This window comes from Mastigoproctus giganteus, chromosome 7 (assembly GCF_048544385.1).
Source record: "Mastigoproctus giganteus isolate SK-2022 chromosome 7, ASM4854438v1, whole genome shotgun sequence".
Lineage (NCBI taxonomy): Eukaryota > Metazoa > Arthropoda > Arachnida > Uropygi > Thelyphonidae > Mastigoproctus > Mastigoproctus giganteus.
The window spans coordinates 16,558,291-16,694,000 of NC_143581.1; the positions used below are offsets into that span (position 1 = coordinate 16,558,291).

Here is a 135,710-nt window from a genome sequence, read left to right on the forward strand (position 1 = left end):
ACAATTTTTTAATGATTTTGTTTAAATTTGATTTAAAAAATATTGTTTAGAACATAATAATTCTAATTATCAATTAGAATGATTACAAAAATTTTTTTGTAATCATTCTAATTTTTTTAGAGAAATATTTTTATTTCTTTTATATTTTTATATTTTTAATATATATTTTTAGAATATATTTTTAAAAAAAGAAATAATTTTTTTTAAGAAAAGGAATATTACTTAAAATTTTCTTTTTTAAATTATTGGTAATTAAATTAGAAATTTGATAATTGAATGATGATATTCCAAAACATTTTTGGAATTGTAATAATTCTAATTGGTAATTAGAATGATTCTAATTAACACTCAATCATTCTAATTACCAATTAGAATGGTTAAATTCCAAAAATGTTTTAGAATGTCACCATTCATTTTCATAAACATTTTTTTAAAGATTTTGTTTAAATTTGATTAAAAAAATATTGTTTAGAACATAATAATTCTAATTATCAATTAGAATGATTACAAAAATTTTTATGAAGATTATTGATGACATTCATTCTAAAACATTTTTGGATTGTAATCATTCTAATTGGCAATGAGAATGATTGATTGGTAATTAGAGTCATTCTAATTACCAATTAGAATCATTGCATTTCCAAAAATGTTTTAGAATGTCATCCTTCAATTATTAAATTACCAATATAATTACCAATAATATTCATAAAAAAATTTTAATCATTTTGTTTCCACTTCATTGAAAAAATATTTTTTAGAACATAATAATTTTAATTACCAATTAGAATGATTACAAAAATTTTTATGAAACATTTTTGGAATGTAATCATTCTAATTGGAAATTAGAATCATTCTAATTACCAATTAGAATTATTACCTTTCCAAAAATGTTTTAGAATGTCATCATTCAATTATTAAATTACCAATAATTTTCGTAAAAATTTTTATAATCATTCCAATTGTTAATTAGAATTATTATGTTCTAAAAAAATATTTTTTCAATGAAATTGCTCACCAGGTTTCGTGTTTTCAAACTTTTTCACTTTCAAAAATTATTTTAATAAATCAGCCATTTTATATTTCAAAGAAATACATTTATTTATTCTAAAATTGTTTCAAAATTCGTTTAAAATTTATTTGCTTTCATTTTCGAGTAAACTCTCAACACTAAGGTAGAAATGACTGTTGTCGAGATTACAAAACCTTACCTTTTCTCAAGCAGTTAAAATTCTGAATTTGGACAACGATTTTAATTCTAAAAACTGAAGACTTCTCGCTATATTAGTAATAAGCTCTTGATGGTTATTAATAAACATAATTGTGATCAAACCCCTATAATTAACAGCTACCGGCCAAGTAGAAATCATCTGCCCAGGAAGTTATAAAATCAAGTATGTAATTAAGGTGGTGGAGTCTGTCACGTTATACTGCGATAGTCGGGGTACAGATGTGGCTAAGAGATGCACACATCAGCAACGTTGTAGCTGAAACTTGACCTCCTAAGAGACGGTGTCCCCAATGAGAAAGGTAAAAACTTACTTTTATTCAACTGTAAAAAGGATCTAAGTAGAACACTTGATCCTTAAGTTTTAAGGGTGAGATGTTCTGCTTAGACATTGCATAATGATGCAATCTCATTTTTATTTTAAAGTCAATGTTAAGGCGTCCATCAATTTTTATTTTATAATTGTAAAAGATTTGGAGTTTGGTGAGTGCTGTTGTAGTAGGGTTTTAGGAGCATCAGCAACTAAGGCCATATTGCTCCTTTATGCTGTCTGTCAATTGCGTGTGTTCCGTGATCGATTTTCTGTTTACTGGACCCTGGTTTCCGGGAGAAAAACCATGCTGCCCTCTCCTGAGGCCGACTAACTCAGCCACGTTGTGAGCAAGGCCCATAAAGATTCCACACTTCATCAACGGGATTCGAACTGACTGTGGAAAAACTCCTCTGGCCGGAAGGGAGTTGGATTAAAAAAACAATTCTGAAATCGAAAAACTTTGACTTTAGAAAGAGATTAAATCGGTCCCAAAGGGAAGTTTTCTGTATCAAAGTCGAACACAGTGTGATATGGAAATGATCCAGAACTGGACTTAAGAACGATATCAGTCCAGTTCAGAATCGTTCCTGTAAGATGTTAATCAGAAAACTTGAGACCATCTAAGTTAGCCACGTTGTGACCAGGTTAATCGGTCTCAGAATCCATTTGAGAAACTATTTGGATTGAATTAAGTTTTATACTTCATCTATATATACTTATCTTCGGAAATAATTCCTCAAATTTGGTATTTACCATAAGTTATCGATTTTCTTGAAATTGGTAAGCTTTTTCACTTAGCTTACCAACTTTTCTATTAAAGTAACTCCCATTTGCCCACGAAGTAAATCGGAAAGCAATTGCAGTCTGAAATGGCTGAAGAAAAACAGCAAATATTTTATTTTCTGTTGGCATTGCGCGTGACTTGCTCAGACACCAGTATCCCAGGAGACCGGTCTAAATGAGACGCTTTTCCCAATGTCGTTAAAATTAAAATAAAGCATTAATTTCAGGTTTCTGAAAGCGCTACGAGTGATAAGAATTCTGAGGGTTGTCGTGAGTTTGTCTGTCCCACGGTGAATTCGACTTTATTACTTGAGTCGTAGATGGGCTCCCATTACACTTTTTCTAAGGACTTCGTTCTATAGGTGTGCCCCGCTTATTATCCTGACGATAATTAACTGGTCTAACCACCTGATCTCTACCTTCATTCTGAAAAATTTACAATTCGTTTCCAAGCAACATTGACGTCACTGTTTCCAGCGTAATTGGTTTCTAAAAGAAAGATAGTTTAAGAGCGCATGATATGCTCTGCACAGCAGTGGATCCATATCATTTTTCTAGTAATTCTTCTTCGTAAGATTGTGGTTCTCCCTTTTTAATACGTAATTTACCAAGCAAATTATCCAAATATCTTTCTCTGTCTTTCTTTATTCTACTATATCATTTGATGTAATATAGTGTGAGTAGGGGATAAAAGAGGGAGGGAACAGAAAGGGCGGTAGCAAAGATTGCCGCCAATTTGAAAGGGGTGACATTAAGGGAACCTCTGGAGTAGGAAGCCAATACTGCCCCAGAGGGAGTAGTTAAAAAAGTGATGATGGGCTAGCCACTAGGTGATAGTGGGATTCGGGAGTCTGTCTGTGAGTGAGTAAAGATATAGGGAAAGGGATCCCTGTGGTAGTTAAAAAGAAGGAGGAATACAGTGGGGGGGGTTAGGGAGGAAGTAGAGGTGGATGTAAGTGGAAGCATTCACCTTGGGGATTTGAAAAGGGATAGATAGGGAAGGAAGATCCGTGAGGCCATCTCCTCCAAGGGAGAGGGAAATAAAGGTCAGAGGTAAAGCTCACCAGGTTGCGCCATGGATGTCGATGTCCCACTCCCTCGAAAAGGGGTGTCAGCATTTCATGTCCATCGAGCGTCAGCAGCATCCAGACACAGGGAAAAACTAATTTCCTAGTTCTAGGAATACATGGAACAGCAAGGGAGATCACCAGGCCTAGGGGGTGTCCTACACTGCTCCAGTCGTCTCATATATGATAATAAGGCAGGGGCCATGCCAGTAAAACGCCCAGAACTACTAAACAATTCATTCTGGGTGATCGACATGAGGTCCCTGGCGGTCTATCCCCATATTGCCTGTGGTACTTACCACTGGTAATCTGCGTTCTGAAATAGAGTCATTATTGTCCTTTATTTATACAGGGTTCATCTATCTCTGAGTTCCCCTGTGATCCATCAAATCAGTGCTGATAGAGTATCCTGGCAGACATCCTACGCTGTGACAGCCTAAGCATCCCACACCCAATGGTGTCAGCACTCTAGTTTAGTCAAAATGGTCCTTTGTTTAGACAGTGTAGCTCGTGGTCTTCAGGTACAGAAAGGATACACAGGACAGGAGTGGGAAGAGAAGTTACGATCTTGGTCAAGAAGAGCATAGAACCTAAGTGAGTGCAACCGGTTGACATGTGGCCAGTGTGACATTGAGTTTTGGTGTGACATGAGGAAAACAAAACATGATGATGGGGAACTTTAGATATTTACTGAAACTTGTGGGTTGATCAGTCAAACAGTAACCAGACTTCTCTGGGTTTATTGGATCTCTTTCCTGCAGCAGCAGATTAGAGAGGCAGAGAAAGAAGGAATACTCTCTATTTAATTCTCAGCAGTGACACTTCACGCATAAAGAATTTCCAGATAAAGGAACCACTAGGTGGCAGTGATCACAGTGCATTGTTGTGGGATTTGCTTAAAGATATTACTATCAAAGGAAAAGGGAAGAGATTTTGCTTTCATAATGGTCATTGCAGTGGTCTCAGATAGTTTTTAAATCTATGCAGTGGGACCAACTGATGATGCTACCATCAGCAAATCCTAAATGGGAAGCATTCAAGGAATTAATCGTAGAAGTTACCAGACTTTTCATACCACTAAAAGATACAGTTCAAGGCCGAAATGGAGGTCAGATGAACTGATGGGTTAAAAAATGCATGGGATGATTATAAATTATTGTGAAAGTAGCAATGAATTCTGGATGGACCATCTTGGTCCAGCATATATCAATGGTATAACTATTGATGATCCTGTTCAGGTTACTCACAAATTGAATAGATATTTTACATCTAGATTCACGTGTGAAGAAGATTTTAGGGGTGGAACTCCAAAAATACACCAAGTTTTAACTGGGAGCTAAATGGTTTTGTGATAACTGAGGAGAAAGTGGAGCAGAAACTACTGAAGCTAAACGTAGATACGTGGATGGAGGGATCTATCCAGTTAGGTTAAAAGAAAAAGCAAAGATGTTAGCACGCCTTCCAACATAATTAGGAGAGCATCCATGGAATCAGGGAAGGATGGGATGGTTGTGAGATAAGACAGAGAGTGTTATTAATGGGCTCTGCTCTTAGAACTCTTTATTGTATACAGACAATTCTTCTTGAACTAATGCATCTTGCTGAGCTCCTTGTTGTTTTCGATGCTTATTAATGATGTTGATGAAAGCATATTAAGTTTAATATCTAATTTTGCTGATGATATTAAAGTTCGTGGTTGGTGGGGGGGGGGTTAATGACAGGAACAGGGTAGTCAACTGCAACAAGACAGAGAATTTATAGAGATGGGCTGAGAAGTGGCAGGAAACCTCATCTTAGGAATGATCTGTTGGAAGGGGTGCAGAGAAAGGCAAGATTAGTGAGGAGAACAAAAGGTTACTCTTACCAAGAATAGTTTCATCTGCGAGATCTGTTGAAGTATTTAAGGCTTTAAATGGATTCAATTAATGCTGATGCCATCGTTCCTCTTGCTCAGATTACAAAAATGAAGGGATATGAATTCAAACTGAGGAAGGGTGGTTTGCAGGAAAGATGTGCTGAAATTTGCTTTCAGGCAGAGTAACAAAGATTGTTGGAACAAATTTCCATCTGGTGTTGTGGAAGACTGAGAAGCTTGAATATATTTAAAGAATCATTGGATTAATTGCCAATAAGTATGGACAAAGGATGTTTTCTTTTCTTTTCTTTTTTTTTTTTGTCTGATGAGGTATAAGCTTGCTTCCTTACAGCATGTGCTACTACTGATACCAATCTGGTCTTCATCCAGCAAAACAAACAAGCAGGCCAAATAATAAACCAACCCAGGGACAACTTAAGGTAACGCCTCACAGCCTTACCTCCCTTAGCATAAATTCAAAAGTAAACAGTCTCTGATTATCTTATTTTCTTTCCCTATCTATCTGTCCATTTTTCCTCGCTTTAAATCCATCTATAACTACCTCACTCTCATTCTATCAATTTAACTCAATATCTCTCGGTAAATTTATCTCAATATCTCTAGCAATTTATCTCCCCATCTCTGTCAATTAATCTTACTATTTCTATGCCAATTTATCTCACTGTCTTTCTGTTAATTGCTCACTATCTTTCTCTCAATTTTGTTTTTACAATCTCTGTCAATTTATCTCACGATGTCTGTCAGTTTATCTTACTATCTCTCTGTCAATTTGTCTCGCCATCTCTGTCAGTTTATTTCACCATCTCTCTGTCAATTTGTCTCACAATCTCTACATCAGTTTGTCTTACTATCTCTGTCAATTTATCTAACTATATATATATATATATATATCTGTCAATTTATCTTGTTATCTCTCTCTCTGTCAATTTATCTCATAATCTCTGTCAATTTACCTCACTATTTTTCTGCAACTTATCTTACTTAAGATATTTATCTAATATCTTATCATCTCTCTGTTAACTTATCACTTTATCTTACTATCTCTCTGACAATTTTTCTTACTATCTCTCTGTCAATTTATCTTACTATCTCTCTGTTAACTTATCAATTTATCTTACTATTTCTCTGTAAATTTATCTTACTATCTCTCTGTTAACTATCAATTTATCTTACTATCTCTCTGTTAACTTATCTTATTATCACTCTGTTAACTATCAATTTATCTTACTATCTCTGTCAATTTATCTTACTATCTCTCTGTCAATTTATCTTTCTATCTCTTTGTCAATTAATCTTTCTAGCTCTCTGTTAACTTATCAATTTATCTTACCATCCCACTGTCAATTTATTAATTTATTTTACTATGTCTCTGTTAACTTGTCAATTTATTTTACTATCTCTCTGTCAATTTATAAATTGATCTTACTATTTCTCTGTTAATTTATCTTAGTATCTCTCTCTGTCAATATGTCTTACTATCCCTCTCTGTTACTTTGTCTTACGATCTCTGTCAATTTATCTCACTAATTGCTTTTAATTTATCTCTCTCTCTCTCTCTCTCTCTCTCTCTCTCTCTCTCTCTCCATCAGTATCTTCGTAGTTTAAAACTACTGATATATTCACCTAGTGCTTCTCTAACGTGTACAAAATATCACGAAATATGTAATTGTACACAGAAAAATAAACGTTGTACAGTTGTATATTGTACAAGGGTTTGTTTAGCTGATTCCGTTATAAGCAACTTATTTCTTTCTTCTTTCTATCTTTCCCAAAAACGTCATAAAAAACCCCTTTCAATGAATGAAACTCGCATTTTATGTGGTATACACGTAAAACTAATAAGATGCAATACAACTGAGGATTAATTTTAGCTGGAGGGTTCAAGATTAATTTTACCTGGAGGGTTCAAGATTAATTTTAGATGGAGGGTTCAAGATTAATTTTAGCTGGGGGAAGGTTCATGCCAGTAGAATTATAACTGTTTATAATCATCCGACTAAACATATAATCCAAACTGAGCACTAACATTTAAAAAAACCAACCGACTCCATCACTCAACAAATCATTAAGACTTTGGCATAAACATTTTCCAAATAAACCCAACATAAACATTTATAAACATCTTTTATAAAAATTTCGCTCGTTAAACTTACTTTGGCAAGTCGGTGGCAAAGAAAGAGAGAGAGAGAGAGAACTCCACTTGCTGTCAAACATCTCCGTATATCATAGCAAAGATAGGCGGCAGTATACCTAAGGGAAGGTAAAAAGTGCCCTAGCTCGAGCCTACTCTACTTGCCAGACCGGTTTTTTTTTTTTTTTTTTTCTTGTCTGCTACCGAAATCTCTAATTTAATGCCAATTTTCTTAAGTACCGGCTAATTGGGCGTTTTCTTTCTTCTGAGAAAGAGCAATTCATGTTATAAAAAAATATTGGTGGAATACACCTTTGGGATTTGAAAGAGAAGTCGAAATTGGCGTCTATTGAAAGGGTGGTGTTTGTCCGCGCGTATTATTTGATTTCCCTTTTTGATTGCGATGATAATCGCGCGAATCTTTGAGGCTCTTACGCTAATATAACTGTCAATAGCTGAAATTTAACTGCGCCTCCATATTTGTGTTTCTGTTGTCATGACACCAGAGTATCGATAACTACAAATGATGTAGAGAGGGGATCGAATTTTCCCCTGTCTGTGGTGAATTACAACTGCTTATTCTTATGGTGAGTGCTGTGGGCGTCAGTAATGGTACACTTGTTAGCGTGTTTATTCAAAATTAACTGACTGGATTCATAGCTTTAATCTAAATGATTGGTAACAGCATTTCTCTCTAAATACATTCAATTGGTGTGTGCACTATCCTACCACAGTCATGATAGACTTGTGGCAAGTGTCTTGTGACTATCATACCAAAATCAGTGTCCCTTAACTTTTCGTAAGATACTATCCTACATAAACTGTCTCAGCGTTATTCCTAAACTATTCTGTCATCTGAGGGGGTGAGGTGTTCACACTATCCTACCAAAAGTCATGGTAAGCTTGTGGTAAGTGTCTTATGACTATCATACCAAAGTCCGTGTCCCTTAACTTTTCGTACACACATATTATTCTACATAAACCGTCTCAGCGTTATTCCTACACTATTCTGTCATCTGAGGGGGTCAGGTGTTCACACTATCCTACCAAAAGTCATAGTAGGCTTGTGGCAAGTGTCTTTTGACTATCATACCAAAGTCCGTGTCACATAACTCTTCGTAAGGTAGTATATACACACCGCTATCCGTGAAAACTCTGCCTCAGCGTTATTTCTACTATTCTGTCCTCTGAGGGGTGAGGTGTCCACACTACCCTACCAAACGTCATGGTAGATTTCTGGCAACTGTCTTAAGACTGTCATTCCAAAATCACTGTCCCATAACTTTTTGTATGATAGTATGTACACAGGCTATCCGAGAACATCCTGCCTCAGCGTTATTCCTACACTATTCTGTCTTCTGAGGGGCGTGGTGTCCACACTACCCTACCAAAAGTCATGGTAGATTTCTGGCAACTGTCTTATGACTATCATTCCAAAACCACTGTCCCATAACTTTTTGTATGATAGTATGTACACACGCTATCCTAGATAACCCTGTCTCAGCGTTATCCCTACACCATTCTGTCCTCTCAGGGGTCAGGTTTCCACATTATCCTGCCAAAAGTCATGGTAGACTTGTGGTAAGTGTCGTATGACTATCATACTAAAATCAAAAAGTCCCATAACTTTTGGTAAGATAATATGTACACAGGCTATCCGAGAACATCCTGCCTCAGCGTTATTCCTACACTATTCTGTCTTCTGAGGGGTGTGGTGTCCACACTACCCTACCAAAAGTCATGGTAGATTTCTGGCAACAGTCTTATGACTATCATTCCAAAACCACTGTCACATAACTTTTCGTATGATAGTATGTACACAGGCTATCCGAGAAAATCCTGCCTCAGCGTTATTCCTACACTATTGTGTCCTCTGAGGGCCGAGGTGTCCACACTATCCTACCAATAGTCATGGTAAGCTTGTGCCAAATGTCATATCACTATCCTGCCAAAATCAAAGTGTCCCGTAACTTTTGGTGAGATAGTATATACACATGTTACCCGAGAGAAACCTATTTCAGCGTTATCCCTACCCTGTTCTGTCCTCTCAGAGGTCAGGTGTCTACACTATCCTACCAAAACTCTGGTAGACTTGTGGCAAGTGTCTTTTGACTATCATGCTAAAATCGAAGTGTCCCATAACTTTTGTATGATTTTGTAAGATAGTATATACACACACGCTATCCGGGACAATCCTTTTCGGCGTTATCCATACACTATTCTGCCCTCTCAGTATTGAGGTGTCCAAACTATCCTACCAAACGTCGTGGTAGATTGTGGCAAGTATCTTATGACTATCATACCAAAATCAAAGTGTCCCTTAACTTTGGTAAGATAGTATATACACACGCTATCCGACCAAATTCTGTCTCTCAGTATTATCCCTGTCCTCTCAGAGGTGAGATGTCCTAACACACCCGAACAACTTTACTAAAAGCCACCTTACGAAAAGTGTCTCACCATAATCCTTCTAAAATCATAAGACAAATGTCCCACAACTTTTAGTAGGATAGTGTATATACACGTTCTCCTGCCAAATCGTATCTGAGCGCCATCTGTGAAGTAAACTCCACACACTTCTATTTTCTCAGGTGTCCTAATACGTGAATACTGTCCTATTAAAATCGCGGGACAAATATCCCTTGCAGGATAGTCGGATATTTTTGGGAGGGTAGTGTATATGCATGCTGTTCCACCAGATCTTATCAGCTCTATCTCTGCACTGTTCTATCCCTCGCATGGGTGAGGTGTCCTAAAATATGAATAGTGCGCACATTTACAAATAGGTGTATAAATTAAAATACGCCAGGAGGTGCTTTATCATGTTTATTTTTAGATTTATGCAGTTTGTCGTCTGGACTTTTTTTGTAATGTTTGTCGTCTGGACTTGATTTGTAACATTTCAGCTGATTTTTTTTTTTTTAATTTGATGTTAAAATTGGACTAAATATTGCCCTTTAGATTTTATGATTGCTAAGTTATAATTTGGCCTGGCTTTTACTCAATGGGAAAGTTGTTCCCCGTCCTCGGGTTAGTCTAAAAGTATCATCACAAATAAAACTGGTTTAAAAAAAGTCTGATCCTAAATACCTAACCAATTTATCCCGGGTCTATTACCATACCTCATCACGAAACGCTTTTGGGCTGAAATATGTTAATTCAATCAGTAGCCTCTTGACAAAAATAAATTAGTGGGAGTGTTTATTGGATTGCAGACAGCTGTGTTACCAGCTGCCTTCTCTTAGTAAAGGGTTGCATTATGTGTAATTACGTCGAGATTAACCTAATATGCTAAGTGTGTGTGTGCGTGCATTTGTGTACGAGCTCAGAGAACCATGCTGCTTAAATAAACTACTTCTTGAATAAACATTACGCGAAAGATGTTTCATTGTTTCAGTATTTTGCTCTTTGTTGCAGGTCTTTGTATAATTTTTCGTAAGAAATGTAAAATATTTTTTTCATTCCTTTACTAATCTACATATTTCTTACGAAAAAGTATACAAACGACTGCAACAAAGAGCAAACAAATTGCCGAAACAATGAAACACCTTTTGTGGAACAAAATAATCGCACAGAACGAAAAAACTAAGGGGTGGGGAGGTAAATATTTCGGAGAATTCAAAAATATCAGAAAATGTGAATATATAGAAAAAATATGATTTTTTCTCTCTCATATATCCTCCCTCTGACGTCTGTCAGTGTGTCCGTGTACAGGACATCTCAGTTTATACGCCTGCATTTTGTATTTTCACCTGTATGTCTGTACTGCCTCTCGTGCAGCAGATTCCAGATATTTTTCCGAAAACAAATGTATCTACATGTCAAAGGTGCGTGACAATGTCATTGTGAACAGAAAATGTCTGCTCAACCTCCCCCTTCCTCGAAAGGGAGAGAGCGGTACAAATTTCCTCATACAGGTGGCCAATGTGACACACGGAAAACGCAGAACCAAATGTATGTTATGTTACATTACTGGTGACGGGTCGGGCAAAATGGTAGTTGGCGAAATGCCGAACACTTCATCAGACCACGTGACCGTATGAGTGAGGTACGAAAATGTCAAACTGCAGCGGTGAAGGGAGGAGTGTAGAAAATCGATGTAGTCTAGTGTCAAAACGCTACTTCCTCTGCACACAAACACGAAATGTAAGAAGGGAGAACTAGACTGCCACGGAAAGATGGATGGTCAATCAAGTATGTCGATTGTCACTCTTTAAAAACAGAGCCACTTAATTCTTCAAGTTGCTGGCTACTGACGAGCTCACATGGATGTTAAAATCCTTGTAGAGATGATGGGAGACGCAGTCCATTCTTCTAAAGAGCAGATCAGAATCAAAACTACAATTAAGTGTGTATGCTGGGCGTTTTTAGAAGCCACGTGGCCTCTTCTTTGAGGGATTGGGTGCCTTCGGAGATATCAGCACCAATCACTGTTATTTAGTGAGGTTTCTTGTTTCGTTCTCTTGTAATCACGAACAGAACTCATTCGTCTTCAACTTCCTGGAGATTTAAGCGTCATGTCTGACACGGTTGACCTATAACCCCCGTCTTAGTCCAGTACAACTGTCATAGATTTCAACAACCTCTCTAACCTTTGGCCTCTCTATGACCATTCTTGTAAGAGAGCCACTTTAAAATCATTCCTGTCAGAAAAAAAAGTTTTAAGAGTTCCAGGCCCCTTTCCAACCCTCCCCCTCTGAACAACCACCTCATACCCTCCTTATCAATAATGATAACGTTGGAACACTTCTAAATGAAACTAGTTTGTTGTCAAAAAGTAATATAAACACAGTTTATTTCAATCACAAACGTTGCCACCTTGGTGAGAAAATATCCGTGGACCAGCGCCCCCCCCCCCCTAAACTGCATCTTGCCGTTAGTAGAAGGCTAGTTAGGTTTTCGAACCTAATATAACCAGGAGTTCTTATGGGCTTCTAAAGACTAAAAATAATAGTACAAATATCGAAAGAAAACACTGGATTTATAAATTGTGTTTCCCAAATTGAGATGAATTTTTTTCGTCTGCATACAAGATGACAAGATAGCCAAAAGAATTAGTGGGAAGAGAGAGCCTTTCCTATAAAATGATGCCGGGGGACTCACACCCTGATATTTGACTGATAGCTTTCACTACCAATGGCAATTAGCTACCCATGATCTAGATTATTGGCTTCAAATGTCATATTCTATTAGCGCCTTCTATAAAACCTGTCACCCAATGCTAGAGGAAGCTGTCACCACACTAATATCTATTGCTAATCGACAGAATCCTATCACCTTTCTTTTTTTAACTACCAGATGAAACCGGTTTTTAAATCATTGAATATGATCGTTGGATACACCCAAGTATTTAGCATCTTGACAGTCGGGCGATAATTACTATACATTCAATACCTACTGCGCATGTCGGGCAGGCAGTTAATAAATGGCGCTTGAAAACGACCAAAAAAGATTGAAAACCTTCATGGCTTCCAGAGAAACAATAAAATAATTTGGATTCGAGCTTATTTCACTGAATGCGGTTGCCATGGCAACCGTAAAATTGGAAGAGCCGTATATTTCAGCTACCATGGTAACAGTAAAGTTGGCAGAGCCGTACATTTCAGCTACCATAGTAACTGTAGTAAGTTTCAAAGTTTCCATGGTGACAGCGGTAAGCTTCAACGTTTCCGTGGTAACGGTGCAAATTTTTGTAGTTTCCATAACAACTGAAGAGCGGAAATGTGCTGATTGTAAACAAAGATTTTTCTAACCAAATGGTAACAGGTCTCCAACAATAGTAAAATCTCACAGTTTCCATAGAAACGGATAATTTTAAATTTCATTGTTTCCATCGAGGTAGTAAATTTCGCTGTTTCTACAGCAACTGGAGTGGAAACTTATTATTGTTAGGTGACGTAGCAACAGTATTGTTGTCGACAGGGATAAATTTCACTGGTTGTTATAGCAACCACCAGAGGAGTAAGAATCCAGGCCCTTTTTTTTTTTTTTTTGTATTATTTAAATTTTTTTAATCGTTGCCTTTTTATTTAGACATTCAGATTATATTTTCTAAAATATTTCCATTTTAATCCAATTAAAAAGATCAATTCTTGAGCAAAGAGTTCCGAAAGTATGGTGGTTTTTTTTGTTGTTTTTTTTTTTAAGCTCTATTTGAGACTTCAATTTGCTACAAGGCTGTCTGTCTAAGTAAGAGAGCGTGCATGGGTTGGAAATGACTTGAGGCACGACATCGAACAGCGTCTGCTCAACTACTCCTAGCTATCAGTCATCTATTTGTTTGAACTAGATGGTTTCACAGTCGTTGCTTGTACACCACCATAAACCCCCCTTGTAGATCACACTAAATGAAGGAAATATTGGATATCGAAAACGGTGAAAGATGGCAGTCTACTGGGGGTGATGCCAGTATTTGTTCTATCGACCGCTTAACAAGGCGAATTTTAAACATCCAACTGTAAAAGAAACTCGTTCTTCGTAAATACTTCGTCTTAGCTACCATCATTCACCTTCCAGTCTAATCCTTACTGTCCCAATAAATGTCTTGGTTTTCAAACGTCTTTATCCCACTTTCATACGAAGGTAATCTGTAACTGTCCGAATCTAGTTTACAATGCGAATCCATTGACTGACTCAGCGAAGCCACAAATATGAACTTAAAAAAACAAAGCGAACTTTGACAAGTTCGATTGTACCATTATCAGCGATCTCCATATATCCAACACAGAGTATCCGTGAGATCCAATAGTTGATCTCTTTTGGGTCATTTATTTTTCCCCTCAATGGCTTCCTTGACGGGTTACAAACAACTTAAGCATTTCAAAATCGAAAATTTTTATAAACTCATTCTTACTGACTCATCAGAAATTGTCAATAAACAGAGTTGTCATCAATCATCCCTATTTGTCTGAATGGTTGAGTTAAGAGCCCGGTGAATTGGATATTCTGATGCTAAAAGGGGTATTCAGACCTCCCGAAACCCGTTGAAGTTTTATGAAGCCATTTAACCCAAATAAAAGACACGAAAATACATGTTGGATTCGTACGAAAATGATGGGGATAAAAAGTGAAGAAAGTTTTTTTCTCTGCAAATAGGAATACGTGTGAAATACGATACTCGACTACCTCCAGTCATCATTCTATCATTACATCGCTTTGAGTTGTGTTTTCCTTGGCGAACTTTGAATATTAAACTCCCACAACAGGTTTCCATGCACTTGAAATTGCGTGTTTAGAAACTAATAGAGTTCGATAACTTTTTTTTAAACTTTGTAACAGGAATTGGACCCTGTAGAAGAGAGGTTGTCAAAAGAAGTAGTAAAAATTAAACATCAATTTTTATGACTCCAAATTCGTTGGTAGAAAATGAAGCAAATTTTGTACAGCATCCATCAACCACCAACTCTTAAATTATCTCCAAATCCGATCAATGATCGATTTTGTCAGAATCGATCCACTGGTGGTATATTGGCTTATGTTGCCCATCTATGGACAAATTCAATGGAAAAGTTTGGTGAAACCCAAGTAGTTGCCCGTGACCGGATTGAAATGAACTGAGTTCTGCCTTATGTCTTGCAAAAAAGGAATTTACTACTCCTTATCATCGAAGACACTCAGATCTCTAGACAAGATCACTTATCTCTATTGGGGATTTCCCTGACTTTTAATCTCTCTTAGCATAAGCACGCCACAAATATTGCTTCTTCTGCATCCAAGAAACTAGATTTCCTTTTTCGCTCTTGGCGTTACTTTTCTTCAAAACAACTGATTATTCTGCACAAATCTGAACTTCCTCCGTACCATGGAATTTGCACATCTGGAGTAGTGACAAATACCACTCTTAAGCGTGTGGACTCTGTCTAAATGAGAACAGTCGAGTTAATTAATGACCCATCTCTTACAAAGGCTCTCCACTCTTCGACTCATAGACGTTCAATTCCAGATACAACGCACTCTGCAACCAGCCAACATCCATTTACTGTCCAACACTGAAAACTCGCAGAACCAACTTTTCCTCTTCCTCATTTATTCGTTCTACTTCTGATCTTTGGAAAAACCTCAAAAACATGTTCCCAACAAACGCACTCAAGAATAGGTACCATTTCATTGATATATAGCTTAACAACCAATTCCGATGTTGGACAGGGTTGAAGTATCTGTAATGACCACTTTATCAAAAAAATTTACCATAATCTTGAAAAACTTCCAGTTTTGTAGGCATAATGAAGTACTTTGCATCTTCGAAAGAAATTATGCGTAAGTCATCAAAAAAAAGTATTTTGGAAATATCGTCTTTTGGTTACCAAAAAATCGTCTTTTGATTATCAAACGATCTTTTTGTCATCAAAAATCGCCTTTTGGTTATTAAACCATCAGTGCCGGAGTTAGCAGGGCCCTTTCATCAAGAAACAGTCTCTTGGTTATCAAGCCATCTTTTGGCCACAATGTCGTCCTTTGGTTATCAAAAAAAGTCATAAAAAAAAAGTATTTTGGAAATATCGTCTTTTGGTTACCAAACGATCTTTTTGTCATCAAAAGTCGCCTTTTGATTATTAAACCATCAGTGCCGGATTAAGGCAGGAGTTAGCAGGGCCCCTGCTCAGGACGCCATTCTTTAAGGGGGGCGCTAAAAACAGAAGAACAATTAGGAAAACAAATATATATATCCTTAGTAAAGGGCGCCGAAAAATCATTCTGCCCGGGGTACAGAAATACCTTGATCCGGCACAGCAAACCATCTTTTGGGCATCAAAAAATCATTTCTTAATTATCAAAGCATCTTTTGGTCACAATACTGTCCTTTGTTTATCAAACCATATTTTGGTCACAATATTGCCTTTGGTTATCAAACCATATTTTAGTCACAATATCGTCTTTTGGTTATCAAAAATGTCATAAAAAACGTCTTTTGGTTATCAAAAATGTGATAAACATCGTCTTTTGGTTATCAAAAATGTCATCAAAATATCTGTTTTTGATTATAAAACGATCTCTTGATCAAAAAATCATCTCTTGGTTATCCAACTATCTGTTGGTCACAATATCGTCTTTTGGTTATCAAAAATGTTATAAAAAATCGTCTTTTCTTTATTAGACAATCATCAAAGTTCGCTTTTTGGTTATCAAACCATCTTTTGGTCACAATATCGTATTTTGGTTATCAAATGATACTTTTATTGCGATTATATTTAAACTTAGCTAAGATTGTTTTAATATCTATTATTTATTCTTTAAAACAAACTGTGTACATTTAATAAAAAGTTAATGTCACACATAAAAAAAAAAAAAACGAAACAAACTCTCGCGAATTTTTCCCCTAGAACCTTTTTGGTGATTCACATTAAATATTTGTTATCAGCTTCCAGTACCGTACACGACCAGAAATGGTAATAAACCCACCAATCACCTCTTTATATTGAGATGAATGTCTCACCATCAATAAAACGACTTTGAACACTCCTACCCAACTGCACAGAATTAATAATGAATTCGTATATGAATGAGATGAGCGTGTCTACAGAAGAATGTGTTATTTTAAGTGGCACCTGATTGTCTACCCCTTGACTGGTACAACCAGGCACTGTACGTAATGCAGATTGGATAACTGACTCCATCTGTTCCATTGTCTCTCTGGACTCTATAAAGAGTAAAAAAAAAAAGCGGACAACTTTTTGGCTTTCGTCCATTTCACGCCTAGATGGCGCTACTATCTTTATTTAAAAGCCATCTCAAGAAAGACTTAAATCTTTCACGCTTATCGATTAAACCATTACGTAGACACCCTACAAAACCGATCTATGTGCCACTTTGTTGAACGTGGACAATGACAGATACGCTGAACACAAACTCCCTCCCTCTATTCGCATCTGTTTTTCGAAAACAAGGGTAGTTATACAAGTGGTACTTGTCTCCAGTTGCTAGGTTGCTAGATGGGTGTGTTCACCTGTCTTTTGGCACGAGAGTTTAGACACGCTGTTAAACTCTAGGGGAGGCCATTCAGAACTCAACCGAAAAAAAAAAAAAAAATTCTGGACGATATTCCCCTTTCTTTGTGCACGCGAGAGAAATCCTTACCATCCTGTTCCCATGAAGTGAATTTTTGCGATAAATTTCATAATCCGAACTTCAATAATCCGAAATATTTGTTTATAGCCTTTCTTTATTTACCTCTTGGTAAACCAGTTCTAAACTTGTTACTATTCAATGTTTATAATACTAATTTTGATGTAGTATATGCGTATTAAAATTAAAATCTCCAATCTTTTGGTTTTATGATAACCAAACGATTATTTCGCTGTCCAAAAACCATCTTTTGGTTATTAAATGAGCTGATTATCAAACAAGCGATACTCTGGTCATCAAAAATCGTCTTTTGGTTATAAAATGATCTTTTGCTTATCAAAAAATCATCTTTTGCTTAACAAATAATCTTTTGGTCATCAAAAAATCGTTTTTTAGTTATGAAATGATCTTTTGCTTTTCAAACAATCGTCTTTTAATTATAAAATGATCTTTCGCTTATCAAAAAAATCGTCTTTTGGTTATTAAATAATCTTTTGGTTATCAAAAAATCGTCTTTTGGTTATCAAAATATCGTCTTTTGGTTATCAAAAAATCGTCTTTTGGTTACAAAATAATCTTTTGGTCATCAAAAAATCATCTTTTGTCTATCTGTGTCAATTTCGTATGACCAATTTTTTGCTATTTTTATACCGAAACAAAATTTTCTAATTTAGACCTCAAATTGGGTGTTGAGGTCTCACCCCGTAGCTCACCAGCAGGAAACGCAGACGAGGAAGAAACGACCGTGAAATTTGAAATTTCAAGGTAAAACGAAGAGCTATATCGGATCTGGGTTCGTGCTTTTGTCTCTTAGTATCCGTGATTGGTTCTCTCGTACCATACGAACTTCCTCAACGGAAAAGCTTCCAATTTTAAGGCCCGTGGGGAGAGAGCGAAGAGGAAAAAAAAAAAAGAAAAAAAAGATAATTGTGTGTGTTGCAAAGAGACGCTAACCTTCTCCTCTTTCGCAGTTCAATTGCAAACAACGCGAACTAAACAGCCAATGGCAACAATGCGGACTGCGCGTGCATGTCAATTTCCGTTCTCACAGTTCGCTGTCGCGAGTTTATTGTTGAGCTATTAGCACGCTCTCTCCAACCAACATGGTGAATTATTTGCCAACGCCACTTTCCAATCGGCTTCACCTACAGCGATAGGGGGCGGAGGTAAAAAAACATATTCAAGGTCACAGTCACAGGTAGTCATCACGCAGCGGGCTATCTGTTTCCTACAGTGAAATTGCAAACGATAAGAATTGGGCGTCACGAAACAGATAAAAACAGTTTGTTAGATAAGCCAGAAAAGTACTGGAAATTAGACGATTTAACAGATTTAGCTCTTTTGGTACTAAACATTTTGGCTCTGTGTCTGTGTGGATCTGTCTGTGGGTCTGTGTGGGTCTGTGTGTGTCTGTCTGTGCTTTCAATTTCTGCGATATTGGTCTTAACTTATGAGCTTTAAAGTCCTGATCTTGCACCTTCTCATTTTCATATATGTATTTGGACAAATTCAAGGCATCTTCTGATGCACATAAATTCAAAATTCTTGGCACTATTTCAAGCAATTTGTCGTCTGATGTAATTAAAAACAGTTTCAGTCGCCAGATTAAATATTTCCAAACGAGTATAATGGCATTGCAAAAGAGTGTGACACCATGTTTCTAGAATCAACCATTTTTGAAGCCAAACTGGATTTAACCTTGTTTCTTATTCGAACTCTTTCTGTCTGTAGAAATAAAATATATAATAATAATTCTGTTCATACTCTGGAACAGCCAGGTGAGTCAGAGGAGTTTAATAGACACAGAGAATACAAGAACATCGCAGTATTTAGCAATGATGTAGGCTAGAATCATGGTCAACTCAAACACATATGCTTGGGGTATAAAAGATCAAAAAAGAAGTTAAGAGCCTCACTGAGTGGTATTAAGACAATCAACTCGCTGTAATATTATTTACAAAGAAATTATAGGTGATATTATATGCATTGTAGATGCAATGATATCTTATACCAAAAGGTAATATTACTATTTCTGGATCATGAGAAATTAACGCAAAAAAGGCCAACCTTTGATAACCAAAAGACGATTTTTTGAAGACCAAAAGACCGTTTTGTAACAGAAGACGATTTTTTGTTGACCAAAAGATCGTTTAATAACCAAAATATTGTTTGATAACCAAAAGACCATTTGATAACCAAAAAAAACATTTGATAACCAAAAGATCATTTGATAACCACATCATACAATAACCAAAACACGAGTTTTTGATAACAAAAAGAGAATTTTTAATGACCAAAAGACGAATTTATGATGACCAATAAACAATTATTTTACGAGAAATGCATCTGTTTATCTACTAGACACAGCATAAAACAGATTGCATTATCAATAATAGAAAATACACACAGATACTAAAACATACACCGAGTGGAACAAATATTAAGATCTGTCATAATAAGCACTGCATAATTCATATGAATTCAGCGATAACCAAAAGAAGAATTTTTCATGCCCAAAAAATCCTTTCATAACAAAAGACGATTTTTTGATGACCAAAAGATCATTTGATAACCACAAGACGACTTTTTGATGACCAAAATATCGTTTGATAACCACAAGACGACTTTTTGATGACCAAGAGACAGTTTTTTAATGAGCAGTGCATCTATATATCGACTAGACACTGCCTAAACCAGTTTGTACTTGTATTAATAATAGAAAATACACAGATACTAAATACTAAAATATACAAGCAGTGGCACAAATGTTAGGATCGCTGTCATAGTAAGCACTGCATAATTCATATGAATGCAATGAAAACCAAAAGACGAGTTTTTGATGACCAAAAGATCGTTTAATAACCAAAAAAAAAACAGTTTTTGAAGAGCAGTGCATCTGCTTATCTACTAGATACAATCTAAAACAGATTCTATAATCAATAATAGAAAATACACACATATACTAAAACATACACGCAGTAGCGCAAATATTAGGATCTCACATAGTAAGCACTGCATAATTCATATGAATTCAATGATAACCAAAAGACGATTTTTTGATGACCAAGACATTGTTTGATAACAAGACGACATTTTGATGACCAAAAGACAATTTTTTTTTATGAGCAGTTCATCTGTTTATCTACTAGACACTGCCTAAAACAGCTTGTATAATAAATAATAGAAAATACACATAGATATTAAAACATACACGCAGTGGAACAATTATTAGGATCACTGTAATAGTAAGTGCTGCATAATTCATATGAATGCAATAATAACCAAAAAGCCGAATTTTTGATGACCAAAAGATACTTTCAAAACAAGAGATAATGTTTTGATGACCAAAAGATCGTTTGCTAACTCAAGAAGTTTTTGATCGCTCATCAAAATCTTGTCTTTTTGATAACAAAAAGACAAGTTTTTGATGAGCAGTGCGTCTGCTTATCTACTAGGTAGAGCCTAAAACGGATTATATAATTAATAATAGAAAATACACATGGTTTTATTAAAACATACACGCAGTGGCACAAATATTAGGGTCTCTGTCGTAGTAAGCGCTGCATAATTCATGTGAATGTAATGAAAACCAAAAACCGAATTTTTGATGACCAAAAGATCCTTTCATAACAAAAGATAATTTTTTGATGACAAAAAGATCCTTTCATTAAAAAAGACGATTTTTGATGACCAAAAGATCGTTTGATAACAAAAAGACAAATTTTTAATGAGCAGTGCATCTGCTTATGTACTAGATACAGCCTAAAACGGATTGTATAATTAATAATAGAAAATACACATGGTTTTATTAAAACATACACACAGTGGCACAAATATTAGGATCTCTGTCATAGTAAGCGCTGCATAGTTCATATGAATGTAATGAAAACCAAAAACCGAATTTTTGATGACCAAAGAGCCTTTCATAACAAAAGATAATTTTTTGATGACCAAATGACATGTTTTGATGAGCAGACATCTGTTTATCTTCTAGATACAGCTGAAAACAGATTGTATAATCCACAATAAAAAATACACATAGATGCTAAAACGTACACTGAGTGGCACAAATATTAGGATCGTTGTCGCAGTAAGCACTGCATCATATAAATGCAATGTACTTATTGCAACAAAGGCAATAAAACCCCGATTATATTATGGAATAGCTCTCCATTTTCCTCTTCTTCTTTTTAATTTTGATTGTAATGAAAGTACAATTAACTATTTTCAGTTCGAAAATAGTCAACAATTTTTTTTTTTTTTTGAAGTTCTTGTGATTTCAATTATCACACGTTGCCTTCTGTACACCAATACTTAACAATACTCCAAGGCCCAGGGGTCCTGATACCATCGTACGTGCGGTTATGACAATACCCCGTTTACAACGTAGAAGCCAACTCCATAAACATTGTTTTAACAACACGTTTTCCTTTTACTAACACCATCTACAAACATTTCTGCTGTACATAAACAGCACCCGTTGCCAAAGAGTATCTGTGTTGCCAGTTATACCCTCTCTCTTACATCGAGGAGCTCATTAAACCAAAGACCTTTTCTTTTATGTTATTGTTGAGGCTACTTCCGATCCTACAACGCGTCTGGTTTTAAGAAATGCAGCCATTAAGAGGCAAGAAAAGCAAGATACCATAAAAAAACTGCGCTAAAACAAAACCCATTGAGATGAGGGGAAGCCTTCTGTGTCGTTAGCCGGCCCGTAAAATGGAATGATATGTTGTTTCAAGAAGGCTTGCAACCCCTTGTGTTTTATGAGCATTTCAAACCGGCCAGTGAAGCTCTCACAGATAAATGTTGCATGCCATTCCATCAGCATAAGTGAGCAGAGACTTAAAAGTCCGGGTCACAAAATCCCTAAAAGCTAAGGGGTATTAAATTTGCTCCAAAAGAGAGTGCACTTCAGTGATATTGTTGATGAGATGTATTGTGCATTCACTGGAAGGCATGCATCTTTAAGAGAGACCTTGTAAAGTTATAAAAAAGAAAATATACAAAGGTCGGCTATGGCACTGCCCTCTAAGAGAAGAAAAAGAAACTACTACTGTCAGTGTTAATTACGTAAAAAAGTTTCACATCCTTACACCCCCTGTCCAATATAAATGGAAGAACCCATTATTAAACAGTAAACTAACTTATGTGAACTTTCCCATGAATTAATTCTTTATATGGAAAAAACGCACTGTTCCTAATATTTTGGCAGGGTAGTGTAGTAGTCATAACTTTCAAACATGATAACTGAAATCATGTGGTGTACTTGAGTTTTACGTTTTTTCCTTTTCGTAATTCTGCATTTATACATGAGAATTGTACACATTTATGATGTGTACATTTGTACACATCATAATTGTACACGAGGTTTACATTTTATGTTCATCTTTATGAATGCACAAAATTTGTGTGTACGGTTTCACAATTTGTACATGTTTATATGATAATTTTTACATCTTTACATGTTCAAATAATGAATATAACTGTACGTTTATATGTGGATTTAGACTTTTGCATTTATACACGATGAACGTACAAATGATAATGTTAATTGTCTTAACATTTGTCAATTTTTAGATTGTATATTTTACATAATTTTCACATTAGTACAAATTTGTACATTATTATTTATTTCTATGGGAAAAGCGTACTCTGTTTCTAATATTTTGGTAAGGCACTTTGAAACATGATCAGTGTAGAAAAATATGGTGTACTTGTGTATTTTTATAGTTTTTGCATTTGTAAAAATCATGTTTGTACAAGAGAGATATTTTATATACATTTTTATGAATATATATTGTTTGTACACGGTTTTACATTTTCTATTTATTTTTATGAACGTACAAATTATGATTTTAAATTATCGTTATATTTCTACTGATTAATACAGTATAATGCCTGTACAAAACATATTTATATGTGATTTTACATTTTTACCTTTGTACAATTTCTACACGATGAATGTACAAATCATGCCTTGTTAATTATTTTAATATCTGTTGGTTGGTTTCAGATCATATTTTAATTTTTAGATTAGATTTTAACATTTTTTGATTTTTATATAAATTTAATTTGTACATTCAAATGTACAAATCATGTTTTTATATGGTTTTACATTTTACGTACATTTTTGTGAACGTAGAAATCATGTTTGTAAATAACTTTTATATTTTTAAATGTTAACGTATTGGTAATACAAACATGTGTACATGTGGATTTAGATTTTTACATTTGTACGCGATGAATGTACGAATCATTAACATAATAAATATAAGGAATGTATAATCATGACCATGATGAATGTCTCGCTATATTCATGATTTTTATATTTGGAATTTGCGCTTAATAAACATGAAAGATCATTTTTTCAAAATTTTTATATTTGATGAATATAAATCACGTTTATACTTTTCTACATTTGTACGTTTGTGACGTAAAAATCATGTTCGTACATGATCTGTACTTTACAACTTGGACAATGCTAATTTACATGACTCATATATTTGTACAATGTATATGAATTTACTATTATTGTTTGTACTTTTAATTGTAGTTTAAACTGTACATTTTACTGTACATTAAACTGTACAGTAAAATGTATGAGCCAAAAAAGGTGAAAAATCTAGAATATACTGACACCTTATTGCCTTAATTCCCTGGGTACAAATACTGAACAGCTGGTCTAGTGTGATGTTGTGCGCAAATCTATAATCTAAAATTAATAGATAAATGTATAAAAAGTGTTTGAACATGATTTTGCATATTTATATCTGCACCTTATGAATGTACAATTATGTTTATACATATTTTCACACGGTTGCCTTTTAAATGTACAATTAATTTACAAACAAAATCTGTACATTATGCTTTGTACAATTCCAATTTGCATAACAGTTATTTATACCAAAGTTTTGTATTTTTAATAACTGTAATTGTACATCACGTCTGTATTTCGTAGTATTCATGTTTTTGTTGTACGTATTTCTGTATTTGTGTACATGGTAAACGTACACGTGACAATTTGTACAACAGCACACTATACTGGTACATATTAGTTGATAAACATAAAACAATAACATTAATCTAACATTTAGGTGTACAAATGCCATGTACACAAGTACTCGTACAACATATATTACGAAGAATAATACGAAATGCAGAAAAATATTGTACAGTTACACAGTCACTGGCCAAAAAATTAGAAACCTTTTGCAATTGGTATCGATCCGGTGATGAGGAAGACTGGTGTGCTTCCGAATTTCAAAGGAAGATGGTTCTCCAAGAAGGAGACCCCGGATTGTTAAAGCGAATTCTTGGTCAAAATAGAAGATTCATTGTGTAGTGAATGGAAAGTCCATCTAGGCAAAGAAAGGCCCATTTCCAACCGAATTTGGCGGCTCGAATTGAAGTCTTTGGGGTGTTTTAGTTGCATGTCTATAGGACACTCCTTTCTGGAAAAAATCGAAAGATTCGACACGAGATTGCTGTCAACCCCAATACTTGACTGTGGAACAGTGAAAAAATATCATGTGATCCCAGGAGTTACACTTTTTTTGTACCAATGGTAGGTTGAAAGTGGTTCATGAACCTCATGTAGCCATGCATCCGAACTTCCTCGTATCCATCACTCAAGCAGCCGGGGGTATTATCACGATATGGAGTATGTTCTGTTAGCAGGGACTAGGTACACCCATACCTTTAGAAGATCGTGTAATCTCCAACGAATATCTTTCTGTCATATCGGACCAACTCCACCATGCAATGCTTCATTATTGTCAAGGATTGCGATGGAGTCTTTCAAAACGACAACTCAACTACCCACCTTGCAAAAATTGTATCTGAATAGTTCGAGGAAAATTCTCAAGGTTTCCAACCTAGCCACCTATTCTCCAGATTCAGCTGAGACTGTTTGAGATGTGCTGAAGAGTCTTTGAGATGTCGAAAATGGAGAGTTGGAGATGCAGATATGTTGAAAATGGAGAAATGGAGACGCAGATGTATTGGAAATGAAGAGTTGGGGAGTTAGAGATGCAGATATGTTGGAGATGAAGAGTTGGAGATGCAGATGTGTTAGAGATGAAGAGTTGGAGATGGCAGTTCGACTTCAGTTTTCTAACAACTACAAAATAGAACTGACAAATATCCTGATAGAAGAATGGTCAAAACTGGAACTGCACACCTCGTGGGAGCCATACCATGGCGTGTATGTTCTGCAATTCGGGCAGAAAGGTGGTCCTATTAGTTATTGAATAAAAGTTTCTCAATTTTTGGAGAGTGAGTATACCTATGTGACGTTGATTATGTTTATTTACAGGTATTATTCTTAAAGAACTTTTATAATTATATTAATTTTGAATTTTTTTCTTAGATGCAGGTGATGATGGTGTAGAAGTAGAAGATGGTACCTTTCGAGTCCATTCATTAATTCAGCAATACATTTTCCATATCAGATGGAACTGTTTCGTGTTTAACCATAGAGACAGCAAATCTTTCTGCGTCTTTCCCTTAATGGAGCAGACTTTTAAGGCTACCACTCATGCATTATCCATGCTACACAATGTTTACTTCCACCGGTCATGCAATCATCAAGTCCAGACTGTGGCAACGAGTACTTACGTTTTTTTTTTTTTTTTGACTCCACGACACGACTTCATTAAAGTTGAGTGCACACCACTCGCAAATTTACAAACCCGCAGACCTATAAAAGTGCCACGGAATAAATCTTTTATGTAGAAACACACCAAATGATCATTTAATGGGAGGAGACACATAAACAAACATATTCTTCGATTGTAATAAGGGCCGGACATTTTTCCCTAATTTCTTATTTTTCAAATGTAAATCTTCGCAGCGCACTCTGCTATCAATGCAATGAATCAAACATGGTTATGTATACAATCGACTGAGGGCACTATTAGTCTAACAGAACGAAGCGCACTCTAGTGGTTGCTATTCAAAACGCAAACAACAAGAATTAAAACTAGTTGGCGCTGTTCCAAACAAACCAAAAGAAGTCTGAAATTACCAACCGAAGATGGTGCAGTTATTATCGGCTGGCGACACTAGAGCCATTCTGCGGAAAAAATATGTACTAATTTTAAATAATGAGGGTTTTAAATATAATTAATTAGATCTGTGAGATATGAAAGAAAACGAGTTGGTTTGTTGTAGTTCGAGGTGGTACCACTGTCCAAAATATATCTTTCGACTCTTGCGCGTTAAATAAACGGAGACGCGCCTGTGGCGACATCTAGTGGCCACGAGAGGAAATACACAGCGGGCAGAGTTCAAAGGTCGCGGGAAGAAGGGAAATTTAAGAATTTAAAAAGTATAGATGTCTTTAAATTGCAGCAACACTGGTGTGGTTCATTCTTTCACAGTTATATCTAATCACTTGGTTTTGTTCTGCAACAAATCATGGTGTGTAATGCAAATAGGATGATCCCAATCAGTTTAAATAACATCTTGGATTAATGACCATTTACAAGAAACCTCTTGAATTTTCCCACTATATAAGTATTTGACTTGCGGATGAATGCCAGGATACTTGTTCCCTTACTTTGAGATCTAAATCATTGATGGAGTTCATATTGAGGTAAGTGTTCCAGTAGAATTTCGGCTGTGATTCGTCAGCCTCGTGGATATTGAGAAAGGAGTTTTGAAACGTATTCTCACCGGAAATCATTTTACATAGCTCAAAATGGGTTCATCAACGGAACTTCTGCTTCTCATGATTGGACTATCATTTTAAATCAGATCTTAATATTTTCTCAGATCATGTCACTGAAATCATTCCTGTAGCGATGAAACCTGTTATTCCTGGTCCTTTCAAATTGTCGTCCGTCCTAAACTCTGGTCCTCCATCTAATCTAAACTCTGGTCTTCATTCTAATCTAAACTCTGATCTTCCTTCTAATCTAAACTCTGGTCCGTTTCTAATATAAACTGTGGTCTGTTTAATCTCAACTGTGGTCTTCCTTCTGATTGATACTCAATTCTTCCTTCTAATCTTAACTCTAGTCTTCCTTCTTTCTGATCAAAACTGTTTTTCCTTCTAATCTAAACTGTGTCTTCCCTTTAATCTAGAGTCTGGTCTGCCTTCTAATCTAAACTCTGGTCTTCCTTCTAATCTAAACTCTGGTCTTCCTTCTAATCTAAACTCTGGTCTTCCTTCTAATCTAAACTCTGGTCTTCCTTCTAATCTAAACTCTGGTCTTCTTGCTGATCGAAACTCTGGTCTTCCTTTTAATCTAAAGTCTAACCTACCTTCTAATCTAAACACGGCTCTTATTTATAATTTAAACTGGCCTTCCTTCAAATCTAGACTCCAGTCTTTCTTCTAATCTAAACTCTGACCTTCCTTCTAATCTAAACTTTGGTCTGCCTTCTAATCTCAACTGTGGTCTTCCTTCTGATTGATACTCTACTTTTCCTTCTGATTGATACTCTACTTTTCCTTCTGATTGATACTCTACTTTTCCTTCTGATACTCTATTCTTCCTTCCAGTCTAAACTCTTGTCTTCCTTCCGATCGAAACTCTGGTCTTCCAAGATTTGAGATAAGTTATTCAGGGTAATAACAGAGAAGTATGAGATGTGATTAAAAAGAACTGAACTAATTAGGAAAATAATGAAGCGCATTGGCTAATCGGATGAATCTCCCCCGAAGTATTCTTTTTGGCAATGTACATACCCATTCCAACGTTTTTGCAACTTCTAGGAGTATTCCTGTGAGGCTTCTTTTGGAAAAGCGTTCTGTAAACGTGTACGTAATCCTAACCTGTATTTTTAAACATATAAGCTCTAAATAACTAATAAGTATAATGTAATCCTGGTCAGGGTAAGATATATAGATCTAACCCCGAACTTTTGATCACACCTCATATCACAGTTTTTGTACAAATATGTACAAATATCCAGCTTCGTTTTCTACCTGTACGAAAACTCGCAACAGTTATAATTAAAGCAGAGCCGAACCTGTTTATATAACGAACTCGAAGAGGAGCTAAAAAAAGCTTCGTTATATCCTTAAATATATCATAAAAGAAACTTATAACAGAACTGTCTGTAAACTTTAGCAACTGATTTTGGGACAACACTTGACAGAATTCAAAGCGGTGCACCTTAGGCACACAGTGGGGGAACCATCCTAGAGAAATAAACAACTTTGGGAGACCTTCAGAAAGATATTGGAATACTTATAAAACTGAAGGTTTAGACGAACAGGAAAGGGCAGCCCATCTATAGCGACAATTATTTGGACAATTTGTAGGGATATTTCAAAGAGAAATATATAACAGATCCAAAGATCAACGCAACGTATATTGTGTCGATCTCGGGATTGATGGCCTTCCCTTTGATGAGATTTGGATGTATTCGAGCCCGGGTGCATTTCACTCACTGTACTGCATTTTCCCCTCCAGGGACCGGTCCTATACTCACTAATACCTTTTGACTCCACCCATCCAGAACCACTGTTAAATCTCAATAACTTTATAATGAAATCCTAAATATGCTACCAGTTTATAGAAACTACAATTGTTTCTTGTAATTAAATTCGAACCGAACGAAAAGTTTCCAATTTGTGCCAACAGAGTGTGCTGAAAGCGTTTAGAATCTCAAAATACACGAATCTCTTATTTAATATCGCAATATATAAATACAAAAATCGCACCAATTTTTTTATGATATATTTCATTTAAAAATCATTTCCCCTCCCCCCTTTTATTACTTTTCACCTGTTAACAAACCACCAAAAAACAATTATAAATCTTAAACTATGAAGAAAATATTGTAGTTTTGTATTTCTATTAGTTAACACCAGATGGAGCCACTGGTCGATTACAGCTTTAATTATCAATTAGCCTGTTTGTTGGTAGAGTATACAGAGTCATGGAAGCTCTTATTAATTTAAACCAATTTACTATTCTTTAAAAAAAATTATGATATTTCAAAATGCCTTCCAAGAAAGGCAACCTTTAAAAAATACTTATAAATATCGGATTACAGGGTTTTGTTGTAACTAAAGATTTTTAAATAAAATAATGTTACATCGGTGGATATCAGTAACATTTCCATAAATAAGCTGTCTAAATCTTTTCCTGGTGACCTGTCAACAAGGATTGAGCTAACTCCACCCTTGGATGTCACAAACATTCTGCCGACTAAACAATATCGGCGCGTCTGCGAGCAATAGACTCAAACCAGCTGTGCGAACAAATATTATGCATTCTTTATGGGCAGCTAGGCCTAAATAAGCAGCAAGACCGATCCCTCTTCGCGTCTGTTGAAAGAACCACACTGTTTAGGTGAGGAATGTCGAGGGGCTATATACGTGTTGACAAAACGTGTCAAAACGAAATACACCCCCATTCGTGAAAACTTCCCCGACCCACCACTGGAAAGAAGATAGATAGAAATTACCTCGGCTACTTCAAAAATGTCTTCGGTTGCTTTTTTTTCCCCAATTTTCCACTCCACTCAGAAAATTTCGAAGAAAAAAAAAATAGTGCACGTGTTTACAAGTGAAAACGACACGAAATAACGAAGTCACGTGAGGCAAAACTTCCATAAATAAATTGTCGATTTCCGAGAACGTCTTCTGGTGACTGTGTCTCCCCCTAGCGTTAAGCAAAGGAACTTAAACGATTCAAAACATCGGGACACATTAAATAATTAAAATAAGGCGTAATCTTAAAATTAACTCACCATACCTCACCCATCGGCTAACAGAGTGCACGTTAATGAAATATCCAGCAGAGGGCGCCTCTGCTTTCATCGCAATTGATGGTCATTGATCAAGGATGGTTTTGGAGCTAACAATATCAGGGAACACATGCTGGATTGTTTACTTTGTTTCCAATTAGAATTTCCTCGTATTTTATATGTCCAAAGCAGGGATAAATTTATTCCCTTCTAATAAAACCCACCCACTTGGGTTGTTATGTTTACGGCTCTCTGTTTAGAAACGCAAATTAAAAACAGTGGCATTGGTTAGGGGAGAGCGAAGAGCGATACGTTACAAGCACGGGATTGTCTGATCAAACAATGGCTTGATCAAGGGATTCATTCAACCCATCTCAATAGGACATTTCTTCATTATCCTTACACCGGCTGGGGCAAAGCGGGGGTTTAGGGTTGAGGCGTCGCAACATGTCATTCAACCCACACACTTAAACCGCCTTTTTCATTATTTCCCACAACTTCTCCTGGGAAGGGAGTGGAGGAGGGGGAATGCAATGGATCAAAGCCTCCTACGCACAGGAGAACTGAGAAGACCCGTGGAGGGAGAAAAACAAAACGCTGTGATTTATTACAGTATCTGCGTTTGGCAGGGGGTGAGTGATATCAACCACTAGTGGGAGGGGATCATGATGTGGGGAAAATTCCAAGTTAGATTAAGCGATGAAAGTTTTTTTGGAGGAGGAGGGGAGTTTCGTATTTATTGTTCCGATAGAACCAGATGAGGAAAACACAAATCCCTATCAGATTCGGATAAATCTACGAAAATATTAAGAATGATATTCATCTTACGAATTTTACCTTATCTCATTTAGCTTATGAATGCAGCGCCACCTGATGGTCAAGCAAAACACGAATTTGAGGGCCCTTGCTCGATAACTTGACAACTGATAGAGAAGTCTCCAACTTTCAAATGCGCATCATTGAATTGGAATTATACAAGTGGAATTTAAATTAAATTCAAATAATGGGTTTATTTATTTTGATAACACTGGCTGTCAAGGTGGGTCCTTGGTGATGTCATCGGTTCTCATAACCAACCCTTTCTTCATACACTGCTAATATTCTGCTACAGCAGTGTAGGTTTAAGATACCAGTTTATTTATTTTTTTACTGTTGCTTTTATAGTTACACGTTTATCAACTGTGTTGCCACCTGGTGTTCTTTCTAAAAATAAAAATGTCTCTGTGACCAAAAATCCCACCACTAGGCGATTACTGTACCATTTTGAAGATTGTTCCAGATATAACCCTATCATCTTTAAACGATAAAAAAAAAACTTTTTTGTATTGTACACGACCCTAAATATTCCTCTCCACTATATGTTTAAAGTCCCTACCCCCAAAAAGTTGTTAATCATTGGATGCACCTGGTAGATCCAACCCTTTAACTATTATTGTAACATTTCCAGGTATAAGGATGTTCATATTCGATCCTGACATAAGGCCAACCAACAGATTGCATATCAGTTGATTATACTTCCAGGTATGCAATCTGTTGCATATCAGTTGATTATACTTCCAGGTATAAGGACGTAGTCCTTATACCTGGAAGTATAATCAACTTATAGGTTCAATTTATAATCAACATCTTCCAGGTATAAGGATGTAATCCTTATACCTAGAAGATGTATTTACAGTATACCTGGATCCCTTAACTCAACTTTTATGCTTACTGATAAAGCTTATCACTGCAGTGGCTCCCTCTAGTTCCCATTACACAAAATATCTCATTGGAGAGAGAACAAATTACCCAAGTCTGGCAACTGCTCTCGCAGCTTTAAACCTCAAAAGAAAAAGAGAGCCATTCTCAGGCTCTCGTAAAACAGAACCCTCTGGAGATTCTCCTTCGACAACAATGTCTTTGCAAGGTACAAAACACCTCTCCTTTGTAATTAAATGACCGACAAACTCGCATCTAAATAACTAACTGTGACCGGGAGTACCCCACGAAGGGGAGACGTAAAACCTTTTGGGGGACGTCAATAATTCATGCGTTTTCCTGTGACCAGAAAAAGCTTTCCATCAGTGTAATTAGCAGCGACACTGTTCTGTTTACGACGCCAAGACCTTCGGGGAGGTTTTGTTGCGCGCGCGCGCCCCACCTTGGTCTAAAAGATCCGTGTTGTCGCTATTAGCGACTCTTTTCCGCGGAGAGCTATAAAAAAATAAATAAATAAAAAAGGGCAAATGCGCCACCTGAAAAGCCCAGGATCGAAGAATACATTCCTATGGTTGCCGTGGCAACCTGCTGGAAGTGAATCGCCCATTTTGCCAGCCACCAACAATTTTTAGCAGTTGGAATTGTTCTAAGTGATGGTGAGAGAACCCCAAAATTGGTTTGTATTTTAAAGGGGTGTTCAGCAGAGGATTCCATGGAGAATAAATGTCCACCTCCATCTGGTTTTTGTGAGGATCATTATGCAGGCACATGTTGTCTATTTTAGCGCAGGATCAGATGCAGGAGAAATTATTGGATTTTATAGTCCTCGGAGAATTTTGTGGATTATGTGTGAGATTATTTTCTGCATTAGACGTTGGAGAATTTTTCTGGAATTAACATACTAGAAATTTTTGAATTAGCGTAAGAGAATTATCTGGATTTGATGTAGCGGAAATTTATGACGTATATATAGGAGAATTTTATAAAAATAGAAATTTTTACGAGAAATGTTTGGATTGGACCTCTTGGATCATATGGTTGTCGATTGTAGTTAATATTTCTTTTTTATTAAATAAATTTCTGAAATACATATAGGAGAATTTTATAGAAATGGAATTTTTTAGGAGAAATTTTGGGATTAGATCTCTTGGATCATATGCTTGTCTGTTGTGGTTTTTACTTATTTTTTTATTAAATAAATTTCAGAAATATATATAGGGGAATTTTAAAGAAAGATTTCTTGGATTATAGACAAGTGTATAATCCAAGAGATCTAATCCCAAAATTTCTCCTAAAAAATTCCATTCTATAAAGTTCTCCTATATGTATTTCAGAAATTTATTTAATAAATAAGAAATAGGAACTACAATAGACAAGCATGTGATCCAAGAGATCTAATCCCAACATTTCTCCTAGAAAATCTTACAGTATTTCTATAAAATTCTGCTTTATATATTTCAAAAATTTATTTAATAAAAAAATAAAGAGAAACCACAACAGACAAGAGTATGAACCAGAAGAGCTAATCCCAAAATTTATCCTAAAAAAATCTTTCTTTAAAATATATTGGAATTAGGTCTCTTGGATCGTATACTTTTTTCTATCGTGGTTTACATTTATTTTTCTATTATATAATTTTTTTTTTTTTAAATATATGTATAGGAGAATTTTATAGAAGTAGGATTTTTAGGAGAAATGTTGGGATTAGATCTCCTGGATCGCACTCTTGTCCATTATGGTTTATATTTATTTTTTTATTAAATAAATTTTTCTCTTATTAGTCCGGGAGGTTGACATGACATCAAGGAAATTCACAAGATAGAGAGAATACAAGAACAGTATATATTATTTAATAGTCACTCGGGCTTGAACCACTGTCCATGTCTTGAATAACTTGTATAGTTATTCCTTGAATTTCTTCAAATTACCCACTTTCATAACACCAAAAATTTTTTTTGTTCTCTGTACATGTATCCTGCAACCATGCTTCCTCAATTTGAATTTATGCCCCCTCATGTGTTAAATTTGAGCAAGAGGAAGAATCCCATCAGCTCTGAGCTTACACAATCCATTCAGAAATTTTTCTGATCAAAATTCAAAAAACAACCCTTATTCTTATAATCTCGTGCATGTAATTTTCAGGATCAGATGCAGGAAAGTTTCCTGGATCAAATGTAGGAGAGTTTTCTGAATTAGATGCAGAGCTTTTGTAATTAAATGTAGATAAATTTTATCTACATTTTACATTCAATTTGGATCATACGGAGGAGAGTTTTTATGGATCATATATAGAAAAATATTTCTGCACAAAATGCAGGAGAAATTTCTGAATCTGTTGTAGGAGAGTTTTCTGGATTAAATGTAGGCGATTTTTCTGCTTTAACGTAGAAGATTTTTCTGGATGAGATGAAATGGAGAGTGTAGAGAATTTTCGGGACAACAAGTAGGAGAGTTTTCTGCATTGAATGTAAAAGATTTTTCTGCGTTAGACGTACAAGAATTTTCTGGATAAGATGGAATAGAGGATTTTCTCGTCTAGATGTAGGAGAGTTTTCAGTATAAGATATGAGAATTTTTTGGACAAGACGTGGGAGAAATTTGTGGATCACATGTAGAAAATTATTTCTGCACAAAATGCAGGAGAAATTTCTGGAACCGTTGTAGGACAGCTTTCTGGATTAAATGTAGGCGACTTTTCTGCATTAGATGTAATTTTTTCTAGATCAGATGTGATGTAGAGTGTAGAGAATTTTTGGTATAAAATGTAGGAGAATTTTCTGGACAAGATGTAAGAAAATTTTCTGAATTGAATGTAGGAGATGTTTATGCGTTAGATGTACAAGAATTTTCTGGATGGAATGGAGGATTTTCTAGTCTAGATGTAGGAGTTTTCTTAATTAAATGTAAGAGAATTTTTTGGACAGGATGTTGGAGAAATTTGTAGATCTACTGCAGGAGAGTTTTCTGGATTAAATGTAGGAGAGTCTTCTGCGTTAGAGGTAGAAGATTTTTCTGATGAGATGAATGGGGAGTGTAGAGTTTCTGGGATGAAATATAGGAGAATTTTCTGGACAAGATGTGGAGAGTTTTTTAAATGTACAAGAATTTTCTGAATGAGAGGGGATCGAGTATTTTCTGGTTTAGATGTAAGAGAATTATCTGGCTGATATGGAGAAATTTTTGGTTTGGATCTAAGAGAGTTTTGTAGATCACGTATAAGAAAGTTTTCTGGATCTCATGTAGGATAGTTTTCTAGATTAAACATAGGATATATTTACGTGCTCACCGTAGGAAAATTTACTGGATAAAATGGGATGGAAGATGTAGGAGAGTTCTTTGGATTAGATGTAGAATTTAGAATTTTCTGGTTTGGATGTAAGAGAGTTTTCCGGATCAGGTGTAGGAGAGTTTCTGCGTTACACGTTGGAGAATTTTGTGGATGAGACGTTGCAGAATTTCTGGATCATATGTAGGAGAATTCCGGATTCGGTGAAGGAGAATTTTTCAGTATTTCTTATATAGAATAATTTTATGGATTAGATGTAATAGATTTTTCTGCTTTGCTCTTTAGGAGAACGCTGACGCAGCTGGTGATGATCCTACATCCAGCACATCACTCCAAGAAATGTTTTGAATTCGTTTGGCTGAGTTTAATCTCGTCAGCTGGAACTTGACTGATTCATAAATATCTAAAATGTTATGAAATAAAAAATTGAATTAAAATTTAAATATATCGATTTGAATTTTAAAATTAAATGTGGGGAAAAGGGAAGTAAGCTCGGTAGTTTCTCTTCTACTCCTACACATAATCACAAGCGGCCATCTTAGAGAAACCGTTCCCTCAATGAATCGGCGTCCGTACGATGCCTTGGGAATTTTAAGCGATCCATAATCCACTGTCGATTCATCCTCCAAGTTAATAAAAAAAAATAATAATAACACCCGCAGGAACTAGCAACAATCACCACAAAGGAGCAAACATTTTTTCATCCCCAAGTTCTTGCTTCCCCTGGTCTTTACTCTGAAAGATAAAACCAATAAAAAAAAATCCTTAATATCGGTTCTCTTAATAGAAAACCCGCGATGCTGTTTTTATCCCCGTGTTGTTAACACTAACCCCCCTCCGAAGCAACATAATCTTGTAGGTGGATTAAATAACAAAGGCTCCCCCCTATAGGAAGTTGATCAGTATTACACTTTTTCTATATTATATTCGCCAGTTTCACACGATGTTAAGCCAGGGGGCGCTCCATTCGTATTCATTAAATAGCTTCATCGTTTTAATCATAGAACGAACATCGGGGGTCGGAGGATTTGAGGGGACAATGTCCGAATAGAAAAGAAAAGAAAAGTACACTATTGTGTATACTCCATAGACAAAATATTAGTTGACCGTGAGTTCAATTGTCTCAATGGGGCACTCCTGACGAAGACTGTGGTAAAAGTTTCAGAGTTTCTCAAGAAAAGAATGCGTGATAAATGGAATGAAGGAAGTAGGATAGAACGATAGAAAAAGTAGTGTTAAAAACAATGCGAAACGGACATCAGAACAAATTAACTTGAGAAGGCAAAAACGAACAGGTTGAAGATTTATTTTTTTCGCCACAAACGAATCTTTAACCTGTAAAACAAATGAGGGTAAAAAATTTCCTAAAAGATAAAAAAATCTAAACCAAAGAATTGCATCATGGGAAAAAAATGTGGGTTTGTCTCCAACGTGTAAAAACATTGGTTCTGTGCAAGAAAAGTGCCCTTCTTTATACACCCCCGTCTTAGTAAGTAAGAAAATCTGTTTCTTTTATCAAGCGTTCGCCAAGCCCGATCGCAGACGCTAATTGATCAAAACACTCAGAGCATAGCACCCCCTGAAAGCACGCGCGATGAATGAAAGAAACGTAAATGGCATGGAAAGGAAAACAAACCCAAGCTAATCACGCTGCCTAATCTCTGCACCATGAAACTTCATTATCAGTCTTTGTTCTCAACAACAATGCCACTAGGTGTCGCCTCTTGTCCTAGTTGCTTGGCTGTAGCAGAAGAACACGATAAGATTTTTTCCTTAAACATATCTGCCCTTTATCTCGACTTACTAATTAATAAATATTTGCATATTTTACAACCCATAACCCAATGCTAAGATATCACGCAAAGTAATTTATTCTACACTCACTGGCCAAAAAATTGGAAACCTGTTACAGTTGGCATCAATAGATAATTAAACGTATGGTAGGCAAATATAACTATGCTCACGCCTTCAATAACCACTCATATGCTGTCCATTTGCACCTTTCCACCCTGAAACGCTACACAGACGTGCTGTGTTCTTGCATAATTCAAATGCATGACGCACGGTCAGACTGCTCTGCTCATGACAATCCATATTTGCATATAATAACTGGGAGCACATGTAATGATTTGCATGTCTATCATTTTCTCGATCTATGCGGTTAATTTCAATGCGATTTATGAAAGATTAGTGTTGGCTCAATGCAAATCAAAAAATTTTCTACTACACTGCACTACCCTACCAAAATATTAGAGATTGGCGTTCCCGCCATTGCGTCTTCCCAAGTAATATCACAGGTTTTTAATCGAACATGGCTCAAATTAAAATTCAAATTTTACCACCCCATTTTCTCCGGAGTACCACAGGATCTTCCTTTGGACCATCTTCTTTATAATTTATACCAATAACATATTTGATCTGTTTAATTTCTCAGGCATTCGTTTAATTCCCTTTATAGAAAGCTTAAAATATTTTCACAGTATTTATTTTCTATAGAGCTGTGTTGTACTCCACCAGATCTTCACCACCGTGTTCAGCTGGTTATCAACGGTTTGTTCATTAATCAAGTTGAGCGTTTCTGTTGCAACTTCCGGTCCGGACTGGTTAATAAATCAGTATTTCATTTCCAGTATCTGATTAAAGACGTTCCTTTAGAGAAGGCTGACAGCTTCAAGGATCTAGGTGTCATGCTGAACTCTGACCTTCACAGTTCCAGCATATTAATCTGATCACCAGGAGAGCCACTGACTCCTAGAAATAATTAAATGTCCACTAATTCATTCGCCTCAGTTGCCTCATTTAAAAATTTTAATTTTCTGTACCAGCCTTGTGAATCAGATATTTTTGTAATCATCTGTTGCATTATATCAGTGTCTTAAACACTCTTTTCAACTGATTGGATCGTTAATTAATCCTTTATTAATTAAATTAATTAATTAGTAATTAATTTGAACTTTCTGGTATATAGATATCAACGACCTTTTTTTAATCATTTTTCCTTAAAAGTGCACCTTAATTAAAAAAAATTTAAAATTGTTCGAATGACTTTCAGTTTAATGACTACAAAAATTGGTAATACAGCAAATAAATCAATAAAATCAACAAATTTAAATATCATTTTCAAATGATATTTAAATATATCATAATCAAAAAAATCAATAAATTTAAATATCATTTTCAAAATATTTAATTTAAAAAAAATCAAAAGTGGTGGTTTAGTTTGAAATATTTCGTTTTTATAGATTATGATTAAATTAATTATAAAACTATTTGCTTTAAATCGAAAACATCCATAATTTTTTTCATACAACCCTTTATGAGAACTATTTTTAAATAAAAAATTTCATGATCAAAAATACAAAATTTTTGGGGAATTTTTTGTGTTTTATTTTATTTTTCATTTATTATTTTTGATGTAATTTTTTTATTTCTGATGAAAATTTTATGCAGTTTTTTTTAGTATTTCACAGTAGGACAGAACGCAAATTTTGGTGCAGGTTTTTTAAATGTTTGCGAATTTTCTTTTTATGACACTCAATTTTTTTTTTACTTTTGGCTTATTTTTTAAATGGTCAAAAATAAAAAATTTACAATGTCAAAATAATTTTTTATCTTTTTTAAAATTTTGACTTCTTTTTACAATTTAAAAAAAATTGAAGAATTTTTATTTGGCTCTCTTTTTTAAATTTAGATTGTTTTCAATTTTGACACATTTTTTTTTTGGCTCTGCTATTTCGACTCTTTCATTCTGACAACCATTTATTTTTTTTATTTGACTGTTTTCTAATTTTGATATATTTTTATTTTGACTGTCTTTTAATTTCGACTCATTTTTTTCTTTTGACTATAATTCCAATGCATTTTTTTATTTTGACTTAATTCCAATGCATTTTTTTTATTTTGCCTAATTTTTTTTAATTTCAGTTTTTTTTACTAATTTTATTTTCCCTCTTTTGAAATTTTGATATATATTTTTTATTTTGACTTCTCTTAATGTGACATTTTTATTTTGACTTCTCTTAATGTGACACATATATATTTTGATTCATTAATTTTGATCCATTTTTATTCTGCTTCATTTTTTAATTTCATTGGGTTTTTTTTTTTTTTTTCATTTTGACTGTTTTGTAATTTTGTAACATTTTTTATTTTGACTGTTTTGTAATTTTGTAAATTTTTTATTTTGACTGTTTTGTAATTTTGTAACATTTTTTATTTTGACTGATTTTAATATATGAACTCATTTTTTTAATTTGACTGTTTAATTTCGAAGCATTCTTTTTACTTTGACTATTTTATTTCAATTCTGTTTTGACTCATTTTTAATTTCGCTATTTTGTAATTTTGATACACATTTTATTTTGACTCTAATTTCGAAGCATTTTTTATTTTAACTTTAATTTCGAAGAATGTTTATTTGAACTATTTTGACTCATTTTTTTAAATTTAACTGTTTTTTTTTAATTTTGTGTATTTTTTCAATGTTTTGCAATTTTGATACATTTTTTTTTTATTTTGACTGTTCGGTATTAAATACCGAAGCATTTTTTTTTTATTTTCACTCTTATTTCGATTTTTTATTTTAACTTTAATTTCTGTACATTTTGACTTTAATTTCGATACGTTTTTTATTTTGACTTTAATTTCGATACGTTTTTTATTTTGACTTTAATTTCGATACGTTTTTTATTTTGACTTTTTTTTTAATTTCACTCGGGTTTTTTGATTTTTATTTTAACTGTTTTGTAAATTTGTTAATTTTTTTATTTTTATTTTAACTGTTTTGTAAATTTGTTAATTTTTTTATTTTTATTTTAACTGTTTTGTAAATTTGTTAATTTTTTTATTTTAACTGTTTTTAATATGAATTAATTTTTTAATTTGTTTAATTTCGAAGCATTTTTTTTTATTTTGACTCTATTTCGACTATTTTTTATTTTGGCTCTTTTTATTTCGACTATTTTTTATTTTGGCTCATTTTTAATTTCACTGTTTCATAATTTTGATTCATTTTTAATTTCACTGTTTCATAATTTTGATTCATTTTTTATTTTGACTCTTTTTAATACGGACTCATTTTTATTTTGACTCTTTTTAATACGGACACATTTTTATTTCGACTCTTAAATTTCTAAGCATTTAATTTGACTCATTTTTATATTAACTGTTTTTTTTTTAATATTGACTCACTTTTTATTTTGACTGCTTTTAATTTTGGCTCTTTTTAAAATTTTGACGCAATTTTTTCTTTTATGTTTTTTATGCAATTTTTTTTAAATTTTGATGCAGATTTGAGTGTTCATGCAATTAATTATAATTAATTATAGAATGTAAATAACTTATTTTTGTGATATTTTCCATCTATTTTTATGCTCTTTCAATCCTACTATCTTTTAGCTTCTGTTCAGAGGATTTTAAGTTTACATCAAAGATGCGCGGGGACTTCTCGGATTTCTCTTATGAAAACACTCACACATGAGTTTTTCATAAAAAGGAAATATTTTTCTATTTATGAAAACAAGATGGGTGTGCTCTTGATCCGTCTGTGTTGTCTGTTATCAATTTCCCGCGTTTTCACATAGAAGTCGAAGTCCTCTACATCGGATTTTCCACTATACCGCCATCTTTCATAATCCTTCATCCAAACCGCGTCCCACCCCTTCTGCCGGTTTTCGAAGACCACAATGGGATTTAGGGGCTCGAACTTTATTGGAAAGAAACGATGTTTTGCGCACCATCTCAACACCCCGCTGTTAAACGGTTGGTGGTGCATGCTGAAGTAGCTCGAGCGAATCTTACACACTCGCGACACGTGCTTTGGAGGAAAACTTTGATCTGCAAAAGTCCATTTTACGCTGTTCTAGTTCGTACTACAAGTGGGTGGTGAGGACGTGGGTTTATGACAGAGAAGCACAGTCGTGGAGAGGTTTCGATAAAGTTAAGACGGAGAAATGTAGGGAACTTAAGACATGAATTAAGATAAGTTCAGAGTAGAATTGAAATAGCGTTCTCGTGAGGTGACTTCGTTTAAGGAGGGATGGCCAGCTCTATGTAGTATCGATATCATGAGGATTACACTGAAAGAAAAATTAATTTCAGAATCGTTCAACAAAGTACCGTATTTTTCGGAGTATAAGATTCATATTTTATTTTACCGTATTTTTAAGAGTATGAGATGCACATTTTATTCTTCAAACAAGTTTGAAAATTATGCTGGGGATAAAGTGAGTGATCGCTGACATAGATGCTTAGGGAACGTGGGGAAATCATTTTTAAAAGTCAAACTGCACATAAACTCGCGAAATGACTGCGTTTACCTCACAGTTAGTGCCACACAATGGTCATGATGTGGCACACCTCAATGAACCATCCAAGTCTTCTTTGTGAATTTTTAACAATATTTCACAACACTTGAAATTTTAGCTGTCACAGTGCAAGCGATAAACGCAAAATACCGAGATTCCAAAAAAAACAGAATTTTTTTTTTACTGTAAATTCTACTGCAACAGCTAAAATTACCTTATTTTAGAAAACATTCAAGTAATCAAATTAATAAAGCATCGAACAAAACAATATAAGATTAATAATATATAGTCATATGTCTGTTTCAATAATTATTCAGTGGAAGGTGGTATTATATATAATTAAATTTGTTAAATTTTAAAAAATAATAAGAAATTTATTATCCAACTAATCCGTCTTGTAAAGTGGGAACCTTCTTCAATCTGTTAACGTGAAAGCAGCCTGATTTTAATGAAACATTTGAGTCTTATATACCGAAAAATACGGTAATTAAATAAATAATAATAACAATAGCAAAATTCTATATTTTGAGCTGAATTATCAAAAATAATAAAGGTTCGTTGCAATTTGCGTATATTTTTGGGAAGAATTTAAAAAAAAAAAAAAATAATAGTGGATAAAACAATCCAGGATGCAAAGTATGCTCAATTGAGTTTATGAGAAATTTTAAATGTGCAGTTTGTGCAAATTTATAATGAAATATTGGGTTAAATGCACCACAAATAGTGGGTTAAATACACCACAGTACTAATTGTGGTTTTCTAACAAAAAGGAAATTTTTTTGGAAATGTTTTTTTAAAGTTTGTTTCACCTTGAACGTGTGCCCTTCTGAAACAATAGAAGAGCACGTCAGAGGTTTGTACTTTGATAGAGAAAATCACCCTCGTTGCAGATACAACACACAGGGCATCCACAAAACAGAAAGACAGAAGGTGGGGGGGGGTTGTTATGTCAGTCAATCCTTCCTACTAATGCCAAAGCCTCCAAGTTTAAGAAAGCTGACTTAGAAATAGCATATTTTTTATTGTCTGTCCAAAAGAGACTGAGGAGAGGGAAAAACTTTCTGCGTAGAAGCATCCCGCATTAAATCAAAGACAATACTCGGGCAGAGGGTAGTTTGTATTATCTCTTGCATGTAAATAAGGGCCTCATTACGGACCCAGCCGGCCCTTTTCATGTTTGGTGCCTGATTGGGTTACGCCTATTCCTTGCAACTTGACATCTTTGGTTGATGGATGGAAGTCGATGTGAACCCAACTGCCTTTTCTCCTTTAAGAGTAGCTATACTGAAGGTCTTTTGTCTTTCTCCTATACTTTCGTCTGTTCAACCATTATGAAACGCTGGTAATCACACACATTTGGGACGTCTGCCTTTCATAGTAGCGTCATCTGGTAGCCGGGGTTTTCTTTTTTTTTTTTTTTTTTCTTATTTTTTTTTTTTTAATTTGTGGACAAAGTAGGGAAAAAATTATTAACTTCTAGTCTTTTGGTAAATGGGTGGATCTGTTAAAATGAGATGTTGAAAAGGGGTTGTTTAAAAAGTCTGGCGCACTTTGATCCACTAACCTTGACTTCCCAATAAGCGTTACTTTCGGCTGTGGTATGGCAGAAAATAATTATTTGATGGCTTCCTCTATTGGGGGCCCCTAGATCGGGGGCCCCGTTGCGGCTCATACAATGTACCCCCCCCCATTTTCTCGGTCCTGGTAGCTATCATAAGATAAACAAACGACACTGCACTACAATGTCCTCGAATACGTTCTGGAATCGAGTCGAACCCCGGTCCGAGTTCGAATTCAGCTTCCTACAAATACTATACATTTGACTATGGTAGAAGAAAAATCATTAAAAACTGATCAAAATAACATTCGAATCGTGGGGAAACCATTTTTTTAATTGAAGGAATTTCGTTCGATATTTTGGGGAAACAAGCATTTTCAATAAATAAAAAAAATCTTTAAAAATTAGCCAAAATAACAAATCGTGAGGGGAAACCAGTGTTTTGAATTGAGGGGAAATAGTTTCGGGTTTTTTAAATTGTGGGAAATCGTTCCGAATTATTGCTGAAGGAGCACGGAGGGGGGGGGGGAACAGCGTTGAATTTAGGGGAAATCGTTTTGGGGGGAAACAATGCTCAATTTGTGGGGAAATCGTTCGAATTTTGGGTAAAAGAGTTTATTCAATTTGTAGGGATTAACTTTTTAATTGTAAGGAAGTGTATTGAACTGTGGGGAAATATGTTTTTAAACTAAACAATCAACGTTTCGAGACATGAAGAAAGTAGTTTTAATCAGCGTGGAAAAGCAATGGAAACCTATTCAGTCCTGTGGGGATATTAATGTTGCGATTAGCAGAGGGAAATATCATTTTAAACTGGAAAAGCACTCTTGACCTTTCCGTAGACAAACCTAAGCGACACGCGACCTCTGCAGTCGACAAACAGGTGATTATTCGTAATAAGCCCTCCCGAAATAACTTCGCTAGTGAACTCCGTAGACCACTGCTAGCGCGTGGCAATTTAAGCAGCCACGGGTGGACAAAGCACACCCGTAAGACGTTTGATCTATTTGGACGACCTTTCTTTCACAAACACACACGGCCTCCCTTTCCGTCCGTCCGCCCCCTTCCCCCTTTCCGTTTTTTCGGACGGCAGGGTGTCGCACAGTGTGTCAGTTGGATGTTCGAGCGGAACAATTGCCGGTAGCATTGTCCTTTTGTCGTCCGCGTCAAAGTCAGGGGTTATCTTGATGACAAACGACCGTGGGAGGGTCGCGTTCGTTTTTCACGGAGTATCAAGCGAACAAAATCGCCCCTAAAGACCACAGTCTGACATCCGCTAAGGCGTTAATAAAATTAAAGCCTCTAACTGGCGCGTTTGGCCACTTCTGAAACACCTTTTGTCAGCCGGATAAATGCGAGATAAATACCGTGACTGGATGCGGCCCAAAGAGGGGGTGCGGACTCGTGCACGAGGCTAATTTCTCTGTCTTCTGGTTTCCCTAATTAGCCACAGTGGTGCCAGAAGCAGAGATGAATTTCCCCTTCTCGTGTTGGCAATCCGAGCAGAAGGTTCCTTTGCTGTTGATGGCGGATATTCTTCTGTACTCAAAAGGAGAAGCAGAGAAGACAGAGAGAAAGAAAGAGAAAATGGCAGACCGACATGAGAAATAAAGAGGAGGGAGACAGCCAGATAGAAAGAAAGGAAAAAGTAGGCGAGAGACAAAAAGAAGAAAAGAGAGAGACAAGTGAGAGAAACAGAAAGAGCGAGAGAGAGAGAGAGAGAGAAAGAGAAAAAAGGAGAGGAAGAGAAAGAGAGAGGGAAGTGATAGATGAAAACAGAGCGGGAAGGAGAGCAAGAGTGAGAGATAAAAAAGAAAAAAGAAAGTGAGGAAAGAAAAGGGAGAAGAGTCCCATAAGCAAGAGAGAAACAGACAAACAGAGATAGAGAGAGAGCAAGAAAGAGACAAAGAAACAGAGAAAGATACATAGACAGACAGTCAGAGAAAAAAGAGACACAGTTGGACAGACAGAAGGAAAGAGCGAGAGAGACAGAGCTCTCGTTCTTTTGAATAAAAGAACAAGAGAGAAGGGGATAGAGAGAGAGAGAGAGAGAGAGAGAGAGAGAGAGAGAATGTCAGAAAAAGAGACAGTCACACAGACAGAACGAAAGAAAAAGAGAATGAAAAGGAGACAGAGGCAGAAAGAAAGAGAGAATGAAAAAAGAAAGACAGACAGACAGACAAACACAGAAAGAGAAAGGGAGAGAGAGAGAGAGAGAAAGAGGGACTGACAGAGACAAAGAGAGGGAGATACACACACGGTCAGCAAGAAAGCAGACAAAAAAGAAAGGCGGAGACAGTCAGCCAGACACATACGGAGAAAGAGAGAAACAGAAAGAAAGAAAGCGAGAATGAAAAATAGACAGAAAGAAAGATAGAATGAAAAGCGATGGAGAGAAAGAAAGGAAGAGAGTAAAGAAATAGAGAGAGAGAGAGACAAACAGACATAAAGTATGAAAGAATGAAGAATAGACAGAGAGAGAGATAGAATGAAACACAGATATACAGAGAAAGAATGGAAGAGAATCAAGAGATAGAGAGAGAGAGAGACAGATAGACTGAAAGAGAGAGAGTGAGAGAGACAGATAGACAGAAAGAGAGAGAGACAGAAGCTGACTAAGACAGATAAAGAGGCTGACTAAGAGAGAGACAGAGGATGCGTGAGAAAACATAAAAACTGGGCGAGAGAGAGAGAATCAGAGTTGTTTATAAAATCCAGGCTGCCTGCAGTTTAAATTGCGCCTCACAATTCATTGAAGTTTTCGTAACTAATGAATGCGTAGTAGGCGTATCCTACAATTTATTTCTTACCTGGTCGATTATGTTAAAAAGGAGTCACGTGACTCTAATGCGCCTCTTCCACGTGTTTTAATATTTCATCCTCTTATTCCAGGCATGGATCGCGTCTCGTCAATTATTAGCATCAATTACGACCGATTAATTATTGATGCGACTTTATTGTTTATTGGACTTGGAAAACCATTAAGAGAGAAATTTTCTGTCCGGCCAGATGTTAATTGGCCTTGTTTTGGCTTTTATGTAAGCCATTTTCATCTCATTACGTATGAATAAGAGCTAATACGATCCATCGGGTCCCATTACCCAATTCTGCACAAGTGGATCAATCGTGCAATTTATTAGGGGTTGTTATAAAGAGAGTAGAGTAATGATTGTTTATTACCATTTTGTACTGCGAATTTCAATCATATAATTCGCCATAATTTTCTCTCTTTAATATTCCATGAGAAGCGAATTCAGTTGATTCCCAAGAGCACGCACGAGGAGTCACTTACAGTGTGGAGTTCTTGCCAACTCTGCCTTGTAATTGTATTCTTCAACAGGTTGAGTATCCCCGAAAATTAATGTACTCAGTAAAATCCACTTTCACTAAGCATCTGTTCCGCCATGTTGCGTGTATTCTGTTTCCCTAAATCAATAGCAAATTGCACGCACGATAAACATCAACTAAATTAAGAGTATTGATTAAAAAAGTCTACCTTCTTGATGGATTTAAAGAGCCTCAAAAAGTATGCTGTGGTGCTCTAGGAAGAATGACGTTTAGTTTATTAAAATTCTCTTTTCATCATAGCAAGTTTCACTTCTTTTAAATATTTGTACATTCTTGCCTTATTTAAAATCGTAGAATTGTTTTTCTGAGTATTGTAGTGTTTCTTTGCAGACGATCACGTGCAGCCAAGTGAAATCAACAGTAAGGGATCTCGTGACTCGTGCAGCTAGTAAAATCAACAATAAACAATAGCAGCTAGTGATATAAACAATAACAATCTCATGACTCGTACAGCTAGTAAAATCAACAATAAAGAATCACACAACACTTGCAGCTAGTGAAATCAACAATAAAGGCTCACGCGCCACTTGCAGATAGTGATATCGACAATTAATAATCTCGTGACTCGCAGCTAGTGAAATAAACAATAAATAATCTCGGGACTCGCAGCTAGTGAAGTAAACAATAGCAAACTCGGGACTCGTACAGCTAGTAAAATCAACAATAAAGAATCGCACGACATTTGCAGCTAGTAAAGTCAACAAAAAAGAATCGCGTGACACTTGCAGATAAATAAATCGACAATTAATCTCGTGACTCACAGCTAATGAAATAAAAAACAATAGCAATCTCGTGACTCGTGCAGCTAGTGAAATAAACAAAAGCAATCTTGTGCAACTAGTGAAATCAAAAATAAAGGCTCACGTGCCACTTGCAGCTAGTGTTATCGACATTTAATAATCTCGTGACTCGCAGCTAGTGAAATAAACAATAGCAATCTCTTGCAAATAGTGAAACAATAAAGAATCGCGCGAGACTTGCAGCTAGTGAAATCGACAAATAATAATGTCGTGACTCGCAGCTAGTGAAATAAACAATAACAGTCTCGTGACTCTTGCAGCTAGTGAAAAAAAAATAAAGGATCGCGCGCCACTTGCAGCTAGTGAAATCGACAAATAATAATCTCGTGACTCGCAGCTAATGAAATAAACAATAGCAAACTCGTGACTCGTGTAGCTGGTGAAATCAACAATAAGGATCACGCGCCACCTGCAGTTAATGAAAACAATAATAATCTCGTGACTCTTGCAGCTAGTAAAGTCAACAATAAAGGATCGCGCGCCACTTGCAGCTAGTGAAATCGACAATTAATAATCTCGTGACTAATGAAATAAACAATAGCAATCTCGTGCAGCTAGTGAAGTGAACAATAAGGAACCGCGCGGCACTTGCAGCTAGTGAAGTCAACAATAAAGGATTGCGCCCCACTCGCAGCTAGTGAAATCAACAATAAGGGATCACGCGACATTTGCAGCTAATGAAATCACCAATAAATCTCGTGACTCGCAGCTAATGAAATAAAAAACAATAACATTCTCGTGACTCGTGCAGCTAGTAAAATCAACAATAAAGGATAGCGCACAACTTTCAGCTAGTGAAATCGACGATTAATAATCTCATGACTCGCAGCTAGTGAAATGAACAATAACAATCTCGTGACTCGTGCAGCTGGTGAAATCAACAATAAAGAATCGCGTGACACTGGCAGCTAACGAAATCAGCAAATGATCTCCTGACTCGCGGTTAATGAAATAATAAACAATAACAATCTCATGATTCGTGCAGCAAGTGAAATCAACAATAAAGGATCGCGCGCCACTTGCAGCTAGTGAAATCGACAATTAATAATCTCGTGACTAGCAGCTAGTGAACTAAACAATAGCAATCTCGTGCAGCTAGTGAAGTTAACAATAAAGAATCGCGCGACACTTGCAGGTAGTGAAATAAACAATAACAATCTCGTGACTCGTGCAGCTAGTGAAATCAACAATAACAATCTCGTGAATCGTGCAGCTAGTGAAATCAACAATAAAGGATGGCGCACCACTTGCAGCTAATGAAATCAACAATAAATAATCTCGAACTCGCAGCTACTGAAATGTTGTGACTCGTGCATGTTGTGATAGTGACATAAACAATAACAATCTCGTGTTTCGCGCAGTTACAGTTGAATCAACAATAAGGATTTAAAATTCGTTCACGTGCTTGAATATCATGTTACAGAAGCTGGTGCTGTCATCCGCTGAAATTACTTTCTTCTTTTTTTTTTTTTTTCACCATTGCTTTGGTGGCGCGACATTCTCATTGTTGTCCCGGGAGAACGGACGCGGCTAACAGATGTAAATTTCATTTTCTTCTTCTGTGTTCATAATAGCGAACAGCCGGAAAGCAAAGATCGCGAGGCAATAAACTGGTATGTGGCTTTTAATGAGTTTTTCTCTCGTTTAGCTTTCTTTTTTTTTTATAGATTTTTTTTTTTTTTTCTTAAATGTGTTTTCAACAAGTTTGGTGTTAATGTCACACTTTTGTTGTCACAACAGGAAGTTCGTTCTTTGTTGGATACTGGACAAGGGTAATTTAGGATAAAATTAGAGGAAATGTCTCACAACATTGTACATTTCCGAACAATAATAGGAGATGATAACAGCGCTCCACCCGGCCAGGGTTCTTAGCGAATTTTTCTGGCTTCGAGCGCCTGTTTAGTCATTTACGCTCTAAGTGGTTTTCGCAGAGCATGAACATGCTGCAATCGTGACAAAACATGAAGATGGGGGAAAACACACGTTCTATTTTCCCGGATGCATGCACTACAGACGTCAAAGTGGCTTGTTACGGCTAACGGGTTGCTTTCAATAGCCCTGAACCCCACCCCCCGCCACATCATTCCCAACCCCATAGTCTTTTATTTATTTTTTTATTTTTGATCTTAACTTTCAGTTGCAGCTGAATAGCATTTGAGAAAATCATGAAATCATAGATTTAATAATCCCGAATAGAAAATTTATTTTCTCAAATATGATTCATCTGCAACTAAAAATTAATTTTTATTGCAATATGTCATATGTAATATATCAAAAGCTCTATTTTTTTATTTTTAAAATTACCATTTTTTATTTTTAATCTTTAAATTGCAATTCATACTTTCTTGTGACATATATACACTGACCAGTCAAAACATTATGACCACCGACTGTCCTCTTTTTTTGCCACCAGTCCCGATTACTAAAACACTGGTATGCCCACGTTGTTTTGACTGGAGAGTATTAGAACGTATATACACTGATGAGTCAAAATATTATGACCATCTGCCTAATAGTGGATATGTCCTCCTGTTGCCACTAATCCCGATTGCTAAAACATTGGTGCCCATGTTGTTTTGACTGGTCAGTATGTTGACGCCATTATGCTGAATTGTAACACAAAAATCCACTCTCAATAAATACTGTACATGGTACAAAGTTAAGTTATTTATTTATTTATTTCAAACAATGCAATCTGAAAAAGATGGTGCTAGAAATAGGTATATAGAAAAAAAGAAAAACATCCAACGTTGGGTAGTTTTAAAATGATGGTATATACAATAAATATTTTATATGAAAATAAAAACAAAAACAAAATTAAGATACAATGAATTGGTTAAGTTCTTAAATAAGTCGTACACTTTGTGTTTCAGCTGCAATCTAATAAATTGTGCTGTTTATATCGGCACCCATAAACGTGCTTGGTTGCCAATGGTGATAAGGCCTCGGTACTTGCAAAAGATGTTAAAGAGGAGTTGAGCAACCAGGATGGGTGGCACCAAGCTGTGCGGTGGAGAGGATTACATGGAACTGCGCTTGATGGGGGGACGCTGGCAGATTGTTCACCGGACACTGCTACATCAACGATGGACCATATTCTTGGTTTGGATTCTTCATTCAAGTCATGGACCGGACTCAATTCTGATGCGGAACTCCAGTTCGTAGGGGGTTGATGGACAGTTTCCAATTCGGGGCTATCACAACGGTTGCACTGATAAAAGACATCTGGACAGTTGTCACTTTTCGCATCCGATGGCGTTCCTGTTGACTCAGATTGCGATGAAATGGACGAAAGGGAATCTAAAACGGAATTCGAACAAAATGAAACTTGTAAGTGACCCAGAAATAGCTCTAACGACACAAAAAAGGTACAACCTGAAGTCAAACATAAATTGACTCACTTTCTGATGTTTTTCCCTGGAGTTCCTTGCTTACGCAATCCTTGTCGTTTCTCTGAAACTCTTCTGGGACAGTCCCATCTTCTCCATTTCCCTCTATCTCTTTCTCTTCCTCTTCCTCAGAGTCGATATCCTCGTCGCATCTAGTCCTGGGTTCCCAAGTCATTTTATTTTCCTTTTTTAGACGTCTCCTGGCATTTGCAAACCACGTGGACACTTGAGTTAGGGTCATCCTGGTAATTACAGCTAACATAATCTTTTCGCCTTTGGTTGGGTAAGGATTTTTACGATGTTCATTCAGCCATGCTTTAAGGGTATTGGTGGTTTCTCTAGAGGTATTTTTACGACGAACTCGATTCAGATCGACTCCAATTCTATAAAATAAACCGTAAAAATCTCAAAAAATTCTTATGGATTACTGTTTCTCTGAAATTATTACATTCTACAAAATAAATTTCTATTATTATTATCGAAAACAGGAGAAGGAACGTGTTTCGCTTGAAAACAGGTCAGAAGGGCTCAATAAATTGAGTTGTGAGCGTGTCCTGCGCTCTATTTGCTATTTGCTTCACGAAAAATCGGAGTTTCCGGGAGAAAAAACTGTGGCCTCCCTTGCTTGAGACCGACTAACTGAGCCACGTTGTGGAAAAAGTCCGTGAAATTCCTGGCCATCAACGGGATTCGAACTGAGATCTCTTCCACCAGGTGTAGGGAGGACGGTGATTAGACCAAATGTGCTACCCACGAGGGCACACATGGGGTATCGTAGTCGATGACCCAACCGGGTTCCGTTCCTCTCAGAAAAAAAAAAAAAAAAAAACGAGCGGGTACGATTACAGGCGGTTCGGGACCAACACTGAACAATGGAGAATTAGAAAAACGTTGCTGGTCTGACAAATCCCGTTTCCTCTTGTTTTAAGCCGATGAGAGACCCAGAATATAGCGAAAGAAACACGAATGTTTTTAAGGTATACTGGGTCTCCTCTGGGCATTCAGCAACATTTAGATGGCACTGGTTATCTGTAAATTGTTTCTAATCAGGGCACGTCCCTTCATGGTCACAGCGTATCCATCTGCGAACGGATACGCTGTGACATTCTTCTAAGAGGATAATGTGCCATGTCACAAGAATTGTAGAGAACTTGTCCCAGGAACATGTGAACAATCTCAACCCAGTGGAGTATCTATGGGATGAGATGGAGTGAGCCCTTTGCAATTGACCCGCAACCATCGAATTTGCAACAACTGCGGAAAGCAATTTAATCAACATAGATCAGCATCATTGTGGCACGCTTTCGACACGTTCATTGCTCCAGTTTCGACGAGCTGTGCGGATAATGGGATATAAACCATTTGCTTCCTTGCTTAGAGTCCATTTAAATTGAATCTTTTTAACACAGTCCGGTTGGAAATGTTTTCGCCTGTGGCGATAGCAATCTCAAAAGACTGTTGATGACAGGACATCATAGCGTTCCGTCTTGCTGTTAGATCCACAGAGCTGTCTGTTCTGGTTGACGTAGCCCTTGGGAAGGTCTCCTTGTAATGGTTCCTGTCTCCTGAAACTGCTTCCATAGTGCCAAGACGACACTGCGAGACACATTAAGCCACCTCCGCGGTCCTGTTTCAAGTCATCCAACGACCCATCATCTCAAAGAATCATCTAAACGACAATGACTTGCATCCTGAGTACTGCAGATGTGGCTGTCCCACTGAGCAAGCCAAAAAACGAGAATGAAGTGATATGGTCGCAACCTGTGTTTTTATATAGGCATGAATAATTTGCATAATGTGTGTCTCTGTATGGTGGTAGATCGATTTCTATTGGATACTCTGAATTTGCATGCCTATTAAATCAAATATTCGCCTTTGGCGACACTGTTCGCAAAAAAAATATTCGTTAAAAACATATTGTTCTGTTAATTTTGTCGAGCAGTGTATTTACTGTCTACTCCTGAAGTAGATGGTTTGCAATTGTTGCTTATGAAGTTCTTGCAGAGGTTATCTCTTGGGACGTATTTTGTACAGGAAAATGATCCGGGTAAATCGCATGACCAAATAATTTCTACAGCTCAAGATTTAACAGACGTTTAATATTCCACTGTTAAAAGACTGAAGGTTGAAACTGAGCAAATGTTTTCAACATCTGAGAAGAAATGACCAGTACAGTGGATCATCTCTGCCCCATCGTACATCTCAATCCAAAAATCATGTGGTGAAATTGCTTTATTTCCTTAATGGTGACACACCACATATCTTCCCCTTCCAACTTATCCATTCATGTCCTCGAAATATGATAATAAATGAACAGATACTGGTGTTACTCATCACTCACAGACAGGCCATTTCACGGGTTCAAAAATGCACTCAAACCAGAAGCCAGCACCTTTCGCTAGTGACAAACAACCGTGTGGTGTTCACGAATACACCATAAATGATACGTCCCTTACGTCTCACCTAATCAACATCAGGACCTTAAAATTTTATCAAATCTGACTTGATCTTAGCGTCCCAAAAGAACACCAACGTATACAATGCAATATTATCATAATTACAGCAATAAATATAATAAAAATATCACCTGGGATTCAACAAGTGGTCAGTAAATCTAGTTGGACGTAATCAGATAATGACCACATTTATTTAATGCGTTCTTTGAGGTGCTCGCTGTTTCTTAGGATTAATATAAACGCCGTTCCCTTTTTTCGATCCTTGTAATTCTTTTAATCCCATCCTTCCGGTGGATATAATTCTCCCGTATCTTAACATGCAATCTATATAAGAAAATGATGTCTCATTTTCCAGGATATGATGACATCAGAATCCTGAAAGCCATGTGCACAGACAAGCGGAGTATCTGCAGTGGCAAGATAATTATGGATCTCATGATTTATGGTCGTATATCAAGGTCATAGGTGAAGAGATAATTATAATCACTCATCACCTGATTCGCCCTCCTCTTCTACATAATGTCTTTCCATCCACCCTGCCATAAAAAATTCAGTTAAGATACATCTACAACATTTGTTACTAATACATGTTTACTTTTAAAATTAAAAGCGCAAAATAATTAATTTCGACTTTTATATAGTAAAAACATCCTGAAATATACATTTTAGGATGTTTTCAAAATGTAAAAACCTCCTGAGAGCATCCTGAGGACATCTTGGAAACAACTTGAGAATTTTCAGGATGTAAAACGTATTTAGGATATACTGAAAGCACCCTGAGAATTTTCAGGATTTAAAACGTCCTGAGGCTATACTAAAAGCATCCTGAAAACAACCTGATAAATTTCAGGATGCAAAACGTCCTGAGGCATTCTGAAAACTTCCTGAGGATTTTCATGATATAAAGCTTTCTGATGACATACTGAAACATCCACGATGTTTTATGAGTTAAAACATTCTGAGAACATACTAAAAAAAACCTCCTGAGGACATTCTGAAAAGAATCAGAATTTTCAGGATGTAAAACGTCCTGAGGCTATACTGAAAACATCTTGAGGATTTTTCGTCATATAAAACTTCCTGAAGAATACTGAAAACATCCTGAGGATTTTCACGCTGTAAAATTTGAGGAAACTTTTTCATAATGTAAAGTTTCCTGAGGACATAACTGAAACATCTTGAGGATATTTTATGACTAAAAACATTCTGAGGTATACTGAAAACATCCTGAAGATGTTTCAGTATGTCCTCAGGAAGCTTTATGACCTAAAATATTCTGAGGACGTACTGAAAACATTCTGAGGATTTTTCGTGATGCAAAATCATCCTGAGGACATTCCTGAAAACGTTCTGAGGACGAACTGAAACCATCCTGAGGATTTTTCGTGATGTAAAATCATCCTGAGGACATTCCTGAAAACATTCTGAGGACGAACTGAAACCATCCCTAGGATTTTCGGGATGTTAACAGATCCTGAAAAAAAAAATAAATAAAATATATATGTGTTTTCTAAACTTTCTTGGAAATATTCTTGGTTTTCTAGAAATGCCAAGCTGGGTCTCATGAAATTTACTCGGGCAGTGTGTTGTAGATCACTGGAATGAATTTCTTTCCATGGTCGAGGCGGAGAGTTTGGTAAAGTTAAAGGGTATTTTATAATCACATCTGACTGACAATGATAGACATATTTTTTCTTTAACAACACTCAGATTTCTACGCAAGATCACATGTTTTAAGGGAAGAAGATTACTCCATCTTCTAACCAATCTTGGATATAAGGACATCACAGTTATTGGTGTTTCGATAGCCAAATATGGTTTTTTCCTTCTTTCTTTATCAGTTGGTAAGCTGGTGGAAATGGTACATACACCCTACCATCTGATGGAATACTGTTCCACATCTGGGGAGGCTTCTCCCCCTCCCAAAAAAATCACTCTAAAAGCATTTGACTCCATTCAAAAGAGAGAGCTCATAAAATTAATGATCTCGCACCCCCCCCCCTATCATACAGATATTCAGTTTCTCCTGTGTCGGCTCCACAGCCCTTGTAGGTAACACAGTGGATAGCGCTCCTTTTGGAACAACCCGGACCTATCTCTCCATCTCATATATTTATTATCCAACCATTCAATCAGTCAGTAAATATTGATATTTGTACGTAATGAAGTCATTTGCTCCAAAGAGTTTTGCAAGTGGCAGAACAGTTTCAATTTCGCCAGATGGCGTGAATAAAAATCATTTGAATAGACCACGTGACGAGAGACGTGTCTAGAATTCACTAATAGGTCTTTATTCTCTATTATATGTAAGATCCCATCTGCTATTGCCTGTTAATTATAGGTGTCTGCCTGTTTGCCAACTGAAAACATCCCATCAAACCCACAGGAGGGAGGTAGACATCCTCCTCCTCATAAAACAAAACCAATTTAAACCACGGTTACAAAATAAACTCTCTCTTTTTTTTTTTTTTTTTGTTTATTTACTATCCAAAGTTTACTTACCCTGATGGAAAAGTATAGTTGTTAAATGCTGAAGAATCATGGCCATAATACCAAGAATAGGGATAAACAAAATTTGTCCATCTATCAACACCATCTTTTAGGTCCACGTTGGTATTCTATCAAAGATAAAATAAACATTAAGAAACATAAAATATTCCTCTTCTATTGAACTAAGAAAAATCTCATTTAAACATTGATGCATCTGTCCTTACGAATCTCCTCAGACCACTTTCAACGTGGTACAACATTGGAGAAATGAGTTTTCCACTTCTGTCTCTCTTGCAACTCCCTACAGTTTCAACAGATCACTTCATCTTTGTTAGCAACCCCTAAACGATCTGCCAAAGGGGTCCATTAAGGAAAATATTTCGGAAGCATCCCTGTTGGAGCTTCATGTGTCAACAGGGTCATTTACTACAGCGACATAAGTCAAACCATACTTTTGGAGGAAGAACTTCCATGTCTGTTTTTACTCTAAATATAACCCTTCCGGTTAACTAAGGGGGTGGTAAGGAGAGGAACGAAAGAGGGGGGTCAACGGCTGGGCTATCGAATGACAATGTCCCCGAGAAAGTCTTTAAAAGAAGGGAATTGGTTAGGTTTACGAGGTGCTAACAGATTTGAAGAAATTGGTGAGCACTTGGTCTCCCTTTATCAATCTAAGGTATTTCTAACAAACTTCGAAGCAGTCATGGCTTCTAAGAAACTAACTAATGTACAGATTGCAACAATTTTACCATTTAGAAGAATCTTCCAAAAGGTTTCAATGAATTCCTTGAACGTCTTTATCTTTATGCTCATGTTATTGGATAATCCAAGATTTGTGGCATAATATCACAGCAACTCTCTTCAAGCATAAATGAAGCGTTTGTCTGTTATATTTACACCCTTAGCCAAAAATCTGGAAACCTTTTACAACTGGAGTCGACAAATAATTAAAGGTAAGATATGCAAATGGAAGTTGTCACATGATCACAAGGTCCATGATATCAGATAAGTATTGTACACTTCCCTGGGACTTCTGGTCGTGGGGAAGACAGGTGACCTTTCAGATTTTCAGAAAGGTGTTGTTGTTGTATCACGTTTAGCACGAGCTATAATTGAAAAAAAAACAAAGAGCACTGGTGTGTCAACAGCAGCCATCTTGAAAGAACACAATGAGTGGAAGAAGAAAGGAGAATGCAGTGTGTGGGATAGATTGGAAAGGGCAATTCTCCACCGACCACAATATCCTGAGAGGACAATGGTCAAATCTGGAGCTAGACTCCCTCAAACAGCTGGTGGAATTCATGCCACGCCATGTAGGTTTTCTTTGGTTCTCTTGATTATAAAATAATCCTGTTGACAAACTGCATGTCAAGCATACAGCCCTGATGGCTGGTTTCGGATTTCTAGGGACATCAGCAACTTAGGCTGTATTGCTACCTATTTATGTCTCTAAACTGCGGTTGATTTGCTATTATTGGAAAAAACCATGCTACCTTCGCCTGAGACCGACTAACTCAGCCACTTTATGAAGAAGACTCATAAAAATTATTTGCGTCAATGACGGGGTTCAAACTCGTGTCTTTTCTACCCATTATGGAAGACGGTGACTACAGCACGTTATCAACGAACACACAGCCCTGATCTTGCACTCTCTGATTTTCACATGTGTCTACCAATTAAAAATTTAGAGGGGCAGATTTGTTTCGTAGTCCATGGATAAAACTTCCTTCTCTATGCATCAAACTATTAAGGAAAATTCCCTAGAATTCCTATCCCCTCTTCCTCCTCCCATTAAAAAATAACTCCCATTGCGGTAAGCAGGGGAGAAGTGGGTGTTGAACACGTTAGCGAATGCCTTTGCAAGTTAATCACTTAAAAATGTTGTTGAAAAGAAAGCTGGAAAATAATTACCATCACGTGACACGCCGCCTTGCCCCCAGAGAACGGAAGCCGACGAACGCTTACCGCCCCTTGACTCTCGCGAGTGTGAGCAAAGGCAGTGACCTCATCCCCACAAGACTTAATGAGTAAAAGCAGCGCAGAGTACATTGGTAGGAGTTAGGCTTAACTGATTGAGGTTGAGCAAATGACAACTGGAAGTAAAGAAGAGCAAATGACAACTGGAAGTAAAGAAGAGCAAATGAGCGAGTGAAGATATAAAAGTTTGGGTTACTCACCGATAAACAGCACAGGGCGGGGTGGTCCTTGTTAGGGGAAAGGATTAACTGCTCGGTACCAAGGGATAATCCACAAAGAGAAGGTAAAGGATTCGGACCATATACGTTTTGTGGTGGACTTCCAGTAAGTGCTTCGTAGTGGGGAGGAGAGTTATAATGACAGGAACAGACCACGTGACCAGTGAAGGGATCTGTCATCAGAAGACGATCATCGCAGCAGCGACTCTGAAATGTTGGAACTTGGACCTGTCTGGACACCGGAAACTGGAAAAGAACATTATCCTCATTAATATTTACAAAAATTTTCTAAACAGAAAATCTTTCTTTTCTGTTTTTGCCCAATATAAATAAATAAAAAAAAAAACATTGGGGTGCACTAATATTTTGTCAGTAATCATTAAAATTTGAACAGCCAGAACCGCGCCATGGTATCTGAGAACCGGTAAATGATTGGTTTTAGGGGTCCATTTTTTATAGCAATGTTATAGCCAATTAATAAACGTTTAAGGTTCTCCCCTTCTGTGTTAGGGCCCGAGTGGGTCACATCTATCTTTTGCCCGACTCTATGGACATCGTTACCACACTCACTAGCCCAAAAAATAAGAAACCTTTATCCACCTTTTGCCCGAATTACAACCCATGCACGTCCAGGTATGGATCCCACGAGGTGTGTGTGAAGGAATCTAGCTCCAGATTTCACCATTCTCCCATCAAGGTATTTCTGGCCAGCTGTATTCTGGTCAGTAGAGAACTACAAAGCTTTTAATTGGATTCAGGTGTGAAGAAATTAAGCAGCAAGGGTGGGTGTTGGTAATCTTTGAAATGTTCCTGGAACCAATCAGATACAAACTTTGCACGGTTTGGGGATGAAGTTGGTAGGATACGACAAAAAGGTATTCATTGAAGGAAACGACCCTTTAACGGTAAGAGCGGACTCAATCCATGATACTACCTCCACCTGCTTGAGTGTTGGGCCCACATTCTGGATGGATGGCTACATGAAATTCCCGGCACACTTTGACCCTAACATTGGTGCAAAAAAGTATAAACCGAGACTCGTCAGACTACGTGATCTTTTTTCCACCGTTCCACAGTCCACGCTTTGAGTTTCCGGCACCAGTCCAGTGGACTCTCGATTTTTGAAGCAGTGGATTTACAAAATCTCCAACTCCCACCCATGGTTCATTTAAAAATGGTCTCTTTTCCTGAACTGAATTTTTCAGTCATTGACTACACACTGGACCTGGCACACAACTCCGTTTAAAGTCTTCTGTCTCTTTATTGGAATATCAAACTCCTGCCACATAATCTTCGATGGTTGCTTTCGAAGCATCAGACCCTTCAAACGTTTTCTCAGTTGTGGCTCCTAAACATGCTTCAACAATAATCTTTTTATCTTATCTTTTTATTTTAACTTAATATTTAATTGCAAAAGGTTTCTTATTATTTGGGTGAGGGTGTATACTAATTTGTCCAGACAGGAGTTGGCAAGCTGGAAATGATAATTAACTTATTATTATAAAATTGAATTACAACACCTGCATCAAACAAAGCAAACCAATTTGACAAATGGCATCTGTTCCTATCACTTTGAGACATCAGTGTCAATGTCCTCTGGGATCAGATTTCCAGTTTGATTGGCAACAGCCCATAATTTGTGTCCATCTGTACAGATCACATATGGAAATCAAATACGAATGTTCAGTTGCTGTTCAGAAGCGGATAATTGACAAGGAAATGCTTTGTTATGAGGCAAGAGTAACTTATGCAAATTACCAGCAATAGAATCTTAAATGATTCGAAATTATCCATTGCCAGTCATCCTTTCTGTCTATCCTTGATCTTTCTATTCTAAATCAAGTTATTAAACACTAGACACTACCAAGCACGATCTTCATGTGTCTGTTGTCCCTCAGAGTCGGCTATTGCGTTGGCCATTTCTTCAGGCGATGTATACAACAAGTCCCACGTGTTGGACATCCATAATGTCCGTGTAGTACAACTCAAGAGGACTCTATCCCTCTGTGGGTGCTTATAGTGAGTTTGATGAAGGCACATGCAGTTCAAGCTGGTGTCGCAGCTTGTCCTGTGTACCCTCCCTTCCCCCTGTGCGTAGCATAGTTGGTAGAATCAACTGGAGGTAAAATTCAACCTTGGGGGACATCAGCAATATAGGCAGGCGACAAACAACAAAGTTATTCACACTCCTGTAAATAATTTTGTTGTTTTGTCACCCTCCATTGGCCCAATGACTGTCCGTCCACTCTTGGAACACCTTAACTACAGCGCTCTGCGAACAGCCCACAAGATCATCCGTTTTTCGAAGTCCTCAGATCACGTCCCTTGCTCGTGTCGATCATGGACCGCATTCCACGAACCTCCAGTACCACCAGTTTTCACAGCGACACTAATATTTTGACTGGACAGTGTATTTCATTGCTATATATATTTTTTAAATTCCAATAGAACAGCAGTATATGAGTTTATATTTTCTCTGTAATTATTTCTGGCAACCGATATAACAGCGCTACAGTTAATAATGAGATCTTCAACGTCTTGGATTGGTATTGGATCGATCTCGCAATTTTGGGACCACATTCAACCCTAAAAGCGCGTAATACTTAATACTACCTAACCTGATCTCTCTGTTGTACAACCGAATAGCTATAAAACACCAGACCTTACAAGCAATGATTTGCAATCGCTTGTATGTGTCCGTTGCCCCTGGAAGTCCCCTAATATGTTCACCATTTTGTCGAGCAGCGTACACAACATGTCCCGCGTGTTGGACATTCATAGCGAGCGTGTAAGACAACCAAAGACATCTCCTTCTCCTCTGCAGATGCTTGTAGTGAGTCTGATGAGCCCACACAGTTCAAGGTGGTGTCACCTTGAAATGAGAACGGATGGAGGTTTCTGTACATTCGTTATCGATGATGATTGATCCATTTGGGTGACGTTTTTGTGACGTCACTGAATAAATGGTAAGTTGGGTCTTATGGGTTTTAAAATATTATAGAGGGAGGGAGGGAGGGAGGGAGGGAAAGATTGTAGTCTGGAGAGATAGAATATGGGAAAGATTCTTGAGCACGTGTCGGATTTTAGGGGTGCAGTTTATCCCCCCGTAGTTTCTTTTAAGGGATAATAACGATATCCTTTATAAAAGATTTGAATTTTTAAAGGATGAAATTAAATATTTCCTGAATAGATTGTCCCCTCAGGTCCCCAGGTCTTCTTTGACATGGGGATGGTAGGGCATCACGCATGTTCGAATTCCTGTGTGGTGTGATACCACAAGATAAAGTGCCTTTATCTTTTGTATACCAGTGTATATATAAAACAGAGAAAAAGAGGTGTTTGAGAGAGAGATGGGATATAACGAATATGGGATATAACGAAAAATGATGAAAGAAAGATAGAAAGAAAAAGAAAGTGGGATAGACAGACAAAGAAAAATAGTGAAAGAGTGAGAAAAAAGTGCAAATGAGTAAAAGAAATAGAAAGATAGATGGGGAGGAAGGGAGCAATGAAATAGAAAGAGAAGGAAAATGTGATTGAAAGAAAGAGAGAATTAAAAGGATTGAAAGAGAACGAGAATTAAAGAGATTGAAAGAGAAAGAGAATTAAAGAGATTGAAAGAGAGAGAGAGACAGTTAAAGAGATTGAAAGAGAATTAAAGGGATTGAAAGAGAGAGAGAGAGAGTTAAAGAGATTGAAAGAGAATTAAAGGGATTGAAAGAGAGAGAGAGAGAGTTAAAGAGATTGAAAGAGAAAGAGAATTAAAGAGATTGAAAGAGAGTTAAAGATATTGAAAGAGAAAGAGAATTAAAGGGATTGAAAGAGAGAAAGGCAACTGTAAATAAATTGAGAGATAAATACAGAGAGAAAAAGTGAATGATAGAGGTTGAAAGATAGATCGAAGAGTGAATAATGTACAAAGAGAAAGTAAAACTGGTAGAGGGGAAAAAATGAGAGAGAGAATGGAATTAAATAGAAATATAAAATTAGAGGCTGAAAGAAAGAAAAGTACGGAAAGAATTAAATTGAGAGATGGAAAGAAAAAGACAGAGAGACAATTGCAGAAGTCGAAAGAGAAAGAAGAAAGAAAAGAGCAAAGGAAGTGAAAGGACAGAAAGGAAAGGAGAAAGAGATAAGAGGAGAGAAAGAACGAAAATAAATAGAATGGGAAAGAAAATCAGATCGATTCAAAGAGAGAAAGAAAACTATAGACAAAAAGAAAATTAAACTGAGAAATATGAAGGAAGAGAGAGAGAGAGAGAGAGAGAGAGAGAATGGATTCAGCGAGGGCAGATTGATAATGAGACCTTTTATGAAAAACCGGATCTTTTTAACATTTCCTCTCCCCCCACCCCCCGTCTGGTGAACTTTGTTCCTAATAAATTGGCTAAGCATGTACGTATCTGCCAAACATTGTTGTCAATTGCTTTCAAAATGCGGCATCCCATCAGGGTCGTTCCCATGGACAGAACCCGGCAACAGCGCAGATAGAGAGAGAGATAGAAAGACGAAACAATACTCACCGGATTCTTAATGTCGCCACAGCCGATCTGTAAACACGACATCGTGCCCCGCTGCCGCCGTGACGTTTTCTGAAATCACGTGCCAAGAAGATTTCCTCCCTTCGGCTATAATCGCACGTGTCTCACTTGACGTCGTCGTCCAACAAAGCGAAGAAACCCATCGGGGATCACGCGGGCGAAAGTCGACCCTGGGAATCGACTCGAAGAGCGGATGACCCCCTCGTCGTAATTCCCACTGTCCCAGGTCAAAGTTCACGCTTGGTCCAGCCGCAACGGACGCCAAAAGAAAGGAGAGGAGGCGGGAGGTCAGTTGACCTCTGACCCGAAGTCTCACTCAGTTCGACCTTCGCCGCTCCCGTGCCGAATTCGGAGATGGTGTCGTACGGTAGCGATCTGTCATCGCCGGATGCTCGCAAGCTCTCGGATCGCACTGCCAAGAGACGAAGGTTGTGCGCGCGTGTTCTATGCTTTTCGTCTATTCGCCACGGTTGAGCTGTAGCGATGGCGTTGCTAAGGAAATCACCGGGGGTGACCTACAGGCACAAAGTGTCTAGGCCAATCACATTAATTCATAGCGGACAAAAACTCTGGCTTTGCACGCCCCGACTTGGAGGCGGGAGTCATCACCAGCGCGCATTAGGTGCTGTCATAACTATCGGCGGAACAGCGCTCCGCCTAGACGTATGATCGTAAATAGTGGCGCAGATAAGTTTACATCGTGTCTCGAGGCACCCCCACATCGCCTTCTGATGTCAACGAGGAATGCCGCGCGTCTTTGCTGGGAACAGTGGGACCAGTCGCCAACCCCCCCCCCCCGCGCTCACCCTTCAACAGAACGACATTTGAATGAATGAAAGAAGGGGACAAAGCCGTCGCTGTGCGAAGAATTATGGCGGCGCACGGGCCACAATACTGCGATCATCTGTACGACATTTGGTGCCCGAACCGGGGCAGGTGATAAAGTTTGTGGTGCCAAGAAGACTCATCTCTTTGGGCTCTTCAAGCAACTCTATCTTTCGTTCTATTGCGCTCCGAGTCATGTGATTTGTTTTTTCTGTACCTGTGCCACGAAGGGGTCATTCGCCTGAAAGGTATCGCCCGTTATATCGCAGTCTTGAATAAAAGCCAATGTCCAAAAAATAAAAATAAAAAATAGAAAGACAACGTCCATAAAAATATAAAGACAACATTTGTCAAATCATAGGAGAGAAGGTAGAGAGAGAGAGACAACATTTATCGAATGAATATCTATTTGAAGCACATTGACCAGATTTATAGCCTCCAGTCGAAAAAATGACAACTTCTAGTTTAACTTAAAATTTTAACTGACAAGTGCGACAACTTGACGTCATACATGGAAATAGGGCGAAAACCCCTATTGCATTCGTTTATTGAAAGATAGGGACAACATTTACGAAAAGGTAGAAAGACAACGCCTATAAGAAGATAGAAAAGCGGCGTACGTAAATAGACAACGATAAATTAAGACAGAGACAACATCGTCAAATGGTAGGAGAGACAACATCTGAGATAGGCCACGTCTCTAGAAAATCAGAGATAACATCTAAGACAAACATCTCTGGAAAGACAGAGATAACATTTATCGAAAGACAGTGACGATTTTTATTGAACTTGACACGCGATTTATCACCTCCAGGTTTACAACCTCCAACTGTAAAAATGGCAACTCATTTAAATTTGAACTGACACAGTGACAACTAAATAACAGCAAATAAACAGGGGAAAAAACCTTGTTAAAGAGCGAAAACGTATATCGAAATATAAGGACAACATCCGTTGTAAGAGACACATTATCAAAAGATAGAAACTAGCATCTATAAAAAATATAGAGACAACATCTATCGTGTGATAACAGATACAACATTTCTCAAATGATAGAATTGACATCTTAGATAGAGAAACCACCTCTCCCAGAAGATATAGACAACATTTATCGAAAGATGATGTTGAGCGAGACGATAATTATAACATGCAATTGAAAAAAATGACAACTTCTTAAAATTTAAACGGACATAGAGTCAACTTGACAACAACCATATGTATAGGAAGACAACACTTATTAAAAAATAGACAACGTCCGTCGAAAGACAGAGACAACATTTGTTGTGTACGCATCTCCGAAAGATACAAAGGCACTGTCTATAAGAAGTTAGAGACATCTTACAAATAATAGGAGAGACGACATCTGAAAAATGATTGATAGGAGAGTCAGCATCTCAGATAGAGAGACAGTCTCCCGAAAGACAGAGCGACAACATTTAGGGAAACGCAGTAAAAATATCTATATTAAGCGACTGACGTGGTTTACCACCTCCAGATTTACTACTGACAATAGAAAAATGACAACTTCTAGTTTAACAACATCTTCAAATTTTAACTGACACTGTGTCAACTCGACAGCATACATAGCAATTGGAAGACAACCCCAGTTAAAAAAAAAGACAGCGTCCATCGAAAAATAGGGACAACATCTTTCAAATGACAGGAAATAAAAAGTGTATAGAAAGATAGGGACAACGCACATAGAAAGACAGACTTTTTGGAGACAACGTCTGTTGAGAGTTAAGCGAGGGACAACATCTATAACAACTTCTATTTGAGTCTGCCAAATTTTAATTGACACAATGCTTGACAACGGCTGTTCAGGGAATGTGAAGGATGGAAGGAGTCTTACAGAAGGACCTCGATTCCAATCGATTTCTCTCAATGTCCTTTCAAAGAGCGGACAACATCTGATTTGGAGTAATGTCGACATTTGACTCAACCGGTCCATCTTAGACTGGAACATGCGTTTTATCCAGTCTGAGAAATTCGATAAAATTTCTTCTCGGAAAATTAATTCTACTTCAAAGTCCCAGAGGTCATTCACCACCCTTTTGTACCACAAAAGCGAAGTGAAGATATCCACAGTAAACTTCTATTGAAGAACCAGCCATAAATGGCATATCAATCAGAGCGAATTACCGGACAATAAATCCTAACAGACACATGAACTCTTGAGAAGATTAATACATTTTTTTTTTCTTTTATGGCCAACGACTATACATCAGGATTTGCTGACGTAAACTTTTCCTCAGCTTAGAATTTGGTATGTGTGGAAAGCGTCTTAAAAAACAAGATGAAAATATATGTACGGGGGAGGTTAGACCTTTCTCAAGACAAATATGTGAGTCACCATCTTCGGAACAACTTACTGAATCTCACACCGTCAGCGAGAACATGGCTTCCATCCGCTATAAAACGTGTAACGCCATTCAGCGTAAAACAATCACTATTCAGGGAACACATGACCCCACGGAGGTGATTTATAGAGGGATCTTCCTGACCAGTACATCGCCGTGGTCATAAACCGCGCTCGTGAAAAGAAACCAACAATTGGGAAGTCAGCAAAGTGCCACCAGGGGGGGGCACTCTATTGTGGTAAAAGTGCGGTTGATATTTCAATGGCGAGAAGTTGGTCGGCTGTTCCGAGAAGCCAAAATCTCATCCTTTGTTCTACTTGGTAAGTTACCTTCTTTATTTTCATGTTCTTTCATGTTCGACCTTTGTAAAACACTTCTTGGAGAAACGCAACAAGCGCATAAGATGTCAATAATTAACAGTCTGACGGCTTTGTTTAAAAAGAAACTTAGCCGTAAAGATTATTCAAAGAGGAGAACAAAAATTTCGCCACTCCTGAAAAAAGAAAAAAAAAAAAAAAAACATTTATTTAAAAAGAAAAACACATTTTTGCAATAATATCCTGAAATAGTTCCAGCAAAATTCGCCAGGTGGCGCTGCCGAAGTCATTACCCTCTCCCCTTTAGTGAAGAAGCCTAAGAGGCATTTAAAACCGACCAAGCGATAATATCCTGAAATAGTTTCGTAGGAATTCGCCAGGTGGCGCTCGCGAAGTCATTCCCCTTTAGTGAAGAAGCCCAAAGAGGCATTTAAAACCAACCAACAAATAATACCCTGAAATAGTTTCCTAGAAATTCACCAGGTGGCGTTACAGTCCTTTCCCCCTCCCCTTTAGTGAAGAACCCCAGAGGCCTTTAAAACCAACCAACGAATAATCTCCTGGGATACTTTCGTAGAAATCCGACAGGTGGCGCAACCGAAGTCGTTCCTCTCATCCTTTAGTAAACAAGCGTAAGAGACATTTAAAACTGACCAAGCAATAATATCCTGAAATAGTTTCGTACGAATTCGCCAGGTGGCGCTCCCGAAGTCCTTTAGTGAAGAAGCCCAAAGAGGCATTTAAAACCAACCAAAAAATAATACCCTGAAATAGTTTCCTAGAAATTCATCAGGTGGCGCTACAGAAGTCATTCCCTCTCCCCTTTAGTGAAGAAGCCCAAGAGGCCTTTAAAACCAACCAACCAATAATATACTGAAATAATTTTGTAGAACTCCAACAGGTGGCGCTCCCGAAGTCCTTTAGTGAAGAAGCCCAAAGAGGCATTTAAAACCAATCAAGCAATAATACCCTGAAATAGTATCCTAGAAATTCACCAGGTGGCGCTGCCGAAGTCATTACCCTCTCCACTTTAGTGAAGAAACCTAAGAGGCATTTAAAACCGCCCAACTAATCCTGAAATAGTTTTGTAGAAATCCAACAGATGGCGCTACCGAAGTCATGCCTTTTCCCCTTAGTAAACAAGCGTAAGGGGCATTTAAAAGTGACCAAGCAATAATATCCTGAAATAGTTTCGTAGGAATTCGCCAGGTGGCGCTCCCGAAGTCCTTTAGTGAAGAAGCCCAAAGAGACATTTAAAACCAACCAAGCAATAATACAATGAAATAGTTTCCTAGAAATTCACCAGGTGGCGCTACAGAAGTCATTCCCTCTCCCCTTTAGTGAAGAAGCCCAAGAGGCCTTTAAAACCGACCAACCAATAATATACTGAAATAGTTTTGTAAAAATCCGCCAGATGGTGCTACCAAAATCATTCCACTCTCCCCTTTAGTGAAGCCTAAAAGGAATTTAAAACCGACCAACTAATAAACTCCTGAAACAGTTTCGTAGAAATTCGCCAGGTGGCGCTACCGAAATTATTCCTCTCTCTTCTCTTTTAGTTTTAAAAGCCTCTTAGGCTTTTAAAACCGACCAGCCAATAATCTCCTGAAATAGTTTCGTAGTAACTATTTCAGGTGGTGCTATATCTTCTATAGCACCACCTGGCGGTTTTAACCGGAATTATTTCAGGATATTATTGTTAAAATGTGTTTTTTTTTTTTTTTTTTTTTTAAATAAGTGCTTTTTCAGAAGTGGTGAAATTTTTCAAAGTGAAGGAGATAGGAATTTATTCCAGACCGTCTTCAGGAGAAATCCGTCAGATGGCGTTGCATAAGTTGTCGTCCCTCTAGCGAAGAACACTAGAGGCATTTATAGACTATCCAACCACTTCCTATTAAATCCAAGTTATTTGTGTCTATTAATATATTTCCACTGCAATTTTTCCAATTTTTGATCATTATTTTGAGATTATTTTTTCCTCCTATCAAAAATTAATGATCTTCTTACGTGTTGTCAAAGTAACTTACCAATGCTCCTATCCATTTGACATAATTTTGTTGTCACCTCAAAGCCAATTAACTATTATTTGGTAGATTATCTCGTACTTTAGGAGATAATTAATCCAAAAATAAAAAAAATCGACTTCACTATGGGCTCCTAGACGCAATGAGGCATGACCAACATTTCTCACTTCCGTTAAAATCTCACTCTTAACGTTGTTATTGTCGCTATAGCAACCAGTTAATTACTCTAAACAGAAGGACAACACAACTTTATATATAGATAGATAGATAGAAAGACAGTGTCAAAGTAAAATGTAATAAATAGCTGTGGGTCCAAATTATGCTTAATTACTGGATAACCTTGGAGTCCACCATGACTTCTGCACATGCGCAGAATTCATACAACAAAATGAACCTTCTTCATTTATGATGCTTTTATCAACTTACCATGAGACTTAACCCATAAAAGTGATCTATTTTACCTCCTTGCGGTGTGGTGGCGCCACTTTACGACCCCCGAATAACTACAGAGATTTAATTAGCTGAGACAGAAGGCAGGCGTCTGTCAATTGCCCACTTGACAGTCCCGGCTCTCACTTTTACAACCCTCACCCTCCACACAAAGAATCTACAGAGATCTTTCCAACCACAAAATGAAGTTTCCCACATTCTTATGACTTCATCAGCGTAAAAATTCTAAGAAAATTTTCCAGAACTCCTTTTGAGATAATAAGAAGTCTCAATGGTAATTTGAAAATGCTCTTTCTTAAAAAGAACAAAATTCTTAAATTTATTTAAAATTATTAATTATTTTTAATCACACTAGAACTCTATTCAACAACTGGCAACGTTTCGGGATTCCATTTTGAGTCCTGTCATCAGGACAGATCAAGAAATGTGATAATCAACTCTAACTCTTTGTAAGATAAATCCCTTTATAGATTGCTCTATAACTCTTTAGATTGCTTTAATATCTGACGTCATATAGATTTTAAATAATAATGGACCTAAAGAGGATCCTTGTGAGACTTATTTGTTTAGCATTTTTTTCTGAATATTCATCATCATCTATTAATTAATGCCTTGTGTCCTGTAACTTTTTCCAAAGTGTCTGTAAGCTAGCAACAACCTACTATCTTAAAGTTAAGAATAAATCTTTAAAAAATAAATAAAAAATATGTCTTGTGGTATGATTCTCTGCTCCTTCAAAGACTTGTTCCTGATTATTCGTTCGATTAAAATTCACTAAGACCGAACGCAAACTATCAATGAGACACTGAAGAAAAGGCAGAGAATCATCACACGAAACGTACATTATTGTATATATATGTCTCAGGATTTATTCAAACTCAATAAGGGCACGTATTCTCAATTCTGACTCCTGCTAAACGTGCTCCAATAACAACATCTATCGATACTACCTTCTACCATCGCTAAATGCACTCACTGGCCAGAAAATTAGAAACCTTTTGCAGTTGGCGCTAATAAATAATGAAAGAAATTAAAAGGTTTATAATCCTTAAAAGGGGTTGAGGTTAAATCCAAGTTACCCGGTCACTCAATGTACCCTCTTTCTTTCTTAACGTCAGAGTTCGTTTAAAAAGCCATCTAGCCTGTTTCTTTAAATCTATGTGGCCATTACTTATTCATGGACAATAACCACTCACCGAGTTTCTCTAAAGAGATGCTATCAGATGGTAAATTGAACTGCGTGTACATTAGATTCACTAAACGAAGCGATATATTATGCTTGTCATGAGTTGTTGTCCACCGAGTTGTGTGTTTTTTCTCAACGCAGACAGCAGCTGTTTCTCACTGGCAAAACGTGAATGGATTTTATTAAGCATCGGTGGCAGGAAATACAAATATTCCCAGGAGGTGGAGAGTTAAACACATCCGCACTTGTTGGATCTCTGATAACAAAATCGTTCTGCTAAGCATGCTGCAATCTTCGTAAGTGGAATTAATGATCTCTTGGACAGCCTAACCTTGTTGGAAGAACTGGAACTTCGTTCTGCTGCGTAAACTGGTAGCAGTGATTAAAGAGTAATATTCCTGATAAAGAACCACACGCAGTTCTTACAAACCAACATCCGTGCCTTTCTTTTTAATCCCTGCTTTGCAAAGCAATTATAAATTTAAAGAAAAATTGTTTAATCAAAATAGTTAATTGTGTACAATTTTATTTGTTGTCACCCTAACTTTTTGGACACTAGTGTAGACATTTCCAAGCAGTCATCACTCGTATGTACCCTGAAAAAAAGCTATCAAATCAAGAAAAAAAAAAGTTCAAATAATGATTCCGCTTAATCTCGCCAGGGGGCGCTCGTGCTTTGATTAATCGATCCTTTTTCTTAGTCCCACTAAATAGATGTCCAACTAACTCCCCCTCCCCCCAGAATAACCGAAAAAGATTGACAAAGATTGTGTAAAAGACAGTGACGTGCCAGAGTGCCACCTGGTGATAAAAATTTGCCTCTTAGCTATGATGAAACTGAAATGAGTGTTTCTTTAAGATAATTCCAGTTCTCTCCTGGAATAGGTGGGTGGTGTTGTGCACGTTAGTCAGGGGGATTAGCACGCTACATCACCCTGGTCTTATCGCGAGCGTGGAGGGACTGTCAGTCAAACCACAACTGTCAACACTATCGGAAAGATTTGGCGGGAGATAAATGTTTCTTCCCACAAGTGCGTTTAAGTGATTGCCCCGCATTGTGACCTTTCGAAATATACAAAGGGGAAATAATATATTTAACTTCTGGGATGGCAGTAGTCTTGGAGTTGAAAGAACTTTCTAAAAAATCACAAAATAAAACATTCATGGACTGAGACATTTCCAATGGTGTTCTCTAACTTCTGGGACGGTAGTGTATTAAGGTCTTGGAGTTTTTCCTAAAAAAAATTAAGAAAGAAAACATTCTTGGGCTACATTTCCACTGTTCCGATGTTCTCTAACTTCTGGGCAGATAGTGTATTTAAAGTTTTGGAGCTTTAAGAAACGCCTAAGCAACTAACTTTTGGGACGGTGGTGTATTTGAAGTCTTGGAGGTTTAAGAAACTCCTGAAAATTGGGAAAGAAAACATTCATGGACTGAGACATTTCCATTGTTCCAAAGATGTTCTTTAACTTCTGGGAAGGCAGTGTATTTAAAGTTTTGGAGCTTTAAGAAATCCCTAAAATATTACGAAATTTCTTTAGTAATTTCCGGGGCAAATTCATGAGCTGGGACATTTTCACTGTTCCAATGATGTTCTCTAACTTCTGGGACTGTAGTGTATTTAAGGTCTTGGAGTTTTGAGGAACTGCCAAAAAATCAGGAAAGAAAACATTCATGGGCAAAGGATGTGAAAAATCAGTCTCTCGCTGTGTCTTTTTGTTTCGTATGTGTGTGTGTGAATGCCTGGGACACTCTTGGGATTTCCATCTCTTCTTTGCAATTTTTCTCGCATATCCCGGTGGAGCAAAAAACGGATCTCCAAATCGATTTCTTCTGTATCGAAGTGCTATTTTTTGTTCAAAAACGAGACTTTTGTTTCTTGATTTTGAAGCCTTTCATGGAAGAAATATTTTACGATTGACTATGTGTACGGACACGTCATCCTGATAGAAAGAGCAGAAAAGGGAGTTTTTCTTTCCTTCCAAAATGCGCTATTTCAATCTTCGAAGACACCTTATATTTCTTAAAGTTAACGTTCTCGTGCTGTGAATTGACTATCGTGTTGTTTATCGAATACAGATTGGTAAACAGATTCGTTTTGAGGTGTAATATTTCAGTGTAGGGACCCCAGACAGTATCCCTAAAAGAAAAGGGGCGGAAAATAATCAGGACATTAGCGATCTTTTTTTTTTTTTTTTGTGTTTTTAAGACATAATATAGTTTATGAAAAGAACGGGGCTCCTAAAACCACCCATGCACCATGGCCCCCAGTTTGAACAGTCCTGTCTCTTGCTCTGGTGCCACAAAACCTGCAATGACTATTAATGAAATGGTAGGACTAAATATTACTAGTACCAGCTTTGATTATATGCGAAAATATTTTTATTTTATTATTTTTTTTAAAAATACATACATCATTTTTATTTACTTGTAAATATATTTCTAATTAAGAAAAAGAAGTGCAAAAATATTTTTTCATCACTTCCCAACCTTCAGTCAATCCACTCTACTCTAATAATATATTCTTCAAAAGCTTTCCAGAAAAATCAGTATTCTGGTTTCTGTGTAAACGAATTTTATCTACCCTTCCAACCCTAAACTGATCCGTGTTTTATAGTAATGCAGATCTCAGACACGAATCATAAAGAAAAATCCTTTTTTATATTCAGTCTCTGTGTTTTCCAAGTTTCTTCCTACCACCCAACCTTCAACCTATCCATGGTAGTAGTGTACTAACAGCTTCAACAATTTTCCCTAAAATATCAGCCAGCGTCATAATTATTTACTTTTACATCGTGTCTGCATCAGCAAGTTACTTCTCTCCTCCTAAACCTCAACCAATCCACGGTAACTAGGCTTCAACAGTCTTCCATCAGGTCCCCTTACCAAAAAGAACGTCCAATAATAAAATAATTTTATTTAGCGAGAAAATAATAATAGGATCATTCATTCCGTTTTCATTTTAATTAATTTTTTAATCATTAATAATTTCGTATGCTCCCAGCTTGAAGTATTCTCTACCCAGGTGGCGTTCCAGTAATCAAAGTAAAAAATAACGCATTAATTCAATAAGAAATAAACTACAAATCCGTGTAATTTCGCTTTTTCTCTGGCTAGTTTCTGTGGCCCACTAGATGGCGCTCATTTTGACATTTGCACTGTCGGAAGGGGATTCACACATCGGTAGAAAAATATGGCACGCTGGTGGAAACAGGAGGGAGAGGCACACAAGTGATATACAAGTCTGTTTATACAGCCTTCATGCGTGTCGACACACCGACAAGTGTTTGTTTTAGAGGTGATAAAGGTTATTAGTGGACTCGTTCGTCATTCAGAAGTGGTGGTCTGTCTGCAGAACCCGGTGATCATGTTTCTTTGTACTTTCCTCCTCTTTTGTGTGTATCTTTTTCCCTCTTAAGGCATTTTGTTTCTGTAACGACCACTTAAGGAAACTCAGTGTATATATAAATATGACATACGATAACTGACCCCGCGGGTCGTCGTCAAGGCAATGAAAATTCAATGAAGTTTTCGGCCATAAATATTGAGCAGAACAATGGCAGAATACGTAACATGAAACGTCCCATTTCTTCCTCTTTTTCGATTTTTTTTTTTTTTTTTTTGATGTTTTAACTCTATTGAAATATTTCCTTGCTTTCCTTAGGGCTGTAACTAAGCAACCGCCGCACAATGTGCACGGTTGCCTAGTTAAAGTAGTTGCAAAAATGTACATTACCATTAAAAACGTTACTAAGCAACGAGCTCACACTTTTCACGTGCCAAGGATATAAATTTCGTGAAAAGTTGATTTAAGACCATTTGGCAATAACGAAGCAACCGGCACGCACTATGCAAGGTTGCCTAGTTACAGTAGTTCGAAAAATGTACATTACCATTAAAAGTTCAGTCCAGTTACTAAGCGACCAGCTCGCACTTTTCACGTGTCAAAGGATGTAAATTTCATGAAAAGTTCACTAAAGACTAGTTGCTGTAACCAAGCAACCGGCACGCACTATGTGCCTAGTTACGGTATTTCGAAAAATGTACATTACTATTAAAAGTTCAGTCCAGTTACTAAGCAACCAGCTCGCACTTTTCATGTGTCAAAGGATGTAAATTTCATGAAAAGTTTGCTAAAGAGAAGTTGGCTGTAACTAAGCAACCAACGCGCACTATGCACGGTTGCCTAGTTACTGTAGTTCGAAAAACGTTCATTACCATTAAAACGTTGCTAAACAATGAGCTCACACTTTTCAAGTGCCAAGGATGTAAATTTCGTGAAAAGTTTGTTTAAGATCAGCTGGCTGTAACTAAGCAACCGGCACGCACTATTCAGAGTTGCCTAGTTACGGTAGTTCGAAAAATGTACATTAACATTGAAAGTTCAGTCCAGTTAAGCGTTACTAAGCAACCATTAGTAAGCAAGCGTTACTAAGAATGTAAATTTCGTGAAAATTTGATTTAAGACCAGTTGGCTGTAACTAAGCAACCGGCACACATTATGCAAGGTTGCCTAGTTACGGTATTTCGAAAAAATGTACATTACCATTAAAAGTTCAGTCCAGTTACTAAGCAACCAGCTCGCACTTTTCATGTGTCAAAAGGATGTAAATTTCATGAAAAGTTTACTAAACACCAATTGGCTGTAACTAAGCAACCTGCGCGCACTATGCACGTGACAAATAATTGTAAACCGCATTAGAAGTGTCGGTTTTTGAAGACATTTTTGGATTTAGGGATATTTTTATTTAGTTTTTTGACAAATAATCTGTAAAATAAACTTTGTAAATTTGATAATTAAAATTGCAAATAAAAAGAAAAAGTCGGTGTAGGAGCAGATTGCTTAATTTAATTAATGGAACAATAATAATTTATTTTCATCACAAAATTTTAAAAAAATGATTTAAATATGCGTCAAATCAATAACTGCAGTTGTATATTAATGACGACAGATGTGCAAAGCGTTCAAATTTCGTCTACTGAGCAGCCCTTATCTCATATTACTAAATGATCGCCCCTGCCTGAAGCAAACGAGATATTCAAGTTCAACGAAGACGACACTTTGAGGATTCCTTCTGTCAGTATTTTTTGTCATTTCACTCGATCACTGTGCCGCCTACCCCCGGCCCTCTGGTGTCTCACTGCGATCATAACTTACTCCTACCTCTTGTCCATACGTTATGCAATGGGGCGACAGGGGTCGCTAATGAGCTGATGGAAAACGTGAGGCGCATAGTTGAATTGGAAGTCTAGCGTGGTCATGAAGTCTTCTGTAATGGTACCAAATGCCACCCACGATGTCAAAAAGCCACTTAAAATCATTTACTTCCGAACTCATTTTCTTTCCCTCCCCCCACCTTGGGTCTGTGGCATGAGACAACCCCCAATTCATCATTCACCTTAAGCAGGCGCCAGCTACAGATATCTACGAGGGGGTTATGGGATGAGGGGGAGGTGGACCTAATCAGCATAGAAATTGGGGGAGGGTGAGTCGCGGGGAGAAAGGGAACCAGAAAGACCCACGTCAATGTGGCATGCGACTGGAGTAATCAAGCGCGTAAGATACGATCTCTCCGACGCCTCCCTAACCATCCGAGGAGCCATGTTGATAGATGACCGAAAAGGGGACTGCATCCGTCCAGTCAACAACACCCCCCCACACACACACACTGATCATTCAGATAAAGTGCACTGACAAGTTGAGGACTGTTTCTTTGACCGGAAGTGAGTACAGAAACACGTCTGTAAATAACTATCAAAAAATAATAGCAAATAACGAAGTGTGAGTCACGTGACACTTCTCAACCGATGTGGGTCAGAATAATCAAATATTGACTTTCGTTCAAATGTTTGCGCAGTCTCAGAAAGCCTAAGCAGCAGAAGGTCGATGGACACCTTGCTGACTGAACTTTAAAGAGAAAATAAATAAAATAATAATGAAAATGGCCGATGGAGGCAAATCCAGTTGTTGTTTACAGTTTTTGTTTCATGAGAACACGAGATTGCGCTTCTCGATTCGCAGAAGGTCCCTGGGTTCGGCTGTCGCCCCGCGGGCAATCCCGAGGTGCGTTCAATTAATTCTCAGTAGGGCAACTGTCCCCGTAAGAGAGGAGAGGTATCATTTATCAGCCTCCCTGCAGGGGGTTGATGTACCTGTGTGGTTGCGTTATCCTCCGGAGCGAAGGTCCTGTCAGCTTATAAAAGACGCTGTCATGGCGAGACCCTCGACTGCGGCACTCGGATGTGAGCCAGTGTGTAAACTCGGAGGCGTTTATGGACTCGGGGTATTGTATCCCGCTCGTGGGCTTGAAGTGGCCACGCATAAATAGCGGCCAGTTTGTCAGTGTGCCCACTTGACACGAGGATATCCGGGTTCTGACAGCGCTTTCTAAAGGCTTCGCTGAAGGAAGCTGCGCGAGACTCACGAAAGAGTTGTGCGCATGGGTGGGTTGGAGTTTATGTCTGCGTAAGAAAATTTCACAGTCCTCATAAAGAACCCTTTCATACCCTCGCAAATATTCTCTCTCCTTCCTTTCTTTCTCTCTCTTCCCCTCTTTTTCTCTCTTTCTTTCTTTATTCTTTCTTTCTTCTCCTTTTCTTTATTTTTTCTTTCTCTCTCTTTTTTCCTATTTCTTTTGTCTTCCTTTTTCTCTCTCTCTCCCATTTCTCTCCTATGCTCTCCTTTCATTCTCTCTCTCTCTCTCTGTCCGTCCGATTGAATTTGTCCTGTTCGTAGAAAGAAAGAAAGAAAGAGTCCGAGTCCCAATTCGTGCTCAGAATGGGGGGCTGAGAGAGACGTGGAGAGGGGGAGGATGAAAGAAACAAAACTGGTGGCTCGAGTGGGAGGAAGAATAAGAGTGACAGAAAGTGAGAGAAATAATAATAAGCGGGGCGGATTGAGGGAGACAAAGAGCCGGCGGTGTGTCGTGGAGCGCCCTCTTGTTTAACGCTCGCTCGTTTTTACATCCGCCGGTGACCTGTGGCGTCCAAGATAGCGTTTAATGACCCCCGTTATCCGTGGGCCAACAGCTGCGTGCGAAGCCCTTTTAATGACGAGTCCGCGACGCTGAAATCTAATCCGCGGCCACTGACGAGGGATTCAGTAGCGGAGAGAGGTTGTCCGCCAAGAGACCCTGCCGTCCGCCCTGACGAGAGGCCTTCCGCCGCTTTATGCGTTCATTATCGCGATCATTTCCCCGGACGCTTTAAATTTTCCTTAAGGCCTAAGTAGCCCTGTCAGGCCGTGACACGTCGCAGAGGTAAGTCTTGATTTAGCGCCGCTCCCTCCGATGCTTTTTGCTCCGTTTTGACCCTCCGTCGTAAAACGCGGCTCGACATATTCGAGGTCTGTCGCAGCGATGCGAAGTGTGCGTCTTGAGACACGACACAGCCGCACTTGTGCTCGTTTATGACCTCCCTCGCACAGATACGCTTTTATAGCGCAGATATGTTTCCATCTCTCTCTCTCATCTTCCCTCTCCGTCCATCTCTCTATCACAATATTTTTCTTCTTCTTTTCGTTCGCCGTTACTCTCTCTCTCTCTCTCTCTCTCTTTCACCGTCACACACTTTGTCTTTCCTTCCATCAACAAAGGACCTTTCTCTCTCTCTCTTTGCCTTTCTGTATTTCTCTTTCCTCTCTATGTATGTCTTTCTGCTCTCTCTCATTCTTTGTCCTTTTCTCTCTCTTTATTCCTGTCTGTTTTTCTCTGTCTTTCTATCTGTCTCTATGTTTGTCTCTCTCTGTCTTTCTCTATCTGCCTCTTTCTTTCTATCTATATTTCCTAATGTTTAAATACCTCTCTCTCTCCTTTTCTTTCTGTCTTTCTCTTCATATTTCGTTCTGTTATCTCTCTTTCTGCATCTCCCTTCCTTTCCATCTGTCTCTCCAGTTATATTTCTTCTGTTCGTCTCTCTCTCTTTCCTTCGGGGTCCTTGTTTCTCTCGCTCTCTCTCTCTTAGATTTTCTGTATCTCGCTCTTTATTTCTCTCTTCCTACTTATATTTCCTTCTCTGTCTCTCTTCTTTCTCTGATTTTTCTTTTTATATCGTTTTCCCTTTCTTTCTGTGCCCGTATCTCTCTCTCTCTTTCTTTCTGTATCTTTTTCCCTTTTTATCCGTCTTCTGTATCTCTCTGTCTTTCTTTTTCTTTCTTTCTGAGTCTTCGTCCCCCTTCTCTGTCTATCTCTCTCTCTCTCTATTTGTCTGTCTGTCCACTACTATTAAAGCAAACACGTAAAGCTGTTGTGTTGTGCAGTAGGCCGCGAAATAATGAAGAAATCCCTGACACCAGCATCACAACCCCCCTCCACCCCCCCCGTGGCAACGTTTTCTTGTTAATTGGAGAAGTCAGTTGACATCGGATGATCGGCTTCGAGAAGATCCACTCCGAACAGCTCCCTACATTCATCAGAGAGTGCGCGAGAAATTCTGTTGAGTGTGCGCGTGTGTGGTCGGAGTCAGCCATCTGTCAGTGTCATTATTTGGTATGCATGACGTCACCTTCTCTGATGGATTGAGTGGAATGAGAGAAAAAGGAAAAACGCGCAAAAGTCAGATTACCTTCTTTGCGGTTGATGAGCGTGACGTCACCACACCGGTTTCTAAGAAACAAGAAACGCGAACCAAGTTGCGTCAAGCACATATTGCGAAACGAGTCACCACGAGTTTCCTCAGTCGTGCACTACAAGTGAACAGCACCGCAAATACCCGCTTAATTAATGTTTGACTTTTGGCTTACCAGAAAAACTTGACACGTGTTCGGTACACTACACAGGGTGCTTTTGAGTGCACTTAATTCCCCATCTTTGGGGGGTTAAAAAAGGCCGCTGAGTGATAACTGATTCCAGTCCAATGCTAAAATGCAACGGGGCAATTGAATAAATCCACAGCGGTTCTTCAGGGGCAAAAGGGGGCAATAAAGTTGGAACATCTTAAATTGCGCCTGTTTGTTTGAACAGCACAGGTTTATTCAGTTGCACTTCCTGCTTGTTTATAAGTCAACACTGAGAGAGAGAGAGAAAAGCAAAGGACAGGGAAAGAAAGAAAAGAAAAGGATTGAGAAGGAAAGAGAAAAAGCACAGAGAGAGAGAGAGAAACAGACAGGCAGAGAACAACAGATGAAGAGGGAAGAGAGAGTGAGATAGACATACCGAGAGAGGAAGAGAAAGAAAGAAAGAAAGAAAGTGGATGAGAGAGAGAGAGAGAGAGAGAGAGAGGAAAGAAACAGACAGAGAGAGAGAGAGAGAGAGAGAGGAAAAACAGACAGAGAGAGAGAGAGAGAGACAGAAAGGAAAAGTCGGAGGAAGAAAGAGAGTAAGAAAGAATTAAAGAAATAAAGGGGAGAGAAAGAAAATAAAAAAAATAAGAGGAAAGAGAAAGAGAAACATAAACAAAACTCAGAGACCAACAGAGATAAAATGAGAGAAAAAGAGAGATAGAAATCAGAGAGATGAAAAGAAAATAAAGAGAATGAGAGAGAGAGAGATAGAAGAACAAATAAAAAGGCACAGCCAGGAAGAGAGAGAAAGAAAAACAAAGAGAGAGAGAGAGAGAAAGAGAGAGAGAGGGGGAAAGGTTGAGGGAGAGAGAAACAAGAAAAGGATGTGAGATATGGGAAGGAATAAATAGAAAGAAGGAAGAGAGAGACAGAAAAATTGAAACAGAGAGATAGAAAAACAAAGAAATGAAAAGAAAGAAAGTGAAAGAAGACGAAAAAGAAAGACAGAAAGAAGTTGGAGAGAGAAACACGAAACGAATAACAGAGACAGAGAAAATGACAGGAAGAAAGAGAGAAAGAAAGAATCAAAGAAGAAAGGAGAGAAAGAGAGTGAGAGAATGAAAGAAAGGAGGAGAGAGAGAGAAGAAGAAGAAATCAAAAGAAAGAGAGAATGAGAGAAACAGAGAGAGACGGAAAGACAAACAGAAATTCTGAGAGCGAGAGATGAGAGACCAACAGAGATGAAAAGAGAGAGAGAGAGGAGACGGAAAGATAGAAAGAAAAGAAGAGAGAACGAGAAAGAGAAAGAGAGCAGCAAATAAACAGTTAGAGGGAAAATGACAGAGAAAAAGAGGAAGAAAGCAAAAGAAAGAGAGAGAGGAAAAGGGTGAGAGACAGAAGAAGGAATAAATAGAGACAGAGAGAGAGAGAGAGAGAGAGAGAGAGAGAGAGAGAGAGAGAGAGAGAGAGAGAAGAGTGAGAGAAAAACAACGAAATCAAAAGAAACAGAGACAGAGAATGGAGAGAGGAACAAATAAAAAGTTAGAGGGAAAACGACAGAGAAAAACAAGGAAATAAAGAGAGAGTGACTGAGTGAGAGAGAAAGAAGAAAGCAAAAAAAAAGAGACAGAAAAATAGAAAGAAAGAGAAAAACGAGAGAGGAAAAGGGTGAGAGACAGAGGAAGGAATAAGTGGAAAAAGGAAAAAAAGAGAGAGAAAACAACAAAGAAATAAAAAGAAAGAGAGAGAGAGGAAGAAAAAGAGGAGAGGGGAGGATGAGAGAGAGAATGACACAAAGTGCATTTCAAATTCCCTTTGCTTGACAATGTCCTCAATAATCCACAGTTTAAACCTGTTTTTTATCGTCTTCGCAAAAATTGGCGTTTGTGGTTTGACACAACAAACGACATTCGGGACGCTCTTCATTATATCGAAAAAGTAAAAGTCGAAGCCGCGCCCCCCAAATTAATACTTTTGCGCAAACTTTACAACCACCAGTTTCGTAAAAATATAACAGAACACCTTGCAACGTCTCGCTCACCACCAGATGGCGAATATTGCTGGTCTCCGGGTATTTATTACGCCGTTTAACCCGGAGTATAAACAGAAAATTTATTTATTTTTTTTTAATTTTTAAAATGTACAGTTCCGCATGAAAAGTATCGGATACAGAACAATGATCTCGGCACGTTTTCGAAACGCACTCTTGAACATATTGAACACCTGGGAAAAATTTTTTGAGGGGTCCAAACTTCGAGAGAGGGACGCCACTGTTACATTATTTAAAAAAAAAAAAAAAAAAACGAATTCATATCACGTGATTACTTTTTTGTTGTATTTCGGGGGATCTCAGTCCGTGTTGCAGCACTTCAGTCGCTCGATGAGTCATAAAAACATATTAATGAGAAATGCAGGCTGAAACGCGGGCTTTGTTGATTGAAGAAATTCCATTGAAGAGAATGCTTCGCGCTGATTGGTCTGTTCTCGGCTGCTTCTTCTTTCACGTAGATGGTCGCAGCCGTCACTCAGAATACGAATGACTTGATTTCTTATCTCCGGTACGCTTTTCGGAGGGAAGCATAATTTTCCGTCGCCCGCAAGTGTAGAACAGCGGATGTGTTGTGACGGAACGCTGCGTTCATATCTACGGGCTCGCCTGGTCTCAGGAGTTCTTTGTTTGGGATTATTTATTGCGTCGCCAATGTCGGAGCAACATGGCTGACCTCTAATTACAACGTGGAAATGTCTGCGGTCTCAATAAATTTTTTCTCAAGTACGCCGATTTCCGCCTCATTGTGTATGCAAAATGCGCCAGGAGGACACGGAGCACTCCCAATTAGCGTTGGTCCGATTGGTGCACGTGACTACGAAAAAAAAATGCCGAGAGCCCTTGTGACTAAAATATTCTTTTGCTTCTGTCCTTTGGCCATCTATTAAATGGGAAGTACGCTTAATTTATAGCTCCCCATAAAAACTAATCGCTTAAAAAAAATTCTCTTCACCCCCCAAGGAACAACGGCTGCCATTGTTGGTCTTCGCGACAGTATGGAGAAAAGTCCTTGCTAGATATGCACGTAAGAAATAATAAACACACAAAAGATACTTACGTTTAGAGTGCTATATGCAAACTCTTCTTCACGGGTCAAAACAAAATTTAGATAGCAGTTTTGATGACCAGATTTTAAGGTTACATTTATATATACTGTATATATATATATATATACATGATGAATAAGAATTCAAGATTTCCACGCAAGCGCGGTGCTTTAGCAGCTATTAGGAAGTGCAAACTCGGATTAAGTCACAAGAAACGATGAAATATTTAAAAACACATCTGCAGCGCGCTCACGCAAAAAAAAAAAAAAAAAAAAATTGCATATTCATTGCCTACATTATTTATCCAAGAAAACGTTTCAAGTGCACACATAAACTCTTCTTCAAGGATCACAACAAAATTTAGATATCAGTTTTGGTGTCTAAAGTTTAAGGTCACATTGATATAATATATATATATATATACATGATGAATAATAATTCAATATCTCCACGCATGCGCGGTGCTTTAACCGAGATGGTTTAGTGCAGCTATCAGGGAGTTCGAGCTCGGATTAAGTCAAGAAACGATGAAAAATTTAAAAGCATATCTGCAGCGCGCGCATACAAAAAAAAATGCATAATCCTTGTCTACTTTATTTATCCAAGAAAAACGTTTCGAGTACTATGCATAAACTCTTCTTCAAGTGGCCTGAAAAGAGATTTACATATTTTTGGTGACAAAAGTTTAAGTACGTTCATATATACGTTCAATCAATAATTATTCAAAATCTTCACGCATGAGCAGTGCCAGTTAAAAAATATATATATTTACCCAAGAAAAACGTTCCGAATGCTATACATAAACTCTTTTTCAAATATTTAAAATAGAGCGATATTAATTTTAATCCGTCCTATATAAAAATTCTTCCTCCCATTGTAGCGCAGTGGATTCGGCGCTCTACCAACCATTTGGAAAACATCTGAGGCTCTGTCTGCACTGCAGATCTAAAAAATGAATGCAGCCTCATAACCTTAGTCGCCCTTGCGCTTGCTAATAATTAAAAAAATAAATACATTTTGTGTTTATACTCTGGGAGAGTTAAATATGGTCAAAGCAGTTTATCTTCTCTCATTTTTGAAAATCTCTTTCTATACTTGCAAATAAACCCCGCTAACAGAGACCTCTTGCGGCTAGTTGGATCACTACATCCTGTTTTACCAGAAAATCGCCCAATCGTGCTAAAAAATTAACAATTAATCGAACCCACTGACTTCAAAGGCTCAACACGCCCGTGGTGGTTTACCACTACCCCAATCATTTTCTCAGATGACGTCACTCGCTGGGGCTGACGAATGTTCCTCTACTGACCTCCCGCCTCGTACACGGAAGTCGTGTGTGTGTGTCCGACGGAGGCCCGGGTCAACATCCCGCAGAGCGAAGCTGTCTTTTCATTCTCTCCAAGAATGTGTTCACGACTTTTGTTGCCTATAACCACCTCCAGTACCTTCGAAGATATTCATAACACGTGCTCCTGCCATCCCTGACCTGCAAGAACCCAAGTCCGGGATCTTCTCCTGTGCGCAATGTCCAATGGTGAGATGAAGAAAGACAGAAGGAGAAAACAAGACATAATATAAACATCCTCTTGCCAGACAAATGAAAGGCTTGTATGAAAATTTACAACCCACCGAAGGAACAGGTGGATTCATAAAAGACAGATAAATTATTCCTTAGAGATGCACCACGAGATTACCAACCCTCCCGAACAATGTCACCTACAAATTATGGTTTCTCCTTCTCCTTATTCGCCCCATACTTCTTAATAATTTCGGTCATAAACACCAAAAGGTAAAGTAAAGCAGACTGTAAAATATACGACTAACGCCCTCTACCGGTAGCAGAAAATGTGCGGTCAGTTAATCAGTCCTCATCCAAAAGACGAATAATTCCTCGTGAAGCCCTTCAGACGACTTGTTTACATCATGCCAATGACATTTTTGTGAACAAAAGTATTAATATGAGCAGATTTATTTTTATGGGAGTACACAAAACGATTTCGTTTATGACATCAAAGTCGACATAGGGGTCGGTCCTTGATTATGTCGACCCTGCTGTCACCGTGACAGAAACACACACACCAGCCTTTAGGCCTATTGTACAGGGCCGGTATTACTAACTTCGGGACAAGTCGTAAATTTAAAACGTATGAGAGGGCCATTGCGCACAACATGGATTAGTTTATATGCGTCCCGCTGGGAGGAAACTGCACCGTTTAGGTGAGCTGAGAATGTTTTAAGATAAAGTGCGTGGATGGTGATGAATATAAACTGAGGCAAAACTACCCTAAGGCTGCAACAGTCGGGTTTATAATAGAATTAATTACCTTTAATTCAATTTCGATTTCAACAACAAAAATTATAAACTCTGCTTCTTTTGGAGCATTTTCTATTCGTTTCCTACTATAATTAGCTTTTTTCTTCTTTTTTTTTTTTTTTTTTTTTGTCGTTTCTTTAGTAGATTTAAGTTCCCGCGCTAATTCGTTTTTAACAGATTCATAAACAATCGATTTCGGTTCAGGCGCTAGCATTTGTTTTCAGCTGATCATAAACAATCGATTTCATTTCACGCGCTAGCATTTGTTTCAGATGATTCATAAACAAATGATTTCAGTACACGCACTAGCATGTAAATTCATGAACAATCGATTTCAGTTCAAGCGAAATCGATTCATAAACAATCGATTTCGGTTCATGCGCTAGCATTCGTTTTTAGTTTATCTATAAACAATCGATTTCAGCTCACGAGCTAACATTTGTTTTTAGACGATTCATAAACAAACTATCCCAATTTACGCGCTAGCATTTGTTTTCAGCTGATCATAAACAATCGATTTCATTTCACGTGCTAGCATTTCTTTTAGTTCGTTCATAAACAAACGATCTCAGTTCACGAGCTAGCATTTGTTTTTAGATGATTCATACACAAATGATTTCAGTACACGCACTAACTTGTTAATCATGAACAATCGATTTCAATTCACGCGCTGCCCTTGCTTTTAGTTGATTCATAAACAATCTTTTTTTTTCTCAGTTTATGTACTAGCATTTCTGTTTTTAATTGATCTATAAACAATTGCTTTCAGTTCACGAAGCAGTATTTCTCTGTTTAGTTTACCTAAAAAAACAATCGATTTTACTTCACGAGCTAACGTTTGCTTTCAGACGATTCATAAATAATCCATCTCAATTCACGCGGTAGCATTTGTTTTCAGCATCATAAACAATCGATTTCAGTTCACGTGCTCGCATTTGTTTTTAGATTATCATAAACAATTTATTTATCTGTTTACCCGCTGACATTTCTGATATTAGTAGATCTATAAACAATCTATTTATCAGTTTATGCGCTGGCTTTGTGATAAGAGTTGATCAATAATCAATCGATTTCAGTCGACGAGCTAACGTTTGTTTTTAAACGATTCATAAATGATTGATTTCAGTTCATGCTCTAGCATTCGTTTTTAAATTGATCCATAAACAATCGATTTCTGTTCACGCGCTAGCATTTGTTTCAGTATGATTCATACACAATCGATTTTTCAGTTTAAGCACTAGCAGTTCTGTCTTTAGTTGATCTATAGACTATCAATTTCAATTCATGATCTAACGTTTGTTTTTAGTGATTCATAAACAATACATTTCAATTAACATGCTACCATTTGTTTTTAGACAATTCATAAACAAACGATTTCAATTCTGAAATAGCATTTGTTTTTAGATGATTCATAAACAATCTATTTTTCATTTTACACATTAGCATATCAGTTTTTAGTTCATCTGTAAACAATCGATTTCAGTTGATGAGTTAACATTTGTTTTTAAATGATTCATAAACAATCTATTTTTCAGCTTATGATCTAGCATTTCTGTTTTTAGTTTATTCACGAGCTAATGTTTGTTTTTAGAGATTTATAAACAATCCATTTCAGTTAACGCTCTAGCATTTGTTTTTAGATGATTCATAGACAATCTGTTTTTCAGTTTACACGCCAGCATTTCTGTTTTTAGTTGATTCATAAACAATCAATATCGGCTACCGCGCTAGCATTGGTTTTTAATTGATCCTAAACAATCGATTTCAGTTTACGCCTTACCATTTGTTTTTAAATGATTCATAAACAATCTATTTTTCAGTTTACACATTAGCATTTCTGTTTTTAGTTGATATATAAACAATCGATTTCGGTTGACGAGTTAATGTTTGTTTTTAAACGATTCATAAACAATCGATTTCAACTCCGCGCTAGCATTTGTTTTTAGATTATTCATAGACAAAATTTTTTTCAGTTTACGCACTTGCATTTCTGTTTTTAGGTGATTCATAAACAATCAATATCAGCTCACGCACTTGCATTTCTGTTTTTAGGTGATTCATAAACAATCAATATCAGCTCACGCACTAGCATTTGTTTTTAATTGATCTATAAACAATTGATTTCAGTTGACCAGTTAATGTCTGTTTTTAAACCATTCATAAACATTCATTTTAATTCCCGCTCTAGCATTCGTTTTTAATTGAGCCATAAACAATCGAATTCAATTCCTGGCTAGCATTTATTTTTAGATGACTCAAGAAACAATCGATTTCAGTTCCGCGTTACCATTTGTTTTTAGATGATTCATAGACAATCTGTTTTTCAGTTTAGGCGCTTGCATTTCTGTTTTTAGTTCAATTCTGAAATTGAAACAATCAATTTCAGCTCATGCACTAGCATTTGTTTTTAATTGATCCATAAACAATCGATTTCAGTTCACGCGCTAGCATTTGTTTTAGCTATCACGTGACCCATAAATAATCGATTTCGGTTCACGTGCTACCATTTATTTTTAGTTGATTCATTAACAATCGATTTCAGTCACGTGCTGACATGCGAATTTCGTTTTTAGTTGGTTCATTAACAATCGATTTCAGTTCACGTGCTAGCATTTTTTTTTAGTTGATTCATTAACAATCGATTTCAGTCACGTGCTGACGTGAATTTCGTTTTTAGTTGGTTCATAAACAGCCGATTTCAGTTCAAGCGGCTGCAAAGTTTTTTTCAGTTGGTTCATAAACATTCGATTTCGGCATATCACGCGCTGTTTTTTTTTTTTTTTAAAGTCGATTTAATTTCATTCTTGTAACTTTTTTGTTTGTTCCTGAACAGTTGTTTCACTTCCCACTTTGGCAGTTTCAAATTTTTATTTTTATTATTATTTATTGTTATTAATTTTTTTTTACTGTTCTTTAAACAATCAATTTCATGACACCGATTTGCAATTTGGCGCACGTGATTCAAAAACACGCTACGTCGTTTTTGGAACGGACAGATGTTTCTGGTGTCTTTTATTGTTCAGTTCATTGCGGTGAAAAAGGTTGTTTTTGATGGTTGTGCATGTGTGTACAGCGGTGCAGCTGTTGGAAGATAAATTACTCACACTCTCATGAGATATCGCTGTCTTGGGCTCCTTGAAAAATGATTCGTTTCAGAAGAGGTCTGTTCGTCTGTGTGATTTATTTTCGTTGCCTCTTTCTCTCGAACTTGATTGTCGCTTGTGGTTTTCGAAAAACGCCACAGGGTCGGAGTAAATAAAGGGGAAAAGGGGAGGAGACCTTTTCCTCGATAATTTAAATCAGATAGTATTCGTGCGGTAAGTGAGGGAACTTTAAAAAAAAAACCGTGCAGATAATTAAACAAAAGGAAATAATTAATGTGGCAATCTTCCGTTTTCTCGTCTGCTTTTATTGCTAATAACCGAAGCCATTTTGTACTCAAAGTAATTGTCTTCTTCATGATTATTACTTCCATGAAGCTCAAACACGTGTTGCTGTGGAGGCTATTGTGCATAATAATCATGGATGCGTTGCTCATTGCTAAGCAAATCCAGCAATCTTCTAAGGTGGATAAGCACGCGATAACAACTCTGTTATTAATGACAAATAATTATGACAACAGTGGGGTCCGTTTGTTGTACCCAAAACCCTCTAATTGAACACGGGCACACACACACACACACACACACACACACACACACACACACACACACACACACACACAAAAAAAAAAGATTATGGTTAACCACAAAGTTTCCGCTGTTTTCCTCAAGTGCCATCTGTTGATGAAACTGGAAAATTGTTCAAGCAAATCCGATAATATAAGGATGCTTTGATGACAGAAAATGAGAGAAAAATTCTGGAAAAGGTGCGAAATTGATAAATATTTACAAAAATAAATTTCAAGGTTTGAATTTACTGAATATTTTTTAAAGCGCTCAATTCGTCTGTTTTAGCGAAAGATGTGTAAGTTCTACAAAGAGATAAACCAGCTTTAGAACACACGCACGCATAATCACATCACACTGAGGACTCGTGTCTCAGTGATATTTCAAAACAGCTTTCACACAATGGGGTAATTTGAGCACTAACAGATATCCCTGATCTTGCACTTTCAGACTTGCACGTCAAATAATCAAACCTGTTCATTCGAAGTATTCTATAATCTTGGGTGGCACTTCTTGTGGAATCTAACGTTAATGCCGGTAGTGCTGCCATCTGTCGATAAACAAATTTGGAAAAAACTTTTAACTTGTTAAATTTTTTTAAAAATCCTTTTTCAAATAGGATTTTTAAAAACAAAGAATGGTTGTGTATCAGGTTTTGTAGAAGTCGATTTGGGATACTCTTTTTTACTGAAATTTATTTCAGAACTACAAAGTTGGTTTGTTGCAGCCAGTTTCCTGAAGGTACTTTTGATGTTAGTTCCAGTGTTGGATTTGTATACAGGAATCTACCACAATAAAACATTACCTCTACAATTTATTGCTTCTTTCGATCCCTTAGAACAGCTTTCATAATTACAGTGGTTGTTCCAAATAATTTATCAGAATGCAGCAGAGTAAGTAAGTCTTTTGTACACGGTTTCAGTCTACCAAAGAAACATAAAATTAAAAAAAAAAAAAACACCCACGTGAGTTTCACCCACTCGAAAAACCACAGTTCCATGGTGAAGAAACACAGGAGAGAAAACAAGTCTAGTGTTAACACTACATCAGGCTACAGCGAGACTCTGCCGGTAGATGTCACTGAACTGGATGTGGTCTGTAGTGAGAATGTGCGGAATATTCTTCTGCCAGACACTCTGTCCTGTGATGGGAGGTGGCTGGAGGTAGACTGCTGTTGTGGTTCACAGGAAAACTGCTGTGAATTTTATTCACTGGAAAATAAAAAAAGAAAAGAAAAATCAGAAATGTTGCTCTAATGAGCATGCGCAGAAAATTGATCTGTGGGAATATTCTAATGAGCATGCACTGAAAATTTATCTATAGAATTACTCTGATGAGCATGCGCAGAAAATTTCTTTGGAAATTACTGAAATTACTCCAATGAGCATGCGCAGAATTCTTCAGGAGCAATTCGGGCAATTTCTTTAATCATCCAAAAATTCCTCTGTGCAGTTATTCTAATGAGCACGCGCTGAAACTTTCTCTTTGGACATTCTCTAATGAGCATTCACAGAAAATTTCTCTCCAGAAATTATTAAATTACTCTAATGAGCATGCGCAAAAAATTTCTCTGTGGAATCACCTCAATGAGCACGCGCTGAAAATTTCTGTTGCATTATTCTAATGACCATGCACAGAAAATTTCTCTGTGAGAATTCTCTAATGAACATTCACAGATAATTTCTCTCGAGAAATTACTACAATTACTCTAATGAGCATGCGCAGAAAATTTCTCTGTGGAATCACCCCAAATAAGCATGCGCGGAAAATTCTTCATTGGAAATTAATGCAATTACTATAATGAGCCAAAAAATATCTGCAGAATTATTCTAATGAGCATGCGCTAAAAATTTCTCTGTGGAATTATTCTAATGAGCATGCGCTGGAAATATCTCTGTGGGAATTCTCAAATAAGCATTCACAGAAAAGCTCTCTCCGGAAATTACAATTACTGTAATGAGTATGGGCAGAATATTTCTTTGCTGATATTACTGCAATTATTCTAATGAGCATGCGCAGAAACTTCTCTGTGAAAATTACAGCAATTAATTTAATAGATGCACAGAAAATTTATCTGGGGCAATTACTACAATTACTGTAATGAGCCTGCGCAGAAAAATTCTCTGTGGGAAAAATACTGAAATTACTCTAATGAGCATGCTTTATAAAATTGCTCTGTGGAATTACTCCAATGAGCATGCGCTGAATATTTATCTGTGGAAATTCTCTAATGGCATTCACAGAAAATTTCTCTAATGAGCATGTGTAGAAAATTTCTGTGTGGAAAAATACTGCAATTACTCTAATGAGCATGCGCAGAAATTTTCTCTGTGGGTGGGGTTCATGCTCATTACTCATTAGAGTAATGAGCATGCACAGAGAATTTCTGTAACTTAAAGTATAATCTAATGTAGTGAGCTAAATCTATTGCCATTATGAGGGCCATGCTCTGGCTCTGCTTACTATTATCGTTCTGACTTCAAGTGGTTTTATCACCAAAAGACACACGCAGAACCTGTTCAAACATGCAAATCCGTTAACAGTTTAAACAGCCTGTTCTGAGACCCTCTCTATGAACTTATTTGCATAACTGAGCAATTTCACATCGAAATTTGTAGTCCTTGCGCATTGTGTGGATCATTAAAGCATGGCGGAGGACTGTTATTATTTGGATTACTATCGAGGCAACCCAGGCTGTAAGGCATCACTGTTCCATGTCTGTAAATTGCATGTTCTAAGGCTGGTTTGTTTTGGAAAAAACTGTTCCAAAAGAAGGAATATTTCCCCCATATTCGGTAAGGGTCAGTACGTAATATTTGTGGTGAGAGTGTACATGCGTACATGAAACAGAGTACACAGACACTGCGTATACAGAAGGTTTAAACAACAAGGGGGAAAATTAGACATTATTTGGCTACAAAACGTAGCAAGTCCTGAAAAGCAGGAGTAGTAATTCGAATAATATATACTAATTGGGCACTTTACTGGGACCATAAATGCCACACATATATTTCAATCTCTGTGATTTAATAAATTAAATAATCGCAGAATACTGTCAACGCTTTCGTAATGCAGTTTACTTATTCTTCCTGGATTTTAATAACACCTGAAATGAACACGTACTTAACGTTTCCGCTGTTTTTAATATAATAAACGAACAGTAATAATTCATGATTTATGTATTTAGTAAACTGATAACAAGTTAGTTAATGGATGAAGTGAGTTACATTTCAGACACGTTAGGAAATAGTAATAATTCATGATTTATAACAAAAATAAGAGCAAAAGCAACTACTTTTATTCCCGAATTGGGACCGTTTCGTTATCAGCGCATGGCAACAAACATAATATCCAATGCTTCAGCTACAATATAAGGTATAGGATAGCATACGCTATGTGGATGAAAAAATAATATTTTCTGAATTTCTATTGGTCGGATTTTAATGAAATTTCGGTAGGCTCAACAAATCATTTTTCTTGAGCGAAATGTAAAATTTCATGAAAATCCATCCACTCTGAGTTAAATTATTTAATACATGAGGATGGACGAACGGACATGATGAAAGAAACAGGCGCATTATGCATATATGCTAATACCCCTGATAAAGAGTAATACACGTGACTCTTACCTGACATGGACAAAGACAGGTTGCTGCAAGAGGTCGAGCCCTGGCCAAGATAAAGATGAGATGAAGGCTGAGATCCTAAATATCCTCCAGTTGAACCCAGGAAGGGCACCTTCAGATTGGGTGGAGTCTGAGGAGGGGTGTCAGTCTGTAGTGAAACGGGGTTGAATCCATGAACACAGTTATAGGTTCCCTGAATGTCTGCAGGCACAGACGCACTTAAAGAGTAATGTCCACTGTTCACAAAGTTCGTCATGGAACCTCGAGGGGCCACCGATTCGGCAGAAGAAAACCACCCACACTGTGTTGTTGTCGTTGAACTGTAGTTACCGGGATAGTCCGAAACCGAATCTGATCCGGGATATGTTCCGGGAAGTGTAGTCGAGTTGGAACTTTTGTTGGTAGCCGTGTCGGCCAGAGACCAGATCTTTGGCTTGCTTGGGGTCGCTTCGAGATCGGTTCGGCCCGCACATCCGGACACAGCAGTCGTAGCGGAGTCTCTGGCATCGGCGGGAGAGCTGATGTACGAGTCGATTGGCGACAGGTCGGGAGAGGAGTCGTGCGAAGACACGGAGGGGGTGAAACCGGGCCCCGGAACAGTGCACGGCATTGCTACGGGGGATGAATGCGATCGATCGCAAGAGGTGATCATCGGACTGGCGTCGGGGACCACAGAGAAAGGCTTCGTTTCAGAGGTGAGGTCACATCGGAAAATCGGAGCCATGTCCTCCCCTAGAAAAGAAAAAAAAGAAAAAGAAAATTTTTAATTCTTTTCTCGTATAAATATAGTACATGAACGCTGTTGTGGTTTCCATGGTAACAGCAATTGAGGTGGTGTTGATTTTATCGCGCGAAAGGCAAATATTAATATACAGCGCACTTACAGTTGGGGGTAATCACCTCTCGGGGAAGTGGTTCATTGACCAGGGGCGAGAGCGGGACTGTTCTCACTCGGGTAGTCAATGCAGGTCACGAATCGCTGAGGGAAACGTCAAGTAGACAACCCTGAGAAATGATAAGCGTTCTCTCGGTGCGAATTTCAGTCATTAACCCAAATATATTTGTTTTTCTGGTGAAGCAGTCCCAACTCCTTAAGTCAGTGTCCGCAACTTAGAGAAAAATCTCGTCACCAGGGAGAAATTCCAATCCAAAATACGTGAGCGTTCCAAAGAAATTAAGAGGTTTTTTTTTTATTATTTTTATTATTAATTTCAAATTGCTCGCTATTACTTTTGCCAAGTCTGTCCATAAAGTTCATAAACGTGACACACCCCGACACCTCATGGCCTTATTTTCCTTGGCGCGCACTCTAGACACCACTCTCTCTCTCAGAATGACTGAGAAATTATGTCATATTAATATGATTCTCGTAAGGCGGTTTATTCATAGTATAAGACTGAGGCAACCCGTGGTGGCTAGTTTTACAATATGAGACCGCATACTTTTTGTAGCAAAGTAATCTTAAAAAAGATAAAACCAAAAAAGAAGTCAAACTCACCTGCTGTCTCTTTCTCCTGGAGATGATCAGGGTCTTTGTTCTGTTCACTTAAGGGGGGCATCACACAGTCTGCACTGTCGCATGTATCCGTACAACGACCACCATTTTGACTGCCTTCAAGACAATGTTCGCTCTCCACCATCTCACCATTATTTTCTTCCTCATCATCTTCGCGATCCCTGTCTCTTCCATCTACGTTTTTCCTCCTCTTGAAATCTCCATCTTCGTCATCCTCGTGTTCCACCTTGTTTCGTGGTTCCCAAGTCATCTTGTTTTCTTTTTTGAGTCTTCTCCGAGCATTGGCGAACCACGTGGACACTTGAGTCAAAGTCATCTTGGTGATGATGGCCAACATGATTTTCTCACCTTTGGTGGGATAAGGATTCTTCCGATGCTCGTTCAACCAAGCCTTTAAGGTGCTGGTCGAATCTCGAGTCACATTCTTACGTCTAGCACCGTTGAAATCTATGCCACTATACCTGAAATAAAACAGCATGGACTGTCAAAGAATTCATGGTCCTTTTCATGCATAACGTTTCGATGATCGCTTTACAATCATTTTCAAGTAAAATCTAAACATTAAATTTCTCAGTCATTAATTTCATTAGCAATTTGCCCCAACAATCTGACAAAAGCAAGGTACGTTAACTTACCCATAAGCTGCAAGGGCAGGATCGTAGTAGTAAGACGTTGGTTGAGAAATTCCTCTCCAGGGGTCGCCACCATCTTTCATCCCGTATGCTGAATTCTGTATAAAAAAAAAAAAAAAGGTGTATCTATGAGTGATAAACCTCGCTTATATCTGATTATCCTTGTCCAAACATGAATAGAAAAATATTTTTGAATCTTTTGTATTTTTTAATGACGAATCACCTCAAAAACGGTTCGCGCATAACAGTAGGCAACTTAGGCCACTTTGCAACTACCAGACACGTCAGAACACGTCGGCGTATCCTTGTACATGTACTCTTCTGCGATCTACTGGCACTTCGATGAAACTTGAGTGGTTGTACGGTGGCGCTGCCACTTCGGGAATTAAATGATCACCCAGGAAGAGGGGAAACAGTATTCTGACTAGAAATGTTCGAGGAAGTATTTTTAAGTTATTCAGTCTGAGACCAGACCATGAAAAACAGTCCCAAACCATCACGCTGTCTCTGCTGAACTTCACTGTCGGGACGATACAGTCCGGCAGGCAGCTTTCTCCAGAAATTCGCCACACCCAAGCACAACTGTCAGTGCTACTTAGTGGATCATGTTCTATGACTAAGAAGCCATGGTACATATCACTCCAATGCACAGTTTTCCGGTCCAAGAGGGATCTAAGTGTACAATTCAAGAACAAAGGGCCTTAAAGCAATCTACGAGTTATCAACTGACTGTTCAAGAGCATTGATATCACTAGAAAAACAAATTTTACTAATGTACACAAACAAGGAAAAGCATGCAAGATAAAGCAAAGCTTGCACATCACTAGTAGCAACTGCGTGCTAGTGCTTGATATCCTGCACGGAATACAAAATATATTCAATGGCCAAAAAAATAGAAACATTTTACAATTAGCGTCAATAGACAAAATAAACAAGTCATTATGACCCCCACTCCAGCGGCTAGAAGTTGTATCATGGTATGTTCTGTTGGTGTAGACTGGGTCCGTCCATGAATATTTCCTGGAGTACTGGACTAACTTAACCATGGAAGACTTGACTTTTGCCCGGATGGATTGCAATGGATTCTTTCAAGACAACAACTAAAGTACAAAAAAAAGTACCGAGTGCAAAAATTGTAGCTGAATGGTCCGAGGAACATTCTCAGGATTTCCAACATCTATCCTAAATCTCCAGATCAGAATCCAGTTGAGGATAGCTGGGATGAGTTGGTTATTCTTGTTTTTCGGTTTCAGGAGCATCAACAAGCAACAAAAAAAATTAGAAATCGTTATTCAATATCTAGCAGGGCCACCTGTTGCCCTTCCATACACGTTGCATGAATTCCATTAGATGTCTGAGGAAGTCTAGCTCCAGATTTAACCATTGTTCTATCAGAATATTTCTTTGACTGCTGTATTGTGTTCGATAGAGAAGGCATTCTCAGTTGGATTCAGATCTAGAGAATTAGGCAAACAGGTTAGATGATGGAAATCTTGGATGGAAAAGAATCCATGGCAATCCGGTAAAAATGAAGCTTTGCAGAGTTAAGTTGGTCTAATTCGACATAAAGATATTCATTGGAGGTAAGACCACTGTTCCACAAATGTATTTTGTCTCTAAATTGCGGGTGTTTTGTGGTCGATTTTCCTATGCTGGATGAAAAACCCCAATTTCCGGTGAAAATCTCAACTGGCAAAGTGACCAATTTTTGGGTCGGATACATTTGGAATTTTCATAGTGTTCGCAGTATACTCAGGAAAGAACACAGTTACTGTCTCAACTATCCAGAACAATGATCTAAAAGCGACTTCATCTCTTAGTGTTTACCAAGCACCTTATGCCCAACCACTTTACCGCTGTCTCTGATTTCAACTTTTATTAGTTGATATACTGGACAGAGACACCTCTCACCAATGCATTTTTCGAAAGACTGTGAAGTGCTTCTGTTGTGGCTCTGCGAGATTCGTTGTGTCAGACGCAAAACGCTTGCCTTTCGGAGCTTTCTTCAGACTTGGAAACAAGAGAAAATCACACGGGGCTAAGTCTGGTGAATAAGGGGGATGTGTCAGAACCTCGGCACTTGTGGCAGTGATCACTGCCTGCGCAATATTAGCTATATGGGGCCTGGTATTGTCCTGATGGAGAAACCACTTCACACAAAAAGTTCGGTCACACCAGAATATGGCCATCCTACCAAGACACTCATTACGATACTCTTCATTCATCTCTTTAATTGTTTCCGATGCATTTAAGACCCATCTGACACAATCACATATCGCTGTTCAATCTGTATGTCCGACATTATGTTTGCTTCAAAACACTCGTCAGTGAACGCGGCTAAAAAACTCTCTTCACGCAACACTAGCTCAACAAGTACTGGCATGCGCACACAGAGTCTGCTCAGTAGCGATCAGAGAGTGCCTCTAGCTGAATTATGGAAATGTTACCACTCTTCTGGTGCTATTTCCCTCGTCAATTTGTATAAACGCCACCAGCACACTCAGGAAAAGACCTGAGTTCGAATGCTGAGGAATTTTTATAGGCCTTTTTCACGTGGCTGAGTTAGTTGGCCTCGTGCGGGGTAGCATGGTTCTCTTTCGGAAATTCGAATTTTTCGTCCAGCAAACTACACATTGACCACAGAATAATTTATAGACATATTATAGATGGCGCTGTATGACCTAATTTGCTGATAATACGCTTAAAAACTTACAATCTTATATTAGAAGCATTTAGGTTAATATTCATAAAATTAAAAGGGTTAGATATCCCCAACAAGGGCCGGCTCCAAGTGAACATCTTACTAAAAGCTGGAATTTTGTTTTTAAAGGAAAATAAATTGTAAACATAATAATTTGAAATCTCTATACATCTTTTGGCGATCCCTGTATCTGCATACTGTGCTAATATTTGTGTATACGAGGTGTGATCGAAAAGTTCGGTGCTCTTAAGGAAAATCTGTGTTCACTTTAAACAATGATCTATAAATGGTCTCGGTAAATCACGTGACAGATGATAACATCCGTCCTCCTTTGCTTAGTTGTTGTTGTTGTAGGAGGGTTGAAGGAGCATCAGCGACTAAGGACATTGTTCGGTGTATATTGTCTGTAAATTGCGGGTGTTCTAAGGTCGAGTTTCTGTTTGCTGGATGAAAAACCCAAGTTTCCAGAAAACCATGCTGCCCTCGCCTGAGAACAACTAACTCAGCCATGTCGCGAAAAAGGCCCATAAGAATTCCTGCCGCCATCAACTGGAATCGAACTCAGGTCTTTTCTCCCCGGTGTGGGGGAGGACTGCGATTGTACCAACCTTGCTACCCCACGAGGGCACGAACCAGCCATCATATCGGTTAGATGCAATGGACTCTTCAACAAAGTAATGCGAATGTGAAATTTGAATTCAGTGCATTGCAGCATCCTCCTCAGTCACCAAATTGTGGATCCACAATCATCCAATTTTCAACAATGCGATTCTTATGGGCCTCTTTCATAACGTGGCTGAGTTAGTCGATCTCAGGTTTTTCCTCCCGGAAACTCCGGTTTTTCGTCCAGCAATATGGCCTTAGTTGCCGATGCTCCTGAAACCCAACAAAAACAACAACCCATGAGGGTCGTCAAAGAAAATACCCACAAATTATCGATTTCATCAATAATTTTCAGATGCAGGAAGATTTCACTCACCAATGACGAATAGAAAGCTGGAGATTCCACCCCTGTAAGGTTCGAATACCCCGTCTGATCGGGGGTGTAACTATTTCCACTGTACAGTCCCGAAGTTCCGGATAAACTGGAGGTTAACCTCGGATAAGTGGTCAGCAGACGAGAGTCATAAGCTGCTGCGGAGAGGGAACACATGGTGGAAGTTGGTTGCGAATCACCGCTGACGCTTGACCTTTCGTAGCATGATCCGGGTGACCCGCGCGGTTGACCTCCGACGACAAGCTATAAAAAAAAGAGAACAAAATCGGCACGTTTAATCCACTCTTCGCTTATTGGAATTTTCAAAAAACTATGGCGCATGCGCGTGACATTAAAGAAATGTTATGAGTAAGCGCACCTATTTTGAAAGTGCACGTTTTCCACTTTGCACATTAAACTCGTACGAAGTTGTTATCGCTCGTAAAGACTCGACAAACAAGCGAGTTTGCAATAAGAAGGGGACGGAGCCATGTCGGGTGTCAACAATTATCTGGTCCTCGTTCGAAAGGGCCTAAAAGTGACAGCTAGCGATAACTTTGGTGTGGACTTAGTGCTCACAAGCTGTCAAATTTAACATCGATACCGGATAACGAGAGTATTAGATAAGTGTTGATGCGAATGTACGCTTTTCTGATGGAGGAGGGGGGGACGGTTGCTCGGGGAACGCTATGAGGACTGGTGAATGATTTTTGAGTGGACAACTGCTCCCAAAGTTCGTCTGATAGTTAATATCACCTACGAATTGCGAGAGTACTTTCATTACCAATGGACGGACGACACATTGGAGGTTTAAATTCAAGGGCCGGTCCATAAGTAATGCTCCTTTGGCCATAATAGTACGAAGTTTAACTTTATATCTATTATGCGCAGAATAATGTACACGTGCATATTAATTATTCTCTGCGTACTTTGTTTATCAATACAATTTTGCCATATATATGAATTATATATCATATATGAATCTCTTCTCTCTCTTCATTCTCTTTTTCTTTCTTGCTTGTCTCTAATTGTGCCCTTTGTTCTTCTTTCTCCTTTCTTATTCTCTCTCTCTTCATTCTTTCTTTCTTTCTTTCTCTTCATTTTTTTCTATATTTTTCTTTCTCCTTTCTTATTCTCTCTCTCCTCCTTTCATTCTCCTCTCTTTCTTCATTCTTATTGTCTTTCTTTCTTTCTTTCTTTTCTCTCTATTCATTCTCTTTTTATTTCTCCTTTCGTATTCTCCCTCTCTTCCTTTCATTCTCTTACCTCTCTCTTCATTCTCTTTCTCTTTTCTCTCTTCATTCTCTTTTTTCTCTTCTCTCTCTTTTCTCTCTTCATTTTCTTTCTTTCTCTTGTCTCTCTTTTCTCTCTTCATTCTCTTATTTCTCCTTTCTTATTCTCCCTCTCTTAATTCTCTTTTTTCATTCTCTTCTTTCTTTATCTTCTCTCTTCAATCTTATGCTCGCTCTTCTTTCTCTTCTCTCTTCATTCTTATTCTCTCTTCATTCCTATTCTCTCTCTTTTTCTTTCTTTTTTCTTTATCTTCTCTTCATTCTCTCTTTCTTTCTCTTCTCTTCACTCTCTACATTCTCTCTCTCTTAATCCTCTCTTTCTCTTCTCTCTCATCATCCTCCCTTTCTTTCTTTCTTTGTCTTCCCCCTCTTCATCTTCTCTTTCTTTCTCTCCAACTCACATATGCACTGTGGTAAAAACATTGAGTCCGCCTCTCTCTGTCTCTTTCACCTCCTCATCTTTCAAAAGTGTTTAATGTGCGCAGTGAGTGGAATTTCAGGCGTGTTAGAAAATACACTGCTCGAAAAAATTAACAGAACACGAAAAAAAACGTGGTGTGACTCATGCAGCTTGGGATGAAGCGAGACAAATTTTGGTTAGGTGGACCATCTTGTATTTCGATACAAGATGCTCGAAAATATGGTCACGTGACACCAGTACGGGCACGATCCTCTCCGAGGGCTAAACATGACTAACAGCGCCGAACCATGCTCGATATAAGGGCGTCTGTAAGATTCTGTGGTAACGAATCCCGTCGTTCCACCAAAGCTGACCTCAGCTCACTAAGTGGCCGAGCAACCAACTTCCACCAAAATCTGAAAAGTGTTCTTAGTGGGGAAGGGGGGGGGCCATCTACGTATACAAAGAAGACAACCGAAGCGGATCGCTGTTGTGGTCATCGTGACTAGACACGCTGCCGCGGAATACTTCTGATGTGTGGCTCTCCGATTTTGGAGATGTGTGCCTCTTAAAGGGCCCTTTCCCTTGTGCCTTTTAAATATTGCAGACCTGCTTTGGCTGTTTCATCTTTGATTCGCTGTGCTTGCTGGGGTTTTCTGGTGAGTATTCGAGTGATTTCTTGTTTTCTTTGTGTGCGTCGCTGAAAAGTGTCTCTTCGCCCAACTGCTTCTTTTGAGCGATGGCCTTACTTCACTATCAAACTCCTCCCTCTCGTTCTTCCATCTTCCTCCTTCTTTTTTTCACTCACGAAAAAAAGAAAAAGATTGCCTTTTTACTAGTTTTGTCCTCTCTGACCCTCGTTCTTTACTCTCTCTCTCTCTCTCTCTCTCTCTCTCTATCTCTCTCTCTCTCTCTCACTTCCCTATAATTTCCCCTTCTTCGTTCTCTCTTTCTACTTCTCTCTCTCACTTCCCTATAATTTCCCCTTCTTCGTTCTCTCTTTCTACTTCTCTCTCTAATTTTCCCCTTTTCATTCTCGCTTTCTTTTTTCTTTCTCTTCTTTCTCTCTCTCTCTTCATTCTTTCTTTCTCTTTATTCTCTCTTTCTTTCTCTTCTCTCATTCTCTCTCTTCATTCTTTCTTTCTCTTTTCTCTCTTTATTCTCTCTTTCTTTCTTTCCCTTCTCTCTCTCCCTATTTCCCCCACTCTTCACTCTCTTTCTTTCTTTCTTTCTTTCTTTCTTTCTTTCTTTCCCTTCTCTCTCTCCCTATTTACCCCACTCTTCATCTCTCCCTCGCTATCTTTCTCTCTTAAAACTATTCCTTACAATTTCCCACTCTTTATTCTCTCTTCATTTATTTTTTCTCTCTTCCCCCCCCCCTCTCTCTCTCTCTCTCTCTCTCTCTCTCTCTCTCTCTCTCTCTCTCTCTCTCTCTCTCATTCCTTGTTTCTTTTTCTATGTCTCTCTCGCTTTCATTCTTCCTTTCCATTTGTCGCTCTTTCATTTTTTTCTTTCCCTCTCTCTCTTTGTCTCTCTTTCTTATGTTTCGTTTTCTTCTGGCTATTTCCAAACTTTTTTCTCCGTTTTCTCCTTCATTCTTTCTCTCTTTCTTTCTTTTTCTTCTATCCCTTAATCCTCTCTTACTTTCCTTCTCTTCATTCTCTCTTTCAGGTTCGCTTTCTAATTCTGTTTGAGGTTCATTCCTCTCTTTCTTTCAGGTTCTGTTTCTCTCTCTCACCCCCCTCGTACGTTCTCTCTTTCTCTTTTGTAATATTTTCACGCTTCGTTCTGTCTGCCTCGTTCCCATCTCTCTCTAATTTTCCTTCTCTTCATTCTTTCTCTATCTCACCTCCGTCCACTCTCTCTCTCTCTCTCTCACCTCCGTCCAATCTCTCTCTCTCTCTCTCACCTCCGTTCTCCCTTTCTTTCAGGTTCGTCTCTTTAATTTTCCACTTCTTCGTTCTCTCTCTTTGCTACTTAAGCCTACAAACTAAACAACACTAACAATGCAGTATTCCTTTACTAAATTTTGATTAAGGGGTGAACAATCCTCATTTACTTCCCCACAAAATTCCTGAAGTGGATATCCCCATTAAGAGAAACTTTATATTTACCGTAATGAGTACACAAATTTACAAAAACAACAGCATCAGCCCAACAAATAAATAAACTTTAAAACGAAATTAAGAAACAAATTAGTTGATTGCTTTAATTGTTTTTATATTTGCGAATAATTCCAAAATAGCCTTTATAGAATAAACACTATAGCAGCGCCACTTGAAGTGTCCACCTCCTCTATCAAAGCCATTTATTCATCCGCACCTATTCACAAATACAGTTCGGTGGCCCCTATAATTAGGGCCGAAATTACCCTAAATATCCCTTCAAAGGGATATTTAATTTTACACTACGATTAGAGGGGAAAAAAATAACTAAATTAATATTTACTACAACTAAAATCCAACGTTTTAGTAATAATCATAAATCCGAACACAGAACCGACTTTTTAATGAATCAGTCAGTTCATAGTTCCGGTTACCACATTCGCTACAAAAATAAACAAAAACAGATATATTTAAAGAGACTAACGCTTGATGAATTCGAATGATTTCTGCCATCAAAGATTAAAGAAGGGTTGCCGACGTATGATTTGTGGGCCACAGCTGTACCGGGGTGCAGTGGGAGTGCCAAAAGTACAGACGAAGGGGGCATTTTAACTGTTCACTCTAACTTCCAGTAACGGATGCAAGTTCTCAGTTGGTTTATGGCCTACACTCTCTGCAACTACATTGTGTTTGTACCAGCTATTAACAACCATGTATTCAAAGTACCATCACTCTTTCCGACATCCGGGTATTTCCATGAGAACAGAGTCTGTAATTAATAGACACATTGGCACAGTCCCAGATCTTATGACGTTGAGGAGAAAGGTGGAAAAAAAAAAAGATTTTATTTCTTCATGGGGATTTAAGTGGATTACGACAGTATTAAAATAGCCGTATTGGCAAGGAAGTGACTTTGTCAGCAAACCACAGACAGTCCAGGACCGAGTTAATTCCAATGTACTTTGATTATTTCGGCTTATCACTAGAAAATAATTCTGTTTTTGCAGTTTATGGCAAAGCATCAGTGTGGGTAAACACAGGGTGATGCTGGAGACACGATAAGGGATCAACTGATCAATATTTATTCTTTTCACCAAGCAGATGCCAAATACGAAGAATTTAAGAGAAAAATTGGAGAATGGTTTGTCTGTTAACTTTGTACATTGTTAGCAAATGAACACAATATGAACGAAGCACAGGGTTATTTTCTGTTTGCTGGACGAAAACCCCGATTTTTCGGGAGAAAAACCATGCTGACCTCGCCTGAGACCGACTAACCCAGCCACGTTGTGAAAAAAAGACCATGGAGAATCTTCCCATCATCGACAGGACTCGAACTCAAGTCTTTTCCACCCCCTTTGGGGGAGGACGGCGATTCTACCAACTTTGCTACCCACCAGGACTGTCAATAAAATTTTGCTGTATTGCAACTTGGGTTGCACTTTTGGTGTATTGGATAACTCTGTATAAAAACAATGCGTCTGACCTCTACTTGGGAAGATTGTATTGGGAAAAAAGTAAAATGAGCAGATGCAAGAAATTATCACGAGACATAACAGTACTACTTCCATATAACCTCTTTACGTTCAGACAAGAGTTAATATTATCATTCCCCTTGCTGGAAGAAGACTCAGTTCAGAAAAAGGTTTCCCTCGTGGGAGGCACAGTTAGTAGAATCGGCGTCATCCCCACACCGGGTGGAAAAGACCCGAGTTCGAGTTGCGTCGATGACGTGAAGAATTTTTATGGGTCTTTTTCACAATGTGGGTAAATTAGTCGGTCTCATTCGAGAGTAGAATGGTTTTTACTCCCGGAAACTCAGGTTTTTCTTCCAGCGAACAGAAAATCGACCACAGAACACACGCAATTTACAGACGGTATACACGGCAATAAGGCCCTAGTGGCTGATGCTCCTAAAATCCTATAACAACAATGTCCAAAAATGTTCAATAACATTTGGAGACTAACATGAAGGGTTCCATACTCTGCATGTTAGTCTTATATGAAGTCCTTCCTGGAGTTTGAGGACTCTTCGGCCTGGCAAGTCTGCGTGGGCTGGAGAGTTATACCTGATTAAGTGGATAAATTTTGCACATACTGTATATCAAAAAATGTTGCACATAATTTTAAAAACGGTGCCTAGCACTTATAGGCTATTTTGAGCACAACATCATTGGATATGATTTCGATAAGATTCAATTTCGAACAGATCAATGATGTGAGGAATTCTTGTGACCTTTTTTCACAAGGGCTTAGTTGGTCAGTCTACATGGTTTTCCCTCCCAGAAACTTGTTTTTCGTCCAGCAAACCGATAGAAGACGCCTCTTGACTTTAGTTGTTTGGCGCTTAATACACATCTTACCTAACCATCTAACACAATTGCATGCCCACACCCTCCATACGACCTGACTTTGCTCCATTGCTATTGCTTAAAAGAAATCAGTAAAAACTGTTGAAATATCTATCCTTTCAATCTGGAGAGCATCCTTTTTTTTTTGTGAAGGCTGCTCTCCAGTTTGTTGAGGGGTAAATTTCCAGCGGATTTGCTGATTGGTCAGGCAGTGCTGTTTCTTCTATTCTGTCTATCTTGTGAACTCCTCTGACCGTTTGGTTGTCCCGGAGTATAAACAGAAAATTTATTTATATTTTTATGCTTTGTTCTTGGTTTGGCAGAAATTTAATTTAAACAGATACTTTGAAAGATTGAGAAAATTATTGAGTTGAAATCGATCTGGTCATAGATGGTCGATCCACCTAAAGGACGGATTACGTAGAAATTAATTTAAGAAATTGCAACTGTGAATTTCCATACTGGACCCTGGATTCAAATGAACATAGAAATGGCATTCTTGGTAAGATTCTGTTCCATCAAACATAAACTGCAACAGCTGCATGTAGAAATGGATGCAGAAAAGTTTCTTAAGTCAAATATGGATCAGAAAACTCTGTAGATTTGAAATTGTCTTTCTTATTAATGGAAGATTATAATGTCCATTGTTTAGGTAAATTTATTCTAGACTCTGTCTCATTCGAGCATTTTTCTAAATTTGTGGATCGCGTAAAGAATCACAAGTTCGATTATCTCTCTCTTCCTGTACCCATATGGTAAGATCCCCATAATGGATAATGGCCGTTAAAGTTGCCTAATAAACGAACAAGTATTTCCAAAGAGTTTTAAAAAATTTGCCAGGATGGGATTTTTCAGTTTATTAGGACCAGTTTTTGTCTAATTTTTGATCATGGAACTTATGCACCATCAGTATTGTACACCTTTTTGCAGTTCCATTGTATGGTTGGCCTGTGTATGTGTTAAGCGCCAAAGAAACTAAGGCTATGAGGCAGCAATATATTGTCTGTAATTTGATGGTATTCTTTGGCCGATTTGCCTGTTTGGTGGACGAAGATCTTGTTAGGACTGAATTAAATTTTAATTTTGGACGGTTGCTTACGTCGAAGGAACAGATACAGCTCATTTCAACGCAGAGACTTTGTATATGAGACGAACGGAATGCTCCAGTGGCAATCCGGATGGCCTGGACTGGATCTATCCACCGAAGTCCACTATATCTAAAAGAAGCATAAATCTCGAAACTAGAATCAAGTTTAGGATGGACAAGAGCCCAGTAGAGCGGGAGTATATGGTACAGCAATCTGCATTACACGAAATTGACGAAAGGGCAAAAAGGATGTTAAGCTGTTTGGCACAACATGTCCTTAGCTGATAAATATTTTGTAGCAATGGCAGCTTCTTGTCAAAAATAAGTCTTAGGAATTTGACTTCTGCTGTCACTAAGACATTGATTTGCACAAGCCTTAAATTTTTAGTCAGGATGACGATTACATTTGCGACAAAAGTGTGCACGGGCAGTCTTCTGAAAAGAAAATCTGAAGCCATCAGCCAATGACCAAGACGTAAGGTGATGCAGCTACCTCTCGATGTCCCTCATATCGCAAGAATGACAAAACATAATAAAATGTTCAATGTAGAGGACATTGTTAGTAGTTCTGTGACAAAATTTATTCTGATAGTAAACAGCGTTTCACTTATAACGGATCCTTGTGGGACCTCTTGGCAAAACATTCGAGAGCGTGTGGATCCTAAACGAACTTGAAATGGGTGATTAAAAAGAAAGTTTTTAATATAAAACAGGAAGGTTACATCTAAGAAGATTGTTAAGGAGGTTTTGCAATAATGTCAAATCGCCAAGATGTGTCATACGCTTCTTCAATATCAAAGAAAACTGCCACCAGATGCTCGGATTTTATAAAATCATCGTGGATGTACGTTTCTACTCTAATTAAATGATCCAGAGTTTCTTCGGAAGTCACACTGTGTCCTGGAAAGAAGACTGTTTGTTTCTAAATGACAAATAAGGCGAGCATTGATCATCCTTTCCGGGATCTTGCACAGATAGCTTGTCAGAGCAATGGGACAATAGTTACTTGGATATTTAGGATCCTTTCCTCGCTTTGGGAAGGCAAGGGCAATTGTCTTTCGCGGGGGATCCGGAAATTCTTTGCCAATAATGGCTTCTGTAATGTACATAACTACATCGTTGATGGGCTCCTGGCTGACTCTTGTGATGTCAAAATGATCCAGATGTTAGAAAGCATTCCAGCAGTTTTATCAAGCTTCCACTGAGATATCCTTGATGGTTGACACGGTATGTTTTCAGTCAGAAGAGATATCACAGGGAAGTGATCATTCACATAGGGATTTCCTTCAACCTTCCATGTGAACAAAGGGAAGAGAAAAGGGAAGCAGATAGAGAGATTAATGGCAATAAACTTACGGTTAGGCGCGTGGATAAAGGTGCTCGAAAATAACGAACATGCGCCGCTATTTACTGTCCCTCATATTATTATCTGCACAGTCCCAAAGTTTATTATGTCCATTAAATTCTGCTAATAAAAGAATATGAGCAGGCAGTTGCGCAATGAGACTGTCAAGATCTGTCCAGGAGATGTTGATCCTAAGTGTCAAATACGCTGAACACATTGTTAGAAGAAACCCACGAAGAGGCGAATAACAACCGCCTCTATGGTGATTGCAACATGGATTACTTGAAAATGATGTATGGTTGCCCACTAGGATTGCAACTCCATCGTCAGCAGGTACAGCCCCAGTTCTGTCTTTGCATATTATACTGACATTACATAAGGTAGGATCTTCATTTGCCTTTAGATATGTCTCCTGCACACAAAGGTACACTGGCTTGTGGAGTGGGGGGGGGGAGCCTTAATGTAATCATCACTCCCTCGGCTTCCGCTGAAATTCCATTGTATTAATTTGGCCAGTATTTCGACTTTTTGGATCCATCGGACGGCTTCGGAATTGCTGAAGGCTTAATTTTTTCAGTCTTGGATTGATGTTTATTGCAGAAGTATGGACGCTGTCCTGTGTCCATTTTTTCCTGAAATAGTTCCAAGGCTGAATAGTCTGGTACCTCTTTTACCTCGGTATTAATCTTTTGCCAAACTTAACAAGCAGCAGATGATGGGAGTAAATGACACTGATTGTGGTATGGTTATCGTTTGTATCCCGACGCTATACTTCCCAGAAACTTCTGGGCGTGTTGAGGGCCTGCTGCTATTTACTTGTTAAATGAATTTCCTAGTCTCTTGGTAGGAAATATTCAGTTTTCGAATTTGGTGGACATGGGGCGTTGAATGTAAGGATGAGAATTCGAGTAGGAACGAGATTTCCATCCTCTCGCATTGATATTCGCTTGACAGCTGTCACTCCTTGAACTTTTAATTCAGAGACATGAAAAAGTTCCACTCTGATATGGCACCACATGAAAGATCAGAGTTTTATGTGGGGTTACGATTATAGGTGTTCCCCCTTTGTATGTGGGCCTCAGGATTTGCTGAGCATCTTTTGGACATGAAACTTCAACTGCAAAAGATCTCCATACAGTCTTTTCACAGACTTTGGAGAACCTTTGCCAATCTTTCTAATCCTTTCTTGGTGTAGAAGGGTGACATTTTCCCGATTGTCTGCTCTCTGGTGGAAAAGAGAATGAGAAAAGTGGTGTCAATGATGTCGCATCATCAGTTCTGGGTCTTTTTGAATTGGTGTTATTACTTTCTTCTGATCAGTTAGTAGGGCCTTGTTGGGGGCCTCAGAAGAAGGGATTTAAATTACTCATAAGAGTAAAATAAAAATTTCTGATTCCCTAAGTACCTTACCCAGCACGGAGCCCGGGACAGCCACTCGCGAACTAGTAGGTACTGCGTACGCGAACGGGACGCCAAATTCACTTAGAGCATCATTTACAATTGACCATGTCCCAGAACCAAAGAGGAGACTTATTGGATTCCAGTTGACTCGTAACAGTAAGAACCACCCAACGATTGATCCGAATTGGTCAGGGTGTCAGCTTGCCCTTGCATTAGACAATATGTTAAAAATGTTAATGACCTTTTAATAGATTGAAAATATAATAGTTGTGGGTGTGCCCCCTTTGTCTCCTGGCAACCAATAGTTTTAGAACCAGTCCGCCACTGTTAGTAGGGATGGACCCTCACCCACTAGGATCCCCCTATTTCCGAGTTTCCACGGGTTGCAAGGCACGTAGAGGTGTCCACGTCGAGGGGCTGTCAGGGTGGAGGAATAACGACTTCCCCCATGAGTTAGCCTGGGTTTTATAAGCCCGCAACACACAAATTGCCCGGTAGACACACACTTCTACAACAACTACTCAATAAACAGATGTGACCGAATGTTAAGTAATCTTAGAGAGGTCGTGGTAAGTTTCATGGTTGGATATTCGTTGCCCTTTTGTACTTCTTTTTGAGTTTAGGTTACCAACCCTGCCACAAGGAAGCACTTGTAATGGCAGTGGATGACCAAGCGGGTAAAAAAGGGGGTTATTAACTAAATTAAAAAGAGAAAATGAAGATCGCTATCCTTTCTGGATTTCTCTTACAATTCTTAAAACGCAGGTCTAAGTACCGTTCAGAACTTAGGAAAAGAGGTTTGAAAGCTAATTCGCAGTACATTCAATTGCTGCAGTTCCAGGAATCGCACGCTGGTATTTAAATAGTCTTCGCTACAACCACAAAAATAAAAGTATGGCTAGATCCTGCAGCATTACAACGTGCCTGGTCACATAGTGATGGCAGTTCAGAAGTTCTTGGCTGCGAAAAAACTCAACCATGCAAAAGACTCCCTTGTCCCCGACTTTGCACCCTCTGACTTGTGACTGTTCCCTAATCTGAAAATGGAGCTTCGGGGTCATCCTTTCGATACAGTGGATGACATAAAAGAAAACACCGTAGCTGCCTGTTCTAAGAAAACACGATTTTAAAGAATGTTTCAAAGATTGGGAAGACCGATGGAGCAAGATGTGCGTGCAGAAGGAAGATACTTTGGAGATGATTGAGTTAGTAAGTCCAACTGTTCGCTCAATAAACTTTTATTGTAAAATTCCGGGAACTTTTTGAATGTTTCATTTCAGAAACTTTGATTTTTCATCCAGAGATGAGATTGTAGAAAGGAATGTTGTGTATATATGTGGGAGGGAAATATACGTGGTGGGAAACTCCTATTCCGAAGCAACTTCAAAGCACTTTTTAATCTTTAAATAAACTCAGGAGGCAGACGGGAGGTGGAGAGGGGGGATAGAGTTCTAATTTGGAGTGGCGTTGACCTAACCTAGCCCTTTTCCATTCCTCCAATACGCTCATAGACATAAAGTTCAAGTACAGACTCAAGTTTACAACATCACTCATTCGTCTGCAGATAGGACTCAGGTTCAGCGTTTGCGACATCCCACAAAGGGTCGCGAGACTTCTGTAACTGCCGTGTGAACGACGCTCATTCCTCTTTCGTCCGGCGTATCGTTTATCCTATCCATCATTACGGTGTCTTGTCTCTCTTGCGACGTATCTCATCCATTCTACCCTCATAAATCCCGCTCCTGTCAAATAAGTAGTATTAAGCCAAATCACTTGAAGACATTGCTTCCACCACATTTTTTTTTTCTTTTCTTTTCCCTCTCTCTCTCACACTCTCGCTCTTTCTTTTTTGCCCCCACCGCGAGCAAATTCCTAACTGCACACATTTATCTCTTTCCACAAGACATATTGCTTAAGGGGAGACTGAAATTGTATTTGAACAACCCTCGGTGATTCTGGAGACTCGAAATTAAGAAGGGAGGGTCTACGCTGAAACACGCCCACTTTAGAACATTTAAAAAATGCGTAACTCCCCCTCGATATCTGTTGTATTACTTTAAATATGCTGTATCAGCTGGTAAATCCTTTTCGCCAATTACACACGACTGTTTGTATTTGTGATACTGGAGAAATGCGCAGGGGCTTTGTCGTGGAGTAGGTCTTTTATAGCAGCACGAGGAGGTGGAATAATACTTCACTGTCATAGTACAGCCCTTTTGAACATAATCTGTTAGTATTACGCCACGCTGATCCTCCAAAACTGACAGCATCACCTTTGCCTCTTTTGGGGGATGATTCTTCATGCTTCCATTGTTTTCATATTTGTTTAGTTTCAGTTTCATAGTAATGGAACCAAGTGTCATCCATGATGACTAACCGTGAAAAAAACTCTTGCTTTTCCTGACACATTGTGACCTTTCCTTCATCTGGTAAGGGGTCAGAACTCTGGGAACTCATCTATGACGCTTTACTCATATTCAACTGTTGATGGATGTCTTCCACAGACCTTACACTAATATGGAGATCTTTCAAGATTAATGTCTCAATTTTTGCAACTCTCTCTTCTGTTACAGCAGTTGCTGGGCTTCCTGAGATTTCTTCATCATGCACCGAGGATCTTCCACATTTAAATTGTTTATACCAATGTGCAACAACGCAGTTCTTAAGTGTTGTTAAGTTTTTATGCGCGTTGTTAAGCGCCAAAGCTATTAAGGCTATGAGGTTTGAGTATATTGTGTCTGTAATTGCACGTAAATATTTGTCACCTTTTAATAAAAATTTAAGCGTGGGAAGTAAAAATCTGAAGAGAATGGTGGATGAAGAACCACGAAAAGTGCTGAGCATGCAGGGACATTTTCACAATTCAAGCACCAACTCTCTTGAGTTTGTACTTGCATCGTGCCTGAGGGTTAAAAATAAAAGTACGATCTTCACGTTTGATAGATTGTCTTGCTTTTTTGGGCTTTGAAGAAGATTGGCATGCAAAAACCTGCTCTTTGTGATCATCAGTGAGGATACGAGACACAAAATTGATCGAAACCTCGTATTCTCAAACCTTGTATTAAAATTGATTGACGTGTCCAATAAGAAATACCACTGTCACCAGAAATTTCGCGGATAGTTGAACTTCTACCACTCTTGATTAGATCACGAACAAGAGCTTGCAATTCTATCACCTAACCGATAGTCCACTATCCTCGATCAATGTTATATGTGAAACTTTGGAACGTCATAGAAGAACCCAGTCAACGTATATAATATTTCTGTAAATTGGTGTTCTATGGTGGATTTGTTGTTTGGTGAACGTAAAACAAAAGTTTCTGGGAGAAAAATCCATGTTACCCTCGCGAGATTCGAACTCAGGTCTTTCCCACACGATGTGGGGAAGACGGTGATTGAACTAACTGGGCTACCCACCAAAGCTTTGGCTAAGGATCTACGTATTCGATCAGACCCGACACCAGCAATATCGCAATATAGCGAGATGAGTCCATAAGATTATCGCGGATGAGCTTAAAAGGAAACGTTTGGTGAACTGCATGTAACTTTTGCAGCAGTATCCGATGAAGGAAACACTCCTACAACAAAATTTAACCAGAGACGAAATAGGATGCAACATACGAACCGAAAGCAAGCAGCAAAAATTAAGAGTGGAAATGTAAGTCACCCCCCCAACAACTCAAAATTCAAAAGTGTGCCATCTTTCTGCAAGTTGTTTTGGAGTGTGAAGCTGTCTATTTTAGAGAATCATCAGGAACGTAGAGAGAATGTCAGCAGTACAAGATATTGCATCACGTTGGAAAAGAGTCTACGTGGGTAGCACAGTTGGTAGAATCGCCTTCCTCCCACACCGGGTGGAAAAGACCTGAGATCAAGTCCCATTGATGATGATGAGGAAATTTTATGGGCTTTTCCACAACGTGGCTGAGTTAGTCGGTCTCAGTTGAGGGCAGCAAGGTTTTTTTTCTCCCGGAAACTCGGGTTTTTCGTCCAGCAAACAGAAAATCGACCATGGAACCCACTCAATTTACAGACAATATACACGGAGCAATTGGCCTTAGTCGCTGATGCTCCTAAAACCCTACTACGACAACAACAGCCTTTACAGTCACTGAAGAAGTGGCGCAAGAAATTGGAAAAGAAACAAACTCTCTGATAGCTCGCTGCGAGTGATAGTAAACAGCTCTCAGTCTTGTAGCTTCTCCACTAATTCTGGTGATCTCCAAGATTCTCTTCTTTCTCCCACTCTTTTCTTCTTGTATCTTAATGACCTTCTTCCATTGACTGGAAATTCTATTCACAGTTTTGCTGATGGCAACACATTGCATTCCACCTTCCAGTTTGAGAAACAATGCCCTGCACAAACCTTCAACTTCAATATCCACCACCAATTCCTTAAAATTTTGATCTGCAGGTATTTCTTCAATGGGGCAAAGATAACTTTATTGATTTGCGCTTATCTTCAATGACACTCGGATTTCCATACAAGATCACACATCTCTATCAGGGATTACCCCGACTTCTAATCTCTCTCTCTTGCATAAGCATATCACAAATATTGCTTCCTCTGAATCTAAAAAATTGGGTCAAACAGCCCGGATCTCGCCACTTCATGATGATAAAGTCAAATATGCAGTACATAAGTGGCTTCACAGAAAAAAATTTTCTCAGACGTCATTAAGAAGCTGGTGGACCGATGTAAGAAGGGTTTGAAGAAACAAACTTTTTGATTTATCTTTTTAATGTTCGGTAAACTTAAAGTATAAATGGATGCTGACTAGTTCTTTCATTTCTTCAGAGTGGTGTGTAAGAAAAGGATGGAATTGCAGTTGTTAATTCGGACGAAACGCCCATAGAAATATCTGCAGAAAATGTACGCAAACGAAACAATATCAGTTTAATAGGGAGTGGAGAGAGTTCGTGAGAAAAGAGATCATTATTTGGAGAACACCTCATCATATGTGCAAACAACATATCCCGGTGGTCGGATTGATTTGAGATTATGTTAAGAGTTGCTGAGACTTAAAATAGCGTCTATTGAGAAAAAGAAATGTAATATTCTGGATGAAGAGGATGCAATATTTTTGATATTCTTATCCTAAGAAAATTTAATGGAGTTACTACAAGCAGAGAAGTATTTCTTGTCTAGAAATTAGCGATGGGAATAATCGAGAAGTTATAATCGTTTCAATCCATTGTGGCAAATCATTCAAATTACACTCATCATTCGAATAATTAGCAATTACCAATTACGCACTAATATCATTGAAATTGGACCAATAGAAATCTGGTCTTTTTAATTAAAATTTCGAGTAATCTGTATATAAATGGAAGTATGTTTTAGATGTTTTACCTTTACTCGACAGAAAAATGTCAGATTGACACTAAATTTTCGACTTATGTTCCAGTTAGTCCCTAGGAAGGTTTTAGGATCAATTCCAATTCCAATTCGACAGTCCCCAAGTCCTCAGCCCATCCCCCATTACGCTACAGAAACCTCGATCAGTTTCGGGATGTTAAAGCATTACTCGAAAAGGAAAATTGGATCAACACCAATTTTTTAGCATGTTTCCAAGGTCCCTGGGTAGCTTTTAAGACCAATTATGATTCCACAGCCCCTTCCCCAAAAGAATTCTATATAAATGAAATAATGTTTTAGGCATTACTTTGAAAAGAAAAACTGGATAGACACTAAATTTTCATCGCATGTTTTGTTGGGCCCTGTGGAGGTTTCATGTCCAATTTCGTTTTCAAAATGTTAGCACCTATTTAGAATATTCCTCTGGGCCTTTGTAGCAAATATCATATGAATGGATGTATAGGGAACGTGCGTTAATATGTCCCCTGTGTTCACCCGTTTCCCCCCACCTTAAAAAAAAAAGGAACTGCTACACAAATATCACTTCACAAGTACTCGTCACGTGAAGTTTTGGTAAACACTTCTAGAGTACAATATTACAGTTTTAAACCCTTGAGGCCTGTGATTTGAAAATCGAAAGCAATGTGGACATTACCTGACATTGTTTTCAGATGTTCGAATAAATCTGCCTATTGGATCAGTGTCCGTCGAATCTGTCTGCCTGTCAGCGCGTAGCAAATTGGCTTCCAGTACACAGATTCTGGTGAAATTTTATATTTGGGTCTTTTAAAAAGACTTGTTGGAGCAATCCAAATTTCATTAAAATTGGACCAACAGAAATTCGAAAATTTTATTTTCATAAAATTTCGAATTATTCAAAGTACGTTCCAGATGTTGGAGCTCTACAAGAAAGGCTAACATTGAGATCAAATTTTCACAATATGCTCTTTTACTACGAAATATTTTAGAATCAATCCCGGTTCGATACCTTACACCAGTTCCCTGCATTATAAAAATCATTTCCCTTGGAAGCTATGAAGACCAATCTCGATTCCATAGTCCTCCCAGTTCCCATGCGAGACAAACATTGCGATAATTTGCAATGGCTGCTTCAATCCTTTTGAGGACTTATTTAAAATATTTTTCTGGACCTTTGTACCGAATTTTATGTGGACAGATGAAACCATACTCCTTACACCTGTGCTCCTCTCCCAAAAAAAAGAACTGTTGCATTAATCCATCCTCCTGAGCACGCATCGCGAGAATATCAAAAGGTGATCTTAATTGTGTAGCCGTGAGGTCGGATATAGAAATTATTTCTTATTTCTTTAATCCTCTTATTTGATAATCGAATGTATTACTCTTCAGGTTGGTTGGTTATATTTGTATGGCCTCAGGCCTAGACACCTCTACTCAGACTATACTGGAGCCGTGCCATACTAACGGACTAGACAATCCCACACAACAAACCAGACATAAGCCTCATCGACGAAAAGTAAAATGGCTACTTAACTGATCGACATAGCGGTGCCCAACACCAGCAACCTCCAGGAAACATACGAGGGAAAGATCAGAAATTACTCAGACTTAAGAGAGGAAATCAAAGATATGTGGCGTATGGAACAGGTAATGACCATCCCGATCATCGTGTCAACCACCGGCATAGTGCCAAAGAACATCCATAAGAAACTAACAGCAAGAGGCCTCTCAGAGAACACTTACATGGAACTCCAGAACGCCGCGATCCTGGACACCTAGAAGACAGTAAGAGAGTTTCTTGACCAACAGTAATAATAACAATAATAATAGCAACCAGACACAACCATGCTTTATGGGAAAAAAACCCATAAAGGAGAAAAAGGGTTTTTTTTATAATAATAACAATTTATCTGTGTGCTTCTTCCTCCCATAGACAACTGTCCAACTGACCTTAGATTATCCCCAAACTGTCCCCCTCGTGGGTAGCACAGTTAGTAGGATCGCCGTCTTCCCCACAATGGATGGAAAAGACCTGAGTTCGAATCCCTTCGATGACGGGAGGAATTTTTATGTATCTTTTTCACAACGTGGCAGAGTGAGTCGGTGTCAGGCAAGGACAGCACAGTTTTGTCTCCCGGAAACTCGGGTTTTTCGTCCAGCAAACAGAAAATCGATCTCAGAACTCACGCAATTTATAGACAACACGAGCAACACGACCTTAGTCGCCAATGCTCCTAAAACCCAACAACTACTAACCAATCCCCAAACTGTCAACTTCAGCTACCACGGAGGTAACTCATTCTCATTAATTAACAATTCGCTGGCTAAAGGAAAACTTCCTACAATCTAGGTTAAACCTCTTCCCCTGTTTATGGCCCCTATTTCTAAAATTCTTTTTACAATGAAAATTCCGCCTTCATTCATTTTACTAACCCCTCTCAGAGCCTTACAAATAAACCTCAATCAGGTTCCCTCTACAGGTGCCCATTTGGAACTCGCCAAGCGATTTACCCGTCTTTGGACCCTTTCAAGACGCGCGATGTCTTTTTTCAGATGAGGCTCCATATTTGAACACAGTACTCCAAATGCGGTCTTACAATTACCTTATACAGTGGGATTATGACCTCTCTATCTCTGCAGGTTTGATAAACTATCGATAGGAGATCATGGACTTTCCTTACAGCCTCTCTACACTACTCGGAGAAGTTCAAGATCGTAACTCCAAAGTCCCTTTCTTCCTCTACTGTTTTGAATTCAACCCCACGTGCATAAATTATTTTGGGGTTGTTGTTCTCCGAGTGTAAGACCTTGCCTTTTGATGCATTAAAATATAGCTGCTACTTCTTTTGACCATGTCTGAAGCCTAAGACATCGTGAAGAAGCTCTGCTTGCCAATGATCATTAACCACTCCTGGCATCTGCATTTCAAGTCCAGTCCTGAATCCCTTCATCGATGTCATTTTAAGAAAATCAGAAACAACAGTTGTCCCAGTACCGATCCTTTGGGAACCCCACTTCTTCCATTAGACCAATCTAAAGAGTAACCATTAATCACAATCCTCCGCCTCCTACCCTACAGTAAACCTGAGATTTATCTTAGAAGGTTGAGATCACACGTGATCTGAATTTGCATCACCAGAGGATTAAACGTACAGTATGCATATATCACTGGTGTGCCGAAAGCAACCATCACAAAAGTACACGAGGAGTGGAAGATGAAAGTTGAATGAGGCAAAATGTCGGTGCTCCAAGAACGAGACCGCAGCAATCTAAAAGAATTGTACATCAGAATAGAAAGTGTGCAGCGAATGATTGAAAAATTCAATTTATGCAAAGAAAAAAGACTCGTTTCCAACCGGACTATGCGGTGGGAGGTGAAGAATCTGGGATGAATAGAGTTATTTTCTCTTAGTACAGACTGTGTCCTCTGATACCATCAGAAGGTCGTGTTAACTCCACTGAATATCAGTCTGATATATTTAACTTCTTCTTGCAATGATGCATTTTCACCCATGTCGCGATTGATTCTTACAAGATGACAATGCTACTGTCTACTGATGCAAAAATTGTATCTTGATTAGAGGAACATCCCTAAGATTTCCAACGTCTACCCTAATCCTTCAAATCTGAATCCAATGGACATCTTGGACTATGTTGGAAAAGGCAGTTCGGCTTCTTAGCTCTCTGCCGAACACAATACAGCAGCTAACAAATATGCTGATAGAAGAATGGTTAAATCTAGAAGTACACTTCCTCAGACGCCTAGTGGAATCCATGCCATGACGTGTACGGGCTCTAATTCGGGAAAAAAAAAGGGGGCCCTACTAGATATTGAATAAAAGTTTCTAATTTTCTTGGCCTCTGAGTGTAAATGAGCCTGTACTACATTCTTGTTCATTGTCTGCACTTGATTTTCCCTAACACTAATTATGTATAAGTATTTCGAATTGTTTTGTTAAAATTAGTCATCACCCAAGTGGAAAATTTGGTGGTCATTAGCATTTAAATGAATGGTGGTCAATATTCGAGAATGAGTTGATGTTGTGGGGTTTAGGCACATCAGCAGCTTAGGCCATATTGCTCCTTATATATAATATGAGTGTAAATTGCGTTTGTTCTCTAGTCGTTTTGCTGTTTGCTCGACGAAAAAGCCGACTTTCCGGGAGAAAAAACCAAAACCATCCAAAAACCAAAAAACCAGCTAAGCGACCTTGTGAAAAAGGCCCATAAAGTTCCTCACGTCATCGACAAGATTCGAACTCGCCTAATTTCCACCCGGTGTGGGGAAGACGATGATTATATTCCAACTGTGCTAACCGAAAGGGGGAAGATCTGGGTTTTATCCAAAAAGAGTACATATTTTGAGGTAAATTGGCCATTATAGAAGAAGACACAATAACCAAGTGGTATTGGGGAGATGTCACTTTATATGGCTTGTAGATGCTGCCTTTCCACAAGCAGTAATCAACAGAGTTCAGATCTCAACTGCAAGGTGGCCACTTCAAGGTAGCCATTTCAAACATGAAATTTGAAGTGTTCACCTACCGATGTTTCTTCCACTAAAATGTTATCTTAAATAATGCAGCAGCACCTTATAGCAGCCAAGAAAGAAGAAATACGGCCAACTTAAACGCGTGTGCTACTCATCCATTTGACCATTCTAGTATGACCATTTGACCATTTAACCTTTTTGGAAACTTTTTAATGGTGTGCCAGTTATTTCTTTTGGTTCTGTCCCGGGAGTTTCTGTACTGGAGTGCTGTGGCTGAAAAAACAACAATTCGAGATACTCTAACACTATTGAAGAAATTAGAAGACAAGGAGTCACACCCAATGTTACCCAATGGTAAAACACAAGACAGATTCTGGATGGAATCTTACATATACATAAAGTGTTTACAACAGACACAGTGGTTAGAGAGCAGCTGGTTGAGTTTCTCCAAATGTTTCTGAATAGAATATGCTCACAGATGAGTGACAAAATATTATTAATGAATAAAATTTACATTAGATCTTTTAAAAGGCAACACCTTTCACAGCCGATGGTGCCAGGGATTATTGGGTTAATTGAGTTTTAGGATCATAAGTGTTTGCTGAAAGAAAAACCCAAGTTTCCTAGAGAGAAAACCCACGCTACCCTCGCCTGAGACCGACTAACTGAGCCACGTTATGGAAAAGATCCATAGAAATTCCTCCCATCATCGACGGGACTCGAACTCGGGTCTTTACCTCCCGGTGTGGGAAAGATGGCGATCTTAGCAACTGTGCTACCCACGAGGGCTTTTCGAGATAGAAGGATGCATATGAACTGAACACGCCTATACACTTAAACATTGATTGTCCCTACGTTGTCAGAGTAAGAAAACTAATTGACATTACCTACCGAATACCAAGTTAGTTGGGATAAGTTCACCGTAGTAAGGTTTTTTCCCGGGTGGTCTAGTTTTAAATTGAAATCCAATATTTTGAGTATTTATAGTCTTCTGGACTTTTATGGCGATTTTCTTCAGTTGATCCATAAACCAACGTTTCTTATCATCGTAGAATGCAAGTAGATTTTAATTAATTAAAACTTAACTACGTTCCCCAATACCGGTAACAGCTAGAGAATCTAATCATAATAGGTTCAGCAAAGATTGAGATGTACAGAGCCCCTGAAGGGGACGAATAAATGAAGGAGGGTGGTATAATCTCCGTGGTAGGAAGAAACGGCTTAAAACATAAACTGAAGAGGAGCATCAGTTGAATCTCAGGAAGTATTCCCTTTGGCTAACCAAAGGTTGACCACAGGAATAAACTACTTCCCAGGGTCACTGAGGTTGAGAGCGTTGGGGAAATTTAGGGAAGAATTGGACAGTTACTTATAAGTCTCTTGATAGGGTATGGCACTTTTGGTTGTGGCTGATCATAAACGAAATCAATAGTATTGATATCAAAATTGAAGAAAGTCAAAATAGTGCGAAAATTTCTTTCAGTTTTACCCTCCCATTCTATATCGCCTTCAGTTAGGAGATCACTTTTTCAAAATCAGAAAAGTAATCAGGAAAAAATATTCGTTGCACATATAGCCAAGGATGTGTCAAGGTATTTTTGTTTATAACACCATTTCATCAGAGTGTTTACAGTTGGTAAAACAATAATAGATGCATCTAGCTCTTGTAAAAAAAATATTCCAAACACATAGTCGATCTAAAAAAAGGTGTATTCCAGTCACTCACACTCATTACTTCGCCAATATTTCTTATCAGTATTTATCTCAACAGCTTCTGGCAGAATGTACTTGTCCCAGAATACATTAATATCACAGTCAAAGATAGGAGCACTCATTAATGGTAGTATAAATGCAACTAGTGTTTTTACAAGGCTACAAAGATATGAAGCACGTCCACAATCCCGTGTAAAGTCAGAGTAACTCCCATGAAATCAAGTAGGCTAACAAATAGGAAGAAGGTCTATCATTTCACTCCCACGTCTTCTTTGAAAAGTCTTTATTAACATTTCCTGTACTACTCAATGTGTTAAAATTCAAATCTGCTGTCAAGTTTTGTCTTTAATATATGTGATGTCTAATGGACACTTTTATTTGATCTTTAGCTTATGTATTAAAAGTTGAAGTTGAATAAATCTGTTTCTTTGTTTACTGAGATGGTACTGTTAGTAGTTTCAAAGACATTGCAAAGACACTGAATTAGATCTATTTATCTCTCAGATTGTTGATCTACTAATTCCCTTTTCTAAGTTGTCAGCCATTGTCCAAAGTGAATTGGAGGAAGAAGACTTCAGAATGAGTCAAGATCTCTCGTATCAAAAAGGCTGTTTGTATTCACATAATGATCTATTTTTCGGGTTGTCCAGATCTTCGAGGAATTTCAAACTAAAGGACATTCAATCGATCGATAATGACCCTGATCAGAAGCATTCTATGGTCATATCGTTGAAATCACCATTATGTACAGAATGGTAAACGAACACTTTATAGTGTTCGTTTAACATTATAATGGTAAGTTTGGTAGGATTATAATGGTAAACAAACTCTATGAAGTGTTTGTTTACCATTATAATCCTAAGCTAAACATGTACTGATATTTTTTAAATTTCTGATCTCGTAAAAGGGACAGTAATATTGTGACACACGACTTGCAGGCTTCGTTTGAAATAGGCGAAGGTCACTATTAGCGGCAAGCGATCGAAGGACAAACCTGTTAGGACTTCTAATGATTTTCTATTTTGTGATTCTACTTCAAATCGAAATTAATGACAGTTTACTTGACACGCCTATGTAGCAGCTTAATTTGTCAACTCTTTCACCACGTCACAAATTAGCTCTTCGGCCCTAACACTGTATAGATTACATTAGCAATTAGCCCACGATGTACTAATTGCCCATTTTCGGTAATACATTACAAATCAGTGATATACGAATGCATTTAGCAAATCATTCTATAATTTTCAGACTTTATTTCAATTTCGTGAAACTTAAATCAGCAAAATCATTAATGCGTTTGCCCTAACTTTGTGAAAATAATACATCGATTAGGCTTAGCGACTACCAAACGATACATAACAGCAACGTAAATTCGATGGTTTTTAACTACTGGTGTCGCATTGATTTATAAACATTAAAATCAATATTAAGTTGTTTTTTTTAGATTTTTATTTTTGATTTATTTCAAATTAACATTCGAAATTCTTAAAGAGATTTTGATTTGTTTACGAATGGTAAAGTAACTGTAAGATTTATTTCTGTCTGTTGATTCTTGATTGGACATTAGCATCACTGCAATTTTGAGAGATTTTGATCTGTTTACAAGTGTAAAGTGACTGTAAGAAAATTAAATCTGTCTGTTGATCCTTGATTTGAAATTAGCATCACCGAAATTTTGAGATATTTTGATTTCGTTATAAGAAAAGTTACGGTAAGATTTATATGTCTATTGATTCTTTGATTTGAAATTAAATCACCGAAATTTTAATAGATTTTGATTAGTTTATAAGTGTAAAATGACAGTAAGATTTATATCTATCTGTTAATTCTTTGATTTGAAATTAAATCACCGAAATTTTAATAAATTTTGTTTTGTTTAACGTCGTTGAAATTTTAAGAGATTTTGATCTGTTTACAAGTGTAAAGTCACTGTAAGGTTTATATCTGTCTGTTAATTCTTGATTTGAAATTAGCATCGCCGAAATTTTGCGAAATTTTGATCTGTTTACAAGTGTAAAGTGACTGTAAGATTAAAATCTGTCTGTTGATTCTTGATTTGCAATTAACATACCCGAAATTTTAAAACATTTTGATTAGTTTATAAGTGTAAAGTGACAGTAAGATTTATATCTGTCTGTTAATTCTTTGATTTGAAATTAAATCACCGAAATTTTAATAGATTTTGATTTGTTTATAAGTGTAAAGTGACAGTAAAATTTATACTGTCTGTTAATTCTAGATTTTAAACTAGCATCACCGAAATTTTGAGATATTTTGATGTGTTTACAAGTTTACAAATTTAAAAGTGACTGTAAGATTAAATTTTGTCTGTTAATTCTTGATTTGAAATTATCATCACCGAAATTTTGAGAAATCACAAATTTTAATAGATTTTGTTTTGTTTATAAGTGTATAAGTGACAGTAAGATTTATATCTGTCTGTTGATCCTTGATTTGAAATTAATCACCGAAATTTTGAGAGATTTTGATTTGTTTACAAGTCTAAAGTAGCGGTAAGATTTATTTCGATCAGTCGATTGATTTTTTTAGCTACTAAACAATTTTCAGGATCAAACATATTTGATTATCGAGAATTAATACGTTGTACATGCTGTTCTTTATACAATGAAACATAAGTCGTGGTAAATCAAGCACAGCAATTAGGCCTAATTTTGTAATTATAAACTGCAAAGATTACTATTAAAATGAATTTTCAGCGTTCCCAGTGATTTATTATTGTATTTGTTATTGATTTCGGGATGTGCTTCCAATAAACTCTTTGTTTTTTTAATAATTCCATACTATGGGAATGAAATTTGAGTTGAATACCTAATACAACGAATTACTGATTCCTTAAATAAGGATCTTATGGTCTTACCTGAGGAGAAGCAGAGTATGAAGAATATCCGAAGTGGGGGTAAGACATATTGTCTCCCTGGTGATAATCTAGACCCACACAGTACGAACTGCCAGTCGGGGGATGGTGCTGTTGATGCCCTCATCAAAAGAGTCAGTCCAAATTTGAGGTTGTCCACTAACACAGGAGGTGTCCATGAATATCAGACGCCAAAGTTCGTCATATCCACAACCGAGGGGTCGTTAAATCTTTTCTTCGAAACCTGCCATTATATCCAAAGGGGTCACACGACCCTCCTGTTTCTCTAAAGTCGTCACACAACTCTTCACAATCCAACCTGGACGATCAACATCTTTCCGCTTCACTGGACCATCCAACAGCTGCACGAGAAACAAAAGTATTCACGGCCCGTCTGCTACGGCTAAGCAGCGTTGTCGACCGCCCATTCTGCGGCGGAAAAATTTGTGTCTCCGATAACACTCCTCCAACGATGATCGACGTCGGAGGACGAGCGGACCGGTTACGTCTCCGCGACGCTATTTGTGACCGCTGACTCTAGGCCTCGCCCACAGAAATGACTGGCAGACGCTCGACGGCGCCACCCCTCTCGTCACATCCCATCACAGACTTCGTAGCCATCTCTGAAGTGATGACCCTTTCCGATAGCGGAGCCTGCTTGTCTAGAAAGATGCCCCGTGTCCACCGAGCTGCAAGTGACAGTAGGGGGAAGGGGGCTGGGGACAGGGAACTCAACATCAGAAGACGAGCATTCTTCCCCCTCTTTTCTTCCCTCTCTCTCTCCCCTGATGAAATATCGCAGGCTAACAAGGATCCGTGCCATTTGGCTTGGGACGTCGGTGGTGAGGTAACTCGATCTGTAAACGAAGCTGCGATGAGCGGTCTGATCACAGCGTTGCGGGGGGAAAGGAGGACCCCCCGTGGGTGATGGAGTGGAAGTAGAGTCAGTGGCACACAATTCGCGTTTCGCCTCTGCCGATGATGAACGCGGGTTTCATTTGTGTTTCTAAGAGTCACGAACCCGGGGGGTGGCTTAGGGTGCACTTGGCGTCCCATAGTGCGGGTAGTGACAGCTTAAAGCTCAAAGACGACTTTGGTGGCTTGAAAGGTTATGTAAACAGTAATTTCTTAGGTAAAATTTATTCTTCGTGTTTGACCTCGGATATGATACGCAATGAACCCACCAAAGTAGAACAGTTTGGGGGGAGATCGAAAATAGAGATGACAGAAAGTGTGCAAAGATGACTGAGTGCCCAATCCTCATCACAAAAATAAAATAAAATACTTAAAAAGGATTGAAGGATAGATCTTGATTTGTAATTTATCAATCCATGGATACTAATTTTGCTTTAATAATCAAATAATCAATTACTCCTCCACCCTTTTTTTTTTTTCCTGTTGGAACAGCCACTTCGGAAAGTAATTTAAAAATCACCACCCCATCCTTTCTCAAAAAAAAAAAAAAAAAAAGGATTTGTGACTTTTTCAATAAGCAAGCAGCATTTTAAAATTTTGGATGATTTGTAGAACATCCTTAAGTCTGAATTTGTGGCCTTCTAAAGATCAAATGTTTCGTAGCCTTGCGGTACATTGGTTACAGTCCCTAACCTTCTACATTGCATGGAAAAGGCATGGGTTCTGATCCTGTCTCAACGAGAGGAGCTTTTATGAGCATTTTCTTCCACACTCTTTGGGTTTTTCATCCCTAAATATAGACAAACCGACCACGGAATAGGCACAATTTTTACAGATCAACATTACCTCGAAACAAACCAACAAAAAATCTCTTATCTAATAACAGGCGACTTGTTCCCTCCCTTGTGAACCTTGTCCCCCTCCCCCCTGTGCTCGAACGTGATTACACTTATGAATGAAATTAGATCGTACTATAGAAAGATTTTACGCTAGAAGCACTTTCTTGGGTTGGGACAATGAAAACGCACTCGTGGACAGCAACTGTTTTTCAATATACTGAATCGATATTACCACTGCTATCGGATTCAAGTGATCGTTTTAACAAGAAAGTTTGACTATTGAAATCGCTGGTACTGATGGTGGAATGATGGTGCTGATGAAATTTATTCTGCTTGCAATTTCACAGTCAAATGCACCGATTGTGAAAGACGATGAAAATTATCTATCCGCTTACTGCAGTACGAATTCCATTATCCGAACGTCGATTATCCGAAATTGGCAGATGGCGCCAGTCACGTACTCTATGTATATATGTTTGTTTTATAATAGTTAAAATATTTTAACAATAAATTTGATTTAACTTACAGTTAACGAGAAGACTGGATTCTGCAATATCAGCTGGCAAAACCCAAATGTGAACTATTTTAAAAGCGTTTTAAGATTAATGGCACAATTCTTTTTGAAAAACCATGGCGTCATGTTTACAGTTTCTTCTGTTACACTGCAATTTACATATGGAGTGTAAGATTGTTGTTGTTATAAGGTTTCAGGTGCATCTGCAATTTCGGCCATATTGCGCCATATATAATATGTTTGTAATTGACGTGTGTTCTGTGGTCGATTTGCTGGACAAAAAACCTGAGTTTCCAGGGTAGAAACCATGCTACTCTCGCCTGAGAACGACTAACTCAGCCACTTTGTGAAAAAGACCCAGAAAAATTCCTCGCTTCATTGACAGGATTCGAACTGAGATATTTTCCACCCGGTGTGGGGAGGACAGTGATTATACCAACTGCACTACTCACGAGGATGCGTGAGTAGTGTTTGTTGTTAGTATTTCTGTAACGCTTGAAATTCGAGTTGTCGTTGTTGTTCTAGTGGGGTTTTGAGAGCATCAGCAACTAAATCCATATTGCTCCGTGTATATTGTCTATGAATTGCGTGTGTTCTGAGCCGAGTTTCTGTTTGTTGGACGAAAAATCCGAGTTTCCTGGAGAAAAACCATATTACCCTCGCATGAGACCAACTAACTCAGCTACGTTTTGAAAAACTCCCATAAAAATTGCTCACATCATCAACGGGACTCAAACTCGGGTCTTTTCCACCCGTTGGGAGGAGGACGGTGATTCTACCAATTGTGCTACACACGAGGGCTTGAAATTCGAGTATTTTTCTCTCGTAGAAACCTACCTTACAATAACGTATCACCATTTTGTCCAGACAGATCAATAATCCAAACTGACCAATCCTATTAGAACTACTAATATTATTTACTGCTCGCCCTTTCCAATGTGTTCAATTAGGACTTATCTTAATCAAATTTAACAACCTGAACCGATCATATAAAAGTTACGTTCAGTTAAAACTGTCAACTGTTCTTATTATTTTCAAAGATAATTGAATCTTGGCAAGGATAGACCGTGTACCAACGATTAACGCTGATTACTGGTAGTGATAAACTGTTTGTAGCATTCCTCCAATACTTTTCATCTCTGCAAATAAGATACTTGAGAATCTATTCTCAGAAACTCATTACACTCGTTATATTTTCAAGCCATGGGGATAAGATAATGTTCAGCAGTTGACGGAGATACTGCGGTTTGTTGTCAAGCAGCAAAACACCACTGTGGGAGAAGAGACAAGGAGGGAACTTGCCGGATGTGACCGACAACAAGACGCCCGTCCACTACACATGATCTACGGTTGGAGGAAAGATGTGTGGCACATTACCCGCTGTTTGATACCTACTCCGTAACGTGACACCAAGGTCATAGGACGGGACCGACCCTAGTCAAAGGCATGCGACCAAGATGCGAGACAGTAAATTGGAGAGGGACGCCTCTCGGTATGTAAGCCTTTTCATAGGCCTCACACACGACGTTAGAATTCGGACTAGATTCTCCTCCCTGGCCAACCCAACCATACTGATAATCATCATTAGATAAATCTGTTGAATAATCTATAATAATAAAAGAAAGTGTGGGGGGATTTAAAACTGGGTATTTTGTTTTAATTTCTAAGCTGATGCCTGGATAGATGTATTCGTTTTCAGCCTTCCATGTTAACACAGAATTTGCAATCAGTTCCAGATTGCAAATTCTGTGTTAACAGAATTTGCAATCTGGAATCTTGTACTCGCGTTTTTATTTCGTGCTGAATTTGCATAATTCATCACGAATTCAATTCAATTTACATAATTCAATGTCAATGGACATTGAAGATGTTAGAGAAAAAATTTTACAAATCTTGAAGAACACATAATGATTTACACGATTCTTTTGCTGATAAATCCATCCATTTTCCTTGTGGATAGCACAGTGGATATAATCACTGTTCTCCCGAGCGGGAAAGACCTGAATCCGAATCGCTTCAATAATTTTTTTCACAATATAGCTGAGTTAGTCGGTTGCAGGAGGGTTTTATGTGGGTTCTAAAGACTGTAGACCACCTCTGGCTATTTAGCGAGTCCTAAATAGTATGATTAGGATCATACTAATTGTGTACGCGAATTTCTGCAGAACATTGATGTACAGAGATTCCTAAACTTTGCCCTCGTCGGCCAAATAGCCAGAAGTGGTCTACAGTCTTTAGAATTTACCTATACGAGTAAATAAGTTAATTAGTAATTAATTAATTACATTTAGTTATTACTATAAATAACATATATGAGAAAGAAAAGGAAAGGAAGGGGAAAGAATTCAATCTACCTTGAGGTAGAATTCTTTCCAAACAATTAATTTCTAATAACACACGTCCAACTGACCCTTCAGTTCTACGGCCTTATTTTTCAAAAACGTTGTCTGCAGCAGATCTGTAATGGTAAACCCCCTTCTTTCTATAACGAACGCCCTCGTTGGTAGCACGGTTGGTAGAATCATCGTCCTCCCCCACACCGGGTGGAAAAGACGTGAGTTCGAGTCCTGTAGATGATGGGGGAATTTTTGTGGGCTTTTTTACAACGCGGTTGAGTTAGTCGGTCTCAGTCGATGGTAGCATGGTTTTTTTCTCCCGGAAACTCGGGTTTTTTCGTCCAGAAAAGAGAAAATCGACCACAGAACACATGCAATTTACAGACAGTATATATGGAACAATATGATCTCAGTCGCTAATGCTTCTAAAACCCAACAACAACAATCACAATGAACATTACTGAATATTTGGTCAGAACCTGTGCAGGTATGGTAGAATTATCTTTTCCGAAATAGTTTTAATGACGTGGCTGGTGAAGTTGGTATAATCACCGTCCTCTCCACACTTGATGAAAAAGACCTGAGTTCGAATCCCGTCAATGGCGCCAGAAATATTTATGGGTCTTTTTCAAAACGCGGCTGAGTTAATCGGTCTTAGGTGAGGTAAGCATAGTTCTTGCTACCGGAAACTCGAGTTTTTCGTTCAGCAAACAGCAAAGCGCCACAGAACACACACGCAATATGGCCCAAGTTGCTGATGTGCCTAAAACCTTCCAACAACCAACCAAGGCGCAGAAAATGTAATTACAAGTTTCCAATCTTTGTATTCTTTTGGGACAGCAATAGGACAGGGAAAACTAAATACTCTAGATAGGCTTATAGAAAAAATGTCTGTTTTAGATAGGCACTGAAAGATACACTACCCCCCAAAAGAATCCGAACACTGACGTCGGTTCCATCAGTTTTTGTTCTATGATCCAATTTCACGGTCCATAATTATGTACCAATTATGGACAGTAGTAATGACAACAACTAATTTGTGTACCTCGTACTTTTTTTATCCGCGAAGGTCCAATGGACTATGAAAACAGGGGGGTCCTGTCCGGTTACTTTTCTTGAAAGCAGCTTGATGTCAGCGTATCAGTTATACATACATATTATGTAGCTTTATCACAAATGTTGGAAATGAATCTTGACAACGCACCTTTAATAATGTAAGAAGGTTAATCTGTGTTTTTAGAAATTGGGATGAAAAAATATTTGGTGTTATAAACTGGTGCAGTATTCCACAAAGACTACGTGTAGTTACAGACAGGAGGAAACAATACACTATTAAATTCTAAGACAATATATCATGTAACTAGCATGTATACTATGGTGGGTTGGACAGTTTTATAGCGATGAAAAACCCTGAGTTTCCTAGAGAGGTAAAGCCATGCAAACTAAAACTAAGGAACTCTACCATGGGGAGGTATTGGTAAAAGGGGTGGTAAAAGGGGTGGTAGATGGTAAAAGGTCATAGATGTCCTCCTACCACAAAAGAAAGTACAGTATATGTCAACGCCACATGGTGCGAAAAAGAAATAATGCCCAATATGCTACAGACGAATCATTCTCTTAGTGCCTTCGTGAGTGCCACAGTTGGTAGAATGGCCGTCCTACCCACCGGGTGGAAAAGATCTAAGTTTGAGTCCCGTCGATAACGTGAAGAATTTTTATGGGCGTTTTTTACAACGTGGCTGAGTTAGTCGGTCTCAGGTGAGGGCATCATGGCTTTTCCTCAGAGGGTTTTCATCCAGCAAACAGAAAATCTAAAAAAGAACACACGCAATTTACAGATAGTATATAAGGAGCAATATGGCCTTAGATGCCGATGCTCCTGAAACCCTATTACAACAAAATTTTCTCTATGCTTCTACAAACTGCACAGAAGGTTGGAAAACTAGCTCTCACCTTGTTTCAGATTGAAGGAGTGCTGTATAAACAACTTTGTCACGAGATCCTAGAACCCCACCTTCCCTATTCTGCTTGATATCACCAAAGTTCGAAATGGAAAAATTGATGAAATGAATTTATTTAATTTGTAAGCATAGTAGTCTGAAAGGCTTCAATCCTTATAAATGTTAATTGATCAATTTGATCAATAGGAGAGCAGAGAAAAAACGTAGAGTATTATTATATACATTGTGCATTCTTTCTGACAAGCCTACCTGGCACATACAGGGGATCCCGAGTCTAGGGAGCCCCAAAATTAGGTACAATAAGTGACAAAAGAGCTAGCTAGCCTAGCTATTCGAATGGTAAGTGTTCTGACGCAGCCAATTTTAGAGGATATTCATTTGAAATGAGTATCCTCAAACCAGAATATCCCAGAATCCAGTAAATCAGAATTTCTTATAATGAGGTTTTTAACTTTCTGGATATTGACTGGAACTTGTGGGTTGATCACGTTACTCACACAGCAGCAAGACTCTTGTGGATTTATTGGATGACTGTTTCCTACAGCAGCATGTTAGAGAGGCAACAAGAGGAAGCAATATTCTTGATCTGGTTATCAGCCGTGATTCTTCATGCATTAAGAATCTGCAGATAAAAGAACCACTGGGTGGGATTGATCACAGTGTATTGATTTGGAATTTACTTAAAGATGTAACTACCATCAAGGGTAAAAGGAAGGGCTTTGCTTTCTTAAAGGAGACTACAGTGATCTCAGACAGTTTTTGAATTTTTAACAGTGGGACCAACTAATATTATTACCAACGACAAATTCTGAATGGGAAAGCATTCGAGAAAATAATCATAGACGCTACTAGGCTTTTCATACCAACTAAGAAATACTGTTCAAAGCTTAGACCTAAATGGATGTCAGATGAACTGTTGAGACACGTGGTAGAGAAGAAAATTTCATGGGGTGCATATAAATTATAAATATAAGCTAGTCTGTAATCAAGTCACAAAGGAGGTTAGGCAAGCCAAGACAGATTACGAGAAGTCTCTGGCAAACAAAGCCAAGAAAAGGAGCAAAAACTTCTTTTCTTATAATAACAGTAGTAGGAAGGGATTGAATCACATTGGGCCACTTGATGTCGATGGTTTAACTGTTGATGAACCTGCTCAGGTTGCTGACAGGTTGAACAGGTATTCTGAATCTACATTCGGACATGAGGAATTCTTTAGGAAGGCAAATGTCAGAAGTCTATCAAGCTCTAACAGGGAGCTGAATGATTTTGTAATAACTAAGAGGAAATTGAAAGAGAAATCGTTGAAGTTAAACATAAAAAAGGCACCTGGGGTGGGCGGGATCTATCCAATCATATTAAGGGAGGCAGTAAAGAAGGTATGCAAACCCTTAGGCATAATTATGACAGATTCTTTGGATTCAGGGCAGGTCCCTGAGGACTGGAGATGTGTGAATATATCCCCAATTTACAAAGGGAGGGAATCAAAGAGTGACATGAGTAATTACAGACCTGTAAGCCTAAATTCCGTTCCAGGAGAAAATAATAGTCAGTGGTAAAATACGGGACTATCTAGATAGGAGTGCAGTTACACTCCAGTCATAGCATGGGTTTGTTAAGGGGAGATCTTGTCTGACTAATTTTATCGGATACTCTGATGCAGTGACAAAAGAAATGGATGCAAAAAATTATTTTGATATCATATACTTAGATTTCAGGAAAGCTTTTGATACTGTTGTACTTAGGAGACTGCTGTACAAATTGGAGCAGCGTGGCATTAAAGGAAAGTTGCTGCTGTAGATAAAGGAGTAGTTCCGTGGGAGAAGACAGAGATAAACTTCTTTATTGCTGCTAAGTACGTTACAAGTACTAGAAACAATAATTCTCATCACGGCGACATGACCAGGAGTAAAGAGAGTGGTAATCGATGTACAGTGCTCTTCGTGAACTAATTTTAATGGAGCCCCACAGGATTTTGAAAGCTTAAGGAAACTCAATGTTGGTTGTGTTCTTCCTCTGCTCAGACTGCGCACACGAAGGAACATAAATTCAAATTGAGGAAAGACAGTTGTGGAACAGATGTGCGGAAGTTTGCCTTCAGCCTACAGGTGGTTGATTGCTGGAAGAAGCTTCCATCCGTTGATGTGGAAGTGGATTGTTTGAACAGGAGTGCAATTCACGGAAGAACTAAACAAACTATTAGAGGGGATAGATAGGTGAAATGGAATTTTTTTTTTTTTTCTTTTTTTGGCTGATGCTATTTAAGCTTGCTTTCTTGCATCATTTGCTAATATTAATACTAATATTCATGCTAATTTGCATAAAGGGAGAGGTTATTAAAGGCAGGTCGGTATTTTTGGGTGCACCTATTGCACCCATGGAAAGTGCGACATAGGAACGAAATCCTTCAACCCTAAGTCGCACTTTCCATGGGTGCAATAGGTGCTGGGCCCTCAACGCAGCCCTCTCCTAACCTTAACTCAGTCATGGTGTGAAAAACAAAAAAAATGAGCTAACGCCAGTAAGGATATTTATGGACTTTTTCTACATCTGGAAAGCTCTTGAACGCTTCCAACGGTACGAGAATCCGTTATGAGTTTTGTCCAAACTAAGGAGTACTCATATTAAATTAACGTCTACAACTTCTTCGAACTGATACTTATAATTTGTGTTATTCAGGAATTGAACTCTTTAAGTAAAGATTCAAAGGTACTTACTGTTGGGTCATAACACAAATGCGTGATTTGTTGTAGGTTTGGTTCTTCCATAACTGGGTTGATCAGCTTCACTGGCGGTTCTTTTGTATTTAGTACTTATGACACATTATAATTACCACATATCATAGTGCTAAGACATCGTAAGACGCTGTTTCTACTTGAATTCATAGTCCATTGTGACCGGATTAAGGAGTGGTATAATTTGAGTAATGATTGTCTCTCAGGCCCCAAAATGTTGGAGTAAACAGAACGAAAGGCGTTTAATTCTTAATTTCTGGAAGCACATAATACAGTGTGTTTTTAAAAATTTAGTTTGGTATCAAAAATTACACCTACGAGTCGTGCAGAATTTGTCCTTGGTATCTCTGCGTCATGGAGTTTTATTAGAGGTACCAGATAAAGAGACTGGAATTTACAAGTGTATTGCTGTAGCATTTCCTTTAGTTAATCAATAGCATTGCATTTTGTCCAAGTTTTTAAGATTAGCTATTACTAGTTGGATCTGCCTTTCAATGGTACACATAATTTGATGATTGGCAGGATATAGCAAGCTCATCTACGTGCGAACTCTTAGATATGTCCTGTTCATGTGTGCGAGTTGCAGCCATTGCGTTTTGAAAACTCACTTGAGAAGTTCTCAGGTGGAGTACATTCAGTATGAGGCAAGCCAAGTTACCACACAAGTCCAAGACTGTAATAAATCTTGGAGGATTCCATGTATTGTGGTGTCAAATGCTAGTTAGTTGTTGTAAGGTTTTTTTAGGCACATCAGCAACTTAGGCCATATTGCGCCGTATACATTATGTCTGTGGTCGATTTGCTGTTTGCTGGACGAAAAATCCGAGTTTCCAGGAGAAAAAACCATGCTACCCTCGACGGAGACCGACTAACTCAATTATATATATCAAAATAGTATCAGTTTTCACGTTGTGAAAAAGATCCATAAAAATTCCTCGCGTCATTGACAGGATTCGAACTCAGGTCTTTTCCACCCGGTTTTGGGGAGGACGGCGATTCTACCAACCGTACTACCCACGAGGGCCAAGTCTTTTGTGGACCATAACTGACATATCAGGGCGACCCAAGAATTACCTCATCGTTAAAAAATATTCCAGATGGTTCCTTTACTGTGGTGATATTCGGTGACTGTCTATATTTTACTAATTACAGGAAAGTAGCAGCTATATTCAGGATTGGTTAAAACAGACTATTCGATGTTAAGGTAGCCGAATGGAGAACAATGGACATCAACTGAGGGTGGTGTGTGTATGTGTGATTAGGTTGCCTAGAGGGCTAACGGAGTCATCTGATGTATTAATTTGTCCAGGTCTGTGGCAGAGAAAGTTTGACGGAATACACACTGACTTGGCTTTCTATTAGCAGCACTCCCTTGTGTAAGAATGTACTGGTCTGTGACGCAGGTGAAGGCTCAAAGTTGGAAATGGCCGATATAAATTAGTAGTTCGCACACATGGAGATCAGCTCTTGAGTGTTAGCACGGAAGAATGGCTCGCATCGAGATCTTTCTGATTTCGAAAGTGCAATGATTGTTGAGGGAAAGTAGTGCAGGTGTCAGTATCTCAACAACAGCTAACGTAGTTAGTGCTCCCGTTCTGTGGTGTCACGAAACTACCATGACTAGCTCAACAGCGGTCGAACAAACAACCAAATGTCACACGTGGGAAAGCCACGTGTGGTCGACGAACATCGTGAGCGTCGTGTCTCTTCTATCGTAACACATCAGCGGTACAAAACAGTGGCCCAGCTAACCATCGAATACAACTAGGAACAGTAAGATCAATATCCACATGGACTTAGTGTTTAGTGTTACAGGTAAAGTGGCACCAGGGATTTCTAGCTCCACGCTGTGTACTTTGTGACGCAATACAAACTCTGTGAAAATCAGATAGTGTGTGTGTTAATGTGTGATGTTCACATCTGGCCTCGTAGGCGTGACGCTCCTTGGAAAACCAAGGCTCCCTTGTCCGTCCGCTACCACTCAGAAATAGACAAGGAAGTAGGGTGTAAGGGCTCTGAGTGGGGCGAACCCTGGAGTCGCCTAAGCTTGCCACGGATGAACCCCTAAAAAAAATCTGAAGTTTTTGTTCAAAGGAGCACTGAGGTGATATTTCTAACTTGGAAGGTCTGCGCGTGTAGCACAGTGATATCGTCACCGTCCTCCGCACACCGGGTGGAAAAGGTCCCAATTCGAATCCCGTCCATGACGCAAGGAACTTTAATGGGCTTTTTTCATCCCTTGCTGAGTTAGTCAGTCTCAGGCGTGGATAGCATGGTCCCCCCCCCCAGAAAACTGGGGAGTTTCGTACAGCAACTCAATTCGACCAGAGAACACATGGAATTTAGAGACACAATACACATGGGTAGCTGAAGTGACTTTCTAGGTGACCGTAATATAATATAATAGTTTAGTTCTAGCTTGGAGGATAGGTGAAGATAAAGAAGGTGGATGACGGGAAAATATCCACCAGTAACATAGAAGAATGGGAGAACAGAAGGGACGATCCTGTAGAGGCATTCTACCATCTACAGTGAGACCTATTATGAACAGCAAAAGTGTTTAGGGTGATAGGGCCCACCAGGCGAAGTGTTGGGATGGGAGGTGGAGAGAGTGGCGGACAATGCCCTGGGTGTATCTACATGAATATTAGCTCATAACGGCTATGGCACTCAACTGCCGTCACGGGTATCAATGCTCGCTGCGGGTCACAAGGAACTGCGCCTTGTATAAGAGCCCTCGTGAGTTGCAGAGTTTGGTATAATCACCGTCGTCGCCATACCAGGTGGAAAAGATCGAATTCTAATCCCGTCAATGATGCGAGGAATTTTTATGGGCCCTTTTTCACAATGTGGCTGAATTAGCCAGTCTCAGGCGAGAGCAGGAAGTTTTTTCTCCCGGAAACTCGAGTTTTTTTGTCCAAGAAACAACTCGACCACAGAACACATGCAATTTTCAGTCATATATACAACGCAACATGGCCTAAGTTGCTGAGGCGCCTAAAACCCTGCAACAAACCAGCATTACATAGTCACGTCAGCTCCAACATTGGACCCCTGACATGTAGAAATCTGTACCCTAGTCTAATGAATCCCGTTTCCAACTCTATAATTCTTGTGGGAATATTTGCATTTGGAGAAAGCAACATGAAGCCATACTATCATCGCCTCTAGCTTAGATGTTCGGCAGGCTAGAGGAGGTGGTGTTATGGCTTGGGGAATGTTTTTGTAGCATGCCCTGGGCCCTTTGATCACCGTTAATCAACGGCTTGATGGGAATGCCTACCTTTCTATCACATTCATGATGACAGCGTATCCAGACAACTCCGGCATCTATCAACAAGACAATGAATTATGCCACAAGTCCAGCAGGTTGCTAACTGGTTTCGGGATCGTGACAATGAATTCTGCGTCCTCTCATGGATACCCAAATCAATCGGTGTCAACACAACTGAGCATGTTTGGGACCTACTGAAAAAGGACATTCTATGCTATGACCATCAATCCGAAAATATGCAGGTATTACTGAAGACACTGTGCAACGCAATGGGTACAGCTACCACGTAACACTTTTTTACAGTCCATGCCAAGACGTTTACGGGCTATATTACGGGCAAAAGCTGGAGCTACAAGGTATTAAATAAGTGTTGCTAATGCAAAATCAACTCAGTGCATATGGAAACTGGAGTGAAGGTAAAGCCAATATCAATTCGAACAACCACAGCTTTTAAAGAAGTATAGAGTTGAATAAGCGTAGATGGCATAATCTGCAGATATTTTTTTCCGGAACACAAATGCAAACAGGATCATGATGAAGAATGAGACCTATCAACTAATCTCGGTTACCTCTTAAGTCTCCATAATTCCAGTGAACTATTTCTACATTATTTGGTTTTAGTTCTGGAGGATTGGGGTGATGGTTTTGCTTTTCCACTTCTGCTTCGATTTGCCACGTTTTCAGAGCACTGGGCAACAAACGTCCATTTCATTGTCCGCATGAAGAACTGTTTCTGCTTTTTGTCGTCTTCGCGGGTAGTAAGTGGATATAATCATCTTCCTCCCACACCAGTTGGTAAAATCCTGAGTTCAAATTCCATCAATGTCGCAAGAATTTTTTATGGGGTTGTATGACTCAGTCAATCTTGGATCAGGATAGTATGGTTTTATCACTGGAAACTAGGGTTTATCGTCCAGCAAAAAGCAAACCGACCGAAGAACACAAGCAATTACAGATTTCATATACTGACACTTTATAGCCTTAATTGCGTTGGTGGTCAATACACACGGACACTTCCATAGTGTGATCTGGATGGTTCAAGGTAGAATTTGGGCCTTTCTCCTTCATGCACAGCAATGGTTTGGAGACCTTGTCAGATAGTCTGATATTAGCAGACTTGGTGTCAGCGGTTTTCGCAAGCATCTCATCATCGAAGAAAGAAATTGGCAATTGAGTAAGCGAAGTTATAGATGGAATGGTGGTCTCTATTTGCACCGAGTGGCTATCGTGGTTTTGGCTTAGAGGCCATTAAAGACAATAACTATTTGCGCGCTTCCTGATATGGTGCATTTTTTTAAAAATATTTTATTATTTTCTTAAAAAGGTTCCTGGGTTCTCAACTTTGTAATCTACTGAGTAAGCACCCTGACAATTACGGCATTTTGGTGAAGTGGCCGTGCATTCAGATTGAGAGTTATGTTTAGAACCAAAGAAGACAGAAACAACCTACCCCACGGCAGGTTGTTTGGGAGTGTCCGTATCTCTAGTATTTCCAACATATATTGGGTGTTCTGTGGTCAATTTCCGGATTTCCGGTTGAAAAAAGTCATGCTACCTTCATCTCAGACCGACAAACTCAGCCCTGTTGTGAAAAAGGCTTATATAAATTCCTCGCCCCACTTATGAGATTCGAACTCGTATTTTCCAGCCAGTGTTGAGAGAACAACGTTGATACCAACTGTGCTACTGATGAGGGAAATAGCACTAGCAGTGTGGTAAAATAGTTTCGCCAAGAACACGTACTCTCTGTTGTTACACCATTTGCTCTGCTTTCATAAAGTTACCGCCAGAGGCAGCACATACTCCAAAAGACTGTTGAGTAACAACAAACACATTGATGTCATATTTCACATAGCACTGACCAAAATTTTTCATTAAAGATTATTATATCTGTATAAGTTTAATAAGGAATTGGTTGGTTGGTTGGGTTTTAGGAGCATCGGCGACTAAGGCGCCATGTTGCTCCGTGTATATTTTCTGTAAATTGTGCGTTCTGAGGTCTATTTTCTGTTTGCTGAACGAAAAACCAGCGTTTTCGGGAGAGAAAATAACCATACTACCCTCGATTGAGACCAACTAACTCAGCCACGTCGTGAAA

At 38.2% G+C, this 135,710-nt stretch overlaps 2 protein-coding genes across 2 annotated transcripts; both read right to left on the reverse strand.

Annotated features, from left to right (window-relative positions):
* Positions 1–49,962: 49,962 nt before the first annotated feature.
* On the reverse strand, positions 49,963–62,567 carry LOC150082581 (iroquois-class homeodomain protein IRX-6-like). Its single transcript, XM_090378698.1, has 5 exons — positions 62,214–62,567; positions 57,673–57,936; positions 55,508–55,623; positions 50,562–50,932; positions 49,963–50,460 (listed from the first exon to the last, which is right to left on the reverse strand). Exons 1-5 carry the CDS (start codon positions 62,253–62,255, stop codon positions 50,030–50,032), a joined length of 1,224 nt encoding a protein of 407 aa, XP_090234824.1. The 5' UTR covers positions 62,256–62,567; the 3' UTR covers positions 49,963–50,029.
* A 25,642-nt stretch (positions 62,568–88,209) lies between these two features.
* Positions 88,210–121,445, reverse strand: LOC150082582 (uncharacterized). The gene is made up of 6 exons (XM_090378699.1): positions 121,045–121,445; positions 96,646–96,906; positions 92,969–93,063; positions 92,316–92,794; positions 90,821–91,549; positions 88,210–88,402 (listed from the first exon to the last, which is right to left on the reverse strand). The coding sequence occupies exons 1-6, from the start codon at positions 121,090–121,092 to the stop codon at positions 88,269–88,271; spliced, it is 1,746 nt and encodes a 581-aa protein (XP_090234825.1). The 5' UTR covers positions 121,093–121,445; the 3' UTR covers positions 88,210–88,268.
* Positions 121,446–135,710: the final 14,265 nt, after the last annotated feature.

Bases quoted from the DNA above. Each gene is read 5' to 3' on its own strand.
- LOC150082582 (XM_090378699.1), bottom strand. From the start codon at position 121,092: ATGTCTTACCCCCACTTCGGATATTCTTCATACTCTGCTTCTCCTCAG. The intron at 96,907-121,044 runs GTAAGACCATAA...TTTTTTTTATAG, and splicing joins CATACTCTGCTTCTCCTCAG to CTTGTCGTCGGAGGTCAACC. The intron at 93,064-96,645 runs GTGAGTGAAATC...TTTTTTATACAG, and splicing joins CAGCTTTCTATTCGTCATTG to AATTCAGCATACGGGATGAA.
- LOC150082581 (XM_090378698.1), bottom strand. From the start codon at position 62,255: ATGTCGTGTTTACAGATCGGCTGTGGCGACATTAAGAATCCG. The intron at 50,933-55,507 runs GTAAGTAAACTT...TTTATTTTATAG, and splicing joins AACTATACTTTTCCATCAGG to AATTGGAGTCGATCTGAATC. The intron at 50,461-50,561 runs GTGAGTCAATTT...ATTCCGTTTTAG, and splicing joins CCAGGGAAAAACATCAGAAA to ATTCCCTTTCGTCCATTTCA.